We start from the raw sequence: 121,896 nt of genomic DNA, 5'->3' as shown, positions 1-121,896 counted from the left end.
TGAGGCTGCCCCAGCTTTTCCAAGCAGGTGCAGTGCCCATTGCCAGGGGCAGGCTGCAGTGCCCATAGCTAGGGTGAGGCTGCTCCAGCCTTTCCGAGCAAGGTCCTTCAGCCTCGGTTCCTGTAACAAACTCTGTGGGACAAATCAACATCTTCCCATTAGGAAGTGATGACAAACCAGTCCATTTGGGGTGATTAATTGACATCTTAAATTAATCACAAGCACTCGTCTTAATGCTGTGACTCAAGATATTAACTGTTCCACCAGCCGCATGAGAAAGAGCAGAGCCCATTACAAAGTGCATTTGTCAAGCAGTCACTTCCACAGCCATTGTGGTGGCTGAAAAAAGGTCAAGTGACTTTGTTATTGTTAAGTGGAGAGCAGAGCGAAACTCCTCACTCCTTACTCTGTGGTTAATGTGCCAGTTAAGCAGTGGTAATTGGCAGCAGCTGTGCCCTAGAACCAGTAGCCCTGATTGGGGTGGGAAGCCCTCACGTACTAAATGGTGCAGGGTTGCTGTTGGGGGGTGTTTATAAAGCAGGGGCTGCAGATGGGAGAGGCACATGATGGGAGCTGGAGGTGCTGCGGCTGCAGGTAAGGAGCCAATTTGTGCTGACTTGAATATTTACAAATCGATAGCTGAGGCAAGCTGGGGTTTGGCTGGAGGTTAATTTAGTGGGGACCAGAAGCTGCTGGGCTGAGTTCCTGCTGCTGGGTTTGATCTGGATGTGGTGCTATGCCCTGAGTGAGGCTGGGGCGGTGCTGGTCCTGCTTTTCCTGCCTGGGGATGGTGATAGAGGGGCCCCCAGGAAGGTCTGTACCAAGGGCTCTACACTCCCAACTACTGTGCTGTGGGTGTGCAGGGCTTCTTGGCTGCAGAGTGCTGTAGGGATTATGTCCTCCCCACCAGCTAGAGTGAATTCTCTGGGCAGGAGACCAGGGAAGCAGACATGTCCTGTCTGGGGGTGACCCTGGGGTGACTGATCACAAACCAGCATTTTTCTTATGCTGGAAACAAGGTGGTGGCAGGAGGAGAAGGTAGTCACATCTTCCTTCTAGCAAATGCAGTGATTGTGCCATGCTCTTGGTTTGGAAGACCCAAGGTGGTGAGGTCATGGGATGGTGTAACAGGAGGTGATCATTTACAGAGAGCTCAGACATGGCACTCCTGCAGCTGGCAAGGGCTCAGGGAGTCACTGAGCCCTGGCAAAAGCCTTGAATGCTGTAGGCAGCACCCTCATGCCTCCACTGCCTCCCCTTTGAAGTAAAGGGAACCTAAGGGGTAGGGTCTTCAGGAGAAGCTGCATTAAATCAACGTCCTTGAAGGCCTTCTCTGAGGGTCTTAAAAGTGTTCTGGTGTTGCCATTAACAAGGACAGCACTCCAAGGGGAGCGGCTGACAGGCACAGCAGAACAGCAGCTGCTTTAATATTCCCTGTTTCATTCTGTACTTAAAAATCCCTGTCAGCCTCCAGTCAAGAACAAGGAGAATTTATGATGAAAAATCAAAGATGTCCACGAAAATCAAGGCTGAGATCAGTGGCTGATGGATGACTGGCACGCGAGCGCCCACGGTGCCATGATGCGCTTGGCAGGGGATGGGAGCTGCAGGGTCCTGTGCAGAATTGCAATGCCACCCTCTTCTGTCCTGCTTCTCTCTAGGTATGGGGCTGTATCCATAGGGGAGTCTGCTCCTCAGGCAGCTTTGCTCCCACCTTGGGGACAGGTGCAGCCTTTTCCACCTTTCTGACTCTCATGAGCTGTGTCCCTCTCTACAAGGACATTGCGGTGCTGGAGCAGGTTCAGAGAAGGGCAACAAAGCTGGTGAAGGTCCTGGAGAACAGATGTTCTGAGGTGCAGCTGAGGGAGCTGGCGTTGTTTAGCCTTCAGAAGGGGAGGCTGAGGGAATCATAGAATGAACCAGGGTGAAAGTGACCTCCAAGCTCATTCAGCCCAACCTATCAACCAGACCATGGCACTAAGCGCCCCATCCAGGCTTGGCTTGAACACCTTCAGGGACGGCGACTCCACCACCTCCCTGGGCAGCCCATTCCAATGCCAATCACTCTCTCCGGCAGGAACTTCCTCCTAACATCCAGCCTGAACCTCCCCTGGCACGGCTTGAGACTGTGTCCCCTTGTTCTGGTGCTGGTTGCTTGGGAGAAGAGCCCAACCCCACCTGGCTACAGCTTCCCTTCAGGTGGTTGTAGCCAGCAATGAGGTCACCCCTGAGCCTCCTCTTCCTCTCCTGGCCAACGAACCCCAGCTCCCTCAGCCTCTCATTGCTCTCTATAACTTCCTGAAATGAGGCTGGAGCCAGGTGGAGGTCGGTCTCTCCTCCCTAGCAACCAGTGACAGGACAAGAGGAAATGGCCTCAAGTTGCCCCAGGGAAGGTTTAGGTTGGACATGAGTAACAATTTCTTTCCCTTGAGGGTGGTCAAGGCCTGGCCCAGTCTGTCCAGGAAACTGATGAAGTCCTCATCCCTGGAGAGGTTTCAAAACCATGCAGATGTGCTGCTAAGGGACATCGTTTACTGGTGACCTGGCAGTGCTGGGTTAGTGGTTGGATTCAAGGACCTTAAAGGTCTCTTCCAAACCAATTCTGTGATTCCAAGTTGTCCCGAGGGCTGGTGTGGCTTTTGAGTGAGGAGCAGCCCCCAGTGTCCCCGACATCTCCAGCCCTGGGAGCAATTGGGGCCAGTGGCAACGGCACTGTCTGTGGTACCACTAATGCTGTTGTGAGTGGTGTGGCAGATCACTGCCCAGTGCACCACGGCACTGTCTGTGGTACCACTAATGCTGTCCTGAGTGGTGTGGCAGATGACTGCCCAGTGCACCAAGGCACTGTCTGTGGTACCACTAATGCTGTTGTGAGTGGTGTGGCAGATCACTGCCCAATGCACCAAGGCACTGTCTGTGGTACCACTAATGCTGTCCTGAGTGGTGTGGCAGATCACTGCCCAATGCACCACGGCAGCTTCCTGGTCCTGCTCTGAGATTTCTCCTGCACAATCTGCTCGCAGCAGTGACAATGCTGCTTGCCAGGCACCGCCTGCAGGAGCCTGGCCCAGGAGGCTGCCAGCACTGGCTTGTGCCCCTCGGCTGGGGGCATGGCCCCTGTGACCCCCAGGGTGTGACTGATCAGTCCCTCTGCCCTTATGTGTTGCCTGTGCCATGCAGGTCTCTGTCCCGGACGCTTTGGGGCATCCACAGCTGCTGTGCGGGCGCAGGGATGCCGGGGCCGTGTGCTCGCGGCTAATTAGCAGCCCCTTCAAAGTTCATCAATAATAGATGTTGTGGTGCGGCTGATTGCCGGCTGGCGGCGGGTGGGCACGGGGTGGGAGGCAGCCTGATTGATTGCTGACCACTCTGGGTTTGCCAGCAGTAATTTAAAGCAATTAAAACGCCTCTCTCTGAAATTAACAAGGTAAATAATGCCTGTGCTGCGCAGTACGTGGCCCAGATTCCCTGGAGAGCTGGGGCTTGGTGGGAGTGGGCCAGGATTCCCAGGAGGCCCTGGCATGGCAGGCATGTTGGCCACCCCTGTGGTTCTACTGGGCAGGAGCCCAGGAGTGTGGCTGCAGCTCCTGGCTGAGCACTGCTGTGCGGTGCCCAGGGCAGCTCTTGTGCATGCATGTGCTGCTGCTGCAACAACTGTCCCCATCTACTTCTCGTACTTAAGGGAACAGGGGAGGTTGTCCTGATGGCTTTGGGTAACCTGGGATGTGTGCAGGAAATCCTGGAATGCCACTAGCCTGGGGGCCTGAGTGCAGGTTCATGGTGAGAGGCAATTTCCAGTGAGCTGTCAGTTCAGGGACTGAATCCTAGTGGGGGCTGTGGGAGTGGTGCTGGCTTTGGGAAGTGGCATAGTTAAGCCTTTGGATTGATTTTTGACTCTTGGGCTTCTACCGTGGGATAAAAGATACTGAAGTGCTGGCAGGAGCTGTGCCCAGCCCTCCTGCAGCAGCTCCTCTTTAACTGCAGCCAATTGGTCCTGCTGCTGTGGCACAGAGGCCACTTCACCCATGAAGGGTGATTATCTTTTATGGGTGTGGAGAAACCATAACTCATGAGGTGCAGTGGGAAGGAAGTGAGGAAAGAGGAGAGTCTGCCTGTATCAGGTTGTCTGGTTAGGGTGTGGGGAGGGCTTACTTGTCATGAAACCCCATAGCCTGCAGGAGTGAAAATGAGATAAAAGGGGGCATGGGTGTTGACCCTACAAACATTTCTGAGCTGCTCCTCTTGGCTGGTGGTGTGGAGGGATGAGTCACTACCATGGGTCAAGATGTTCAGGCGTGGTGGGTGGTTCTGGGCACCCAGACACAAGGTCTGAGCTCCTTTAGGCACCATGCACATGACAGCACCACGAGCAGGTTTAAACCTCTCTGTCACTGGTTACCCCAGTTCAGATGTGCTTTGCTCTGCAGGATGCTGATGGAGGTGCTCTTGCTGCTCTCTTGGAGATAAGCCTTGCTGTTTGCTTTGCCAGTGCTCAGCCTTTGGAGTTTGGTGTTTGCATGCCTGGATCAGGGCATGTAAAGTCAACTGGGGCCTCATAGCCTTGTTTGTACCTGGGCTGTGTCAGGCAGGGAGTGCTCTGGATGGGGACTTTAGAGGGCAGGATGCTAGGCAGGGCAAGGGTGGCCAGAGCAGGCAGTGTTTGTCCACAGAGCTTTTACTTGTGCCTAGGCTGTGCCCTGTGGCCCTGACCCAGGTGGGGTCTGCCAGCAGTTGGGAGCTTCTCAGACTTCCTTGCTTCCAAGAGCTGAGCAGAGCAGCCCCTTGCAGATCTTTTGGAAGCTTTAGAGTAGACAACTTCCCCAGCACCTTGCTGAGCTTCTCCTGAAGCTCCTGTGGGGTGCTCAGCCATTGGGACTGGGCTGGGTTTGCTGGTGGGTCTTGCTGCTGTTAGCAGCCTGTCAGGACTTCAGCACTTGGACCTATGGAGAAGGGTCTGGTCTGTTTTGTGTCAAGAGCTGTGTTTGTTTATCTCCAGCTCAGCAGCAGTATTTGTATGGAAGCAAGCATTAGTTTGTGTGTTGGCAAACAGCTTCCCAGCCAAAACATCTCTCTTGTTCCGAGGGCTGCTGAGAGCTCTGAAGCTCAGAGTGCTCCTCTGCCTCTCCTCCTCTGTGATTTCCATGTGTGGCAGTTCCTGGACAGGAGCACAGCTCCTTCCTCTGGGCATGGGGGTGGTGTTGACCTTTGGGGCTCTGCTGGATGCAAGTGCTGCTAATGCTGTGCAGAGCTTTGTCTTCCTTTTTTTTTGTTTTAGAAAGGTGATCCAATTACAGGAGTGTTGATCTCTCCAAAGTCTCCACTTACACCTTGTCATGTGTCCTGATCCCACACAGAGTGCTGGACAACAGGGAGGAAACCTCATCCACCGTGGGTAGCAGTATTGGTGGCCTGGCCTGAGACACAGTGAATCCAGGACTTGGAAATGGTTCAACCCCAAGATCATAGAATGTCAGGGGCTGGAAGGGACCTTGAAAGATCATCTGGTGCAGCCCCTTTGCCAGAGCAGGATCACCTAGAGCAGATGACCTCATTAAACGGTTTGAGAGCACCTGCAGAGCCTGTGCTGCACTGGTATCTAACTGGAAAGAGGTGGGACTGTGAGTGGGAGGTTTCAGTGGCTGGGAGGTGTGTGTGCACCAGCTCTGCCTCTGCAGCCATGCTCTGATCCAGGAAGCAATTACAAGCTTGTAGCGTTACCGTATGGAACAGGTTCCTGAGCCAAGACTGCAGCTGTGTGCTGGTGGCAAAGCATGACTTGATCCTTCATGCCAAGGATTGCAGGATGGCACAGCTGATGCTGGCTGGTTGGGAGATGCTGCAGGGACACTGGAGGCTCCCCACCAGGAGCTCAGGATGAGGCACAGGAGCTGTGCTTGGTTATGGTCCCATCTCTGGTCCCAGGGGCTGCAGTGAGGAGACAGCTTGGGCTGGTGCAGAGAGGGAAGGAACCTGAGACTCTGGAAGCAGGAGGTTGCTCTGCAGAGGCTGTAGACACCTACCTCCATGTTGAGATGAGTGTATTGTCCCCTGTCCTCATCCACTCTGCCCTGTGGATGTTGGAGGGGAAATGCTGGTGAGCTGCTTGTGGCACAGCCGAGCTTTTTGCCAGCTGCCAGCCCTGGCTTGCTGGGTGAAGGCACAGTGCCAGCTTGACCTCAGCTGCAGCCCTTGTGTAACATGGGGAAGGTGCCCAACATGAGCACCTTGTGTTGTCAGCTTCAGGGAACGTGCTCAGAGTGAGCACTTTGTGTTGTCAGCCTCATAAAGGTTTGAGTAGCTCAGGCTGTCTGAACCCAGCCTCTGTGTTGGCTGCAGTCAGCTAAGAGCAGCAGATGATGCTCTCAGTCCTAGGTGCCTGTGGGTGCTGGGGACAACCTGTGAGTTGCTGAGACTGGATGGCATCTCCTCTGTGGGGCTCTGCTGTTCCAGCTACCCTTTCCCTCCTGCAGCTGCCCCTGGCAGCCCAAGGGTATTGTGAGGGACACTGGTTGACAGGGGACATTCTGGAACATGTAGTTGAAGTCTAGAGAAGTGCCCCCTCATGGAAAGGGTGGTGAACTGTTGGACAGTCTCTCCTCCCAGCTGGATACCAGTCTTATTTCCAGAGCTTTGTTTCTATTCATTGAGGTGTGTGATAAAGAAGTGAAACCAAACCTGTTCCCAGCAGCCCAAAGCCCCTTCAGCCTTACCCAGACCTTGGGCTCTGGGCTTTCACAACCACCACAGTCCCTTGCACATCTCTCTCACTGTGTTCCCTCATGGCTGCTCTTGTATTTGCATTCCTATTCCTCAACCACATTCAAACCCAAGCATGGTCCAAGCCTGGGTGACTTCTGAAGAACACCTCTCTGTGGAGGAGGGCTGTGCCTCTGGCCACAGGCTTCTTGGGCTGGGGGCTGCAATTGCACACTCTGCTGCAAACCTGTGGCTGGTGCCAGGGGCTGCCAGCCCCTCTGGGAGGTGACACCACAACTTGCTTGCTTTGGGGCCACAATATTGGGTGCATCTTCACCCATCCCTGCCAGCTCCCAGCACAGCTTGTGTGCATCCCTGTGAGTGGTCAGCTGATGCTCCAGCAGTAGAATCTGACATCCAGATGTTTTAGAGAATGAGCTGATTCTCACCATGCCTCAGTGCTGTCTGTTGGATGCTGTCATTTATCACCCTGACGTGGTGACACTGGGTGTCCTGAACTCCTTGCAAGCAGGCACTTCAGGTGACAGTGTTTGGTGAAGCTGGATGATCTCTTCTGTTTGATTAGCTCATCCACAACACACCCTGTCTGCCTGCCTCCAGAGACCTAGGCTTTGGAGGAGACCTGTGTAAGGAGATAGCAGGGACTTGTCTGTGCTGTCCCTGAACACGCCAGGGCATCTGCTGCCTCCTCCAACCAGCAGTTCAGTCACTGTGATGGTTTGGGGCTAATTGGAATGTTTTAATGAGAGAAATTAGTTCATTGGTTGTGAAAAGAAAACAATGATGATGTCTATGTTGTTCATAAAAGCTAAAATGTAATGAGCCTTCCCTCTGTCCTGGGATGTCTCCCTGTTAACTCAGCTCTAATCTCTCCACTAACAAATAACAACAGAAACTGCTGGTTTTGGTTTGGTTTGGGATGGGAGATAGAGAGGGAGAAAGAGAGGGTAGCTTTGAACCCTTCTGGGCAGTTTCTTTGCCAAGAAGGGAGTTTAGATTGCTGTATTATTTCTGATTTGTATATAATTGTGAATCACAGAATTAACCAGGTTGGAAAAGATCATCGAGTCCAACCTCTCACCTGACCCTTCTAATTAACTAGACCGTGGCACTAAGTGCCTCATCCACCCTCCTTGGGTTGGGCTCAAGGGAAAATCTTACTGACTTCATACTGAAGACAAACAGTACAGTGAAGTGGCTGCATGGCACAGCAGCTCTTGAAAACCAGTACAGGTTTGAATCCAGGAAAACCTCTATGGAAAAGCCATTTAAAGGAGAAAAATCATCCTCTTGGTACCTTGGTAGTTGATGCAATGTGGTGTGCTTGTAAATGTAGTCTGTATAGGTGCTTGTGAATTTTGCTTGGCTGTACATAGAGCTGCTTCTTACTTCCAAGCTGTCTGAGGTAGTCTGGTAAGTTTCAGTAGTGATGGAGGGGGAGACTTCCTAACCCACCTCTAAGCACCAACAGCCTGGTCTCACTCAAGCACCCTAAAGCCTGTTGGTGAACTGGTGCTGACCTCGCTTTTATCCAGTGTGTGTCTCTGTTAGAGCTTTGATGTGCTGGCTGGAGAAGGGGCTTGGGGAGGTGTCATTTCTTTTTGGGTAAGCTAGAGGAAGAAGCCAAAGGAAGTTGTGTGTAAGGAAGAATTCCCTGGATTTCAGACCCAGATGCTGACCAGGGAGGCACGCCGTGCCATTTGTCAGGCTCCGGTGTCGCTGCGGCGTTGCCATTAGGGGAAGGCGACCTCACAAGAGAGGGAGGATGCTAAATCCAGCAGAGTAATTAAGCTACTCATCTAATTGAAAGGTCTATGATTTATGGAGCCATAAACCCCAATTCTTTCCACTTACTGACCAGGACCTACGATATATGCTGTTGCCTGATGGATTCTCATTTCCAGCTGGGCAATATGCTCCTTAAAAACAGTGTTAAAAATGTCACCAAGGAAGGCATCCTTCATGTGAGGCAAATGATTTAGTCCTGACAGAGGCTCTGCAGCTCATCAGAGCTATTCCTGCAAAGGACCGGAGCATCCCGTAATGGATGCCTGTGCTGGCACCTGTGAGAGCAGAGCTCCTTGGGGTGGGAGGTGGAAGCCATGGTGGTAACAAAAACGCTCAGCAGATGATTTCTGGAGACCATAAGGGAGGTTGAGGTGCAACCACCTGCTTGCGCAGCAGTTGGTAAGGTGCCAATGCTGCTGCTGGTCACCAAAGCCTGGCATCCTGCTGATGGGGCAAGGGCAACTTGCTCTTGGAGGGGTGGGTGGAATGGCTGCCCAGGCATGGGGCACTAGTGACAGAGATGCTCCTTGTTCCTCACAGGTGGCATTGTCACCCTCTCCCCACAGTGCTTTGGAAACTCTGCCCAGCTGATACAGGGCTGCTTTGCTTTCTCTCCTGTGGCCATGTTGCTATCCCCAGCTCCAGGGAGATCTTATCCTGGTCCCACTGCTGCTGGGAGCATCTGCAGGGCCCTGCTTCACCATCTCTGGGAGCATCCAAGAGCTCTCCAGCCCTTCCTTGCTGCTCTGTTGGGAGTGGTCAGGATGCCTCTTTTCAGCACTACCTCCACCTTTCTGGTTTTGGCCCTCAACACTTTGTCTTCTGGGGTTGCCTGGTGCCTCTGCAGCTTCTGGCTCCTCCAAAGTGCTCTTGGCCTGGGTGGGCTGGGCTGTTCCTCTTTCCCAAGGAAAGACCAGCAGCCAGAAGCCTGTGTGAGGAAGAGCAGGACCTGGGTGAACAGAGGTGATTGATGTCTGAGGATATTTCCAGCCTCCAAGTATTTTTAGCTCAGGGGTTTCCTGAACTGGATATAAATGTGTGCCTGGGCTGGTAGCACCGGACGCTGTTTGTTTGGCTGTGAGGGGCTGTGTGCCCTTTGTATGCTGCTTGGGCACGAAACCCCACCTCAGTGTCAGAGTCCAGAGGGAGCTGACACAGGGAATGGGAGCAAAATGGAAGTAGAGGGGAATTAGAGCAGCTGAGAGTCAAGTGATGATGTGCAATATCCTTCTCTTAGCCGCTCGTTTGGACAGCAAGCCTCTGGAGCTCTGTGTAGGCAATGAACTCCTGAAGCCTCACAGCATCCTTGGTCTCCTTGCTTAATGCAGTGCTCCTGCAAGGCTGCTCTTTGTGTCTTTGCCCTGCCAATTAGGAATTTCTCAGGCCATCTTTTCTTTAACCTGTACCAATTGCCTTAATTGACTTCCTCCTTAATTGGTAACAAATCATTTCCACAGAGCCCTTGTAGTTCTTTTAAATCAATCCATTCCAGCCTTCCTGTGGGACCATGTGGAAGCTCTGGATCGGGGCTGAAGGAGCTAGGCAAAAGCCCCCAGTTCCTGTCACATCCCTGGCAACCAGGCCAGGGCAAGCAGCATGACCCAACATGATGGGTGCTCAGCCCTGTCTTGTTCTATTCCTGCCTCTCACTTTGCACTTGGATTTTTTTGGTTTGGAGCTCAGACAGGCTGGTGTAGAAGGCTGGCATGGGGAGCTGGAGGGGGCTGAGCAGGGCAGACCCTCCTCTGAGGAGCAGGCACTGCCAAGCTGACTGCCAGCACCAGAAGGTGAACAGGGCAGGATGGATTTGAGGGAGCAGGAGGGTTTCTGAGCAGCCTGTCCTTGTGTCTCTGGGGTGCATGCAGTGAGGGTTGTGCCCAGTGTGTTCCCTCTTACCCTGACATGGGGACTCACCTGAGCTCTTACCTTGCTCTTTGCAGCCTGGGGGCTTGATGCTGTTCCGTGCTGTGGTGTTACCTTGCTCATGGTAGTTGAGGGTTGATGCTGTTTCCAAAACCTTGGAGAAGAAGTGTGGTCCCTGGTGCCTCAGGCAAGGCCTGTTGAGGGCTTGGTGGCTGAAACTAAGGTGTTTTAGAGGCTGTTTTGCACTTCTGACTTTAAGTGAGATCTTTCTGGTAATGCTGGCCCTGGTCCCTTGCTGCTGGGAGCGCCTGAAGCTGTGCTGGCTGAGAAGAGCAAGACACCTTGTTGTCCAGGCAGTGTAATGATGGAGGCTGGGGGAAAGTGCCCCTAGGCTGGGGGACCTGCTGTGGAGAAAGTCTTTTGGTGTCACTCAAAGCTCAGGATTATCAGGAGGGTGTAAGTGCTTCCAGAGCTGTGAGGATTAACTGTTGGAAGGGAGGTTCAAGGAAAGTGGCAGATGCTCCAAGCTGACATCTTCAAACCCAGATTAATGCTTCTCTGAAAGGTGCCTTGGCCAAAGAAGCTATTTGGCTCAATGCAGGGCAGAGTGGTGAAGACAGAGAAGCCTGTGTTGTGCTGGAAATGACAGAGTGTGATCTACTAATACCTTCTGGCAGGAATTCCTGGGAGCCCAGGAGAGCACATATCCCATCAGCATTCAAAACCATTGGAATAATAGAATCAACTAGGCTGGAAGAGACTTCCAAGCTCAGCCAGCCCAACCTAGCACCCAGCCCTACCCAATCAACCAGACCATGCCATTAGATGCCCCATCCAGGCTTTACTTCAACACTTCCAGGAACAGGGACTCCACCACCTCCCTGGGTAGCCCATTCCAATGCCAATCACTCTCTCTGCCAACAACTTCCTCCTAAGATCCAGCCATTAGCTGGCTGGCCTCTGGCTGGTGCCACCTGGGTGGCTGGCTTCAGCCCTCTCACTGTTTTCCCCCAGCTGCTGGAGTCACACCCAGCTCAGAATACCTCTAAATAATGGCAACGAGATAACGCAGCCTGTGACAGAGGCGGGTGTGAAATCCCAGTGCATGCTGTAAATCAAGGGAAAAGGATCTTGGAACAACACTGCTGCCTTTGATGTGCCTGTGGGGTGTGTAATTAGCTGTAACTGGAATATTATTTGATCCTCCATGTCTAAAATCATGATTTGTTTTCCAGTGCATACATGTGAATACACTTAGAGCAATCCTTTGTGCTAGCCCTGTTCTCTCCCAGACAGGAATCCTGGGGCTGCCTGCATGCAAATGGAAAGATGCCTTATTCCTGAGGGAGTTTCTGCTTTGGTGTGATGAACACCAAAGTCAAGTGAGGAACATCCACCTGAGTTGGGTTGTGCAGGTAATGGAGACCAGCACTCAAACCTGTCCCCATGGAGCAGGTTGGTCTTTTTGGGGTGCTCCCAAGTGAGGAACTGTGTTTTGATGTCAAGCTCAAGGTCTCACCCCTTGCAGATGGGCAAAGCCCTTCTGAGCTGTGGGTGGGTAGGAGCATGGGTGAGAGAAAACTGTGGTATAGACTCTCCAAAAGGGATGGTCCCTGGGAAAGCTCCCTTGGTGGCCACAGCAGATTGAATTGTGCAGTTCAGCTGAGAAGAGCCAGCCCTAGACTTGTCCCCTTGATGTGTCTGGACAACCAGCCCCAGGGCAGATCAGAAAGGTACCAAAGCTAACTGCTCTGAGGCTGGAGCTTGCTCATGCCTGGTGTCCCTGGTCTCTGTTGTTTCTTCATGGATCCCATTTATGTAGTGGTTGCACCACTCAAGCATGTTGGCACTGGCTGGGAGCTGGCACTGTCAGGGTGCAGGAACAGTTAGGTTACTGCAGCTGGGCAGGGTTAGTCACTTCCCAACACTGCCAGATGTGCCCTCCTGGATGCTTCCTCCCAGCCCTTAACTCTTTGCTTGGCAGGGGATGGGGCAGCTGACAGCTTGGCTGCTCTAGGTGCCCAGCGGGTCAGGATCCACTTGGCTTGCTCTTGCCCCACAGCAGTCTACTGCTTGCCCTCTGCTTCCTGAGCCAAGTGAGGTAAAGGGCATGATTCTATTTGGTGTAAATGGGGCCTGTGCCCAGCAAGGTGCTCACACAAGGGAGAAATAGTGTGCTGGAACCTGGATAAGGAGACCACCCAGACCTCTTGGAGGGAATCCAGAGCACAAGACCCCTGAGGCAGAGTTTGGGCTCTTGGCCCTGAGTGCTCAGCAGACACCTCCAGCCCCTTTCTTCCTCCTGCCCGTGCCAAGCAGATCAAGAGCTGGGTCAAATTAAAGCTTGAGCTGGAAAGCTGGCATAAAATGGGGGATGTTTGATTTCCTATTTCAAAGCAGTCGAGCCTGTCATCACCCCAAGGCTGATTCCCTGCATCCCCTCCTGCACAGCTCTGCATGCTCAGCTCTATGGGATGGTGATGATCCTGGGTTCTCCCAGGTCCTGGTCACCATCCAATGGGTTTGCTGGGCAGCAGAATCCTCTGGGCAGCTCTCTGGCTGCTGGAAGCTTGGATGTGTAATTTTGTTTGCAGTGCTGATGAAAGGCTTGGGCCTTGCAGCTGAAAAGCATCCTCAACTCTTCTGGGCTTGTCTGTACCTCCTGGGCAGAACTGAGTCATGTGAAGGGAATTTGCTGTGAGGAAAAGAAGTGTCTGACCCTTTCTGCCTGCCTCTGGAGCCAGGCAGGCCTCTTGTGTGAGCTGTCTGGGTTGCCTCCAGGGCATCCAGCTTCCTTGGAAAATGCTTTGGAAAGGAGTCAGGAAGGACCTCCCTGATTAGAGGACCTGTCCTCGACCTGCTTTCCATGAGCTCTGCTTTGGCACCTGCAGCCTCCCAGCAAATCGTGGCTGTCGTGGGAGGGGAAGGGAGGCCTCTCCCAGCCACAGGGACAGCTCTGCTATCCAAACAACTGGTGACAGAGAGGTTTGAGCAAACAGGCCATCTGAAGGGGTTTCTCCATCACAGCTGGAGCAGTCCTCAGCAGGAGCCTCCACTCCCGCAGGAGTCAAAGGCAGGGGCAGGGTCCAGACTGGAAGCTGTGCTCCTGGCCAGCAATAACACAGATGGGGATGCCAGGAGCAGCTTTGCAGCTCTGCTGCCGTGAGGTGTGGTGCAGAGTCCAGAAAGATGAATAATGGCCTCTTGAAGGACCACAGAAGCAAGCCCTGAGAATGGACCCCCCAGCCGTGCTGGGGTGTCCTGCCCTGACTAGAGCATGTCAGCGTGGCTGGGGGGACTGGGAGCAGGTGCTTCAGGAGCCTCTGGAGGGGCTGAGGTGCCAGATGGAGCTTTGTGCTGGGTGCTGATCACCGCTCGGTGACCTCTGCTGATAGTCGTGTATTGCATCCTGCCAAGTCCTTTCCAAAGCCGAGGAGGCAAGCCCAGCACCTTCCCATTTGCAAGACAATTACTGCGTGTGCTCCTAAGGAGCTTTCCTGCTTCAGCAGCACTTTAAATCCAGGAGACAATCAGAGTTTGACTTGGCTGAGTTACAAGGGCCATTTCCTTTCTGATTAGCCCTGGTGTCGCTCAGCTTCCCGTCCCTTCCCTCCATATCTGTGGTCATGGAAGTCTCTGTCTGAGAGTCTTTAGGGGGACTTTGTGCAGCTCTAGAAGCGTTGCAGATGGAGCACAGAACCTCAGCAACAGTGTTTGCTAACATTGTCCTGCTAAATATGTGGCAGGTTTCAAAGACCTGCCACGTTTGCCTTTGTGTGGTGGAAAGCTTCCCAAGGGTTGGGGTGTTCAGGGGTCTGAGGACCCTGGTGATTGCTGGATGCAACCACAGGTGAGGTTTGGAGCTGACCAGTGCTCAGTCAAGAGATCAGCTCTGTCTCTTAGGCAGCTGTGGGGCTCATGGGAACATTGCTGTACCAACCCAGTGTGGGGTGCTGGCTCAGCCCTGGGATGCTGCAGGAGCTGGATGATGGAAGCTGCTGGGCCTGAAAGAAGGAGTTTGTGATAAGGCAAGTCCTGACCTGAACTTGTGCCCAGCGGTCTCAGGGAGAAGGAGCAAAGCTTCTGGGTGGTGTGAGAACCCTCGGCTGACTTCCTTGTTTAGTTTTCCCACAGCTCCATGCTTCCTGCTCGCCCCGGTGCTGGAAGTACCAAGATAGCATCGGGGGGCCGTGCCGGTGGGATTTGTGTCCAGGCAGGAGCAGGACATGCCAGCCATCCCCCAGGGCAGCAGGGGTCTAGGGTGACCACACAACTATGGGAAGGGTTTGGGGAGGTGACTTGCTCCCCGGGGGGTTTGTTCAGCATCAGATCCCACCCTGGCGATAAAGCCAAGTGAGGGGCACAGGGCACTGGGGGTGGGAGAGCTGTGGCTCTGGGTAGAGGAGGTGATTTCCTGGCTGATGCCCCCAGCCTGGCGGGAGGGTGTGCGGTGCCTCCCCGGGCTGAGATTACTGGAGGGGAAAAGGGTGGGGACACGAGTCTGGCTCTTCCTCCCCCTCCCCAGGTCAGGGCTGTAAATTGGCTCAGCCTTTCTGGGCATAAGGAAAAATCCCAGCAGCTGCCAAGCCAAACACTTGGGCTCTCCAGCGCTGAGCCACGGCCAGACAGCCTGGGCCTGTGTCCAGCCTGGAGCTGGCTTGGCGCAGCCTCCCCATGCTGCAGCTTTAATGGGAGGCAGCGGAGAAGCAGCAGAGAGTAATGAAAGGGAGGAATGTCTGTGACATTCTTCTAAAAAGGAAAAATGTGGAGTTTCCAGTCAAACCAAAAGACTTATTGGGTTCGCTGGGAGGCTAAGTCCAGCTCCTCAGGACAAACTGCTAGATAAGGAAAACAATTTAGTCCCCCAGTAATATTCACTCCAGGATGGTGCAGGCTCTGCCAGAATCTGTTTTGACTGTGCTGTGCTCATTGATTTTCTTACTTTTCTTCCCAGACCTGCAGCAAGAATGGTCCTGCCAGGCCCCTTGGGAGATCTGGGATGGGTGGCTGTGCCCTGCCCCATGGCCACCAGCGTGGGACCTCTGGGAGGCACCCCAGACCCGTGTCAATGCTGGTGGGTACAACTGCAGCCTGGCTCTGCCCCCGGCACAGGCACCTCTAAAACCAGCCCAGCAGTGGGGTAGCCCTAAGCTGGGGGAGAGAAGTGAGGCAGGCAGCAGGTTGCCCAGACCCTCTGCTGAAGGTGCCAGCCCAGTGTGGCCTATGACCAGCAGAGGCTGTTGGGGTGAGTGAGTGAATGACACCAGGGATCTGGGTGCTACCTGAGGCAGGGCTGAGGGAACAAGCCTGTGTTATGCTGGATGCCAGGAAGGTGACAGCTTAGACCTTGGTGAGGGACAGCAAATGTATGTGGGAAATTCTGGAAGAAAAGCCAGCTCCTGTTAAACTGAGGCACTCCCAGGTGCAGGAGTTCCCCTTCTTCCCCTGCAGAGAATTCACCATGGGGTCCCCTGAGCCTCTTGTGGATTTGGGCTGCTTGTAGCAGTTTCCCAGCATCTGGAGAGGGTTTGCCCAGTCTTTGCCCATGCATCCTATCCTTGGTACTGCAGGTGGTGTCTGGTTAGCTCTGACCTGGCAACTGCTGCCTGTGCTGACCAGCAGCCCCAGATGTCAAGGCAGAGAATCCATCTCCTGTGCTCATCCTAGGCAAGTTTTGCATCACACTCAGGTTAGTGCCAGGCTCGTTGTGGGGCTGTGTTTTATTTCAGGTCTGCCTGCTGGCAAGCTTGCCCTGCACCCTTCTGGGGCTGCTTTACAGCTGCAGTCAGCATGCTGTGCTGTGCTGTGCTGTGCTGGAGGGGACACCAGGGGTGAGCAAGTCCCATGCCCCGGGAGATCCCATCTGCTTGGGAAAGCAGAGGGCAGCCCCAGAGCAGAAACTTGGAGTGCCTTGCAGGAACAAACAGTTGATTGCAACAATGGCCAAGCATCACACACACCTTCCCTTGCTGGCCTGACAGCACCGCGCAGAGATGGAGAGCTCTGGGTGAGGAATGGGCCAGGGTGACCAAGCTGTGGGCCTGACTGGGAAGGGTAAGTGCTGCCTATCTCTGCTCTCTTGAAGGTGTTTGACATTTTGGCCAGAGAACCTGTAGCCAATGGCATGCATCATGTGGGTTACAAATTGGCTTAATGACAGACTTCAGAGCACAGTGGTTAATGGTGGTGTCACTTCCCAAGGAGCATTCTGACATGATGTAATGTGTGACCTAACAACAGTGATGACAAAAACCTCAGCTAGTAGTGTCTGCAGATGACACAGAGTTGGTGGTGTTTTAAGCAGCGAGAGCAGAGCTGTGGATGTCCTGGTTCAGTGGTCACAACCCAATGTGATGCTTTGCCAAGGAGCTAAATAAATGCAGGGGAACGTCCTTGAAAGTAAGGTGGGGATCCCCAGTGCCTGGGGATGGGATGCTCCCATGCAGCTCTGAGCCACCAACAGGTGTGGAGTGAGGTCTGTGGGCTGGCAGAATGATGTCACTAGAGAGGTGTTGGACAGGGGCTTGGTGGTGCTAGGGCTCAGCTCCGTGCTGGGTCCAGTCCTCACTGCTGGGGTCTCAGGCTGGACCCCGGTATTGGTGTTGTGGGTGTCAGACACTGCTCCCCTCTGCTTTTGCTCTTGGGGAGGGAGTATTATTGCTCATTTTGCTGTTCTGGGTGTTCCCCACCAGTCCCTGCCCTTGTGGGCATCCCTCTAAAACTGGGAGGCTCAGCTCTCCTTCAGCCTGGCCACAGCTACCTTGAATGCTTTCCCCCCCACCCCTCTGCTGTGTTTTCTCCTGTGCATCTGTTTCCTGGGCCTCCGTGCCTCTGGCTCTTGGTTCCAGTCACCTCTTCACTGCAGGTCCCTAGGATCCTGCTGGACACTGCTCTTGCCTTTGCCAGCTCCCAGGCTGTGGACAATGAGGCAGGTCATGGGTTTGGGCTGCACCTGTGTCTGAGAACAGCTCTCTGCCTGTGTTTATTGCTTGTGCTGGTGATTCCTTGCCAGCATTTGTACTTGCAAATCATCCTCTCACTGACAAATGGATGCACATCACCAACACCCTGCAAACAAGACACGATACAGATAAGAGTCGGTGGCCTGTGCAGGCACTGATCCCCTGATACCAACCTCTCCATGCATCAGACCTGTCCTTTTCAGGAGGTAATCTCTCAAGCCTGTGATTTGCTCCATCCACATCACTCCTGTCCACTCAGCCCTTGTTTTGGGAGAAAGCACAGCATGAGCAGTGGTACCTGAGCTGCAGGAGGGACTGCAGCTTGGACAGTGCTGGCACTGCAGATCTGGTCTCCAGAATGAGTGTCTCTGTGGGTGTTGAGGCCTCACAAGCCCATCTCTGGGAGGCTTGCAATGTCCTCTCCCACCTCCCTCAGTCATCCCTCCCATGCTGGGGCTATGCTGTAGATGTGTGTGGTGTTTAGATGAGGCTTTCCAACATGTGGCTGAGTTTTGGATTTTACTCCTCTGCAACCCCAGCTGCTCATGTGACTCCTTTGCCAGTCAAGCATGGTGAAATTCTCTGTGCTTCCAAAGCATGGACCATGTACATGGACAAAATAGTTGTGATGTGCTGTGTGAGCTCCCTGGTGCAGAGGGAAATTCTCTCCATGCTGTTACCTGTGCTCCCTGGGAGGAGAAGAGGGTCTGAAGATCGATGCCTGCCTCCATCTGAGGTGTCCCTTGTTGCCTGCAGCAGAGGGGAGCAGGACCTGCTTCCCAGCCTCTATCAGTTGGAGTACAGAGAGGAAGATCCAAGCATGACAATATTCCCTCCGAGGGCAATTACTCTCAGCAGGCACCAGCTACAGCATGAGTTCTGGTACCTTGGACCTGGCTCTTCCTCCCCCGGTTGCTCAGAGGGTTTGTCTGCAGCAGAAAGTGAACTCCCTTGCTGGAAGCCCCGAGTAGCCTCAGCGATAGCTACAGGGATCTCATCAAGCAGGAATTTCTTGGCAGGGGATAGGACCTGTCTGCCATATGGTTTCCATGTTCGGAGCAGAAGGTGATCTGTGGAAATGGAAGGGGGAAAAAAAAACCTGAACTCCTGTGGTTGATTTTTCACTTGAGACTAATTGTTCAGCGCAGCACCGGGGACAAGCCTGACCCTCGGCCAGCAGCAGCTCCTGGGGCGTTCCCCAGAGGAGCGCCTCAGCACCTCCTCTGGAGGGCTCTTATTGCCAGGAGGTTTTGTGTTTTGACAGCGCTGATATCTGTTTGAAGGGCGAGACAATAAAAAGTAGAACTCTCCAGCGTGTAGAACGTACAAGTAATTGTCACGTCCTGCCTGGCTCCAGCTCCTGCTGCCCTCCCTGCCCGCGCCGGCAGCGGGAGAGGCTCATCCTGACAGCGCGTCATGGAAAGGGCGAGCGGCGGCTTGGCGTTGGTGGGATGTCATCTTTGGGGCTCTCTCTAAAAGCCTGGGTTTTTCTTCCTCCCCATCCCAGTCTGTTGTGATGAGTTGCTTTGTAGGACAACCTCTGTCTGTCAGTCCTGAGGAGGTGGAACATGCATGGGGACCAGGTTAGAGGATTTGCACGCTCTCCCATCTTTCTTCTGTGCCTGGGGGAGAGCCACTAGAGCATGTTCTTTGGAACATAATGTTACTTCCAAATCCTCTGACGTTCTAACTAGATAGATGGACAAACCTGATCTGCCCACCTGAACTGCCTGTCACAGCACAAGGCACATTTACGCAGAGCTGGAGCTAGGAGCGAGTTGATGTTGTGTGCTCAAGGTGCTGGAAGTATGGGAATGGCTCAGCTGTTGCAGGAGCAGAGGAAGGCATTTGTTCCCTGAGGGGGGGCAGCCAGGGCTCAGAGCAGGTTCAGAGTATGAACATCCCCACCAAGAGACTGGGAGAAGTGTGGTGACCACACACTGCAGAGCTGGGTGTGAGGGCTCGGCAGCGCTCCTCTGCCTGAGTGAGTGTGATCTGCTTGGGGAGGGTCTGGTCTGCAAGCTGCAGCTTCCAACTGGCAGCAGCAAGGCAGCATAAATGGCTGAGCAGATGCAGAAGAAAAGTCTCTCTGTGCCTCAGAGACAAAGACACTTGCTACTCTTGAGCAAATATTTAGGCTATTTCTCTTGCCAAACCCATCACAAGTGTCCAGGACATGTTTGCTGCAGAGCCATGACCCATGGTTTCCTCATGTCTGAAGTCCTTAAAGGGAGGCTTTAAGCCTCACTGAGGCCAGGGGAATGGATGGAGACCTGTGGCCAGTGGGAAATGGTCACAGACCCTGTGTGGGCATGGTAGCACTGGAAACTGTCCTGAGTAAGATGTGTGTGAAGCTGGGGGCTGTCCTCTGTCTCCCAGTTGTCTATGCCTGCACCCAAGGAGGTGGTTGGTCTGCTGCTCTTTGGTGTCATTGCCATCTCCCTGTACTGGGTGTGTACTGGGTAGCAGCCTGCCCAAGGCTGTCCAAAGTCAGCAGTAGGAGCCGTGGCTGTCTTGTGTGGGGCAGGTGCTAGCTCAGTGCCTTCAGGAGTGTGCTCATTCATTTAACCCCTTTGGTAAGGAGCACTAAGACCCTGGAATGGGTTGCCCAGGGAGGTGGTTGAAGCCCCATCCCTGGAGGCCAGGCTGGATGAGGCTCTGGCCAGCCTGATCTAGGGTAGAGTGTCCTGCCCAAGGCAGGAGAGTTGGAACTAGATGATCTTTGTAGTCCCTTCCAACCCTGACTGATTCTATGACTCTAAGGAGGCCATGGCTGTGCCTTGTCTCTTCCCAATGTCCCACAAGCCAGCAGCATGTTGGTGCCATGCCCTGGCATAGCTGCCTCTGCCCTGGGGCGCAGCGAAGCGGCAGCTGGAAGGTGCTGTGAGAGCAGAGGCAGCCCCTTGTCCTCTGTGAGTCTGTGACAAGCACAGTGGCTCACTGTGTGTCTGCCTCTGATGCAAGTGCTGCTGATCAGGAATAGCTGAGGGGAGCCAAACAAAGAGCAGTTGGTGTTTGGATTCTTTCGGCGTCTTTGCAGTGTTTCTGTAAAGGCAGGGAGTGTTTTCAAACATGAAACGTAACATCAAAACAGTGAAAGTAGATCAGAATGTTCTGTCTTGAGCTTCAAACAATACCCTGGAAATTTCCAAGTCTTTCCTGTTTGTCCCACTGCTCACTGGCCTCCTCTCTTTGCCATCCTTCTGCTGTTTACGATGGCAGAGTGGTTTGATTTTTCCTACTCGCAGGCATCGATCTGGAGGCATTTAGCATATTTTGCTAAAATAGTCTCTCTCTCCAAAAGTTCCCTGGTGTGCTCAGGCAGAGTGGAAACATTCTGGTGGCTTCAGCCAGCTCCTTGCATCCTGGAGTAGCCCAGAGCCCTCCTGCCATCCATCCCCTTCTGGACGCTGGCGAGGCACAGCCTGGACGGGCTCTACTCATGGAGCCGCAGGCTCCTGCCAGAGCTCAGCTTCAGTAGTTCAAGCTGGGGACCCAAAACCTCTCCCAACTTGAGGTCAGACAAAAGCAGAGCTCCCTCCTGCTCTAGTTCTGGCAGGCAGATTCCATCACTGCACAAATATTTTGGCAATCAGCAATAATGGGAAAGGAAACGTCCAGTCCGGCAGGAATTCTCCAAACCAGGCTGCTCCGAGCAGGGTGCTGGGGCTGGGCTCAGCTTGCAGTGGCCCTCACTGACCCATGGCAGTGACCTGTCCTGTGCCATGCCCAGAAAGCCTTACCCAGCCTGGCTGCTCACTCTTAGTGTTTATGGCCGTGGAAGGGCAGCAGTGTGTGATTTGTACCCAGGCTGCTCTCCATGGAAGTGTTTCATGCTCTAAGTGGTTGCAGCAGTGTGGGATGTGTGTGTACTCTGGTATCTATAAACAGAGCAGCTCAAGAATGCCTTGATACCAAAGGTTGTTTTTGGCTTTTGATCAAATACTTCATGTCAAGTTTTTTCTTTTGCCTTTTCAAAAAGAAAGAAAGAAAGAAAGAAAAATCTTCAGCTGCTGCAAGTGAGGGGAAGCAAAGCAAAGGGAGAAAGAAACCTCTCACTCCTGTGAGTTCAGAGGGAGGATTTCCACTCTTTGGAAGCAGCAGGGCTGCAGCTCAGAGAGATGAAGGCAATGGCACTGTGGGTGAGGGCTGCAGAGAAAGGCAAGGACAACTTGAACCCCCAGCCTGTGAGAGAGGCAAGATCCTCGTAGCAGTTCCAGAACCAGGATAGCTCTGGAGTGAAGCCCTCAGAATCCCTGCTCTGAGGACAGACACACTCATTGCTACAGCCCATCCAAGCAGCGCCACACTTCTGGTGTCAGTGCCACCATCGTGCCCAGCTCTGGGGAAAGCTGCTTTCTCCCACTGTCACCAGCATGTGGTAGGCAGGACTAAACAATAGGATCGACTGGAGCAGAGGTTAGCAGGGACAAGGTAACATCCCCACCCTGGGCACTGCTGGTCCTTCCCTGGGAAGCAGGAGCCAGCCTGAAGCCACCCACAAGCGGGGTGACTTTTCCAGCAGCGCTTAGCTTGTCTCTCGAAGGGGTTATTGTGCCACCACACACAGATGTCCGTTGCTCTGGTGTGGGGATTCTTTGTGTTTCATGCTCTTTTGGTATTCATTTCATATAGGTTTTTTTTTTAATCATTTCTAAGGTTCATGCGTTTCTAATTGTTCTGAATACCATGCTGAAATTAATAGTCCTATGGTTGGTTTATTGCATTTAGTGAAATTATGTGCATGTAATGTTTGCCAAGAAAAGACGCAGCAGAGACTTTAATCATGTAAAGATGATAATTTAGTTGTTACACTTGTTGAAATGATGGGATTAATCTTTTAAAAGTTTGCAAACTAGTGGCAGAGCTCTGCGACGTTAATGGAGCGAGGCAGCGAGGGCCTGATCCTGCCCTTGCTGCTGTTGAGGTGCTGGGGGAATGGGGTATGGGATGGCTTTGTCATTGTGGGAGTTTTTGTTATTCAGGCTAGTGCTCTGTGGCTTAGAATCATAGAATCGACCAGGTTGGAAGAGACCTCCAAGCTCACCCAGCCCAACCTATCACCCAGCCCCATCCAATCAACCAGACCATGGCACTAAGTGCCCCAGCCAGGCTTTGCTTCAACACCTCCAGGGATGGTGACTCCACCACCTCCCTGGGCAGCCCATTCCAATGCCAATCACTCTCTCTGCCAACAACTTCCTCCTAACATCCAGCCTAGACCTCCCCTGGCACAACTTGAGGCTGTGTCCCCTTGTTCTGTTGCTGGTTGCCTGGCAGCAGAGCCCAACCCCACCTGGCTACAGCCTCCCTTCAGGTAGTTGTAGCCAGCAATGAGCTCTGCCCTGAGCCTCCTCTTCTGCAGGCTAAACAACCCCCTGTAGTTTCCTCCTGAAACTCACCAGCCCTTCTGAGGTAGGGAATTGGAGCTCTCAGCAGGCCATCAACAGGGCTGCTCCCATAGACTGGGGGGTGTCTAGAGAAGGGCAGCAAGGCTGGTGAGGGGGCTGGAGCACAGCCCTACAAGTAGTGGCTGAAGGAGCTGGGGTCTTCATCCTGGAGACAAAGAAGCTCAGGGCAGACCTTATTGCTGTCTACAACTACCTGAAGTAAGGTTGTAGCAGGTGGGGTTGGTCTCTTCTTCCAGGTACCCAGTGACAGAACAAGAGGACACAGACTCAAGCTGCATCAGGGTAGGTTCAGGCTGGATGTTAGGAAGAAGTTCTTCACAGCAAGAGTGATTGGAATGGGCTGCCCAGAGAGGTGGTGGAGTCCCCATTCCTGGAGTTAAGAGGAGGCTGGATGAGGCACTTAGTGCCATGGGTTAGTTAATTAGGTGTTAGGTGATAGGTTGAACTGGATGATCTTGGAGGTCTCTTCCAACCTGGTTGATTCTATGATAGGTTGGACTTGATCTCAAAGTTCTTTTCCAACCTGGTTAATTCTGTGATTCTGTGTTTAAGCTCAGGGATGAGACCCACCCCCCACCATGGGCAGGTACCCAAGGCCTTCAAGCTGCTGTGCTTGCAGCAGATAATGTTTGAGAGAAAGGGTTGAGGGATAGAGGCAGCAGCCACAGGGAACCTACAAAGGGTCCTGCAGTGAACCTCCCAGCTGCTGGCTGTGCACAGGTTTGCCTTTGCTGTCCTGGATCTCTCATTTCACATGTAACTGGGGGTGGGGAAAAAAATCTGATTGTCACTTCAGCCTGAATCTTGCAGAGCATTTTGTAGCAGATTGTCAGGAAAGGAGAGAAAAATGTAAAATAAGTCTTGTTTACTGTAGATGGTGATGTGGCAAAATAACAGCCAGTTCTGAGGAGTTTATGACAATAATCATGAATGTGTTTTATAAATGTGGAGCAATGTGAGTGGACTCAATCCTGGGTGAATTTAAATAACATGGCTTTGTGCAGCGCAGCCTAAATCAAACGGCTGTAATTTATGCTGAAATGTACTCCAGGATGCATTTATTCACAAGTATGTGCTGATTGTAGAGCATTGTGCCTGATTTATGGTGCTTTACTTTTTTTTTTTTTCATATGAAAATCCCTACCAAAAATAATATTTAGTCTCCTTTTATTTAGGGAGCCCTGGCGGGTTCTGCAGGCACAGGGGCAGAGGAACCCTCATGCTTCCTTGGCCTGGAGAAGCTGCCAAGGGCTGGAGGGAGCTCCTGGATGGCAGCAGTGATGCAGGAGCAGTGGGACCAGCTCTGGAACCTGCATCCCCACCGTGCAGGTGAGCATCACACTGGGAGTCTGACTGAGGTTAGCAGAGCAAGGTAACAGAAACTGTTCCCTGCTCCATCCCTGGGGCGTCAGCCAGCAGTGGTGGGTATCAAAAGTAGGTCAGGTGAGAGTGACTTTTGTCCCTTGCCCATGTGATTTGTTTGGCAACCGATGGTGATTTGGTGGAGGAAGGCACAGGGCTGCACTTAGACCATGGAGCTGTAACTTGAAGAGTTTAGGTCTGAGAGCTCTTCCCTGCCACATGAGCAGGCTGAGATCCGATTGCCTCTGACACCTTTGTTGCTATTCCCTAGAGCATCCTGGCTGGTGACCCTGTGGGCCAATGTGTGGCTCCTGCAGCTTTCAGATCTCATTAAACTGGACCCTTCATGGCTCCTACCTCAGGCTCAGGACTGGTCCTAGGGATGGTGCCTGCCAGGGCCATGCTCCTCATGGTGCCTTGGGTGCCACAATGTGTGAGTCACTCCTGGCGGTATCCTGCCAGTGTCTCCATGGTGGTGTTGAACCCCACGGGTGACCCTGCACTCATCTCTGCCCACCAACACTACCAGGGCAGGGCACAAGGTTGCCTTGATGCGAGCCTCTGCCCTGCACTAGCTCTTGCAGTGTCCTGGTGGTCACACAAAGGTTCAGGCACAAAGAGCAAAACTGGACTGGGTACCAGCTGTGCATCCCTGCTATGGCATCTGTGCATGGGACAGCTGTAGCCCTGTGTAGCCTGGGGCTCATGTCCCTCCTCTAGTGAGGGCCCAAAGGCTACACCATGGTAACACCTCAGGACACAGAGGGGCTGGCTGAGGTGTCTGGAAGCAGCAGTGGAACCCCAGCCACATGGCCTCCCATCTCCAGTATGGTATCTCCCCTTGCTGTTGGTTTATCTCTTTAATTCCAGAGGTGAGATTTTTAATTGCAGCTGCTGGCTGTGCTAGACTGTGCAGAATTGGTGCTGCTGTTCTCACGATGCTCACCAAGCAACCTGAGCCCATGCTGGGCACTCAGGAGCTGATGGCAGTTGCCACCTCGGTGCTTAGGCTTACTCGAGACAGGCTGGCTGGTGGGGACAGTAAGGCCTTTGGTAGCCATTTGTTAACCATGACAGGCCTGTGGACAACTTCTGCCCCCATCCCACGTGTGAGCTGGGTAAGGCTGGCATGGGCAGTGGTGAAGCAATGACTCCTCACCCAGCACACGCTGGCCTGGTGTCCCCAGCAGCATTCCTTCAGCAGACATGGTGCCTGTGATGCTCTAACTGGGTGTGACAATGTTCCCTGGCACAACCTAGCTGAGAACCTTCATTTATCATCTCTACCGAAGGCAAGCACCAGACTCTGGGCTCCTGCTCCTGCGCTTGCTGTGTTGGAAGGCACAGGAGAGCTTTCTGTCGTCAGGCAAGTGGAAAGGTTTGGGTAATCCTGGCCCTTGCTCCTTATCTCCAGCAAGCATCACAGCTCTGGCCCCGCTAGAAAAAAAAAAAGCAGCGTTCAGAGAGCAGAAGAAAGAGTTCTTCAAAAGCATCTCAAACGCCCAAATCAATCCTCTCCTCTGGTCGCAGGTCCCAAGCCGTCCTGGGAGCGCTCAGCCACGGGAAGAGAGAGCTCAGACCCAGCAGCTCTGCTTCCGGGGCTTGGGAATGAGCTGCGCTGAAAGTTTATCAGTGATTTATTCTGCAGAGAGGCTGCAGTCGGAATCCTCCTTCCGGAAAGTTTCAGCACCATTGTTTTGAACGATAAGAGCTTGTTGTAGCAACCCCTGTCCCTAAGCACTCGGAGCTTCTCCTTTAAATAAACACGCATCTTGCAAGCAACATGCGGCTCCAATGTGCATCCCATTAAAAGCTGGCAGGGCTGCTGGAGCCTCCTGGCTCTCCTGCCAAGCTCTGGGATACAGTAGCATTTCTACTCCAGAGCAATAAATTTGTGTACAACGAAGGGCCATAATATTTGCCATTTTTAGGGGAAACTCTGCTCGGTGAAGCAGAGAGAGATGGAAAATATTCCGAAGAAACAGGACACAGAGGGAAGCAGGTAAGCAGGGCTGAAGCTCTCTCTCTCCTCACCCTTGTTTTGAAGCAGGGAAGGAAACACCTCCCAGTACTTCCAAAGAGAGCCTCACGGTGAGTCACCCAAAGAGCAACTGGTGCTAAACCTGCTCCAAACCAGACTGGGAATTTCCTCCCCGCCCCTTGCCCAGACCCGTCAGTGCAGGGTGGACTGGGTGAGACGTCCCCAGCTGTTTGATTGCACAACTGCAGCAGAGAGATCTCCATCAAATACCAGAGCTGGATTTCGTGTTGGGCTCAGGCTGGCTTTGTGGGTGCCAGGGAGGAGGGTGGTGGTAAGATTCGACACCCAGAGGCAGAGCAAACCTGAGCTGCAGGAGCTAGAAGTGGCAGGTGAAGTCTTGCAGCGTAGACAGACAGCAGTGACTGTCATGACAGAGCAGGACCCACCACTGCTTCCTGGACCTGCCCCTGTAGCACATCTCTACTGGAAGGCTGCAGTGGTCTCCATCAGTGGCTGATAGCAGCCCCCCAGAGCAAGATCTACCCTGCAGCAGTGGTTGGTCACTGAGAGGCAAGCCGGTGCCCGAGGGACTTTGACGTGACCTTCATTGAGTCCAGCATCAGTGAGTTTGCACACAACACCAAGCCAGGAGCAGGTGTGGAGCTGTTGGAGGGTAGGAGAGCCCTGCAGAGGGACCTGAACAGGCTGGATGGGTGGGCAGAGGCCAAAGGGGTGAGGCCAAGTGCAGGGTTCTACACTTTGGCCACAACAACCCCAAGCAGCACTACAGGCTGGAGAGAGTGGCTGAGAGCAGCCAGGAAGAAAGGAACCTGGGGGGACTGGTAGAGAGTAGCTGAAGATGAGGCAGCAGTGCCCAGGTGGGCAGCAGAGCCAATGGCATCTTGGCCTGTATCAGGAGCAGTGTGGCCAACAGGGCAAGGGAGGTTCTTCTGCCCCTGTGCTCAGCACTGCTAGCGGCACGGCTTGAGTGCTGTGTCCAGTTCTGGGCTCCTCCATTCAAGAGAGATGTTGAGGTGCTGGAAGGTGTTGAGAGAAGGGCAGCAAGGCTGGTGAGGGGCCTGGAGCACAGCCCTGTGAGGAGAGGCTGAGGGAGCTGGGGGTGTGCAGCCTGCAGCAGAGGAGGCTCAGGGCATTGGAATGGGCTGCCCAGGGAGGTGGTGGAGTCTCTGTGCCTGGAGGTGTTGAAGCCAAGCCTGTCTGGGGCACTTAGTGCCATGGTCTGGTTGATTGGCCAGGGCTGGGTGCTAGGTTGGACTGGCTGAGCTTGGAGCTCTCTTCCAACCTGGTTGATTCTAGGATTGGTCATCCAAGCAGAGTGAGGGTGCCCCTGGACACAGCAGCCAGTGACAGCACAACCCTCACTTTCTGTGTGTGCCCTGTGGGCACCTTCTGGGACCCCTTCCCTTCTGCACTGGGAGGGCTGGTGGCTGCTGTGCTCTGATCTGCCATACATTATGAAGGGAACTTCTTCTGCTGTCCTTAAGTTTTCTAATTAGCTCACAATTAATTATGGGCTTCTGATGCTTCTGCTGGAAATTAGCTGGCAAAGCAGACTGCCATTATCTGGAATTTGTGGAATTAAACCCTGAATTCCAAAATAACTTCTTCATTAATAATTTTGATTTTCCAGGCATTACACAGAAACACTGGTGATTAGCAGAAGTGTGATGTGTTCTCATTCATAGTAGCCCTAATTAGCAGTAATTTAGTCATTAACTCTTTGGTGCAGATGAGCAGGGAGAGGGGCTTGAGGGGAAATGTACTCTGCCCTGGTGAGACCTCATCTTGAATACTGTGTTCAGTTTTGGGCTCCCCAGTTGAAGAGGGACAGGGATCTGCTGGAGAGGGTCCAACAGAGGGCTATGATGAGGGGACTGGAGGGCATGGCTGATGAGGAGAGGCTGAGGGCCCTGGGGCTGTTTAGTCTGGAGAAGAGAAGACTTAGAGAGGATTTGATAAATGTTTGTAAGTGTCTGAGGGCGGTCAGGAGTGGGGGGGACAGGCTCTGCTCACTGCTCCCTGGGACAGGACAAGGAGCAATGGGTGCAAATTGCAGCATAAGAGATTCCAGCTCAACACAAGGGGGAACTTCTTTCCTGTAAGGGTCCCAGAGCACTGGCACAGGCTGCCCAGAGAGGTTGTGGGGTCTCCTTCACTGAAGCCTTTCAAGGCCTGTCTGGATGTGTTCCTCTGACCTGTATTAGATAGTATTGCCCTGCTCTGGCAGGGGGGTTGGCCTGGATGATCTCTTTGGGTCCCTTCCAACCCCTAACATCCTGTGAGCCTGACTGCTCACTGCTTTTTGCCTGATGTGTTTCGGTCTCGTGACCCAGGGAAACTTCTTCTGCCCACACTCTGGTTTGCAGGGAAGCCTCAGCTCTCATGCAGGCAGGGTGAGAAGGACAAGCTGCCTGCAGGTTGATACTTCCCTGTGCCAGGCAAAATCCTACCTGGCTCCTCAATATCCCCCCTCTAAGGTGTGACTGGATGTGCTGGTATTGCTCGTTAGCTCCAGCCTGGTGGTTGGGGCTGAGGCATCATTTTCTTCACTGATAGCTCAGCTACAGTTCAAGTGGGCAGGAAGCTGGCCCTCTGCCTAGGAGAATTTGTCACAAGATTAAGGAATTAATGAGCAAATACAATATATTAGAGAATGAGGGATTTTGCTAACCTCTTACCTTGTCCCAGCCTTAATTGCCTTTAAAAATCATAGGATGCAATGAATTATCATTGATTTCTTTTTTCTCAATACCTTTTATTTCTGCAGAAGCCAGATAAATGGTGGCAAGAGGTGATGGTTCAAAGGGACTCAGGAGATCTATGAGGTGGGCAGGATGGTGGACATCACCCCAGGCTTGGCTTCTCACTGGTCCTCAGGAGATTTGTGCCTCTTCTCTGCCCACCCAGCTGCTTGGCTGGACCTGCTCCTGTGGGTTTGGTACTGAGCTGCTGTGGTGGCACCTTGCTTCTGGTGGTGTGGGGTGCTGCCACTGTGGTCTGGGGACAGGATGGGTTGGGGGGGGGCTAAGGATGCTGCTTGCTGTGCAGATTTATGTCTCCCTTGGCTGGTTGGAGAAGTCAGATTGGTGACTTCTGTTCAAAGCATGTCATTCCAACTTTGGTTCTGATCCTAAATCTGATATTTAGGACAGTGTGATATCTTCTGGAGCTGGTGTAGGACAGAGCTGGAAGCTCTGTGTTGCCTCCCACAGCCCATGTGTCCTCTACACCTCCACAACCATGGCCCTGTGGGCAGGCTGAGAACCTGCTACCCATAGCTCAGCCTGCAGGACCTGAAAGCTGCTGGAGCTGGGATGTACCTCAGCCTTGGCTGCCTTGGGGCTGGGGAAGCAAGTCCAGGAATCTCAGGCACCTGGTTTGTCACTGTTTGCCTCCATCACCACGGTGAGGCAACCCTCCCCAAGCTCTCATGGCAGTGCAGGCTGAGTTTCTGAGGCCATTCCCCCTTGTTCTGTCTCCAGTTCCCTGTGAGCAGAGCCCAGCAGCAGCCTCTCCACAATGTCCCTTCAGGTAGCTGCAGACAGCAGTGAGGTCTCCCCTCAGCCTCCTCTGTTTCACACTACCCATCCCCAGCTCCCTCAGTCACTCCTCATCAGATTTATTCTCCAGGCCCTTCCCCAGCTTCCTTGCCCTCTCCTGGACCTGCTCCAGCACCTCCACATCTCTCTTGTATTGCAGTGCCCAAAACTGAGCACAATACTCGAGGTGTGGCCTCACGAGAGACCAGTCCAAGGACACAATCAGCTCCCTACTCCTGCTGGCCACAGCTTTTTTAATCCAAGCCAGGATGCTGTTGGCTGCCTGGGCACTGCTGGCTCCTGTTCAGCTTCTGTCCATTACAACCCCCAGGTCCCTTTCAGCCAGGCAGCTCTCCAGCCACACTGCCCCAAGCCTGTAGCATTGCTTGGGGTTCTTGTGACCCAAGTACAGGACCTGGCACTTGGCCTTGCTCAGAGGCTGGACTTGATGATCTCTGAGGTCTTTTCCAGTCTCAATGATTCTGTGAGAGGCCACTGAGGAAGGACCTTTAAGAGCCAGCTCAAACATGCCCTCCAGCAGTTTGAAAGAGCATGCAGAGATCCTTCCTGGGCTGTTATGGGTAACTTTGCCTGCTTTTTGGTGAAGAGAGAACACTGCAGAGGGGAAAAGCTTGTGAGGGAATTGGCAGAAGATGAGGAGGGTGAAGCTGAACTGCCAGAGGTATGTTGGTAACAAAATTATTGACAGGCTGCATGAAAGGTAGTGAAAAAGCAGTTTTGAACCTTGCATTTCAACGAGGATGTATTTGGTACAGAACAGAGCCATCGGTGGGAGGAGGCAGGAGCACTGCTGTGGGGGTTAAACAGGGCAGTTCTTAATGTGGTGGAAGTTACCCAGGCTGAGACCCAGGTGTGGGGCTGGTGGCCTCATATGGAGAGGCTGCAGGAAGCTCAGCAGGTCCTCAGGAGAGGCACTGGGTTGAATTGGGGCTGCAGCAGATGTGTGCAGTGAGAGGGATGTCAGCAGCTCCCACCCTTTGGGTAGTTTGGAAGAAGGCAGGCAGGGGCAGGTGGAGTCTCCAGGCTGCTTGCTGGGGAGCAGAGCCCTCTCCTCAGAGGAGCTCTGGCAAGGCTTCAAGCACAGACCTGGGATTTGTATCAGGAGTGAACACAGAAAAGCCCTCAGGTCTGATCTCCTGCTTCACACGGGGCAGATGAGCCCGAGGATCCCTCTGGCCTCAGCTCTATGATCCGTGCTTAGGAAACACCTGGCAGCTTGACTGGCACCATTGGGAAGGGACTGGGGCAGGAGCGTGTCTGCACTGAAGCTCAGCTCCCAGGGCTGTCCACGGGGGTAGCCCCAGGCAAGGAGTAACCTCTGAGTTTAGCAAGCTCACAGCCAGAGCGTTCCAGCGAGCAGCAGCAACAGGCTGCGCTCACGCTTGTGGTTCCAGCCTGCACGAACTTGTGGCTGCCCACCTGATGGCTCAGCTGGCTTCTGAACTGGGAAATCTGGCATGCCTGGACAGCTTTCCAGGTGGGACCATGCTCCCCCAGGGCCAGCAGCATCTCTAGAACCACCTGGCTGGCTGGGTCGCGCATCAGAGCCTCTGCTTCCTGTTAGGTATGCACGGAGGCTGTTTGGAAAGCCTGGGTCATAATAGGATCATTTTCCTGCAAGCTGTTTCAGAAGGCATCATCCAGCCAGCCCCATTTCTGTGCAGCATCTGTCAGCTTTCTGCACCTCAGCAAGCTTCAGACAGGACCATTTATAGTTCCAATAATGCTTTCTTCAGAGCCAGGTTATGATAACTTCCCTCTCTCTGTTTTGCAGATAGGAAGCCATCTGAACGTGTGGATGGAAGCCTGGGTGGAGGAATTGTCTCGTGTCCATGATGAATATTCTAGTTGAGACTAATACTCTATAAAGGCCAAGAGAGGTGTGTTCTCCTTCTTGGGATCCCTAATTGCTGCTGTGTGACCAGAATGTGTATGTCCTCTTAAACCTCTTCCCAGTGGCTGCCCAGATTTATTACTGTTCCAACCTACTGAACAATTTGCATAAAAGGAATTTAAATTAGCCCTTGCATTGGTCTTTGGCAGAAGGTGGAGCTTGCTGCCACCTGCAAATGCCACATTGCAGAGAAGGCACCAGTCAGAGGGCGACTTAAATGTTAGCTCTGGCTTTGGAAACGCCTTAGCCCCCTGCTGCTGGGTACTGCAGAGCTGTCCACAGAGATGTGGTGGACAAGAAGGCCAATGGGATCTTGGGCTGTATTAAGAAGAGTGTGTCCAGCAGATCAAGTTTGGTTCTCCTTCCCCCTCATCTTGAATGCTGCATTCAGTATTGGGCTCCCCAGGTTAAGAGGGACAGGGATCTGCTGGAGAGGGTCCAACAGATTGCTGCAAGGACGATGAGGGGAGTGGAGCACTGCCTGATGAAGACAGGCTGAGGGACCTGGGGCTGCTTAGTCTGGAGAAGACTGAGAGGGGGTTTAATAGATGTCTACAAACATCTGAGAGCTGGGGGGGGGAACAGGCTCTACTCACTCCCTGTGATAGGACAAGGAGCAGTGGGTGTAAGTTGCAGCATAGGAGGTTCCACCCCAAAAGGGTGAACAACTTTACTGTAAGGGTCCCAGAGCACTGGCACAGGCTGCCCAGAGAGGTTGTGGAGTCTCCTTCTCTGGAGCCTTTCCAGGCCTGTCTGGATGTGTTCCTGTGTGATCTGTGCTAGATAGTGCCCTCCTGCTGTGGCAGGAGGGTTGGCCTGGATGATCTCCTTAGTCTCCTTCCAACTCCTGATATCCTGTGGTTCTTTCTGGTTGCTCAGATAGTTGGATGGTTGCAGAAGTCCTTCCATGGTCCCCACATTTAGTCACCAGGGGCAAATGGAAGTGCTATGAGTGGGGGAAAAAAAAAGATTCAGAGATCTGGTTAATGGTGTTGCTGGCCTCAGATGGTGGAAGAGAGGCAGATTCCGCTTTAGCCTCTATCCTACTGTTTGAGTCAACAAGTGTTGACTCAAAAACCTGTCCTGGAAACATTTATCACCATCTTAGAAACAATTTGAAAATGATAGTATGGGTTTTGCCTTCCTGTGACTCCATTTCCCTTAGCTTTTCCTGCTGATGTCAATTCTATGGCAAGGAGGAAGATGAAGGTAACATTGTCTTGTCCTCCTCATGGCCCCATCCCTTCAGACAGTCCTGGCACCCTCAATGCTGGAACTTGCTTGAGCTGTGTAAAAGCATGGGCTGGGATCTCTTGTTCTCCTAGTTTCTTGGCCTCCTTTTTCTCCACCCTCCTGGTTTCCCTCCTTTTCCTGGCTGTTTTCCTCATCTGCAGACCCTGGGTTTGTAGTTTTCCCAGCACTCTTCCAGTTTCCCTGGCAATTCTGCTGACGCTGCAGGCGAGCTCAGGTCTCCCAGCAGACCACCTGGGGAACAGGAAACACTCTGAAGCTCTGGATTAACTGAAAGACCATACTTAGTCCCCTCTTGACTTCTCCATTTCCATCTCCTGGTCAGGTTTTGGGCCTTTAGTCCTAGCAGCCATAATGGTGCTCACAGATGAAAGTGGCTGGAGGCGAGCTGGAGAGCCCTGCACGCCAAGGAGTAAGTGCCTCTTCCTCTGGAATAGCCTGGGAGGTACAGTCAGGCTCTCAGACAAATCTTCCCACTTCACTGGCATCTGGTTTGACCCAAGCTCAGCTTTCTGAGGCCCTGCAGAGCAGGACTGGTGCTCATGAAGCAGCTCCCCCACGGCCTTGAACGTGCTCTGGGTTTGGCACTCTCTGGCCCCTCATTCCTCATTGTCACAAGCTGCTGCTCTGCTTCACTGGTGATGCTTTCCTAAGCTGAGGAGCAGTCCTGCACCAATGCACCCACTGTGCCTGCAGACTTGGTAAGGTCTCCCAAGTCCCAGGTGAGGAGTGGAGATTGCATCAGCAGCCTCTTCACAAGATTGAATTGTGAAGCTGGGATGCTGCTTGTGCTGAGGAGCTGGCAAAACCCTGCTGGTGCCACACACTTTGGAGACAGCTCCCACTGTTTTCACATTTTCTCCTTCCTCGGCCACAATTCTGTCCCAGCCCAGCAGCAGAGCACCTCATCCCATGGGGAACCTGTCCTGGCTGCCCAGAAGAGCCAGCACAGCAAATTCAAGGCTTGTTGGAGGGGAAGAAAAACCCAGAAAATGTATCCAGGAATGGCCCTTGAGGGAGCTGAAATGATGGGCACCATCCTTCTAGCAGTGACAGGTGATGGGTTTAAACCATAAGGAGGAGATTCAGACTGGAAGGAAAGGAGAAGAGTGAGCTTCCTGCAGCTCCTGCTGTGGCACATGGCCACTGGATGACTGCTCCAAGATGAAGCTGCTGCTGGTGGTGGCTGGGTTTGGAAGGCTCAGTGCCAGGAGAGGCTACAGGGACACAGGAGTCCAGGAATTAAAGTCATGAGGATGGAGCTGGGATGCTGCAGCCTGTAGACCTCTCCATGGCCAGGGGTGGGGACAATATCTGCCCATGGAGACCTAGCTTGCAGCTGCTACAGAATTAACCAGGTTGGAAAAGACTTCTGAGATCATCGAGTCCAACCTATCACCTAACCCTTCTAATTAACTAAACCATGGCAATAATTGCTTCATCCAGTCTCCTTTTAAACACCTCCAGGGATGGTGATGTGCCTAGGACAGGGTGTCACTGTTTTTTAGTGAAGAGTAGGAGACTCCTTCCGCGAGCTACCTCAATCCTGAAGTCTCCAGCTGGCTGCAGGAAGGAGCAGGGGACGCGTGCCTGGCATGCCTGGCTACGGGAAGCAGGATCATCAATCAGTCAGGGGTGGAAGGGACCACAAGGATCATCTAGTTCCAATCCCCCTGCCATGGGCAGGAACACCCTATCCTAGATCAGGCTGGCCAGAGCCTCATTCAGCCTGGCCTTAAACACCTCCAGGGCTGGGGAATTCACCAAACTGCCATGACTTTGGGAGCTGGGGTTGTTTAGCCTGGAGAAGAGGAGGCTCAGGGGTGATCTTATAACTGTCTACAACTACCTGAAGGGACATTGTAGCCAGGTGGGGGGTGGCCTCTTCTCCCAGGCAACCAGCAATAGAACAAGGGGGGACAGTCTCAAGTTGTGCCGGGGTAGGTATAGGCTGGATGTTAGGAGGAAGTTCTTCACAGAGAAAGTGATTGGCATTGGAATGGGCTGCCCAGGGAGGTGGTGGAGGCACCGCCTCTGGAGGTCTTCAAGAAAAGACTGGATGAGGCACTTAGTGCCATGGTCTGGTTGATTGGATAGGGCTGGGTGCTAGGTTGGACTGGCTGATCTTGGAGGTCTCTTCCAACCTGGTTGATTCTATGACTTTTGGGCACAGCCCAGCCCGGCCAAGGTGCCTGCAGGCTCAGAAAGCAGTAAACATGCCTTAATCAGAGCGTTCAGAGGAGCAGGGGTTCCGGTGTGTGTGCATCAGAGGGAGATGCAGCACGGCTCCCATCCCGGCCGCGGCGGTGCTGCGGGGAGCAGGCTGGGTGCGGGGCTGGGCGAGAGGAGATGGCCCTCTTCCCATTCATGGAGTTTGTATTATAAAATGACTGCGGTTGCCATGGCAACATAAAGGGAGCAGATCTCATTACCGAGGCCTGGCCACATTATTTTCTCCAAGGAATTTCTTCTTTTCATTATTTTCCTCCAAAGGTCAGTTATCCTCTGAGGCAGGGTGGGAGATTCTGCGAAAGGTGAAGCATATTCATGGCAGAATTCCCCTGGTGGAATTTACAATCATTTTGCTTTCCTTTTTTTTTTTTTTTTTTTAATACTTGTAGAAAGATTTTAATTTTTTTTTTTTCTTTTGGTGTAACATTTTCTTTTAACCCTTTCTGCGTGAAGCTAGGGCTGCTCCACACATCAAACCGGGCTGGTGACTAAGGAGCTTTGCGTGGGGATTTTCTGCCGAAGCAGAGCGTTAATGTCAAACCCTGCTGCAGAGTCACAGACATCAAAGTGTGGCAGGCTGCATGCCAGCCCTTCTCCGGCTCCTTGTTTGCTTTTAGCAGCTGCACAAACTGTGGGAGCTGGTTCAAACTTGGACTGAATCTGTTCCTTTTCTCTCTGTCAGGCTGCTGCCGTCGGCTGTCACCCAGCCCACCGCGGGGAGCTGGCGTTGACCTCACACCAGCCCAGGAGTGGAGGCTTTGTCAGTGTCCTTACCCGGATCATCACTGGGAATAATTCAGGTGCTCAGCTCAGCTGGTGATAAAGGACAATATAAGGCTAAATACAGCCTTAGGTGGCAGCTGTGTGGGTCAGTGTGACCCCCCCCAAAGCCCTTTGGCACTAAGCAGCCTCTGTGTGCAGCTCCTCGGCACTGCTGCAGTTGGTGTGTAAATGAAACGCTGCCAGCTCTGCCTGCTCCAGGATTTCACTCAGTTCCTTCTCAAAGAAATATTTCCCCTTACCTTGTTATTAAAGCTTTTAAACAAACACCCTCGGTGGAGCTGCCAGCACATCTTTTCTAAACACACTCTGGGAGAGGAATGATAACACCCAGCCAGAGAGAGAGGAGTGCACGGGGGTCTACCTTTAGTGGTGTTACATCCACAGGGTGAGGTGAAAGACCTTGCTGGCTCTCCCCAACATTCCCAAGGAGGCTGCTGAGGATCAAGAAGTTTTTCCAGCCTTGCAGATTTTTCAAGGATCACTTGTGCTGAGCTATGAGACAGAACCAGCTGTGCTAAGGGACAGTTTTGTGTTTCCTTATGCAGAGACCTGTGATGTCTCGAATGGTTTTATAAGAGGCTGGCTGTATTTTTGTGCCTGTTAGAGTCAGACAGGGTTGGAAGGGACCACAAGAGTCATCTAGTTCCAACTCCCCTGCCACAGGTAGGGACAACCTACCCTAGATCAGGTTCACCACAGCCTTAGCTAGCTTGGCCTTAAATACCTCAAGCCATGGGTCCTCAACCACCTCCCTGGGCAACCCATTCCAGCCTCTCACTACTCTCATGCTCAACAACTTCTTCCTTGCATCCAAGCTGAATCTCCCCACCTCCAGCTTTGCTCCATTCTTTCTAGTCCTGTCCCTCTCTGATAGCCTAAAAAGTCCCTCCTCAGCTTTCTTGTAGCCCCTTTCAGATACTGGAAGGCCACAATAAGGTCACTTATTGCTGTGCAGAAATTCTGGTTTGTGCTACTGCTCCCAGGTATTAGTATATAACTGTGTGATAATGCACGTCTAAAGGCTCTAGAACACCATTCACACCTGCCTGATGTGCCCCACTTTAATGCCAGGCAGTTGTGTGTGTGCGTCTCTGGTGAGGAGGAGGCTGCCCCACCAAGCTGTACAGCACAGGCTGGAAGAAGTAATTAAGTTTGATATCCTGCTGTTATTTTTAATTTATTTGATTTAAGGTGGGTAAGCTTTTAATGGTCCTGATATAGAAGCATAGAATCAAGCAGGTGGGAAGAGACCTCCAAGCTCAGCGAGCCCAACCTAGCACCCAGCCCTGGCCAATCAACCAGACCATGGCACTAAGTGCCCCAGCCAGGCTTGGCTTCAACACCTCCAGGCATGGTGACTCCACCACCTCCCTGGGCAGCCCATTCCAGTGTCAATCACTCTGCCAACACTTCCTCCTAACATGCAGCCTAGACCTGCCCTGGCACAACTTGAGACTGTGTCCCCTTGTCCTGTTGCTGGTTGCCTGGCAGCAGAGCCCAACCCCACCTGGCTACAGCCTCCCTTCAGGTAGTTGTAGACGCCAGTGAGGTTCCCCCTTGAGCCTCCTGAAGCTGCCCAGGAATTTATCGCGGCTGGGCCCAGCTATGGAGAAGAAAGTGAAAGGAACTCGCAGCGAGCAGGAGAGGCTGTGGGGAGCATATGGTCGACAAGACTCTGCTCATTAGTGGAAATCTGCCTGAAAATGGGATCACTTCTTTTGCTATCAGCCTCAGTTGTGCCAAAAGCCAGGATTTCCCGGAATGACTCCTTTGTGTGCAGCAGAGCGAGCAGAGCTGTGCTCAGCCGGCGGCTCAAGAGTTAAGCAGCAGACAGGTCTGCAAGGCAGGAAAGCCTCATGGTGGAAGCGTGGGATGTATGGGGTGTGGGATGCATGGAGTGTGGGATGCATAAAGTGTGGGCTGTATGGAGCGTGGGATGTACAGGCTGTCTTCCAGGAGCACATGGACATGTCCAGCTGGATGTGACTAGGGTGTGGGCCTGCTGGTGTCTGGGGAGGTTTTTTTGTCTGCTTTCTGTTCCTTGGGGCAAGAAGTCCTCTTGGTTGGGCTCAGAGATTCCTCTCCTGCGAGTTTTCTGTCTTACAAAGAGGTGACCAGTGCCTCCTGATGCCCCTGATCATCAGAGCACCATTGGCCATTCCAATGCCAGCATCTAGGTGGGCATGGCACCCATGGTGAGAGGGGCTGTGGGTGATGCTGTGCCTGGGTGCTCAGGGATGCTTGGGGCAGGGGTCTTTGCCAAACACATTTGTGGTTGGGAGTTTCCAGGTTCTCTCCTGTGGTCAGTGTTAGAGACCTCATATCCTTCTTACAAGGCATTCTTGGTGTTGTCTGAGCAGGCTGCATGTGTTGGGTGCACGGTGACAGGAAAGGAGACCTCATATCCTTCTCATAAGGCATTCTTGGTGCTGCTCTGAGCAGGGTGAGTGTATTGGGTGCACAGTGACAGGAAAGATGACCTCATATCCTTCTTATAAGGGATTCTTGGTGTTGCTCTGAGCAGGGTGGATGTGTTGGGTGCACGGTGACAGGAAAGGAGACATTGCTGACACCATGGAAGGTAGGAGAGCCCTGCAGAGGGACCTGGACAGGCTGGATGGGTGGGCAGAGGCCAATGGGATGAGATTTAACAAGGCCAAGTGCAGGGTTCTGCACTTCGGCCACAATAACCCCAAGCAGCGCTATAGGCTGGGGACTGAGTGGCTGGAGAGCAGCCAGGAGGAAAGGGACCTGGGGGTACTGATAGATAGTAAGCTGAAGATGAGCCAGCAGTGTGCCCAGGTGGCCAAGAGAGCCAATGGCATCCTGGCCTGCATCAGGAACAGTGTGGCCAGTAGGATAAGGGAGGTTATTCTTCCCCTGTACTCAGCACTGGTCAGGCCACACCTTGAGTACTGTGTCCAGTTCTGGGCCCCTCAATTCAAGAAAGATGTTGAGGTGCTGGAACATGTCCAGAGAAGGGCAACGAAGCTGGTGAGGGGCCTGGAACACAAATCCTATGAGGAGAGGTTGAGGGAGCTGGGCCTGTTTAGCCTGGAGAAGAGGAGGCTCAGGGCTGATCTTATTACTGTCTACAACTACCTGAAGGGGCATTGTAGCCAGGTGGGGGTTGGCCTCTTCTCCCAGGTAACCAGCAATAGAACAAGGGGACACAGTCTCAAGTTGTGCCAGGGTAGGTATAGGCTGGATGTTAGGAAGAAGTTCTTCACAGAGAGAGTGATTGGCATTGGAATGGGCTGCCCAGGGAGGTGGTGGAGGCACTGTCCCTGGGGGTCTTCAAGAAAAGCCTGGATGAGGCACTCAGTGCCATGGTCTGGTTGACTGGCTAGGGCTGGGTGCTAGGCTGGACTGGATGATCTTGGAGGTCTCTTCCAACCTGGCTGATTCTATGATTCTATGATTCTATGCAGCTTCTCTTGCTCTGCAGTGCCAGGCTGGCTGTGTGTCCTGCTGTATGAAGCAGAGGCTGGGGCAGAGGAGTTAATAACGTTCCCCACTGCAAAGGTACCTTTTAAGAATTAATACAGACTCCTAAGCCTACCCCTCAGTTGTAAAACCACCACCACCACCACTAATGCTCAGCACTGCCCACCAGCAGTGCCCATCGTTCTTTGGCATTTATGCTCACATTGGCTGCAACAGCAGCAAAGCCTTTGCCATGGTCACTGCTGGTGCATGCATTGACTTTGAGTTAGTCTGTGTTTTGTAAATGGCATTTTGCATGCAAAATGAGTATTTGCATATGCAAATGAGCAGGCATCTAAGTGGCCACGTGTGCCTGTTCGTGTTGGCTGGTGGCAGCCGTGCCTGGTGAACAGGAGCTTGTGAGCTGTGTGTAGTCACCATGGCACCTGTGGCACCAGCCAGAGGGCACGCAGTGCACTGAGCTGTGGGCTGTGGAAAGTGCTAGGCCTTGTGTTAAAAATGGTCAGCTGAGAACTGAGCACTGCTGGGCTTCTCAGCGCCTGGGAGCAGGGTGTCCCATCAGAGATCCTGGCAAAGTCAGGCTCTGTGCTGAGCATGGACAATCTGGTCAAGCTCTGACACCATCATGCTGAGCTGCCAGGTGATTTTCAACATGCCTCAAGTCTGTGCTGCTGTTGGAGTCTGGCATTTTTGCCTCCCTGACAGCAAGAGCTGCCTCTCTGCACCTGCTTGAGCAGCAGACATGGTCTGTGGTGGCTTTGGTTGGAACCTTATCCTGGAAGGCTAATAGGCCTATTAGATGTCCTAGCTTGCCCCACCCTTCTGCTGATGGGGGAAGCAAGGACAGGAGGAAAATAAAGGCTTGGACCATTATGTCCCCTCCCAAAGCGATAAACAGATACCCACAGGTGTTTGGGTACTTGTGGTGTCTTGTCCAAATAAGGGTGAGCAAGCCCTGGGGCCAACTAATCTGGTCAGTTTTGCAAATGCCATTTTGATTGGTGAATCTCTGTGGCCAAAGGAGCCTTTAAACTCAGGCAAATAACATAAATTGAGCTAAGTTGCAAGCAGTTGTGCTGCTGCTGCCTTGCTGCATCTGCCTCAGTGAGTGGTCCTGCTGCCTTGCTGCTCTGCCTCAGTGCGTGCTGCTGCTTCTGCCTGGCTGCCTCTGCCTCACTGCTCTTGGACAGCATGTTCTGCTTTGCCTCGTGCTTCAGACCAGCTTAGTCCTGGAAAGTACTTGAAACTACCTGAAGAAGTGCTTCAGGTTTCCTAGGAGAAGGCATTTAAGTGCCTCATGATGTGGTCATAAGTGCTACCGACATGGACCTCTCTGCACATCTGCAAGAGATCCTGTCTGCACCTCTGCAAACCTCTGTGCCAAGAGGAAGCAGGATCAGGGCAGAGATTGTCTGCCTCTTTCCCAGCACCCTGAGAAGATCCAGAAGCCTTCCAACAGCTGAGCAGTTCCAACACTACCACAAAGGAGCCAGGGACTATCACCTGGCTATGACCTCCCTTCAGGTAGCTGCAGCCAGCAGTGAGGTCTGCCCTGAGCCTCCTCTGCTGCAGGCTGCACACCCCCAGCTCCCTCAGCCTCTCCTCACAGGGCTCTGCTCCAGGCCCCTCCCCAGCCTTGCTGCCCTTCTCTGGACACCTTCCAACACCTCAACATCTCTCTTGAATAGAGGAGCCCAGAGCTGGGCACAGCACTCAAGGTGTTCTCAAACAAATTAAGAACCCCAAATTAACCAATTTGTGTATAGTTGTGGGTGGGGCTTTTGGAAATCACAATACCTATTTTATAGTTCCTGCCTCACTAATTGCCACAACCAATTCAAACCTGCCCCTGACTTGCTGTTGGCACAGGCTGCTCTGCTGCTGCCTGTCTCCTTTGCAGACTTTTCCTTCTCTCTTTTTTTTTCCCCTGCAGGTTTGTGGTAGGCCATTAACTCACAACAGAAACAACTCCTCCTGATTAGGATCTGCTCAGGTATTTGTATATCTTTAGCTCTAATTTGGATGACAAATATGCCCAATAGCTTGGATGGAGGGAAAGGTCTGCCCATGGCTAGGGAAGAGTGAAGCTGTGTGATAATGTGTGGGGTCTGCACTCACTGCAAAGGTGTGGAATCGAGAGAGCTTCTGTGCTCCAGCGAGCCCAGGCTGCTGCTCCTCTTGCTGCCAGTTCTACCAGCCAGGGAGAGGTGAGTCCAGCTGCCCACCAACCTGCAGCCACAGGCTGTATCCCAGGGGAATGCTGCACTGCGTGGAGAAGCCTGGGGGTACTGTTTTGTTGTAATGAGTTGCAGGAAGAGTATTCAGGCCTTGATGCTGGGTCTCCTGTGCTCCTCTGCCTCCCACCTTGGGGAAGCTCAGGGTCACCAAGGTGTTTCTGACCCCTATGCCATCTCTTTCTCCATCCAGAGTCTGGAGCAAGGTACGGGCAGCACCACCCTGAGCAGCTTGGCCAGGATACAGCTGTGGTGCTGCCAGCTTCAGCCCCTTCAGCTGCCACCACTCCAGCCTGTGCGGACTGAGAGTGAAATTCCCAACGCCGAATCACTGGTCCTGGAGTCAGTGGCTCAGCCTCATTTGGTGGTCTCTGTACCAGGCCAGACCAGGCTCAGCATTCCTCCCGGGGTTGCAAACACTGAGCAGATGCATGAAGAGCAGGGCTGTATTTCCTTTTTTCTCTGTCCTGGATGTTGAAGGTTTGTTTTCATTAAGTATTCTGGAAACGTTTCCCTTTGTGCCTGAGTATTTGGGTTATGGAGCATACTGCAAGCTCTGAAATTTGCTTTTTTTATTTAAGTTTTCTCTGACTTGAAAGGCTGGTTTTTATAACAGGTCAATTTCAGACCATTTGATATTGATATATGAAGATCCTCGGGGATTATTGTAATGCATTTTTCATCCTGCTGTGATAGTATCATATAAGGAAAATGGGACTGACTGTTAAGTACAAATTGAAAAAGACATGGTCATTTAAGATAACTCCTTATCTGTATACAAGGAAATGGTATCAGGGAAATAGACCACCAGTTGACAGAAATAAATTTTGCCTCAGGCTCCTCCTTCTCCTCCCCAGCTGCTTGGGCTTTCCCTTCCCTTCCATCCCTCCCTTGATTCAATTACGTTTATCTCTGCTTCTCATAGGGCTGGATGTGGACCCAGCTGGGCACGCCTCTGGGATGCACAGTCCTGTCAGTGCTGGGGCACCCCACCAGACTCAGGATCCTCTCCCCAGCAGTGCCTCTGCTGGCCTGCCCCTGCCCTCTGGCATGGCTGGGGCTAATGGGCTCCACCACTCCTCTTGGGATGAGCTCCTGAGAGGGAAACCCAGAATTTATTTGCCTGTGTCTGGATGTGCTGGAGCAAGTGGAAGAACTTAATGAATGATTTCTTTAGTCAAGTGAGAGCTGTTTGTTTTTATAGCCCTTATAAAAAGATAGGAAACAAACTCAATAAGCCAAGTCACACTCAATCCACTCATATTTTTTTATTCCTGGCATTTTATCTCAGCTCACTCTATTTTAATAAGCTATAAATCAGGGCTTATTATGATGGTGTGAGCAGTGGCAATGGATCCCCTCCATGCTCCCCGGGACGACGCTGGGCTGCCAGTACCTTTCTGCAGACAGTCTGGGCTTTGCTGGAGAATCTTCCTCAAAGAGAGCTGCAAAACCCATCTGAGTTTATGATCATTTTGGAGTCTGAGCAGGAAAAGTGTGGGTTTGTTTCTTCTCCAGCCCCTGTGAGGTAATCGCAGTGCGATGGCACCGGGCTGCGGGTCCCCGCGCCGTGCCCAGCAGGGTCTCGCCGGTGCTGTCTCCTCCTCGGCGATTATCGCATCCCGTTTGGACTGGGAGCGTTTGGGCCATTAGCAGAATGAGGGCGATTACAGTTTGGCATGAGGCACCGTGGGCAGGAGCCAATGTTTAGAGACAGTGGTGTAAGAGAAGTCCCATAATTGGAGCTGTAGGGCTGCCTTTGCCAGAGTATCTATTGCTGGCACCAAATCCTTCCTGGCGCAGCACCTCCTGGAGCTGCACTTTGGCCCACACCTTGTCTCATACTGAGCCTGCAATTAAAACACAATCAGTTGTCCCTGCCCAGCCCCTGGGTAGCAGTTGTGCAGCCCAGATTCCTCTGTGTGGCCAAGATGTCTGTGGGTTTCGATGCCACACGCTTGCTGCTGCTGCTTTCAGCAGGGCACAGGTTCAGGGGAGAACTTCTCCAGCTTGGATTTAGTGTCCAGACAGACCTGAATCAGAAGTCCCTGGCTGCAGAGAATCATAGAAGTGTTTCAGTTGGGAAAGCTCTCTAAGATCATCAAGTCCAACCATCGAACCAATGCCAACCTGGCCATCAAACCATGTCCCAAAGTGTCATGTCCTCAGGGATGGTGTCTCCACTACCTCTCTGGGCAGCCTGGTCCAGTGCCTGACCACTCTTCTCCTAATATCCTGACCACCTTTTCCCCCCTAATATCCAATCTAAAAATGCACCATGGCATTCCTGGCTGATCTGCCAGCACTTTGGTGTCTGCAGCTCTCAGCTTCCCCTGGCGTTATCCCTGGGCACTAAGCATCTACTGCACTGAGCAATGGCCTTTTATTTCCTTTTTCTTTTCTTGGTGATTTCCTTCTTGAATTCATATTTCTGTCCTATTTCTCAGCAGGGAATACCAATGGACACAGCAGCCTCCCTGTGCTGCTCAGCCCTGCTTAACCTGAGGCACCACAGCACTGTGACCTGAGGAAGTGCTGGTAAAGGCTGTGAGAGAGGCACATGTGGTGGTATTTGGGAAAGAAGGATGGATGGCACTGAAGAGGTGAGGAATCAGGGATGAAGGAGGTACCCCAGCAGCAGAAAAGTCCTCAGAAAATACCAGCCAGACTCAAGTTTGTAGCAGGGCATCAGGAACCTCTTCTACCTCCAGAGAGGGTCTGGGTGCTTCAGCTGCTCTGCGCCCAAGATACTCTGTGCTGGAGATGCTGTAGATCCTCATCTGCTGCTTTCCTGGAATGTGATGTTGTGGAGAAGTTGGTGCTGGTCTCTTCTCACAGGTAAATAGTGATACAATGAGTGTGCTCAGGTGGCCAAGAAGGTCAATGGCATCCTGGTCTGGATCAGGAATAGTGTGGCCAGCAGGACCAGGGAAATCCTTCTGCTCCGGTACACAGCACTAGCTGGGCCACACCCTGAGTACTGTGTCCAGTGCTGGGCCCCTCAATTCAAGAGAGATGTTGATGTGCTGGAAGGTGTCCAGAGAAGGGCAGCAAGGCTGGGGAGGGGCCTGGAGGAGAGGCTGAGGGAGCTGGGGGTGTGCAGCCTGGAGGAGAGGAGGCTCAGGGCAGAGCTCATTGCTGTCTACAACTCCCTGAAGAGAGGTTGTAGCCAGGTGAGGTTGGTCTCTTCTGCCAGGCAGCCAGTGACAGAACAAGAGCACACATTCTCAGGCTGTGCCAGGGCAGGTTTAGGCAGGACATTAGGAAGAAATTCATCACAGAAAGAGTGATTGCCCATTGGAATGAGCTGCCCAGAGAGATGGTGGAATTACCATCCCTGGAGGTGTTTAAAAGGAGGCTGGATGAGGCACTTAGCACCATGGGTTAATCAGAAGGGTTAGGTGATAGGTTGGACTCGATGATCCTAGAGGTCTTTTCCAACCTGGTTCATTCTGTGATTCCATGAATGGCCTCAAGCTGCAGCTGGGTAGGTTTAGACTGGATATTAGGGGAAAAAAAATTCCAGACAAGAGTGGTCAGGCATTGGAATGGGATGCCCAGGGAGGTGGTGGAGTCACCAACCCTGGAGGTGTTTAAAATTTGTTTGGATGTGGTGCTTGGGGATATGGTTTAGGCTGAACCTTGTAGAGCAGGGATATGGGTTGGACTCGGTGATCCTGAGGAGCTTTGCCAGCCTGGCTACTTCTGTGTGATACTGTGTAAGGTAGCCACAGCTGCTGCAAAAAGCTTAGCTCCTGGGCACTCTGTGATCACACTGGGAGCACTGTGGCCATACCACACCGACTGCAGATGTGTGATGCTCTTGGGAACAGAGAGCAATGCACTCTTTGAATCCTAGATCCAATGGCCCTGTATGTGGAGTCAGCATGGCCCTGCAGCCAGCATTGCTGGGGAAGCTCCACACTGGGCTGTGAGGAGGAGACAGTTTGGGTAGCATTCTGAGAAACCTCATCCCAGCATCCACTTTAGAGCCCACACTGGGCAGCACTGGGCCCTTGGCTGAGCCAGTTGCTTCATCTAACTGACTGAACAGCATGCTTTATAATTAAAACACTATAGCTGGAAATGTTGACTAGCTTCCAAATGTGCCAGGAGGCTTCTGTTTGCATGGCTTGGAGCAGAAGCTGGCAGCAGAGGCTGGTGTGGAGCAAAGACAAATGCGTTTATCTCGGGCTGCATATTGTCTCCTGCTCTAACATCTCTCTAATTCACGCAGCCTGCTGCTGCCTGCGCAGCCTCCAGTTTCCTTCACACCTAATTGAACTTTGTTCTAAAGTCTTTTGTCTGACTGATGTCCAAAGAGGGCCCTAACACAGCTCAAAAAAAGCCTGGATGAGGCACTTAGTGCCATGGTCTGGTTGATTGGACAGGACTGAGTGCTAGGTTGGACTGGATGATCCTGGAGGTCTCTTCTGACCTGCTTGATTCAGTGATTAAAGCGAGACTTATGTAAGGGACTCATGAGGAGAGGCTGAGGGACCTGGGGCTGCTTAGTCTGGAGGAGAGAAGACTTAGAGGGGATTTGATCAATGCTTATAACTATCTGAGAGCTGGGGTACAGGCTCTGCTCACTGCTCCCTGAGATAGGACAAGGAGCAATGGATGGAAGCTGCGGCACAGGAGGCTCCAGCTCAACACAAGGGGGAACTTATTTGCTGTAAGGGTCCCAGAGCACTGGCACAGGCTGCCCAGAGAGGTTGTGGAGTCTCCTTCTCTGGAGCCTTTCCAGGTCTGTCTGGATGTGTTCCTGTGTGACGTGAGCCAAATTATGTGGTCCTGCTCTGGCAGTGGGGTTGGCCTGGATGATTTCTTTTGGTCCCTTCCAACCCTTAATATCCTGTGATCCTCTTTGGCCTCTCTCCTTGCTTCTCCATCAGTACTTAAAATGTGAGGCTTTGGGGAAGTCACCACTAGCTGCCTGGTGGAGAAGGGGCTGGGGGCCAGATGGGCAGATACTCACAGGTAAGTAGTGATAGAACAAAGGGAATGGCCTCAGGCTGTGACTGGGTAGGTTTAGACTAGATATGAGGAAAACTGTTTTCCCAGCAAGAGTGGTCAGGCACTGGAATGGGCTGCCCAAGGAGACGGTGGAGTCACTGACCCTGGAGGTTGTTTGGATGTGGTGCTTAGAGGTATGGTTTAGGGTGAACCTTGCTGAGTAAGGACTTGGTGATCCTCAGGGTCTTTTCCAAATGGAATGTGTCTGTGATTTCTGTGGCACAGCTTATGGAATTGCTGCTGAGTGCCTGTGTGCAAGAGAGGGCAGGGTGGCACCCCAAAACCTGCTGAGACAGCCAATTTTAGAGGCTGAATCCTGCAGCAAACATCCCCTGTCCAGTGCCATGGAGGTCCTTGGCCAGCAGCACCCACTGCTGGTAGTAGCTGATGCCCAGGGGTGACTGCAGTCCCACCCATGAGGGTTTGCTTGAGGACAGGAGTTTCTATTCTATAGGAGATTCTATTCTATTCTGGTGGGAGCCTTGGGTAGGGTTATAGAATCACAGGATCAAGCAGGTTGGAAGAGACCTCCAAGATCATCCAGTCCCAACTGGCACCCAGCCCTATCCAATCAACCAGACCATGGCACTAAGTGCTCCATCCAGTCTCTTCTTGAACACCTCCAGGGATGGCTACTCTACCACCTCCCTGGGCAGCCCATTCCAATGCCAATCACTCTCTCTGACAACAACTTCCTCCTAACATCCACCCTAGACCTCCTCTGGCGCAGCTTGAGACTGTGTCCCCTTGTTCTGTCCCTGGCTGCCTGGGAGAAGAACCCAACCCCACCTGGCTACAGCCTCCCTTCAGGGAGCTGCAGACAGCAATGAGCTCTGCCCTGAGCCTCCTCTGCTGCAGGCTGCACACCCCCAGCTCCCTCAGCCTCTCCTCACAGGGCTGTGCTCCAGGCCCCTCCCCAGCCTTGCTGCCCTTCTCTGGACACCTTCCAACACCTCAACATCTGTCTTGAATTCAGGAGCCCACAACTGGACACAGCACTCAAGGTGTGACTTGACCAGTGCTGAGCACAGGGGCAGAAGAACCTCCCTTGTCCTGCTGCCCACACTGCTCCTGAGCCAGACCAGGATGCCATTGGCTCTCTGCTGCAACCTGAACATCAGCCTATACCAGAAGTATCTGCAGGGGAGCATCCTGGCCCTCTCTGTGGGGGCTGCTGAAGAGTGGGGAAGGAGAGAAGCAAATGATGAGGCCTTAAATATCAGTGGGATCGGCAGCTCTGCAGACAGCCACCACGGCAGGGCTATCAAGGGCATTTTACACACCGACTCAGCCCTTTCCACTGCAGAGATCCTTGTCTCAGCTCTTCCCCTGGGACAGGAGCAGGCAGCAGGTTTGTTCCAGAACAGTGCTTTTCTATTTTTTTAAAGTTTTTCCAAGTGAAATTCTTAAGGTATCTTTTTTTCCTACTATTGCTAAGGAAACTGAACCTTCTGTCCTTGCTGGCCCCTGAGACCCAGCTCTTCCTGCTGTGATGGAAAAGGCTCCACATAGAGCTCTCTGTCCATCCAGGACAACAGGGATGCTGATGGATGCTCTGGAGTGGAGCTCACAGCATGAAGCAACGACAATGACACCAGGACAACCCTGGAGCAACAGGAGCTCCCATGGGGTTTTGGGATGGGGACAAGACAGGGTGATACATCAAGTGTCCTTCCCTGTGCATGCAAAGGGCAGGTGAGATGACTGAGTGTGGTGTTGAGCAATGCTGTACCAACCTGGCTTCTTTGGTTACAGGAGCTGTGCTGCCTGGGTTGAGGAGGATCCAGCCAAAGGGGTGACTGGAGGCAGAGATCTGCCTGGCACATAGGTGGAGCCTCCTGCTCCATCCCATGGCCTTCGTCCCCATGAGCATGGTCAGTTGCCATGGGCCACTGGTCATGCCTTTGTGCTCTCCAGGTCCTGCAGACAGACCCTTGCCTGATGTGTGTGTTGATTTCTCAGCTACTCTTGGGGCTGGCAGGAAGGAGAATCCTCAGCTACACACCCATCATCACTGTGGCTCCTTGGAAATGGTTCTGGTTTAATTCTAGCTGTTGAAAAGTGCTTTTACATTAGTAGTGTTTATCTAACACAGAAAACTCCAGGTCACCTGGGAGAGTTCACAAGTGGTGTCTTGTGTTTTGGAGGGAAAGGTACATTAAAAAAGGGAGAGTTAAGCAAAATCCTCCCCTGAGCCAGGCTGGAAGGTACAAGACTGAGCAGGCTCCTGAGCTGTGATCCTCCAAGCGGTGTCCCAGCAGCACAGGCAGTTCTGAGCTGGTAGTGCAGCAGGAGAGGCCCCATGCAGAGCAAGATGTGGCAGCAGCCCCGAGGGAATGTCTAAATGCAGCCCACCTGCTGCCCACCCAGTCTGGCCCCCGGGGCTGCTGCCTGTGCCCCACTGAAGGGGCTGGCCAGGGCTTGGGGCTGCCCCAGCACCTCAGCCCTGGTTGCCAGCTTTGCTGAGACTTTAGCCACAGCAGCAGGGCATGTGCTGGATGCCAGTTTCTGGGTATCCCGTGGAGCTGGTGGTGCACTGGGCAGCCCTGGTGATGTGTGGTATGCTGCCCTGCCCTGCAGATCTCATCCTGCCCTGCTCCAGTACCAGCAGCCCAGCACCCTTCCTTCCTGCCACCATCCCTATCCTCCTCCCTGCAGCCACTCTTTCAGGAGGATGCAGTTCTTGCTCCGGGTGATTTTCAGAGAGCTGAAGGATATTATTCTCTCTGGCAGACTCATCAATACTTTTAATTAGCTTTTTTTTTCCTCCCTGCTTCCATTCCCTTCATAGATATCAGCCTCTTAACAGATTTGAGTATGTTTTGAGCTGCCATACTCAATGCCATTTAAATCACTTCTCAAGGGCACTGGGCCAGGGATGTGCAGTGGCAGTTTAAAAGGATTAGAGCCCTTTGTTTTTTCACAAGTGGTTCAATTTACAAAAGATCAGGGTTCAAGACCTGCAGACTATAAAGTGACTTAAAGCCATGAAATCTATTTCTCACTAATTCTAGATTACTCTCTACTTAGGAGCCCAGGGTGCCAAAAATGGTGGGGTTGGTTAAAATGATATGAAATCCTAATGTCAGTCCTTTTAACCACTGCTGCACAGCATACAGTGTCATGCAAATGCTGGACCTGTGCGAGCAATTATGTGGCAATGAACATGATCACCTCGATTAAACCAACACGTGTTCTCAAAGATGTTATTTAGAGCAGATAACCGTAAAACTTTGTCCCTTGGCTTCCCCTCTGGGGCATACTCACAATGCCTTCAACACCCCACGTATCTCCTTTTGTAAAGCCCCAGCATTAATTGCCCACTGCCCATTCAGGCACAGCCCCCATTGAGGTGAATGGGGATTTTTGGCTGAATAAAGCCTGCGAAATTGGACCTCTTGTCTGTGGGCAAGAGATAGGCGACCTGCTCCTGTCTTAAGGGAGCTAAGGAAGATGTGCTTTCTGTTACCAGCCTCCCCCCCCCCCCTAAAATAACCCAACAAACCCAAGCCCACAAAGTTTTATCTGTCTCAGCATCACTCTGGCAGTTTGAAAGGGAGAGAACCTGTGGCCCACGCCATCACAGGCTCACAGGATGTAAGGGACCCAAGGAGATCATCAAGGCCAACCCCCCTGCAAGAACAGGACAATCCTCTCTAACACAGAGCACGGAGGAACACATCCAGACAGGCCTTGAAAGTCTTCAGAGGAGACCCCACAGCCTCTCTGGGCAGCCTGTGCCAGTGCTCTGGGACCCTTACAGGAAAGAAGTTCCCCTTGTGTTGAGCTGGAATCTCTTATGCTGCAATTTGCACCCATTGCTCCTTGTCCTGTCCCAGGGAGCAGTGAGCAGAGCCTGTCCCCCCATTCCTGGCAGCCTTCAGATACTTTATCAAATCCCCTCTCAGTCTTCTCTTTTCCAGGCTAAACAGCCCCAGGGCCCTCAGCCTCTCTTCATCAGCCATACCCTCCAGTCCTCTCATCATCCTCATAGCCATCTGCTGGACCCTCTCCAGCAGATCCCTGTCCCTCTACAACTGGGGAGCCCAAAATTGAACACAGTATTCAAGATGAGGTCTCACCAGGGCAGAGTAGGGGGGGGGAGGAGAAGCTTCCTATCAGAGGGAGCAATAGGACATGAATAAAGATCAGTGGGGAGAAACTGGGTCAGGCTGGCAAGAAGGTAGGAGCTGCCCCGATTGTTTCTCTTCCCAGCCATTAGCTTCACAAGAGAATCCTTTTTCTCACTGGACCACTGTACTTTCCCCCCACCTCCCTTCTTCTTTCCACTCCCCTCCTCCCCCTCCCCCCCCCAAAAAAAAAACCAAACCCAAAACCAAACCCACCCCAGTATCCCTCTGACAACCCAAAAGGAACACCACATCTGCAACTGAATGGTGCCTGCGAAGAGACAACATGAAATTTTTATAAAGCACGGCAATAAACGCTATTCAAAACAAAAAAAAACCCAAAACCCAAAAACCCAACCCCCCCCCCAAAAAAAAAACCCCACCACAATCTCTGAAAAACACGGCCCATTGAAATGACAAGCCGAAAATCATTTGCTAAGCACTGAAATGGCCCCTTTTGTCACCCCAATCCTTCTGTTGACAGTTACCTTTCAATCCTGCAATTGTGCAGTAAGTACTGATTTTTATTCAATGTTCTATTCACCCCCGGCGTATTAATGAAAAGAAAGGGGGGGGGGAGAGACTGAGAGAGAGAGAGAGAGAGGAAAAAAAAAAAGAAAGAAAGAAAAAAAAAGAGAACTTGTAAGAATAGCCTTTAATAGGCTGATAGACAAGGCTCCCCTATTCTCCTGCTCCAGCTCCTCTTATCAGCTTCTCACAGTATTGCTTGCTAGCTCAGTTCTTTCCCTTTGCTCAACTTTGCTCACCCATCTGGGCTTTTTCGCTGCTGAGATGGAAACATTTTTATTTCAGAAGTCTTGCTGACCTTTTCCTCTCCTCATGGCAGCCTGTTAGGTGAAGAGTGGGGCCTCGGATAAGCCTTTATTTAGGCTCAGAGAGGACAAGGAGTGGGTCTGGTTTGGGTTCATGCTGGAGGGGTTGGTCCTCACTGCTCCAGAGTGTCTCCTAGAACAGGGATGATAGGATACAGATACATCCTCAAGGCAGCCTGCTAGGTGAAGAGCAGGGTCTCAGATGAGCCTTTATTTAGGCTCAGAGAGGACAGGGAGTGGGTCTGGTCTTGGTTTATCCAGGACAGGCACTGATTTGGACCAGCAGGCTGGAGGGGTTGGTCCTGCAATGCTCCAGAGCGTCTCCTGCAATAGGGATGATAGGGCAGAGACCTCATCCTCAAGGCAGCCTGCTAGGTGAAGTGCTGGACCTCAGATGAGCCTTTATTTAGGCTCAGAGAGGACAAGGCGTTGGTCTGGTCTTGGTTTATCCAGGAGAGGCACTGATCTGATTTCAGTTCATGCTGGAAGGGTTGGTCCCGCAATGCTCCAGAGTGTCTCCTGGGATAGGGATGATAGGGCAGAGACCTCATCCTCAAGGCAGCCTGCTAGGTGAAGTATCCGGTCTCAGATGAGCCTTTATTTAGGCTCAAAGAGGACAAGGAGTGTGTCTGGTATCAGTTTATCCAGGACAGGCACTGATTTGGTTTCAGCTCACGATAGAAGGGTTGGTCCCGCAATGCTCCAGAGCGTCTCCTGCAATAGGGATGATAGGCCAGAGACCTCATCCTCAAGGCAGCCTGCTAGGTGAAGTATCTGGTCTCAGATGAGCCTTTATTTAGGCTCAGAGAGGACAAGAAGTGGGTCTGGTATCAGTTCATGTTGGAAGGGTTGGTTCTGCAGTGCTCCAGAGTGTCTCCTGCGATAGGGATGATAGGGCAGAGACCTCATCTGCACTGTGCAGGACTGAAGCTCACCCTTGATTGTTCTGCTCTCTTTGCTGCTCCCAGTGCTGCTGGGAGCTGGGTTCCCAGTTTGGGGGTGGCTGTTCCCATGGTAGGGAAAGGTCCCACTTCAATACAGAGGGGAGCTTCTTTACTGTAAGGGTCCCAGAGCACTGGCACAGGCTTCCCAGAGAGGTTGTGGAGTCTCCTTCTCTGGAGCCTTTCAAGGCCTCTCTGGATGTGTTCCTGTGTGACCTGAGCTAGATTGTATGGTCCTGCTGTGGCAGGGGGGTTGGCCTGGATGATCTCTTTGGGTCCCTTCCAACTCCTGATGTGCTGTGATCCTGTGAAAGGCTTGTCACAGATGCTCAGCCTCCAAGGTGCCATTACCAATGTGTTGGTTCTCATTCCTTGGCCAAAGCAATGACTTTGATGTTGCTGGTGCAATTAGAAAGTGTGTAATGAGACTCAGACAGTGTTATCCTTGGCTGGGAGTGTCAGAGTAGAACTCTCCCTGGTCCCTGAAGTGGTCATGAGGGGCTCCACCTAAACCTAGCATTTACTTTAGTGCAATTGCAAACCAACTTTGTAGCACACCTCTCAGTAGGTGAGTCACAGGTGCTGCTGGTGGTGGGATGGTCATGCCAAGGCTGCCTCTCCGTTTAGGCACAGCCACTCTGGGCTGAATGTGGTGAAGTGCTCTGTGATGCTGCCATACAGCTGGACTGGGAGCCCCATGGCATGCTGCCTCCCCAGTGCAGGCCCAGGCTGCTTAGCATTACCACCAAAGGCTGCAGACCACCTTGGCCAACTGGGACACAAGAGGCCCTCATTCCCTGGCAGTGAAGGTGCACATCCACCTCCAGACATGCTGCATGCCCCCTGCTCTGGAACAGGAATGTCTCCTCCCTCTCTGCATTCCCTGCTCCTGCAGTTCCCCTTTCCAGCAGGGAATTCAGCACACCCAGGGCTGCAGCAATGTAAACACTCTGTGTTACAAGGCCTCAAATTACAGCCCTGCTGCTCCACACATCTGTGGCTAATAGAAGCCCTCTGTGAGCAGAGGCCCCGAGCTTGGGCCAGTGACAGCAGCCACCCGCTGCTCCCTGCCCAGGCGCCCCTGTCACCCATTGCTGCTTTGGGTGCCCCCAGACCCTATAAACACCTCCACTATCACCCAAGGCAGCCCTGAGCAGGTGGAGCTGGCCGGTGACTACGAAGCAGGAGCAGTCTAGGTGGAGGCTGTTTGAACAGAGGAAATTGTTTCCCATTGTGATGCAATATTTCCACACCGGGCTCTCATTTATGCCGCGTATTAAAGTCAACACTTTGCCCATCTATCTCCATAAGGAGCTGGGCCCATTATCCCCAGTTACTTTTAAGCAGTCTTTGGCTGAGTCCTGACGTGCCTGCCAGTGCCATACATCACGGGAATGCAGTTCTTGAAACTGCAGCTTGGTGATTGATAGTTTAACCTTTTTCTGCGAGGTTAATTCGATATATGCTGGTGTAAACTATAAACCAAAGCCTCAGCCTGTCGGGAGGAGGTAATCTACATGGCACTCTTTATGAGATCTCAGGTGCTGCAGTAATTACGCCATCTCCTCCTCCTTCTCTTCTCACTGCTATTTCTCCCTCTTGGAGAGAGGAGGAGGCTACTCACTGCTCACCGGCACCCACCTGAGGAGCTCAGCGCTGACCCTGCTGCAGTGGAAGAGGCTGGAGGCCAGCTTGAGGGACCAGGTGAGGTTCCTGCTCTGGTCAGCTCCTGCAGTCTCAGCTCATTGGTGTGGGTAGGATTTTGATGTGGCCAAGGTCTTGCACGTCCCTTTCCTTCTGGTGCTGTTCCTGGAAACCAAGGTGGAGTGGCAAGTGCCTGTCTCGGCTCAGTGTGCCCCTGCCAGAGTGTAGGGCGGGATGTGAGGCTGCAGCAGGCACTCACACACCTTCTCCCTCCCTGTATTTGCAGGGTGGTTCCAAGCCCCAGCTCTCACACAACACAACATCATGGACAGCGCTGGCAACCTTGGTGTCTACACCCAAGACAAGAGCTTCACTGCTTTTCTCACCTCAGCCACCCCTGAAGAGGGGAGTTAAGTCCTGTGCTGGAGCTGAACCTCTCCTGGTTTCTTCATTCCTCTCCTCTCCTGGCTGCTGGTCAGAACAGAGGTTATTTGCCTCTTTCAGCCCAGGCTAGGGCTTTTTCTTGAGGAGGAACACTTAGGAGATGGCAGCCTTCTCCATTAGAGCTGGAGAAATCTCTCTGGAGCCACAGATTGGGAGAAGGAGATGAGCTGACCAAGATGGGTCAAAGGACAGCTGCAGCTCATGAGGATTATGGTAGGGGCTCTGTTCCAGGCATGATGCCAGAGCCTCTCTCTGCAGTTTCTCATACAGCTGGCCTGCCTGCAGCATCCCTGGAAATGAGAATGGTGGAGACCTCCGGTCCCAGAGCAGCCCACACCACCCTGCCTCATGCTGTGGCCTCTTAATACCCAACTTTTGCAGATGCCAGCTCTTCCCAGGCACTCTTTCCTCCAATCTGGAATCTCTTTACGGGTGTAGCCTGGAGCTGGAAGGCCACCCAGCTCAGCTGCTCTTGCAGGGGCACTGGAGCAGGCATCTACAATGCCTGGTCCTCTGGTCTGCTTCCTTGGCTGATGTGACTCAGAAAACCCTGTTAGTGGGGTGAGGCTTAGTGGGTCTGCAGTGGATTTGCCACCAGCCTCAAGCTCTCCCTGGTGTGGAGGGTCTCTGCAGTGGCTGTCCTGTGGGTGGCACAGCTGTGACCCCTTCCATCACAGGCTTTGGTTCATGCATCTTTTTTGGCCTCCGTCCCCAAAGGGTCATTATTTCTATAGGAAATAACTATTTCTGCTCAAGATCAATAAGATTTTGTGGAAGGGGAGGGGGAGATGAAAAAAAAAGAAGTAATGAAGAAATTTAAAGGCTTGGTTTAATTTAATCTATTTCTTTGCAGGACGCTCCCTTCGGTAACAATAGGAATTCGATCCCTGCCAGAGCAGACTCCTTAATTAGACCCCACAAAATGAACAGTAACGTGTCTCTGGGCTGAAATTCTCCCTTTCTGGAGCTTGCAGAAAGGAGGGAGTTTCTAACTCATAATTGCATCTGAATGCAAATGGCTGTGCCAATGTGAATATATTAAAAGCAGCAGCGTCAGCAATCACTGTGGAAGGGGAAAAAAAAACTACATACAAATGAGGCTCTGGCTTATTGCTCCATTTGGATGCTGTGAAATGGCACCTTATTGTGTTATTATAAGATTTCTTGCTTAGTTAACAGAAAATGCTCACAATTAAGTCTGAACTCATTTAGTGCTCAGACTAATTCACATTAGAAAAAGGATGTGACCTCGGCTCCGGATCCCTTTTCTATAGCTCTTGCTCTCTGCGGAGGTGGCGAGCCTCAGGGCTTTGGGAGTGCTGTGTGCCCCAGCCTGGCAGCAAGCAGAAGAGGGATGAGGTTCATGTGGGTCCTTGCATGGGGTGGCAGCTGTCCTCTGTGTCATGTAAGGTCCTGGGCTGCCTGCACTGGCCAAGCAGGGCAAGAAAAAACCAGGAGATTACAGCAGGTGAGCAGTGTCCCATCCAGACTGTGGGGCTGGGAGGTGCCCAGCAAACTCAGCTCCTGTCAGAGAATCATAGAATCAAGCAGGCTGGAAGAGACCTCCAAGATCATCTAGTCCAAATTACCACCCAGCCCTATCCAATCAACCAGACCATGGCACTAAGTGCCTCATCTTCTTGAACACTTCCAGGGACAGAGACTCCACCACCTCCCTGGGCAGCCCATTCCAGTGCCAATCACTCTCTCTAACAACAACTTCCTTCTAACATCCAGCCTAGACCTTCCCTGGCACAGCTTGAGGCTGTGTCCCCTTCTTCTGTTGCTGGGTGCCTGGCAGAAGAGACCAACCTCACCTGGCTACAGCCTCCCTGCAGGGAGCTGCAGACAGCAATGAGCTCTGCCCTGAGCCTCCTCTGCTGCAGGCTGCACACCCCCAGCTCCCTCAGCCTCTCCTCACAGGGCTGTGCTCCAGGCCTCTCCCCAGCCTTGCTGCCCTTCTCCAAACACCTTCCAGCACCTCAACATCTCTCTTGAATTCAGGAGCCCAGAACTGGACACAGCACTCCAGGGGTGGCCTGAGCAGTGCTTGAGCACAGGGGCAGAAGAACCTCCCTTGTCCTGCTGCCCACACTGCTCCTGAGCCAGCCCAGGATGCCACTGGCTCTGCTGCCCACCTGGGCACTGCTGCCTCCTCTGCAGCTCCTCTCTGCCAGCACCCCCACCTCCCTCTCTGCCTGGCTGCTTTCAACCACTCAGTCCCCAGACTGTAGTGCTGCTTGGGGTTGTTGTGACCAAAGTGCAGACCCCTGCCCTTGGCCTTGTTCAATCTCATCCCATTGGCCTCTGCCCACCCATGCAGCCTGGCTGGGTCCCTCTGCAGGGATCTCCTACCCTCCAACAGCTCCACACCTGCTCCTGGCTTGGTGTCACCTCCAAACTCACTGATGGTGGACTCAATCCCTTGGTCCAGTTCATCAACACAAATATTGAACATGACCAGGCCCAGCACTGATCCTCTCCCAGAGCTCTGCAAAGGAAAATCCTGCCCCTTTCTGCTGCCAGCTCTGCTGGTCTCATGGGCAGTCAGTGACCCATAGACCTGCCCATTTCTGCCCAAGCTCCTTGTTCTCAGCCTCGTGTCCTGCTCCAAGAAGCCTAGTTTTGTCCCTCTGGCAGTGGGGATGAAGCAGTGATATCCTGCTTGAGGTTATTCCAGGGCAACAACCTCAGCTGGAAGCTGCTGTGGCCGAGCTCCTTCCCTTCCCTGGGCCACCCAACCCTGCTGTGGGCATCCTTTCTCAGCCACCCGAGTGCCAACGCTGCTCTTGCACAAACAGTAACTGCAGAAACAGGCCTCTGGATAAATTATTATCGTGACCCTCGTGCTGGTGTGAAAAACTTCCTTGAGCTGCTGAGTGAAAAGTCAAAATTTGCATTTAAATAGGAAAGGTTCTGCAGTGTGCAGCACACTGGGGCTGTGTGCAGCACACTGGGACTGTGTGCGGCCAGGGCCCTGCCCGTGGGCTGAGCACCAGCGCTCAGCTCCCGGCAAGTGCATCTCCAACGTGGGCTGCACCAGCCTGCACCACACTGGAGCTGTGCCCACCTGTCAACTCCACTCTGCCTACCTGTTACCTCCACCATGCCCACTGGCTGCCACAGCTGTACCCACCCATCCTTACTGCTCTGCTTGCCTATCAACTCCACTCTGCCTACCTGTTACCTCCACCATGCCCACTGGCTGCCACAGCTGTACCCACCCATCCTTACTGCTCTGCTTGCCTATCAAATCCATTCTGCCTACCTGTTACCTCCACCATGCCCACTGGCTGCCTCAGCTGTACCCATCCATCCATCCTTCCTGCTCTGCCCACCTATCAGCTCCACTGCCTACCTGTTACCTCCACCATGTCCACCCATTGCCTGGGCTGTGCCCATCCATCCTTCCTGCTCTGCCCACGTATCAACTCCACTCTGCTTACCTGTTACCTCCACCATGTCCACCCATTGCCTCAGCTGTGCCCACCTATCACCCCATATCACCACTATCCCAGCCAGCCTTTGCACCTCTCTGGGTTGTCAGCATTTGGGTTGTCAGCATGGACCTAATTTACACACTAATGGCTTTCACAGGATCACAGGGTGTTAGGGGTTGGAAGGAACCCAAAGAGATCATCGAGTCCAACCCCCCTGCCACAGCAGGACCATACAGTCTAGCTCAGGTCACACAGGAACACATCCAGACAGGCCTTGAAAGTCTCAAGAGAAGGAGAGTTTAACCTAGCCTTGCCCTGTAGATGTGTCCAGGGAGTCTCAGCCCCTCCTTGGGCCAGATGCTCACCTGTGGTGGTGCCCTTGCCCCTGGCCAGTGCTGGCCATGCTTTGCTGGCCCTGTGCAAGCTGCATTTTGCATCCTATAGCCTGCTGGAGAGCTGCACTCTCCAGCTGCTCTCTAAGTGTGCTCAGCGTGCCGCAGGCTTTGCAGGAGACTGGCCAAGGAGGCCAGGGCCATGCACCAGGGAGAGAAGTGCAAAGCTTTTTAGGAGGTATATAAATTAATTAAGCCCCTTTTAAAGGTTAACAAGGTCCACTCTGTCTGTCATTAAAGTAACTTCATGCATTTAAATTTTAACAGTCAAACCAATTAGCAATAAAAATGTTGTATGAACTGCATTTTATTGGATTCTGGTCAAGTCAGAACTGGTTAAATGTATGATGGCTAATAGATTTTTTTTCCCCCTCCTCCCTTTTCTCCTTTTTAAGCACAAGCTGTTATTTCCCACTCCAGCAGCAGACAGTGGTGCTCATGGAGAGAACAGGGCATGTCACCTGTCACCCTGAACTGTGCAGGCAAAGAGGCCTGAAAGCCCTTTCCTGGGAGAGCAGCAGGCAGCTGAGAGCATCCTCTGGCTGGCAGGAGAAATGAATGTACCAGTGATGTGGCCACCTCAGTGCTGGGTCAAGGCTGCTGAGAGGAGGTGGAACACCACTTACTTCACCAGGCTTGTCACGGTCTGATTTATTGTCTTCTTTGAGGCAGCTCCTGGGTTGTGGTGGGGTCACTGCATAACTCACTTGGACCCAGCTGCTGGCACGTGGGACACAGAAAAGTGAGAAGCACATTTGGCACATCCTTTGGCCCTACTGCTGGTGGCAACTCACTGGGCCAGTGAGTCATGGGAGGACCCTTGAGCTCAGGAGGTGGGAGAATGGCAGTCAGAGCCACTCTGACCCAGTCCTCTCCCCACAGGCAGCTGGCACACTGATCCCATGCTGAGCATCACCAGGACAGCACTTAGGACTCTTAAAAAAAATCATAGGATCAACCAGGTTGGAAGAGACCTCCAGGATCATCCAGTCCAGCCTAGCAACCAGCCCTGACCAATCAACTAGACCATGGCACTAAACGGTCCAGTCTCTTCTTGTACACCTCCAGGGATGGCAACTCCACCACCTCCCTGGGCAGCCCATTCCAATGCCAATCACTCTCTCTGACAACAACTTTCTCCTAACATCCACCCTAGACCTCCCCTGGCACAACTTGAGGCTGTGTCCCCTTGTTCTGTCCCTGGCTGCCTGGCAGAAGAGCCCAACCCCACCTGGCTACAGCCTCCCTTCAGGGAGCTGCAGACAGCAATGAGGTCTGCCCTGAGCCTCCTCTGCTGCAGGCTGCACACCCCCAGCTCCCTCAGCCTCTCCTCACAGGGCTGTGCTCCAGGCCCCTCCCCAGCCTTGCTGCCCTTCTCTCAACACCTTCCAGCACCTCAACATCTCTCTTGAATTCAGGAGCCCACAACTGGACACAGCACTCAAGCCGTGCCCCTAGCAGTGCTGAGCACAGGGGCAGAAGAACCTCCCTTGTCCTGTTGGCCACGCTGCTCCTGAGCCAGCCCAGGATGCCATTGGCTCTGCTGCCCACCTGGGCACTGCTACCTCATCTTCATCTCCTCTCTCCCAGCACCCCCGGCTCCCTCTCTGCCTGGTTGCTCTCAGCCACTCTGTTCCCAGCCTGTAGTGCTGCTTGGGGTTGTTGTGGCCAACGTGTAGAATCCTGCCCTTGGCCTTGTTCAATCTCATCCCATTGGCCTCTGCCCACCCATGCAGCCTGGCCAGGTCCCTCTTCAGCTCTCTCCGACCCTCCAACAGCTCCACACCTGCTCCTGGCTTGGTGTCATCTGCAAACTCACTGATGCTGGACTCAATCTCTTGGTCCAGTTCATCAACACAGATATTGAACAGTACCAGGCCCAGCACTGGTGATGCTGTTCTGTACATGCCATTGCAGGGACACATTGGAGCCCCTTCCCAGCTCAAAGGGCAGTAAAGGAAAAATCATCTGCACAAGGGGCCCCAAGAGCTGATGCAGCAAGTTCCAGGCCTGAGCAGGAATTGCAGGATTAGGACACTCCTGCCCTTAATGAGGACCATGTGAGCCAGGACGTCTGGGTGGCTGCAGCTGGAGGCACAGTGCTGCAGAGGAGTTACCCCAAGGAGATGGAGCTGGCACCTGTTCAGCTCGATTGCCAGCACCAGTTCACCTCTTACAGCAAACAACAGCAGCTCCAAACATCTCAAGGACTGCTCAGGATATTCAGCATCTCCCAGTTCAGGGCTGGTAACCACCAGTGGTGGGAGAGGGATGCCCAGGGTGGACTGAAACCAACCCCAGACCTGCTGCTGGCAAAAGCATGATGTGCCCCATCTGTGCAGACACTTCAGGGGACATTTTTCAGAGGAAGGTGGAAGCAGCAAGTGGTGCAGGGAGTCAACAAGCTATTTGGGTCAGAAATGTATTTCTGGCTGATATGACAGAAGGATGATCCAAAGAGAAAGACTTGGTGGAAGGGCAGTGGTTAAGTTCTTAGTATTTGTTTCCCCCTTAGCCCCACAGAGAGTTGCTCAGGTACTCCAGCACCAGAATCCAGAATGGCAAAGTAGGCCAGGACAGAGCTAGGATGAAGGAGGTTTGCTGCAGGACAGGGCAGATCTGGCCCCTCTGAAGGGGCTGTGCTGCCAGGCTGAGCCCGTCGGGAATGGTGCCAGGGCACTCAGACCCTGCTCCACTCTGTTCACCTTTCAAAATGAGAAATGATGAGGAGGGAGGGAGGGAGGGGAGGGGGAGTGGAGGTTAATCCTCAGCAGAGCTGCTCCAAGCACCCCCAAGAACAGTTGTGGAAACCAGATGTTGAGGAGCAGTGTGGGAGGGGGAGGGGGCCTGTATCTGTTCATAATTACTCTTGATTTTGTGCGATGACATCGAGCTTGGAGGCAAACATGAAAGAACACTTGTGGGGACAGCAGTGCTCATGCCTGCCCGGGGATTAACAAGGCCTGACTGCTGTGTGGGGAGTGGGGAGGTGCAGATGGAAGCGTTTTGTGGGGGTTTGATGTTCCACAGGCCCAAGCAGACCCTCGCTGATGCTGCTGATTGCCCTCCCCCCAGCATAGCAGTCAGTGTGCCAAGCTTGGGAAGCTCCCGACCCTTCCTGTGCTGTGCTCCAGCACCTTCATGCCACCTTGCTGTGCCAAGGGGAATCCTCAGGCTGCCCAAGGAGCTTGGGTCAGCATTCTGGAGGCAGCACAGGAGCCTGCTTGCCTCTAGCAAATGCATGGCAGCCCTACTGAAAAATAGACCTGGGGTGGTCCCAGCAGGACTAGCAAGGGCACAGGCACAAGACCAGCATCCACCAAGGCTGGCACTCCTCTCTAGTGATGCAATGGTGTTAACAGGAACCCTAGCATCTGCTGGTGGCTCCTCCAGCATGAGAGGGATGCAGAGCCTGAGCTGGGCTTGGTGCCCAGACCTGCTGGTCATCTGGGATGGTGACTCCCTTTGGCACAGGGTCAAACCTAGCAGATCTGGCACTGGCCAGCTCAGCAGCTGGAGGCCCTGGCCATGCAGAGGACCAAGTGAATTCCACTGCTGTGGAATTCCAGCCCTGAAGCCTTTCCCCTCTCAGATATGAGGGAAACTGCAGCTCAGTGTAAGGAGCAATTAGCCAGGTCTGTCAGGAGTGGGGAAGACTCCCACAGACTCCAGTGGCAACATTACAAATGAGTTTAATCAAATTTCTCCACCCATTGAGGAAGCAATAAAGATAAAGGGTACTCATACCAGCACTGTGCTTTCCAGTTCTGCTGCAACAGCCTCGTGTGTCAGCAGCTGGGATGCATTCTTCATACAATCTTACCCTTGTCCAAAAGTGGCCTCTACAGAGAGCCCCACAAAGAGCTGCCCCTGAGGACTGTGTCTTCACTGCTGTCCAGGGGTAACGTGGTAGATGCTCACTCAGAGCCTGAACTTGGAGCTGGCCAATTCCACTAGTCCCAGCACTGGGAGAAGAAGTTTTTCCTCAGACAGAGTGTTCACAGGAGCAGCAATGGGGCAGTGTCCAGTGAACCTCCTGTGGAAGCCAGTTCACTGACCTGTGAACAGCATAGCAACGGTTACAAACCAAAGATTATCCACCTTTGGTTAAATTGGAGCAGTTAAGAAGTAATTAGTACTGTGCTCTGGATGAAAGGAATTTTCCTTCAGTAGTTGCCCAGTGGCTGCCCAAAGCCTGAGATTTAGACACTGGGATGGGAACCAGGGAGCTCACCCTGGCCAAATCACCAGCACAATCACACATGGCCCCAGAATCCTCTCTGCAGCCTCTGGAGTTTGAAGTAACTGACCCTTCCTTCCCCTGGAGAAGCACTGCTGCTAGGTCCTGGGTGACTCCTGGGATCCCAACACAGCCCATTCTGAATGAGAAGGACCCTGACCTGCCTTGAATCCTGCACCTAACAAGGGCTGGCCCAGCAGGTAAGTTCTTTCATGCTTCTGGGGAAAAGAACCTTCCAAGGGCAACAGCATCTGACAGGTGAGGTGTGCAAAGCACACACCCAGCTCTGCTCAGAGGAGGAGCCACTTCAGTCACCAGCTGCCTCTGCACACTTGCTCCAGACCTGGAGAGAAATGGTTGTAATTTTTAATTTGCAAAATAATGAGAGAAGGAGCCTGTGACTGGGGGGGAGCAGCAGAGCAGATGGGCAGCAGGGGCTGCCCGCCTTCACCAGCGAATTCCAGGCGCTTCTGGGATTCCTTGCAGCAGCAGGGTTTGTTTTGTTAGCGGTTTGGCATCCTTCCTCTCCTAACCTTCGTGTTCTGCAGGAGCAGCCGTGCTGGGTGCAGGACTGGGAAAGCACAGAGCAGCACTTTGCATCCCACCGGCTTGAGCCAGCAGCTGCCAGCCTCTCTCCAGTTGTTTTGCTCCCTCCATCAAACCACCATCGCCAGCCTCGCTCTTATTCACCACAGGTCACACCAAGTCACAGCCTGCGGTTTGGCTGCCTGTTTGTTTAGCTCCATGTGGCTGGGCAGGGGTCAGCTCTCTTGCAGGCTGGGGCAGAGTTGCCTGGCCTTGCAGGACCCACTCTGGCAGTCATCCAGCACAGGATGCCTGCTGCCAGGAAACACCCAGGTTCTGCCTCACCACCCAGCAGCACAGAAAACTCTCCAGTGTGGTCCCTGCAGCCCTGTGCTTGGTCCTGTACATCCAGCTCAGCACCTTCCCCGCTGGAGCAGGGTGGCTGGTGGTGGTGTGGTACATGATGACACCCAGGTCAAAGGAAACCCCAGCATAAGCCATTAGGAAATCCAGAACCTGTTCATGCTTCTGAGGGAAAACAAGTGCCAACTGAGCAGGCAGATGCCTCTGAGCCACCTCCTGCTCCCAGCACAGACAGGAGCACTGGCCTGGGCTGGCTGCTCCCCTTCCCTATCCTAAATGATAGGATTTTAGATGTCAGACTCTTTGCCCTGCATCCCTCAGGATTGCTTACTCCAAGTCTCAAACGCTGGTAACTTTCCAGGAGGGGAAAAAAGAAAGCCTCAGTAGTTCCCAAAGAGTCTCACTTTACACCTTAATCTTCACTCCTAACAGTGCTGCCCTTGAGTGGCAGCCCCAAAGGATACAATTCCTACCTGAAAGATCCTGCTGCAAGACCTCAGCTCCAAAGGAAACATCTCCAGGCCATGCCCAGCACTCTGCTCACTCTTCTGCTACAGCCAATAGTTCCAGGCAGGGGAAGCATCCCAATCTCCTCAGCTCTCACCTAGAGAGCCAAAATCCACTCAACAACCCCCTCCCAAACACCTCACTTTAAAGCAGAGCTGCTTCAGTGCTTTTATCCTCTGCAGCTGAGTCCAGGTTCAGCTGCTCTCTGATTGCCACCTCATCAGGGCAAAACCTCAGCCCTGCTGAGCAGCACCACACAGTCTCTGGTGGGTTGGTGCTGCAGTGGTGCCCAGCTCCTGCCCTGGAGAGCTCAAGGCACTAGCATTGTGTCCATCCATGTGCCACCTAGCAACGGGCAGGGAGGTTTGATTGGTGTGTGCCATCACCCAATGACCCTCCTAGCACTGAGCAGTTGGGCAGGACACTCTCCTGAGGTTTCCAGCATGTCTGGGGCTCAGTGGAAAGCTGCAGCCTCAGTTGTGGTGAATACTGGTGCTGATGGATGATCTTTCGAGGTCCCTTCCAGCCCCTGACGATCTGCTGGTGGGCAGATGATTAAGGACTCGCCCAGCATGTTTGTGTCTGTCTGTGCCTCTGTCTGCCATGCAGGAGGCTGTGCCAGCCAGAGCTGCCTGGTGCAGAGGTGTTTTCTCTGGGCCAAGCTGACTGTGACAATCTGGGCAGCTCCAACCCTGTGACTCCTTGAGCATGGGCGTTAGAAGGTGACACTCTGCATCTGCTTGACGAAATGCAGCCTCAGCCTTTGTGCTGAGCATTTTAACCAAGAGGAATTCAGTCCTCACTCAAAGAGGATTCTCTGTTATTATTGGCTTAGAGCTGCTCAGAAATAAACAGCAATAAATACTCTGCCAATTTGCTCTCAGAATGTTCTCATTTGAGACACGCCATGCAGAAAAAAAATATTAACAAAATAAACTCCTAGCTTATAAAAGGCTAAAGAGAGCTTGTTTTTGGAGTGTCAATGTTTGTCAGAGTGCTCTCTAAAGAATCCACAATTGGAGTTAAGCAGCCATTGGGAACGTGTCCTCTCAGGGCAAACCACCAGAGACTGCTGCGAGCATTTGCTTGTGCTAGCAGAGGTGAGACCTGGGAGCAGCCTTCTTGGCAGCAGGAGGGAGCATCGCTGCGGTTTGGAGCTAGGGGAAATCTGGGGAGCTTTAGGAAAGGGCTACACCTGGCTGCTGAGCTCGCAGCAAGACCCTGCCAGGCCCCCAGGTGAATCCTCCAGCAGCCATCTCCTTTTACATCTCCTCATTGTCTGGTGAAGGTTGGCAGGCTGCGGCTCCCAGCTCCTGGGTATCAGTGTGCAAGCCAAGCAGGACAGCGATGCCTTGACACCGAACGTAACAGAGTTGTATTGTTCTTGTAATGAGCCTCGGCTCTTGGAAGGGAGGCACAAAGCCTACACAATTACATTACAGCTGAATAGGATTGCATTAGTTAATGGAGATGACCTCCGAGGAGGAATGTTCTCCTCTTATTAATTTAAGATAATTACATTAAGTTCTCTTCTCAAACTCAGCCTGTGAGGATGTTTTTCCACCATCAGTTCCTGTGTAGGTTCTTCAGGTTCTTAGTGTCTGCTGCTGATCACCAGCATGGGGGTTAAACGTCCCCAGAGGGATGTGGGGCTTCCAGGGGTGGGGGGTTCTGCTGGCAGAGCTGCCCTGTGTGGTGATGATCAGAACACAGACCCTAGTGTATCCAACCCTCTGCTATAGGCAGGGATACCTCCCACTAAAACAGGTCACTCAAAGCCTCATCTAACCTGGCCTTGAACACCTCCAGGGAGGTTGTGGAGCGCAGAAGCACCAAACATGATCAAAGATCACATTGGGTGCTTCTGCGCTCCACAACCTCCCTGGGCAACCTGTGCCAGTGTCTCACCATCTTCACTGCAAACAACTTCTTCCTCACATCCACATGCAATCTCCCCTCTGCCAGTTCAAACCCATTCCTCCTCCTCCTGGCATTCCAAGACCTTGTCAATAGTCCCTCCTCAGCCCTCCCGTAGCCCCCTTCAGAGGAAGGCCACTCCAAGATCTCCTTGAAGCCTTCTCCTCTCCAGGTGGAAGAGTCTCAACTCTTGTAGCCTGTCCTCAACAGCAGAGCTGCTGTAGCTCTCTGAGCATCTTCATGGCCTCCTCTGGACTGGCTCAAACAGTTCCATGTCCTTCTTGTGCTGGCGGCTCCAGAACTGCACACAGGACTCCAGGTGGCGTCTGAGGAGAGCAGAGACAAGGGGCAGAATCCCCTCTCTTGCCCTGCTGCCCACACTGCTCTTGCTGCAGCCCAGCACAGGGTTGCTGTCTGGGCTGCACTCACACTGCAGGCCCATGCTGAGCTTTTTATCACCCCAGACCCCCAGGTCCTTTTCCTCAGGGCTGCTCTCAGCCATTCCCCACCCAGTCTGGAGCTGCACTTGGGATTGCACCGACCTAGGCACAGGACCTTACACTTGGCCTTGTTGAATATCATGAGGTTGGCCTGGGCACACCTCTCCAGCCAGCTTCTGCCATATTAACTGCTTCTGCTTGGATCTGTGTAACCCAACTAATCATTCTGCTTCTAACCCCTCCCTTGCCAATCCTTCCAACTCACCTTGCACATAAGGCAGATTCTGGGATAAGAGAGGAGAGAGGAAAGAAGGTGGAAGGGTGGTTGGGAGCCCCTGCTGGACACTCTGGTTTCTGGGAGGGCTGTTGTGTTTCTGTATTACTTTTAACTTGTCTATTTCTTTATATAGCTGTAAACTTTTGCAATATATTGTAAATATCTGCTTGTATATTCTGCTAAGTTGTGAATATGAAGCTTCATTCCTCAACTTCCAGCCGGCTGAGTCTAGTCTAGGTGAATTCATTGTGTTGGTGGGGCAGGAAACTCCTAAACTACCACAGAGCTTTTTACTTAGGAGCTGCATTTTAAGAGAAAAATGATGAAGTATTACATGGCTGAAGTTCTCTTCCTTTTGAGAGGGGGACACAAAGCTCACCCTGCAAGTTGGGTACCTCTAAAAATGCCATTTCTCCTGACTTGGAAGCCTTCAGGCACAGAGACAAGCCCCACTCCATCCCTCCCCTTTCTCCACTTGACACACGTTAGTCCAGTGCCAGCCCGGGAGGTGTGAACATGATAAAGTGTGAAAGCCTGAAATAAAGCTTAACAGAGAGTTGAAATGGAGTTGTTCAGCATTATTGGCTTGTAAATTGTTCCTGTGATGAGATTTAGTAAAAGACCGAAGAGGTCCTTTGGCAGCAGGGGAGTATTTATGGTGCTTTTGTACTGGTACACGAACACTTTCCTGTTCTGCCTGTGTTTGTGGCTGCCCTGGAGCTGTGTCCTTGTTTATTAGTACTTTACACACCGGTGCCAGGGAGGTTTGGGGCTTTTCCCATGCTCAGGCACTTTCCTGCAGAGATAACAGGTAGGAAAATGAACAGTCAGGAGTCCTTGGTGTGGCAAAAAGTGGGAACCAACAGTCCACCTTCAGAGGCAGGAGGTTTGGTGTCTCTCTTGGTGGCTGAAGCTGGCTTTTCTTGTGATTGCTTTCAAGCACTGCAGGTGTGGGGGTGAGTCCCTGCTTTTCAAGGCAGGATCCCAAGATATGGCCTGGTTCTGTTACCTGGCTGCCAGAGGAGCCAACGATGCCCCATCCTGGCCTCGGGGATGGTGGTTGGTAGCCAGCAGCACCAAGGATGGCTGGGCAGGGTCCTCCCTCCCCCCTCCACCTTTGCACTAGTTGCATGTAGTCACACTGAGAGTGCCCTCACACTGCGGAAGATGCCAATCTGCTGCTGCCACTAAAGATAGCTTCGTAGCATGAGCTGAGCTCAGAGAGGGGCTGGTGGGTCACTGGCTGTGGGCATATTTTAGCAACAAACTCCAGCTCCAATGAGCACTCTTCAGTAGGCAGAGCCTGGTGAATGGAAGCTTCATTCTGTCTTTGCTCAGACATTGTCCCTTGTGTCAGGACAGAGGTCACTGGGAAGGGAGGACAGTCAGACCAACGTGCTCAGAGAAGCAGCAGAGACATCTTCCTTTAACACCCTTGTCACGTACTCAGCCATCATGCTGCTGCTGGCAGCCGAGTGCCTTTGTGTCCCTGTGCCAGTGCTGCTGGGTGTCAGAGCCATCACCAGTGCCACGGCTCCCACCTTGCAGACCTTGGAGGGGCTCCTCTCACCTCGGTGGTGTTGCCCTGGAGAAGCACCAGCAGGCAGCTTCAGGTGGAAACCGATGGATGCAGGAGCCCACAAAAGGCACAAGTCCCTCAAGAGAAGGACTCTGAGCGTGGCTGCCCAGCCCCATGGAGCCACTGCAGCCCTGCCACCCTCTCTGTTCAAGCTTTCCAAGGCAGGAAGCAGAGCCTTTGCCTCAGCACAGACTGACACACTTTGCAGGAGCGATGGGACCCCTGGGAGCTCTGGGATCAGCGGCGGAGCAGGTTGCAGCATTTATGCACTGGTCATGTCAGGCCAAATGGGACATGCTGCCCCTGCTGACTGCTGGGCTGGTTGCCACTGGGAATCTCACAGTCGGGCTGCAGACACACTGGGGACTCCCCTATTTGTACCAACAACAAGATGAAAGCTGAGCTAAACCTGGGGATGTGCACAAACAGCTCTTGAAGGGCTGGGAGGAGAGCAGCTAGAGGCAGGCAGCAGCTCTTGCCATTGTGCCGGCTGGGGACAACCCTCCTGCGAGTTCCTGTGCAGACTCTGTCTTAGAGTCCTGCTATTGCTTTTCCACAAATACTGGAGTTTTTGAGCCTAAAAGCAGCAAAAAACGGGGCCATGACCTGTTCATAGGAGCAGAGACCTGGGAGAAGGATGCTGCAGGGTCTGGAGGAATCAGGACATTGCATAGACAGGCAATGCCACCTCTCCCGGGAACATTGTGATGGCTGAAGAGTGAAGAGCTGCTGCAGAACTGGCAGTCCTGGCCATTCCCAGGGCCATTCCCAGGGTAGTTTCCAGGGCTGGCCCTAATTGCTCCTGGGGAGCTGAGAAGAGGTAGGAAAACAAGTCCCTGCAGTGCTGCAGGTGGGTGGACAGGGACAGAGAGTGTCAGGAGCTCAGCCCCACTAAATCTGTGCTCCAACTGTCAGGCTCCACTGTTCCAGGGGAAGCCTTGGGTGCAGGATCAGTCCTGCCCTTGCATCCTGAGGACAAACACAATGCTCATGGGAAGGGATCACAGACACTGCACAGCTCCTCCGGATATCCACCAGCTCTTGCCAACACAGAACTGCATCCTGGCCTGTATGAGGAGCAGTGTGGTCAGCAGGGCCAGGGAAGTCCTTCTGCCCCTGTACTCAGCACTGCTCAGGCCACACCTTGAGTGCTGTGTCCAGTTCTGGGCCCCTCAATTTAAGAAAGATGTTGAGGTGCTGGAAGGTGTCCAGAGAAGGGCAGCAAGGCTGGGGAGGGGCCTGGAGCACAGCCCTGTGAGGAGAGGCTGAGGGAGCTGGGGGGGTGCAGCCTGCAGCAGAGGAGGCTCAGGGCAGAGCTCATTGCTGTCTGCAGCTACCCGAAGGGAGGTTGTAGCCAGATGGGGTTGGGCTCTTCTGCCAGGCAGCCAGTGACAGGACAAAGGGACACAGCCTCAAGCTGCATCAGGGCAGGTCAGGGCTGGATGTTAGGAGGAAGCTGTTGTCAGAGAGAGTGATTGACATTGGAATGGGCTGCCCAGGGAGGTGGTGGAGTCCCCATCCCTGGACTCCAGGGCGGTGCTTGGGGACATGGTTTAGGGTGAACCTTGTAGAGCAGGGATATGGGCTGGACTTAGTGATCCCGAGGGGCTTTGCCAGCCTGGCTGCTTCTGTGTGATACTGTGTAAGGTAGCCACAGCTGCTGCAAAAAGCTTAGCTCCTGGGCACTCTGTGATCACACTGGGAGCACTGTGGCCATCTCACCTTACCATACCACACAGACTGCAGATGTGTGATCCTCTTGGGAACAGGGAGCAATGCACCCTTTGGCTCCTAGATCTGGAGGCTGGGCTGCTGTAGGCTTTTCCGCCCCAGCGGCTTCTGAGCTGCAGCCTCCAGAAGCTGCGGGTGCTGAGCTGAGGCTGGTGGGAAGGACCTGAAGGACACAATGTCTCCAGCGTGCAGGACAGAGACACTGCCCTGCAGCTGCTCTGCTCAGCTAAGCTCTCCTGGGAGCCTTGGAGATGCCTCAGACTGTTCCTGGCTCGTGGACAGGCTGTTACATGGTATCCTCCCATCTTAAGCATCGTCAGGGTGGGACTTAGGCACTGTCACTAAGTTCATATAAAACATGATGGATCTGATTGTAATCCGTGGAGCCCACGTAAAGAGATTCTCTCTAGGCACCTATAAAACATGCTGGGATTTGCAATTAAAATACCTGGGAGGTGACTGTGTGCCCGCAACCAGCCCTCCCTCCTTCCCTCCTCACTTCAGAGCAGCTCCATCTAACCCCTCTTTTGCAATAGCTGTTTAAATAACAGCCTGCCTTCAAAGGAATATATTTAGAGCAGAGGGGTCCTCCCCCCACAGCACGCTCTGAGTGTTTGAATGATTTCAGCTGCTTTGGCCTCAGTTCCCTGTGATATCATGATCCGACCATTTCTTTCTGGATTTGCTGCGCTCAGGCTCCGAGGGCTCGCAGCTCTCACAGCCCCCATCCCTGCAGCCTCACACACTGCATTTCCAGATGGACCTGGGGCTGGCAGGGTGAGTGGAACGTGCCCTGCATGGGGACATTCGATGTGCCAGCCCAAGGCTGGGCTGCTTGTCTATGAGCTGTTGGTCACCTTGTGCCGGTCAGCCTGTGGTGGTCACCCTTTGAGGCTCACCCTGCGGTGGTCACCCAGCAGCGTTTCCCAGTTGGGATTACCATGGCACAGCCTTAGGTGGACAGTTCTGATGGTCCTAGACCTGGTGTTTCCCCTGTGAGCACACACAGCTGTGCCTCAGTATTGGTGAGGTGTCTCCAGAGGGTGGGCAGGGTTACTGAAAACCCGAAGTCCTTCCTAGGGGTGAGCATTTGCTGTGCTCACATCAGCAGTTGCCCTGATTTGTAACTGTGGCAGGCAGAGGCTGGGAGAGTTTTCTGAATGTTAAACCAATATTGATCTTCTCCTTCCTGAGAGCACTGCCCCTCCACCCTGCCAGCCAGGTAACTCCTGGCAGAGCAGTTTTTGCCCTCTCCTGGGAAGCAGACACCCCCCTGCCCTCCCCTGATGGTACCTGATGGCACCAAACCAGTTTCTCCCATTATCTGCTGGTTGCAGATGTTCATGAAGCTGTGGCTCGACCACCCTGGAGCTGATGGTGTTTAGGCTGGGTCACGTTCAGATGCCTGTGAGTGTTTCAGCAAAAGTGAGGCAGCAGTTTAGGGACAAGAGGACCCCAGGAGCTTTTCTTTCCTGTTACAAAAACTCCCTCTTCTGACCAGGGCCCCAGCCCCACGGGCTGAGCGGTGGAGGCTGCAGGGGCAGGAGGCAGAGAGGAGCTCTGCAGGAGGAACCTGGGCTCCTGCACATCTGAGCATCACATGCCGAGCATGCTCCTTACAAGGGCTCCTTTGTTCCCGCGAAGGGCTCACCTGAGCCGTGGACTGCTCCGGGGGGGTGTAATTAGCAACAGGAGCCCCTGCCACGCTCGTCCCCCCTAAGGCAGCTCCCATCGTGTCTCTGCAGCTCTCCACATTTTTTGCCCAGGTGGTGAGGCCAAGGGGGTGGTACAGAGGGATGAGCTCTGCTCCCACCGGCCCCCCTCATCTTCCCAACGCCTGCGGCTCGCAGCCTGGCTGCACAGGGACAGCAGCACACGGGGCCTTGGCTCCACGGTACAGAAAGAGCTGCAAAAAGCCTTCAGTGCCTCTTCAGAGCCTCCTTGCACGCCCATCCAAAGGAGCCTGGCTACAATGCAGAGCTGGGCTGCTGAAGTCGCAGACCCATTAACAGCAGTGTCTGCTGAGAAAGGCGCCCCCAGGGCTGGATCTTGGTGGGGCTGACTCATGTTGCTGCTTCTGTAGCCGCTCAGACCAGCGTGGGCTGCTTTGCTGGTGGAGATGTTTGACTCCATCTTGCCTAGGTCACTCCACCTCATCTATTTGCTCAAAGTGAATGATGTGCTGCCTTGCACAGCCGAACAAAGGGCATCCTGGCAAAGACCATGGTATGGCCAAGGTCAAGACAGAAGCTTTGGTTGAGCTACCCAAGAGCAAGCAGCTGAGCAGTGAGCTGAATGTGTTGTCAGTGCAAGGATCCCCTCCATATTCCCACAGGAATCCTTGAGCCTGTGTTTTAGTGGAGAGGAGCTAAGGCTGCTCCTGGTTGTGAGGGTGAGAAGTCCTCTGCCCATCCTCTGTGCCCAGCACTGCCTGTCCCCTGTGCCCAGCTGAGCCCCTGTGGGCTAAGCCACGTGCACCAAGGGCAAAACACACAGCACTTGGGTTTCTGTGCTTTAAAAGGTGTCTTGCTGGCTCACTGGAGTGCTGCATTTAGAAGACCTTGGATTTAGTCCAGAATTTTTAGGATGTGGTGATCTTGGGGGTCAGATCCTGTTTTCCCAAATGAGATGTGGTGGGATGCAGGTGGTGCTGCCTGATGTCCCTAAGTTGGGACATTGGCATCCACACTGGGATGGCAGGGGGATGGGTCAGAACCCTGAAGATGGCTCTTTGACTCTGAAGAACATTTGACATCATGGTGAGCACCAACTGAGTGCTCTTGTGCCCAGTTCCCAGGCACAGCTGGCACTTGTTCAGAGCCCCCAAACACCTTCACTGCAGTCAACCTCCAGCCAGGCTCTCCACTTAGTGCTCTGAACTGGTGGCAGTGGTGCAATCCCACCAGCCATCTGGAGATGGTGCTAGTCCCAGTGGGGACCACAGTGGGTCTGTCCTGGGGCTTCTCCCACCCAGCCCAGCTCTGGGTGACATGGGGAGCTGGAAGGAAGCAGCCTCTTGGAGGCTCCAGCATTCTCTAGCCAAAGCTTTTCCTCCACATGCTGCTCACCAGAGACAAAGCAGGAGAGCAGGGCTGTGCATCAGGCACCTGACTGCAAGACCTGGGCTGGCTGGAGCTGTGCTGGTCTCTGTTTCTGGTGTCAGCTGGAGTCAGCATCCTCACCCAGATCCTTCTCTCCATCATGGCTGGCTCAGGGCAGGGTCAGAATGTAGCCCTTACCCGAAGCTGCTGTGCCTCAAGTGCCCTGTACACATTCTCCCTGTGACATACTGAGGAGTTCTCACAAGAAGCAGGAGATCAAATCGGCCAGGAGGAAAATGTTAGCAGCAGAAAACAGGATTCTGCTGGGTGAGGTTCTGCCAGGTCATGCTTCCCAGCTGAGCTCAGCCTCCCCGACTTGCTGTGAAAATGCTGGGAATTGGGGCTGGGGGAGGGAATACGTTGGCTGGGGGAGGGGAGTCATTCCTGGAAATGCCCAAGAGAACTTTCTCACCACAGTTCTCCAGGTAAAACCCTGTAACTTTATCACCCTCAAATAACGTGAAAAGAAGCCCCCCCCACCCCCCACCCCCTGGGTGCACAAAGCATAGCTTGATACCTGCTAACAAAGCCTCTGAAAAGATAAAGAGCAGAGAGCAGGCAGGGGAGCATGCCTGGCAGGCAGACAGGAGCTGGCCAGGATAGGCCAAATTCTTTGGGAGTTGAGTTTCCGTTTGGGCTCAGCTTTCCCGCGGGTTCTATACACCTAAAGAAAACAAACCGTAATCCTAGCTGGGGCCCAGCACTCTATTTATTTCACCTGGTGAAAAGATCTTGCCAATTCCTCCATGCTGAAACCCAGCAGCTGCCCAGCAAGGGACCTGGGGATGTTCTGCATTACGGCACAGGCGATGCTCACACTCAGCCGCGCTGCTGCCAGGACCTGCCTGTGCCTTCTGCCAGGGCTCTCCCCTGCCTGACTGTGTGGCTGGGATGCTGCTCGCCACCCCTCAGCCCCGGTAATCCCAGTGTACAAGCTTTAATCCCCTGATTACAAGCAGGGGAAGTGGGCAGCCAGGCAGCCTCCACCTGCCTTGCTTTGGGCGAGGAGCTGGGCAGAGGAACGCCCTGCACGGGTGGAGGTGGCCAATGCTCCTTTCTAGGGCTTAGAAATAGGGTCCCACCCCCTCCTCTGCCTTTGCCTTCTCCCTGACTTCATCTCTTTCTTTCTCTCCACTGTGATTCTGCAGCAGCTGTGAGCTGGAGGCTTTGCTGGGCTGGATGCAGGTCACCAGCCAGATCCTGGTTGCACCCATCTGGCTCTCATGCCCAGCAGGGCAAGTACCTGCCCTTGAGTATGGCCCCTCCATGCTGAGGTGGTTGAAAGTGGTGAGTGAAGCCACCCAAGCTGCTCACCCATGGGTGCAGTCTCAGTGCAGTGACAGCTGCTGTGCAGGATCCTGCGGGGATGGGAGCTCCCACTCCGCACACAGTGGGGTGAGCTGCGGCACGGGGGGCAGCGGGCACCTCCTCGGAGCAATGCTCTCACCAGCAGAACAAGAGCAGTTGTGTTTCTAGTGAGTAAGGAGACAAAAAGCCAAACATTTTCCACTCTCATTTCTCTTTCCTGCGTTTTGTTACTGATACCTCCCCATGGGCATTGGAGCTCTGACAGATGAGCTCTGCAACGGATTAAAGGGTTTCTGTGCTCAGCTGTCAGAGGTTGCTGTCCCCGAGTGGGATGCTGCAATCAGATCCTGCCTTGTGCCCTATCCTGCTGTCCTGGCCTGGGCACCACCCTTGTCACTGCTGGGAGAGGGCAGGGGTGGAGCAGGCACCGAGCCTATAGCCTCGACCTTCCCAAGCCTCCCCTTCTGTGGTCAGGTTTGCCCTCAATTGAACTCACTCTTTTAGATGTCCAGGGAGTGGCTCTAAAATCAGTCCCGAGGTTCTGTAGCTCTCATCTTGCAGCCAGGTAGAGGAGAAAGTGCTGATGTTTCTGCCTGGCTGTTATGGGAGTGGGAAGAGCTCTTAGGAGGTCCATCATCACTTAGACGCTTAGTGGGCCACCACAGTGACCCTACCTTATAGAGGCAGCACCAAGAAAAGCCCAGTGCTTGTGACAGCCTGCTCCTCTCTGGCCCTGCACCACCTAAACCCTGTTCTCCTCCCTCCAGAGCTCCTGGCTGAGACCCTTCTGCATCCCCCTGTAATTAGTCACGCTCAGAAAAAACTCCAATGTCTGTGGTATTATCACAATCATTTCAAGCTCTCTCTGGAGATGGATGCTGCTGACAACATCTCCTGAGCTGCTTCCCAGGCTGATAAGTCACACAAGTATGCAAGGAAAGAATGGTGTGGAGATACCATCGGCATTTCCACCACGCATTAATCCTTACATATGACCAAAGGGAAAGGACCATTCTCCAGAACTCCCACTCACTGCAGCTTTCAGCTGAGTCATGTTAGAGCTGCTGGGACACAGTGCTTGGATTCACTTGGTGGGCTCACCAACGACCAGGGCAAGTCATGTCTGCTCCCTCTTAGCCCCAAATTCAGCAGCAGAAGGTCTGCGGGGCTGTGCTGTGCGTTGGTGCCAGCCCTATGCTGCAGCATCTCCCCACCCTGGGTGAGTCTGGGGAGAAGTCACCTGCATGGCACCCTGGAGACAACCCAGCTTAGTTGGTATCTTTCTAGCAACAGCAGTCTCCAGCACTGAGAGAGGAAAAGAAACTGTTGGGTGTGAATGCTTGACCTGCTCTTACCTGGCCCCAAGGTGAACTTTTTATTTCCTTGACGATTGCTGCCCAAGCCTCTATCATAGAGAAGCTGCTCATGTCTGGAGACACCTGAAGAAAAGTGTCCCCTCTGGGGATGGCTTTGGCCAGGAAAGCAGAGGGAGGTGCTGTTCTCACAGGAAAAGCTCTCAAAGCATCTCACAAAATCTTGTTTCCGCAGTGAGTTTCCTACCTTGGCAGGCTTGGGGCCACCATGCACAGCTCTGCGCTTTCTGGACCACAGGTCCACCTGGGATTGGCTGTTCCATGCAGCACCTCTGCGGAGCTCTGCATCAGAGGAAGAAGTCTGATGGCCCAGAGGGCATTTCCCAGAGAGGAGCTGCAGGCTCAGGGCAGGGGCAGGCTGCCTGCTGTGCAAATAAGCTGGGCTGAGACCTGGTACAGATGCCCTGGATCAGGGGCAGCAGAGCAGCACTGGGGTGTGCCACCCCCAGAGGAGCTGCAGAGAGGAACCAACTCACCTTGTCCTGCTGTGTTTGGTGACTGAAGAGCACAGGGGCTGGGAGCTGCTGTTTTAAGGAGTGGGCAGAGCTTGGCAGCTGTTTAAGTCTTGCCAGCTGAGGCAATTGTGGGCTCAGGAAGGATACCAGCAATTACCCTGATTGGGTAGGACTGTAATTAACCTGCAGTGCTTTTCAAACTCCTGGAGCTCTAGTCCAGCCCACTTCATGCAGCCAGCCCTCCATTTGGTTCTCATTTATTTGCCTCTCAAGTACCACCTCCTCTGCACCGGGTGTTGTCAGCAGCAGGTCCTGAAAGTGGGCATCTGCCAGGGGCAGCTCTGGGGGGCAGATTACTACTGTGAGCTCACCATGGATGCCCAGAAGCTCTGTGCACCGCTGCCCTCACTTTGGGAGCTTGCTGGGTTGACTGGCCTGCTTGGAGAGCACAATGTACTGCCAGATCCAGATGGTAGCATTCAATGCCTTAGCTCCCTTTGGGCAGTCTTCCTCTCTTACAGAACCACAAAGCCATTGTGGTTGGAACAGATCATTGAGTCCAGTCATCAACCCAGAACTGCTGGGACACTGCTGCACCATGTCCCTCAGCACCACATCTCCACAGCTTTGAAACCCCTCCAGTCATGGAAACTCCACCACTGCCCTGGACCCCCTGGGCTGGGGCTTGACAACCTTTTGGAGGGAAAAAAAGACATTTCCTCCTATTCAACCTAAACCCCCCCTGGTTCAACTTCAGGCCACTTCATAGAATCAACCAGGTTGGAAGAGACCTCCAGGATCATCCAGTCCAACCTAGCACCCAGCCCTGGCCAAGCAACCAGACCATGGCACTAAGTGCCTCATCCAGGCTTTACTTGAATACCTCCAGGGGTGGCGACTCCACCTCCCTGGGCAGCCCATTCCAATGCCAATCACTCTCTCTGCCAACAACTTCCTCCTAACATCCAGCCTAGACCTGCCGTGGCACAACTTGAGACTGTGTCCCCTTCTTCTGTTGCTGCTTGCCTGGCAGAAGAGCCCAACCCCACCTGGCTACAGCCTCCTTGCAGGTAGTTGTAGACAGCAATGAGGTCCCCCCTGAGCCTCCTCTTCTGCAGGCTGCACACCCCCAGCTCCCTCAGCCTCTCCTCACAGGGCTGTGCTCCAGGCCCCTCCTCAGCCTTGCTGCCCTTCCCTGGACAAGTTCCAGAACCTCAACATGTCTCTTGACTTGAGGAGCCCAGAACTGGACACAGCACTCAAGCTGTGGCCTGCCCAGTGCTGAGTCCAGGGGCAGAAGAACCTCCCTTGTCCTGCTGGCCACACTGCTCCTGATACAAATGGAGCTGGTGGCTGCTCTAATGCTCAGGTATGAGGATGACCTCAGGGGAAAGAGTCTGACAGGAACCAGTGGCTTCAGTCTCCATATCCCTACTTGTCCTTGCTGAGGTGTGGTGATGCTCCTGCCTGTGAGCTGCTTCTTGGCTCCACAGAGCACCAAGGAAAGCAATCTGTGCAAGTGCAATCACTGATGAGCTTGTAGGTTTGTTCCTCTTCTCTCTCTGGTGATTCAGTGTATGTTTTAACGTCTAAAGAGACCTCCTACACACATGATGTCTGTATTGTATAAAAATATCAGCCTTGGTATTTCCAAAATATCTCCAATTCCAACAGTCCCTGCACCCAGGCAGAGCTCCAGCCACCGCTGCCACTGCTGCTCGGAGAGGCAGCTCCAGCCCAACTGGAGCACCAGAAACATGTGCAGACAAGAAGTGCTGCTTGTCCTTCAGCTGTACAAGAATGTTTGCTGCAACAAGGACGTGTTCTCTAACAGCTGATGAGTTGAACCTGGCTGTGACTGAAGGCAGCTGCTGGGATCAATGCAGGCTCTGCCCTGCTAAACACTCTCCAGACAAGGGATTTCAGGCACTGGAATGAGCTGCCCAGGGAGGTGGTTAAGTCACTGACCCTGGATGTGGCTAAGGGTTGTTTGGATGTGGTGCTTAGGGATATGGTTTGAGGTGAATCTTGTAGAGTAGGGTTATAGGTTAGACTTGGTGATTCTGAGGGGCTTTTCCATCCTGGATGTTTCTGTGATTCTGTGATTGGTGTTCTCCAAAGGGAACCATCCATCACCTCTCTGTTTGTTCTCCAGCCTGCCCGTGGGCTGTGGGGTGTGTGGGCTGAGTGCTGCACAGCCACCGTCACTATTAGCACTCCCAAAGGGCTCTCTCTGCCTATGCCTGGGTCAGGGTCTGGCCAGCAGCTTTGTGGCAGGATCTGCTGCTTGGCTTGTGTAGTGGTTCTGGGAGTTACACCCTCCACCAATGAATTCACCCAGGCTAGACTCAGCTGGCTGGGGGTTAAGGAATGAAGTTTTATATCCACAGCTTAGCACAGTGTTCAAGCAGGTATTTCCAACACACTACAGATACTTCCAGAAAGATACAAGTCAAAAGTCATACAGAAACACAACAGCCCTCTCAGAAGCCAGAGTGCCCAGGAGAGGCTCCCAACCACCCTTCCACCTTCTTTCCACCTCTCTCTCTTATCCCAGAATCTGCCTTATGTGCAAGGTGAGTTGGAAGGGTCGGCAAGGGGAGGGGGGTTTAGAAGCAGAAGGATTAACTGGGTTACACAGATCCAACTAGAAGCAGTTAATACAACAGAAACCAGGGAGAAACACAGACTGTATTTGTGTCCTTGCTTTTATACATCTCAGCAAGCCTATGAGTGAAGCAGGCATCACTTAGTTTTCCTTTTCACAGCTAATGATCTAATTTTTCTCATTAAAATATTCCAATTAGCCTCAAACCAACACAGCTTGATTTGGTGACTTCACATGCACAGGCTGCCCTGTTACTGGAGCTGGGACTCTGGACAGGCTGACCTGTCCTTGGCAAGCAGCCTGGTGGACATATTGCTGCTTCTCCTCCATGGATTCTCTAGCTGAGAGCTCCATGTACATGATTCTTTCTCCACAAGTACCTTTCTTAGCTTAAATCTTCAGCACCAGCTGAGCAAGGGTGCTCTGTGGCTTAAAGGGGACATATGGTCAATGGCACTGCTGCTCTGCCAAGGAGATATTTGGCTTGATGCTTTTCAGGGGATGCTGGCTCAGATGGTGGCTCAGATCACTGGGTGGAGGGGACACACTTCAGTCTTTCCCACATGGGCCCACAGTGGCTGGGTAGCTGTGGTGAAATTGGTCTCTTGGTGGTTCAGTTGCTTCTGATTAACTTAAATAAATACATAGAGTCTGGGCAGAGCTGAGCTGGAGCCTCTGCACATGCCCATGTGGACCCAGGCATGGTGGCTGCTGACCTCTGTCACTGCCAGCCTGGGATCCCTGCTTGGATCTCTGCAACTCCAAGGTCCCTACTTGCCTACTTTCCTGCACACCTATATCTGTGTCTGCCTGTATCCCTGTCTACTTTGGATACCTGCCTATCTAGTTCCCTGGCTGCCCAGATCCCTGCTCACTCGGATCCCTGCCCACTTGGGGTCCCTACCTGCCCAGATCCCTGCTCACCTATATCTGCATCTGCCCATAGCCCTGTCTACTTTGGATCCCTGCCTATGCAGATCCCTGCCTACCCAGATCCCTGCTCACTCAGATCCCTGCCCACCTGGGGTCCCTGCCTGTGCAGATCCCTGCACACCTGTGTCCATGTCTGCCTGTATCCCTGTCTACTTGGGATCTCTGCCTGCCCAGATCCCTCCTCACTCAGATCCTTACCCACCTGGGGTCCCTGCCTGCCCAGAGCCCTGTGCACTTGACATCCTTGCCTATCTGGAACCCTGCCCTCCCAGATCCCTTCCTGCCAGGATCTCTGCCCTGCTGGGTTCCCTGCCCGTTTGATCCCTGCCTAGCCAGACTCCTGCCCGCCCTGATCCCTGTCCATCCGTCCAGCAGCGAGCCTCAGACTGAGTGGCGGCAGGGACGGTGGCACAGGAGCGGAGCCTCCTCTGCTGCTGGCGGTGTTGTTTCTGCCAGGCTCCTGCTGTCCCATGCCAGTGCCCGCGGCTGTTCCCAGGGGGTGCGGAGGGTGCTGCGCGATGCTCAATGCCAGGCAGCGACCCCTATAGCTGAGCTTACACAACAATTTCTATAGGCTGAACATTTTCCCAAACATTCACCTGCTGGGCTTAAATTTTCCATGCCTGTTGTTTGCCGGAAGGTGAATTGTTTTCAAGCTTGAGAAAAATTCCTTTGGCTGGGCCTGAGTTATGGGAGAAGAGAAAATTCTCTCTTCCCACTGGAAAAATCTGTAGCTAACGTTTCCCCCTCCTCCTCCTCCTCCTCCTCTTCTTCAGACAGGGCTACAGAAAAAAAAAGTCTGGAGTCTGAAAGGCCTCAAAACTTGGCCTGAGCTGAGCTTTTCTGCAAGCCAAGGACCTCAGTGGGAAGATTAAAGTGAGGGAAAAAAGGGATAAGAAAATGGGAGCCTGGGCAAAAGGGGCTGGGGGAGGGCACAGCTCTGTCTGAGCATGCTCTTGCTTTCCATCTTTGCTCTTTTCTTTGGTAATGCCTAAGTCAGCTACAGGAGCTCTGTGATCCTTGAGCCAGCCTGAACAGGGCTGCAGGTCCTGCTGTGGTGCCGTGGGCACGGTGGGCAGATGAGGCTGGTGTTCAACCCCAGTCTGAGACTGGGGCAAAACACCCTGTGCAGCAAAATCAGGAGGGGAGTGTGTGCTTCACTGTGCCCTGTGCAGCAAAATCAGGAGGGGAGTGTGTGCTTCACTGTGCCCTGTGCAGCACAGTCAGGGGTGGGGAGTGTGTGCTTCACTGTGCCCTGTGCAGCACAGTCAGGAGGGGAGTGTGTGCTTCACTGTGCCTTGTGCAGCACAGTCAGGAGGGGAGTGTGTGCTTCACTGTGCCTTGTGCAGCACAGTCAGGAGGGGAGTGTGTGCTTCACTGTGCCCTGTGCAGCAAAGTCAGGAGTGGGGAGTGTGTGCTTCACTGTGCCCTGTGCAGCACAGTCAGGAGGGGAGTGTGTGCTTCACTGTGCCCTGTGCAGCACAGTCAGGAGTGGGGATTGTGTGCTTCACTGTGCCCTGTGCAGCACAGTCAGGGGTGGGGAGTGTGTGCTTCACTGTGCCCTGTGCAGCACAGACAGGAAGGGTGTTGTGTGTGTCCAGATCTGGCCTCCTCAATTCAAGAGAGATGCTGAGATACCCAGAGAAGGATAACAAGGATGGATGTTAGGAGGAAATTGTTGGCGGAGAGAGTGATTGGCATTGGAATGGGCTGCCTAGGGGGGTGGTGGAGTCACCGTGCCTGGAGGTGTTGAAGCCAAGCCTGGCTGGGGCACTTAGTGCCATGGTCTGGTTGATTGGGCAGGGCTGGGTGCTAGGTTGGACTGGCTGAGCTTGGAGGTCTCTTCCAACCTGGCTGATTCTATGATTCTACGCTTCACTGTTCCTTGTGCAGCAAAGTCAGGAGGGGTGAGTGTGCTTCACTGCACCCTCAGCTATCCAAGGCTTTGTGTCTCCAACCATCTCTCCACGCTGCAAATCTTTCTCCAAAGCTTTATTCAAAGGCATCAGTAGGAATGATAAAAACAAAGGGTGGGAACTTCCCCTTCTTTAAAGCATACAATTTACTGGGGGCAGAGCTCTGGCTCTGATGAGCACCCTGGAAGTTCTCCTGAATAATTCCTTTTAAAGTTTGTTGTTTTCTTTTTCAGTCAGAAGTCACAGGCAGAGGTCTTTGTTGCTGAAGCTGCACTGCTAAGCAGAGGGAGTAGGAGAGGGGTTGGATTTTTACACTGACTTTTTCCTCTGTGGTGCTTGTGAAGCTGACAGAAAAGGCACATTTTTCTGGTTCAGTGTGCAGTAAGTGGGACCAGGCAGAAGCTCCTGTAGGAACATGAACATCCTTGGACATGTCTCCTCAGCCCTGGAAGTCTGAAAGGTGCATTTGGGAGTGAGAGACCTGCAGAAAAAGAAGTTCTACACAGCAAGAGTGATCACCCATTGGAATGGGCTGCCTAGGGAGGTGGAGTCCCCATCCCTGGAGGTGTTTAAAAGGAGGCTGGATGAGGCACTTAGTGTGGGCTGCCCAGGGAGGTGGTGGAGTCTCTGTGCCTGGAGGTGTTGAAGCCAAGCCTGGCTGGGGCACTTAGTGCCATGGTCTGGTTGCTTGGCCAGGGCTGGGTGCTAGGTTGGGCTGGCTGAGCTTGGAGCTCTCTTCCAACCTGCTTGATTCTATGATTCTATGGTTTAGTTAATTAAGAGGGTTAGGTGATAGGTTGGACTCAATGATCCTAGAGGTCTTTTCCAACCTGGTTAGTTCTGTGATTCTGAGGTGTGGCTGTGGCTGTGTGAGCAGGACACACTTGTGCAGTCTGCACACACAGACAGGTGTTGGTTGGTGGCTGCCAGCATGGCTCCAAAGGTTGGCCTTGCCTGTGTCTCACACATATTGCTCAGTGCCCCCAGCACAGAGCCCAGGAGCTGTGCCTGGCTGCCGTGGGTGACTGCTGGCTCTGGTGTTTCCTGGCTTTTGTGAAGTTATGCAACCAGAGCATCACATTCCTGTCATTTTTGGCTCCTGCCTTGGGCTGGCAGGTATTTTCTTGAAAGGTAGGTGATTCCTGCCTAGCCCCCAGCCCTCCCTGCTCCAGCAGCCACATGCTCTGCTCTGCCTCTCGTTGCAGGTGTGATGGGAGCTGGCTGCTGCCCCCCTCGTGCAGGGGGGTTCTGCAGACCTGCCCTATCCTGCCTTGCTCTGATCACAGCTGCATGGGCCAAACCTCCTGTGATGGGGCTGTAGGAGTGGGAGACTGTTGGGACCATGCTGGGCTGCCCAGGCTGGTCATACTCTCCACAGGCAGCCTTCTCAAGTCATCCTCTCCCAGGAGTGGGATGCTCATTCCCACCCTGGATCCAGCTGGAGGCCTGATCCTGTTTGTGCATTTGGGAAGGGTCAGGCTCTGCGTCTCCAGCTCGTCCTCCCCTGCTGAGGAAGGGGATGCTTTTGTGCTGCGCTAATCCCACTCCCAGTGATGAGTTTATCAGTTTCCAGAAGGCCTTGCTCTGGTATTCCATGCTTTTTAATTTGTTTAACACCACTCCTCCAGCTGCTCTGAGCATCACAGAGACAAGGAAAGAGCATCTGAGAAGTGCCTGCCTCTCCAGCTCAGAGCTGGTGGGGGGACACAGTCCTTGCATTGTGCCCAGCTTCTCCTGGCTACCGGCTCACAGGAGGGGCAAGAGGCTCTTGAAGTGGAGTTTTTTTTTGGGGGGGGTGGTGGTGGTGTGTGGAACAGAATGAGCTTGTGCTGAGAACAGCAGAGGGATTTTAGTCACTTCTTGAAACAGGGAAAAATTGCCTCATTTTTCAGCCTTTGGCCTGCGATCCTACACTTCCCCCAGCTCCGTGTAGGGATTAGTTCATACTTTCTTTTTTTTTTTTCCTTTCTTTTTTTTTCTTCCTTTTTTTTTTTTTTTTGGGTGTTTTTTTGGCCTGAAATGAACACTCCCAGCCAGAGGAGAGATAATTCCACTTGTGCTGATTCCCCCCCGGGGCCGCACGCGGGGCTGGGGAGGCAGGAAATAGGAAACGTATTACATACCTTTTCCCCTCCATTTTATTTTCATAATGCATGGAAAATAGCAGAGCCCCCTGAATGAGCTGAAATTGTAGAGTTCTTTCGTATTTATTTTTCGAGGAACAATCTGCCTTTTCAGGGAGGTCTCAGTGGTGTCAGAGCAGCTGTCTGGCCAGCTCCAGCCAGGGGCTGCGGTGTGAGGGGCCAGTGGGTTGAGTGGTGCTGGAGAAAGGAGGGGGTTGGTTGTGGTTTGGGGGGTACTGAGGTGGATGGAGGTGCCCCTGGGCTGCAGCAAGAGCAGTGTGGCCAGCAGGGCAAAAGAGGAGATTCTCCCCTTTTACTCTGTTCTCATCAGACCCAACCTGGAGTACTGTGTGCAGTTCTGGAGCCCTCAACACAAGGAGGACATGAAACTGTTGGAGCCAGTCCAGAGGTGGACACTAATGGGCTCAGAGGGCTGCAGCATAGAATCATAGGATCAGGCAGGTTGGAAGAGAGCTCCAAGCTCAGCCAGTCCAACCTAGCAACCAGCCCTGGCCAAGCAACCAGACCATGGCACTAAGTGCCCCAGCCAGGCTTGGCTTCAACACCTCCAGGGGCGGCGACTCCACCACCTCCCTGGGCAGCCCATTCCAATGCCAATCACTCTCTCTGGCAGGAACTTCCTCCTAACATCCAGACTACACCTGCCCTGGCACAAATTGAGACTGTGCCCCTTGTTCTATTGCTGCTTGCCTGGCAGAAGAGCCCAACCTCACCTGGCTACAGCCTCCCTTCAGGTAGTTGTAGACAGTAATGGGATCATCCCTGAGCCTTCTGCCTATGGTTGGAAGGGACATCAAAGCTCAGCCAGTTCCAACACCCTGCCATAGACAGGGACACCTCCCACTACAACAGGTTGCTCAAGGCCTTGCCCAACCTGGCCTTGAACACCTCCAGGGAGGGAGCATCCACAGCCACCCTAGGCAACTTGTGCCAGTGTCTCACCACCCTCACTGGAAAGAACTTCTTCCTATCATCTAGCCTAAGACTCTCTTGGGTGTCTCCTCCTTTGAGCTGATACGATCAGTGCCAAGTGGAGCTTTGAGCACTCCACAGTCTGGCTCAGTTCACCTCTCCCCAGACTATCTTCTTTAACAAAATCAGCATGGAGAAGATCAAGCTCTGCTCTGGAGTGGGCACTGGGAAGAACTGGCCTGAACTGGGCAGTTGTTCTGCCAGATGTGGAGCAACAGGCCCAAACATTCCCCCATGCTCTTGCAGTTGTGCATCCTTGGCACCCACCAGCTCAATATCTCCCAGGGGTGCTTAGCCTCAGGACCTCTGCCTGTGGGGAGCCACCAGGCAGGAGGAGCTAAGGGTGCCTGTGGACCTAGCTGTGTTCACAGGGTGCTTGGAGAAGAGGAGACTGAGAGGTGACCTCAATAATGTCTATAAAGATGTGAAGGTGAGTGGCAGGAGGCTGGAGCCAGGCTCTGCTGGGTGATGCCCAGGGACAGCACAAGGGGCAATGAAGGAAGCTGAGGCAGAGGAAGTTTCATGTAAACATGAGGGATTTTATCCCTGTGAGGGTGACAGATCACTGGAACAGGCTGCCCAGGGGGGTTGTGGAGTCTCCCTCTCTGGAGATATTCCAAACCCACCTGGACGTGCTCCTATGTGATCTGGTGTAGGTGATCCTGCTCTAGCAGGGTGGTTGGACTGGCTGAGCTTTGGAGGTCCCTTCCAGCCCCTGACATGCTGTGACTCTGTGATTCTGTACCAAGCCTGATGATAGATTTCTTTTCTTTTGAGGAGGAGGAAGGGAGAAGATTCAATTCCAGAGTCCTGTTTTCAAACTCCAGCCTAGCTGCCTGTCTGCTGGGTTCATTGCCATGCTGCAGCTCAGGGTGTGCCTGCACATCCCTTCATCACCCAGGGCTGCGGGCAGGCTGTGCCCAGAAGGCCATGCCATGTCCCAGAGGCTGCAGCCCTCTTGCTTCTCTGATCCCTTCCCCCCCCCCCCATCCCCTGCCTATGGCTGTTGTATGATCCCAGTGGATTCCTGGTTTGTGTTTGCTGCAATAGAAATCAAATCAGATGGCATCTGTAGACTGTGCTAAAAAGCAAAAAGCCCAAGAAAAAGAATTAATGAAGAACTCATTATCTCAATCTGATGTTTTGGTTTCTAATTCTCTGCTCAGAAAACAACCTCCCAGATGTGGCAATCCATCTAATTGTTGCTTGGCCTATGGAAGGGTTTAACTGGCACGTGCTGGGACTTGGACAGTTTCTTATTAGCAGTGTGTGTGTGTGTGTGGGGAGGGGGGGGAAGTTGGGATTGAAAAAGCCTTGTGCTTGGCTCATGTATTCCTGGGTGTCAGATGCTCCTAAGTGCCTTACATTTTGCCAATCCATTCTGCATCTCTCTAATTTTCAGGGCTTTCAACACTTTCTGGCGAGCAAAGCCTGTGGATAACTCGAGTAAATGACTTTTTCCATGAATAGAGATTGGCCAGGGAAAGCTCAGTGATAAACAGAATAATCCTTTTTGTGCTTTTCCCAGCTCCAATCTTCTTTGCACACCAAATAAACACTCTCAAGCTGCTTAGAGCAAAATCTCTAATAGGCTGTGGTGCTGGGGCTGTGCAGGGCTTGGCTGAGCATCAGGCAGAGGGACAGGACAGTGGAATCAAGTCCCAGGGTTTTTTTTTCCTGGGGTGGGGGGGAGTTAGTTTACATAGCCCCAAGCATAGTGTATTTTGGCACTTGGGCTGCATTACAATATAATCCACTAGCACTCAAAATAACCTCAGCCTCCAGAATGGCTGTTTCTTGCTCAGTGCTCTGGCTTTTCCCAGAGCCTTGTGTTGGGACAGAGAGCTCTGTGCACTGGGACTTGGGAAATGTTAAGGTCTGGTGGCCATGGGTCTCCAGCTGGATCCAGTGATGGAAGCTGCTGTGGCTAGACAAGGCAGAGGAAATCTGCTCCTGTGCCCCTAACTGCCTCCGAAGATTCGTTTCCCTCTGTGCCACCTTTTAGGGTGGAAGGTTGGTGATTTTCATAGAATCATAGAGTCAACCAGGTTGGAAGAGACCTCCAAGCTCAGCCAGTCCAACCTAGCACCCAGCCCCGGCCAATCAACCAGACCATGGCACTAAGTGCCTCATCCAGGCTTTGCTTCAACACCTTCAGGGATGGTGACTCCACCACCTCCCTGAGCAGCCCATTCCAATGCCAATCACTCTCTCTGCCAACAACTTTCTCCTAACATCCAGCCTGAACCTGGCCTGGCACAGCTTGAGACTGTGTCCCCTTGTTCTGTTGCTGCTTGCCTGGCAGCAGAGCCCAACCCCACCTGGCTACAACCTCCCTTCAGGTAGTTTATTGCCAAGTGCCTGAGGATGAGCCTGTCAGGACAGTGTAGGGAATGTTTGTGGGGCTCACAGAGCTGGGACTGGCTGCTAGGGCTTCTGCAGGGTGTTTTAGGTAAGGGTTTGACACAGCTGTTGAAGAAACAGAAGCAGTTTTAGATTCTGGTTGTCAGAAGGAGGACACCAGTGAGGCTTTGCTGAGAGAGGTTGCCTGAACTCCTCAATCCTGCCATTTCTGTCCAATTCTTGTGCAAGTGCTACCAAACTCAGCACTTCAGCACTTCCTAGCATCCTTGGCTCCTGCAGGACTGCTCTTTATTCCTGCATTAGCAGCTGCATGTAAATCACTAGAGCATTTCTCACTTTCCCAGGTGGGAAGTGAGCCAAGCAGGGAGCTGTGACCAAAGCAGGGCCCAGCCCCAGGACATTGTGGTCATTGTTATTGTCCAGTCAAAGAATGATTTTGTCAGTAATTAGTTCCAATGCCAACCAGCATCTCTCCACAGCAACACCCTCTGAGGTGCACAGAGCAGATTCCTTCAGCTGGAGCTGCTCAGCGTGCACTGACCTGCGGTGAAAGCAGCTAAGGCTGTGCTGAAATGGCCTCTTGGATCTGAGCTGCCTCCACAACTGCTGCCTTTGGCTGAGAAGAAAGAATCTCTTTGCTTCTGGCAGGTAAAGCAGGCTGACAAAAATTAATATCCAAACCAGAAAACAGGGCATGAAAAAACAGCCTTGATCAATACCATTGAGCTAAGGGAAGCCTGGCAGAGGGTGGCTATTCCCTGGCAGGGCAACACACTTGGGGAAGTGGTGGAAATGTTGCTGAAGTGTTTACAAGCAGCTGCAGAGATATGGAGCTTCCCATCTGCCCTGGCCTGCTTAGTTCTTGGCTGGAGTGGGGTCCCTCGTGGGGTGGCTGGGTGGAACGAGGTGCCAGGGACATGGCCAGAGGGCTCTGCTGCTGCTGGGAGCTTCTGGCCAGAGGTGGGTGCCTGATGGTAGGTGCCAAGGGAGCAGGGGGACTCCCAGCAAGTCTCTGCCACTTGCTGGGAGTCCCTGATGAGTTGGGCAGGCAGGCTGTGTTGCCACCTCCAGAGCAGTCTGGTTTCTCCAGAGCAGTGTGACTGCTTCAGAGCAGGTCCTCAGTGACATTTAGATGCAGCCATGCTACATCAGGGTTGTGGCCTCAGACCTGGAGGTGAGTGATGGTGAAGGGAGAGGCCTTTTCAGCTCATGCTGCTGCCTGGACATCCAGAAGGCCTGAGGAACCCAACGTTGTGAATGTGGGTGAGAAGAGGTACCCAGCCCTTGCAAATCAATGCAGCCTTTCTTCTGGGAGTGCTTTCCTGCAGCCTCCCAGCACAACCTGTCCCTCGCTGGGCCAAGCCTAACCTCTGTAGCTGATGCCCAAGCCTGGCTGCAGTTCTGTGCTGAGCTGGGAGGAAGGCTGACGAGCTGAGATGAGAGGAAGGCTGATGAGTGTGGTCCCTGCTGCTGCCAGCTCCAGCAGACTGTGCAGTGTCTGTCCTGAGTTATCGGTTTCTGCAGGAGCTGCTCTTGCTGCACTGTGCCTGCAGCCTGCTAATTAGCTGTAAGTGATCTAATGTGACTGGGAGCTCAGCTCGAGCGTGAGTGACCTATTCCCAGCTTGCTGTGGCACTTGGCATGAGTGCTGCTCACGGACACAGCCTGCTGGGAGGCATCCCTTGCCACCCAGCCACTAAAGCCTGACCAGCTGGCACCAGGCCTGGCCTCACAAGCTCTTTGTTGCCATGTCCCTTGTTCCTATGCCCTGATGCTATGAGCACTAAGCAGGAGGTGCCTGTTTGCCACCAGCAGAGTGGCTTCTGGTGGCCCTGCTCTGTTCTGCCATACCTGAGACACATGGCTGCCATGAGCAGAAGAGGCTGTGGGGCATCCAGCTTCAGCAGGAGGGTGCCAGCAGCAGGTGGATCTTTAAGGTCATTGCAGACAAGCATTACATGGAGCTGATGGTGCCTTGGGCTTTGTGTTTATTCCAGATCTGGGTGAATCTGCCCCAGATCTCTGCTTGGAAACCCCTGCTGGGTATGAAAGATACCACAAGGCAGTGCTGGCTGAGCACTGGTGCTGCAGAGGTTTGTTTGACACTTCCACCCTCTGAAAAACAGGGCAAAAATCCACCAGTGAAGCCACACCTGGCCAACTCCCCCTACCTAAAGCAGAAGAGCAGTTTTACACCAGAGAGCCAGTGAGGGATGCCCAATGGGTCATGGGCAAGCAGAAAGGACCACATGATTAGTGCTGAATGAGCTTGGGGAATTTGGATGCTTGATGGGAATTTCATAGAATCATAGAATGGTTTAGGTTGGAAGGGACCTCGAAGCTCAGCCAGTTCCAACCCCCTGCCATAGGCAGGGACACCTTCCACTAGAACAGGTCACTCAAGGCCTCATCCAACCTGGCCTTGAACACCTCCAGGGAGGTTGTGGAGCACAGAAGCACCCAATGTGATTGAGCACATTGGGTGATTCTGTGCTCCACAACCTCCCTGGGCAACCTGTGCCAGTGCCTCACCACCCTCACTGCAAACAACTTCTTCTAACATCCACTTTCAATCTCCCCTCTGCCACTTCAAACCCTCCTCATTCTGTCATTCCAAGACCTTGTCAATAGTCCCTCCCCAGCCTTCCTGTATCCCACTTCAGATACTGGAAGGCCACTCCAATGCCTTCTCTTCTTCAGGCTGCAGAGCCCCAGCTCTCTCAGCCTGTGCTCATTGCAGAGCTGCTGCAGCCCTCTGAGCATCTTGGTGGCCTCCTCTGGACTGGCTCCAACAGTTCCATGTTCTTCTTGTGTTGGGGGCTCCAGAACTGCACACAGGACTCCAGGTGGGGTCTGAGGAGAGCAGAGCCAAGGGGCAGAATCCCCTCCCCTGCCCTGCTGCCCACACTGCTCTTGCTGCAGCCCAGCACAGGGTTGCTGTCTGGGCTGCACTCACACTGCAGGCTCATGCTGAGCTTTTTATCACCTCAGACCCTCAGGTCCTTTTCCTCAGGGCTTTGTTTTCTCCAAGGTAAACATCTGGGCATGATGTTTCTCATGCCAGTTGTGAGTTCCTGCTGCCTGTTACAAAGTGAGATAACTGCAGCTGGGATCCTCCTCCTGGAGACTGCATCCTCCAGAGCTACCTAAGCAGCCTCAACCACCGTTCCGACGCCATGCACTCAGGGGTCAGATGATAGGCCAAGATTTCTCACCACAGGATGGTTTTGAGGGGGTAATAAATAAATTTAGAAGTGGGAGGATGTGGAAGTGATGGAGATCTGCAGGTTTTGTTCTCCTGTGGCTGGTTTTGGGAGCTGTTTGCTCCGGCACGTGGCCTGTGGACTCGCATGGCTGACGGAGTGCCACCGCCTGCAACACGCTGCCTGCCTTGCAGGGAAAGGCAGCCCCCTTTGATGATGCAGGAATCATTTCACTTATTGGAGCAGTGAATGTTAATGGTTATTAATTGGAAAAGGCTCTCCAGGGGCCATGTGTGTGTGGGACTAGTGAGTGCTCTGCAATTCCAGCATGAAATGAGCTGCTCGGCAGCATTAAAATGAGCACAGCTCTCCCTGGCAGCCCCAGAAAGTAATTGAATTGTTGGTGCCTGGCACCAGCTCTTCTTGCTCCCTCTGTGCTGGCACTGGGGCCAAGGACCCTTTGCTGTGATGCAAAACATGAATCCAGCCTGAAATTTAGGGGGTGAAATGTGTTTTCAGCTTCTCTCTGGAGGGGCTGCACACTAACCCTGAGTGCACTGGAGAGCTGCTCTGCCTGGGAGGTGTTTGCCTTGTGGCAGCTGTCACAGCAGGGCTGCTCAGGATGGAATCCTAGAATGCATGAGGTTGGAAAGGATCCTTGAAGGCTATCTCATCCACCCCACCCCCTGCCCCCAACTCCCAGATAGCAGGGATATCACAGAATCACTGAATCAATGAGGTTGGAAGAGAGCTCCAGGCTCATCCAGGCCAACCTAGCAACCAGCCCTGTCCAATCAACCAGACCATGGCACTAAGTGCCTCATTCAGTCTCCTCTTGAACACCTCCAGGGACGGTGACTTCACCTCCCTGGGCAGCCCATTCCAATGCCAATCACTCTCTCTGGCAGGAATTTCCTCCTAACATCCAGCCTGAACCTGCCCTGACACAACTTGAGACTGTGTCCCCTTGTTCTCTTGCTGCTTGCCTGGCAGCAGAGCCCAACCCCACCTGGCTACAGCCTCCCTGCAGGGAGTTGTAGATAGCAATGAGGTCACTTTTGAGCCTCCTCTTCTGCAGGCTGCACACCCCCAGCTCCCTCAGTCTCTCCTCACAGGGCTGTGCTCCAGGCCCCTCCCCAGCCTTGCTGCCCTTCTCTGGACACCTTCCAGCACCTCAACATCTCTCTTGAGGAGCCCAGAACTGGACACAGCACTCAAGCTGTGGCCTGAGCAGTGCTGAGTATGGAGGCAGAAGAACCCCCCTTGTCCTGCTGGCCACACTGCTCCTGAGCGAGGCCAGGATGCCATTGGCTCTGCTGCCCACCTGGGCATACTGCTGCCTCATCTTCAGCTACTATCTACCAGTACCACCAACTAGATCTCCAACTAGATCAGGTTGCTCAGGGCCCCATTAAGTTTCACCTTGAATGTCTCCAGGGATGGGACCTCAACCACATCCCTGGGTGACTGCTCCCCCACCCTTGTTGTGAGGAACTTCCTGCTAACGTTCAACCCAAATCTACCCTGAGCTTCAGCATGGATGCTGCAGGGAAGGCTCCTGGAGAGTCCTGGGACTTTCCTGGCTGAGTGATCCCAGGGAAAGAGACAGCTGACTGCAAGATGAACTCAGTTTGTAGAGAGGATCAGATTCCATCCCTGGTGTGCAGGCTGCTCAGGAGGTCCCTGCCCAGCTGTGGGCACAGCTATCTGTGGATGAGCACCTCCTCTCTGTGGGTGCTGAGTAGCAGGCAAGGACATGCTGCCACTGCAGAGCCCTCACCACACTCTCTGTTGGCACTTGGAAGGTGGTGTGGAATGATGCAGGATGGGATCAGCTGTCTTGGGGAAAACTTGTCTTACAAAAGGAAGGGCTTCTTGAAGGTGTCCCCTCTCCCCTGTACAAGGGAAGGTGGAGCTGGGTCACTAAATCAGCTGTGACTTTGGCATGGTGGGAAGAAATGACAGCCAGAGGGATGACATGAGGAGTTTGTGCTCCTGCTGCTCCCCCTGCCTTTCCCTGGGATAGGGAGCCCTGGGATCCACCCTCCCCCCCTGCCCTCATGCTGCAAAACAAGCCTCAATTTTCTGGGTCAAGGGGAAAAGCTGAGAGCTGGAGGATTAAAGGCCCCAGTGAAGGGCACCAGGCGGGTGCATGGTGCTGCCACACTGGTGATGTATGGCAGCAACACATCACGGGGGTGATGGCTGTGGTGAGGGATGGCTGCCATCGCTCACTGGCCAGCACTGCTCTGCCATCCATCAGCAGAGCTCTGCTTGCCACAGCCAGCCCTGGCTCTGGCACGGCCAGACAGTGGGCACAAGACCCAGCTTCTGGGATGGGGACTTTGGAAGTGTGGACAGGTGGTGTTGTGGAGCTGTGTGATCAGAACATCCCCCCCAAAGAAGCTCTTTTGGACTCAGTGTGATGTTCCTGCACAGCCTGGGGAATGCCCTGGGGTCCAGCTGGCCACCTCCCTGTGGTCCTGGTAGAAAGGAGAAGCAGACATCTGCATGTGTCCATGTCCCCACTCCCATAGGTCTCCCTGGGATGCAGGAGGCCTGGGTAAAGGGGACATGTCATGCCAGGATGGCTGAGGTAAGCACAGCACTCAGCTGTCCCCATCCATTGCAGGGGACACAGTGCTCAGCATGTCCCCAGTGCTGCAGTGCTCACCCCAAAAGCCTGAGCAGCAGGTGGATGCCAATGTGGGGACAGTCCCCACGGAGGGACCCATTGTGGGACATGGGATGAGTGGGCTGGTTCCCTGGGGAGCTGTGGGGCTGGGATGGAGGGGTGCTGCTGGTGGCACCCAGCCTTGCCATTGCTCCCAGTGGAGGGGCTGGCTGGCTCCCTGGGGCCATGCCAGAGCCTGGAGCAGGAGGGCAGCAGGCAACCACCTCGCTCTGCACCCTGTAGCTCCAGCTGCTGCACAGCTAGGAGAGGAGGGTGCCAGGGTTTGAGCTCCTCTCCAGCCCTGGCCACGCAGATGGCAGCTCCCTCAGCTCTTCAGGCTGGAAAGCTGCGAGAAAGAGGCCTTTTGAGAGCCAGAGCAATTTTCCCGGTGAATAGGAGTTGCTGTTCCTGTAACACGAGTTGTTCACACACATGCAGTCATGTCCTGTTTGGGGCTTATGTAATGGGATGGAGGGGCTCCAGCGAGGGACCAACCCCACCGAGAGGCACTGGGGCTGTCTGGGGCTGGCAGAATGAGCTGGACTTTTCCAGCCCCACTGGGCTGTTTATTTATACCTCCCCCCGTCTGGCAGAGCCGTGCCAATCACAACACGCCACGGCTTCTCCAGCGGGCTGAGAGCACTCCTCTCAAAGAGGGGTTTTGAGGGGGGCCCAGGACATTTGATAGGAGGTAAGCTGTAAAATTAGTTTCAGAGCAGTGGGTTGTCTCCTTCCCAGCACGCTTGGCTGGAGGCGGTGGGGAGCATTAACCCCTCGCAGCGCGGGCGTGCCGGTGTCCAGCTTGCTCCAGTGTTCAGGGCAATGCTGGCCTTGCATGGCCATAGGCAAAGCTGTGGTGGGGGTAACCTGCTTGTGGCCACTGTGGCTTACCTCAGGGTTCCCAGTGGGAACTGTGCCCACAGCCATGGCTCTTCGGTAAAGCCCTAGGGGAACATCTTTCCCTGGGATTCACAGTCATGGAATTGTTTCGGTTGGAAGAGAACTTTAAGATCCTGACCATTAACCCAGCCCTGCCTGGTCACCAGCACATCAAAGAGTCATAGAATTCTTTAGGCTGGAGAAGACCTTTAAGATTACCAAATCCAAGCATTAACCTAACACTACCAAGTCTGCTGTTAAATCATGACCCTCAGCACCATGTCTGCATGATGGTTGCTTTGTTTTTCCCAGGAGACCTTATTGTGGCCTTCCAGTATCTGAAAGGGGCTACAAGAAAGCTGGTGAAGGACTCTTTAGGATGTCAGGTAGTGATAGGACTAGGGGGAATGGAGCATAACTAGAAGTGGATAGACTGAGATTGGATGTTAGGAAGAAGTTCTTCACCATGAGGGTGGTGAGACACTGGCACAGGTTGCCCAGGGAGGTGTGGAAGCACCACATCTCCACAGCTCTGAAATGCCTCCAGGGATGGGAACTCCACCATTGCCCTGGGCAGTCTGGGCCAGGCCTTGACAACCCTTTTGGGGAAGAAATGGTTCCTCATGTCTAACCTAAATCCCCCCTTGGTGCAATTTGAGGCCATTTCTTCTTGTCCTATCATTAGATTTTTGGGAGAAGAGCCTGATGCCCACCTGGCTCCAACCTCTTTTCAGGGAGCTGTGGACAACTGTGTTCTTTACGAAGACAGAGGTAAGACCAGAAATGGAGAGTGTAGACAGGACCACGGCAGAAAGGACTGGCCTAGCTTCCTTCAAGTGTCTGCTTTAGAAGCAAGAAGTCAGCCAGCACTGAAGGTGCCCAGTCCCTGGAGAGCACTCTCCCAGGTGCCTGGGAGAAGCTGTGCCAGTGGCAGTGAAGAGGGGGCCAGAGCAAACACCGTTTCCATCATTAGGTGTGGGCTGTGCTGGTCGCCAAGGAGCAAATGGGTAGCAAACAGGCAGAACCTTTGACCTTGTGCTTTATCCTTTTCCCACACATCCTCCTCTCATCCCTTCTCACCTCCACCAGCCCTTGGATGAATTTCCCCTTGCATCTGGGAAAGGCAGGAGCCTCAGAGGAGGAGAGGAAGACCTGGTGTGGCCAGAGTCACAGCGTGGGATACCTCAGCGTGGCACGGATGTTTGCAGAACCCAAGAGCCTTCCTTGGGAGCGTGGTTGTGAAACTAATGTTCTCTTTATTTTCTGCTGAGTGATAATGAATCACTAGAAACTTGGAACCGTTTTAAGGATGAATAAATGACACCTTCTGAGCTCCATGTTTATCTACTATTCTGCTACCAGAGCGATTTCATAGCAGAGCTATCAATGAATTTAATTTACATAATGGTTTATCATATACTTCAATATTTCAAACACACTTCATTAGGCACCACCAGCAGCAGTTACAGGCTCCCTTATAGTTCCTGCAAACTTCACAGTGAATCTGCCTACCAGGGATGCTTTAAAAATGAAGGATGAAAGGCTCAAACTCCCCCAGTCCACCTCCAATTGGCTTTTGCAGCTCTGCTCGTGGCCAGGGGGGCTGGGGACAGGGCTGCCCTGGCTGGGTGGTGATGAGTGGAATCATAGAATCATAGAATCAACCAGGTTGGAAGAGACCTCCAGGATCATCCAGTCCAACCTATCACCCAGCCCTATCCAGTCAACTAGACCATGGCACTAAGGAGGGTCATTTACTCTTCCCGTGTTGATAGGTGCAATGTTTCCAGCTCTGATTTAGTTATTTGTCTGTTTGGGTTTGGTTTGTTTGTTGATTCCCAGAGAGCTGGAGGAAATTAGCACCCGGGGTGCCCTAGTCCCTCTGCATGTCTCTGCAGCAGGGAGGTACCAGGAGTAGGAGTGATGGGGATGATGCACACAGAGGGTGCAGCTCCAGCGTTTGGACCCTGTTGGGTTCTCCTCAGGTGAATTCGGGGCCAGAGTTTCAAGCCAGGTCCTTTCAGCATCACCAGCTTCTCGGGTGAGAAACTGACCCGGGAGATGCTGCAGGAAACACGGGCGTGTGAGACACTGGGACATGCGGGAGCCGTGTGGGTTCAGGCTGCGCCTTCAGCCTCCCCACCCCACAGCGCTGGGCAAACCTGTGATGGGACACGGAGCAGCCTGCCCGACGTGGGCGCTGAGCAGGGAGAGCTGCAAGGCTCAACACTGCTCCCTTTCAGTGCTGCCTCATGGCTGCAGGACGCTTGAGGAGCAGCCCTTGTTCCTACAGGATACGCGGTGCGGAGCAGTGGGGTTCAGGATGGAGTGGGGGATCCTGTGCCCTGCGTGAGTCAGAGCTGCCTGCTGTCCGTGAGCACAGCCAGAAAGTGCTGCTGGATACAGCTACGTGTTTGTATTTGAGCTGAGCTTCTGGGGGTGACCTGAAACGGTATCCTGTAGCTTCAGCTCCTCCACACAGCACAGGAACAGCCCCGCAGGCACTCATGCACTAAAGAAAGGGCTTGTTCACTGTTGGAGGGTGTAACCTGGGCACTAAAATGGAGTGGAGAAGCTTCTGTTGCCAAACAGTGCTTAAGTTTGGTCTGTGCTTCTCTGAGCCCCATGATTCATCCGCAAGAGCAGGCTGAGACACGATCCCTGCCTGGTGCTGGAATGGAGCTGAGCCAAGTGGTGCCCTTGCACCACCCTGGTGCCACACTTGTGTAGCAACCTTTGTCCTTCTGTCAAGTTTGAGGGACAGGAGTCTGACAGCCTGGGGGGGAGGGGTTGGCCACCTCCAGAGGGGAAAGGAGAGGTGGAGGGTTTTGGGGTGTACAGCAAATGGCCAGTGGGACCAACAGCCCAAGAGGTGTTTAAGTGCAGGAGAGCAGTGACTGCAGCATGAAAGGACTCAGCGAGCAGCTCTGTGGTCCTCAGAGGCTGTGTCCCTGCCACAGCCTGGACATGCCAGCCCCAAAGGGACACAGGGTGACTGATGGGGAGGAGCAGCCTGAGAAGGGATCTTCTCAATGCTCGACAAGAACTGAAAGGTGGGAGGCAAGACGATGCAGCCAGGCTGTTGTCAATGGTGCCTAGTGACAGGACAAGGGGTAATGGGCACAAAGTGGAACCCAGGAGGTTCCATCTGAACAGGAGGAGAAACTTTGTTGTGAGGGTGCTGGAGGCCTGATGCAGACTGGCCAAAGAGTCTCCTTCTGTAGAGAGATCCCAAACTCACCTAACCATTGTGATTCTGAGGAAGCTGCTGTGGGTGCCTCTGTCTGAGTTTGGAAGAGAGCTCCAAGCTCAGCCAGTCCAACCTAGCACCCAGCCCTGGCCAAGCAACCAGACCATGGCACTAAGTGCCCCAGCCAGGCTTTGCTTCAACACCTCCAGGGATGGCAACTCCACCACCTCCCTGGGCAGCCCATTCCAATGCCAATCACTCTCTCTGCCAACAACTTCCTCCTAACATCCAGCCTAGACCCTGCTCTTGACCTTGTTAAATCTCATCCCATCGACCTCTGCCCACCCATCCAGTCTATCCAGGTCTTTCTGCAGGGCTCTCCTACCGTCCAACAGATCCACACCTGCTCCTAGCTTGGCATCATCTTTCCCCTGGCTCCTCAGCGAGCAGAGGGCTCCCCATCAGCTCCTGCTAGAGCGCTGCAGGACTGAGCTTTCCCCCGTGCGTGCCTCTGAGCACGTGTGTCACATTTTCAAGAGCATCTTCGTGCATAATTTATAGGTGGGCTAAGATAAAGGTTGTTCTAAAAAATAAAACAACCCTCTTTACATGTATTAAATTTGCTGGAGCATCCCGGGCGCACCTTTGCAAACTCCACTATTGCCCACAGGGGTCTGATCTGCGTGTCACATTAGGCAGATGGAATATTTTATTTATTCCACCTAGGCTGCAAGGGAGAATTTAAACTCTTTTGCAGCAACGTGGTGGTTTTTTTTTATTCCAGAGAGCAGGACGGGATGTTGCAGGGGAACCCTGATGGGTTTGCGGACCTGAAACGCAAGAGAGAAGTGGGAACGGAGAGCTCAGCCCCAGCTGCTGCTTGGTAAGTGTTATTGCAGCGACAGCAAGCAATGGTGGTGCTGCCAGGGAGGTGTAGAGCTATGTAATAGAAGCATATAAATAAATAAATAGAAGCTATATAATAGAAGCATTAAACAAACAAACAAACAAAGAAATAAAATAGAAGCTATATAATACAAGCATATAAATAAAGAATTAATAGAAGCTATATAATAGAAGCATATAGATAAAGAATTCATAGAAGCTATATATAATAGAAGCATATAAATAAATAGAAGCTATATAATAGAAGCACTAAATAAATAAATAAATAAAATAGAAGCTCTATAATAGAAGCATATAAATAAATAATTAATAGAAGCTATATAATAGAAGCATATTAATAAATAATAGAAGCTCTATAATAGAAGAGTATAAATAAATAATTAATAGAAGCTATATAATAGAAGCATATAAATAAATAAATAATAGAAGCTATATAATAGAAGCATATATATATATAAAATAAATAAATATATATAATAGAAGCATGTAAATAAATATTAGAAGCTCTATAATAGAAGCATATATAAATAAATATATAATAGAAGCATATCTATAAAAATAAATATATATAATAGAAGCATATAGATATAAAAGATAAATATATATATAGTAGAAGCTATGTAATAGATGCAGATATAAATAAATAAATAAATATAGAATAAAAGCTATTTAATAGAAGCATCTAGATAGAAAAAATAAATATATATAGTAGAAGCTATGTAATAGAAGCAGATATAAATAAATAAATATAGAATAAAAGCTATTTAATAGAAGCATCTAGATATAAAAATTAAATATATATAGTAGAAGCTATGTAATAGATGCAGAGATAAATAAATGTAGAATAAAAGCTATTTAATAGAATCATCTAGATATAAAAAATAAATATAGAGTAGAAGCTATGTAATAGAAGCAGATATAAATAAATAAATAAATATAGAATAAAAGCTATTTAATAGAAGCACATCTGTATAAAAATCAATAAATATATATAATAGAAGCTATTTAATAGAAGCATCTATATAAATATATATGTATAATAGAAGCTATATAATAAAAGCATAAATAAATAATATAAGCATATAGACCTAAAGTTAAATAAATATCTATATAATAGATATTTAATAGAAGCTATTTAATAGAAGCATATATATGAATATATATATATATTAGAAGCTATATAATAGAAGTAGATATAAATAAATATAATAGAAGCTATTTAATAGAAGCATATATATGAATATATATATTAGAAGCTATATAATAGAAGCATAAGTAAATAAATATAATAGAAACTATTTAATAGAAGCATATATATGAATATATATATTAGAAGCTATATAATAGAAGCATAAGTAAATAAATATAATAGAAGCTATTTAATAGAAGCATATATATGAATATATATATTAGAAGCTATATAATAGAAGCATAAGTAAATAAATATAATAGAAGCTATTTAATAGAAGCATAAAGATCTAAAAATAAGTAAATATCTAAAAATGAGTAAACATAATAGAAGCAGCTATAGATAAATAAATAAATAAATAAAAGAAGCTCTTTAAATAAGCAGATAGATCTAAAAATGAATAAATAAATATGAGAGAAGATATATAATAGAAACATAGAAATAAATAAATAAAAGAAGCATGCATAAATCAATAAATATAGAAGCTATATAATAGAAGCACATATGTATAAATATATAAATTAAAAGATATATATAGTAGAAGCTATATAATTGAAGCATGTGTATATATATATAAATATACAAGCATACATATATATATATGTGTGTATATATATATATATAATAGAAGCATATATAAATATATATACAATTTATAGAGGCATATGTCACAGGCTCACAGGATATTAGGGGTTGGAAGGGACCTAAGTTGATCATTGAGTCCAACCCCCCCTGCCAGAGCAGGACAATGCTATCTAACACAGATCACAGAGGAACACATCCAGACAGGCCTTGGAGGTCTCCAGAGAAGGAGAGCCCCCAACAGCAGACATATTGCTAGCATTTCTGTATGGAAAGTAGAACCATAGAATCAGTCAGGGTTGGAAGGGACCACAAGGATCAGCCAGTTCCAGACCCCCTGCCATGGCCAGGGACACCCTACCCTAAAGCAGGCTGCACACAGCCTCAGCCAGCCTGGCCTCAAACACCTCCAGCCATGAGGCCTCAACCACCTCCCTGGGCAACCCAGTCCAGCCTCTCACCACTCTCCTGCTCAACAACTTCCTCCTCACCTCCAGCCTCACTCTCCCCACCTCCAGCTTTGCTCCATTCCCCCCACTCCTGCCACTCCCTGACAGCCTAAGAAGTCCCTTCCCAGTTTTTTTTTGTGGGCTCCCTTCAGATCCAGCCTGCACAGCCTCAACTCTTTCAGTCTGTGCTCACAGCAGATCTGCTGCAGCCTCTGAGCATCCTTGTGGCCCTTCTCTGGACACACTCCAGCATCTCCACAGCGCTCTTGTCATAGGGTGTCCAGAACTGGATGCAGTACTCCAGGTGGGGTCTCACCAGTGCAGACTAGAGGGGTGAGGATCAGATCCTGAAAGGCCACAAGAAGGTCACTTGGGAGCCTCCTCTTCTCCAGCCTGCACAGCCCCAACTCTCAAGTAGATGATTTCTCTCTCTGGAGTTTTGCTCATTCATGTTGTGGCTGAAGCTGCATCTCCCAGCTTGCCTCGCTGAAGCTGTCGAGTGGATGGGAAGGAGGAACCTCAAAGCACCCAGCAGCATCTTCCTGCCTTTTCCTGGCTTGTCAGCAGAGTGTATTAAAGTTTCAGCTGTGCCCTGATAAGAATCACGAAGGATGTATATGTTTGCATTGTTTTTTTTGGCAAGAGCCAACCAAATGCTCTGTATTTATCATCTAAAACTGATTGTTTTTGGCACACCTCCTGTTTCTCCTGGATTTTGGCTTCAGCCCAACACAAACAGGGTGATCTTGAGCAAAACCATGCATTTTTAAGGCTCTGTTTGGAGAATTTTCAAAAGCATTCAGGGTCATGGATTTGTCTGGGAGTTTACTCTCCATTGCAGATAGCAGAAATGAGGGAGGTGGGGAAACACTGCATTTCCAGCCTGGCTGCAAGGTGCCAGCTGTTGTAGGGGGTTCGTCAAGGTTTACTCTTGTTCCTTGCAGGGGAAGTTCTGCAGCACTGGAAACTCAAACTGCTAAGTCAAGGGGAGGTGAGGAGCTGCAGGTGGGCTTGGGTAGGGGCAGGAACTTCTCTCCAGTGCTGATATCTCAGCTTGCTGCTTCCAAATGGTTCTTGTTCTCTAGAGCTGGATGAATTGCTTTGCCAGGAGCTGTCTCCTTCTGGGACCTATACATTGTTTGGGGGATTTCATAAAATCATAGAATCAACCAGTTTGGAAGAGAGCTCCAAGCTCATCCAGGCCAACCTATCCCCCAGCCCTATCCAATCAACCAGACCATGGCACTAAGTGCTCCAGCCAGGCTTTGCTTGAGCACCTCCAGGCACAGAGACTCCACCACCTCCCTGGGCAGCCCATTCCAATGCCAATCACTCTCTCTGGCAGGAATTTCCTCCTAACATCCAGCCTAGACCTGCCCTGACACAACTTGAGACTGTGTCCCCTTGTTCTGTTGCTGGTTGCCTGGCAGCAGAGCCCAATCCCATCTGGCTACAGCCTCCCTTCAGGGAGCTGCAGACAGCAATGAGCTCTGCCCTGATCCTCCTCTTCTGCAGGCTGCACACACTCAGCTCCCTCAGCCTCTCCTCACAGGGCTGTGCTCCAGGCCCCTCCCCAGCCTTGCTGCCCTTCTCCAAACACCTTCCAGCACCTCAACATCTCTCTGCAATTCAGGAGCCCAAGAGCTGGACACAGCACTCAAGGTGTGGCCTGCCCAGTGCTGAGCACAGGGGCAGAAGAACCTCTCTTGTCCTGCTGCCCACACTGCTCCTGAGCGAGGCCAGGATGCCATTGGCTCTGCTGCCCACTTGGGCACTGCTGCCTCATCTTCAGCTACTCTCTACCAGTACCCTCAGGTCCCTTTCTTCTTGGCTGCTCTCCAGCCTGTAGCACTGCTTGGGGTTGCTGTGACCAAAGTGCACTTATCAAAAGCAGAGCACTGTCCCCACTCAGGATGCTGACAGCAGGAGATAACGCAGGGCTCTCCAGAGGAGAGGTACTTGATCTGGGGCAGAGGTCTTGCAGCCTCAATCTATTCCTCCCAGGAAAAAGGAAAGAAAACCAACACACACACACACACACACACACACAAAAAAAAAAACTTCTCCTGGAATTCATTATGATAAAAAAATTGAATTTGTCTGTCTTGAAAAACTCTGTTGAACCTGGAAAGCAGCCCTCCTGGAGACTCGTGAGCTCCTGCCTTTCAGAACATTGTTTGCTGAGATAAAAATATTTCTGCCACACTTGTCACATGTATTTGAAAAACATATTAATCATTTAAACAAATATTAGCTCCCCAAGCCTATAAATACATTCACTGGGAGGAATCTACCCTTTGTTGTAATATTACAATGAAAAATATGCTAATACAGTTGCCTAATTGCTTGTGTTTGAATAACCTCTTTTGTGACAATAAATGTTTGTGGCAGCATCATTCAAACAAGAAATGGAGGATCTGGTGCCAGAGAGGATTATGTCTGCCACTGCCATCCCTCCTGATGTGAGGAGAAAAGTGTGTCCTGCTCCTGTTGTCTGGGAGCTGGAGTGGGTGAAGAGCAGGCCTGGTGGCCAATCTCATCAACTGGCACCATTCCCAGGCACCAAGTGGCAGGGAGCGATGCTTGCCCAGCTGATGCCAGGGCAGAGAGATGTTCCTGCATCCTCTGTGGGCACCTGGCGTGTGAGTGATGTGGTGTGAGTGAGCAATGTGAATTCAAGACCAAGGACTGAGAGCTGGGAAGATCTGAGACATCAGCTTACTTAGCTAGAAACCAAAAGCTGAGGTGGGGACTGAGCAGTAACAGCTGGGCTCAAGTTGATGGCTGCACTGCATGCTGCCAGCCTGGCTTTATCCTGGAGTGTGGGCACCCTGAAAGGGTCTGAGTTGCTGTGTCCACCCTCAGTGTGGGCACAGAGGGAAGCCCCAGGCACAAAGGAGCTGGTGTTTCTGTGAAACTTCCCTTTGCTGCTGCAGGGACTTGCAGGAGCTGTTTGATTTCTAGGCAAGGGGGAGTGTAGGAATAAAGACTTCTGGGCACACGAAGGGACTTGCCCTGAGCAAAGCAAGTGTGTCTGAACAGTGTCCTGCAAGATAAGGCAGCTTCTCACCCATGTCTTCTGCTCGTGGGCATCTCCATGGGCACCATCTCCTCCTTGCAGGAGGAATAAGGTGGCTGGTTTGGTGCCTGAACATGTTGGTGGTGACATTGCTGCTGATATTAGGTGACACATCCCACTCTGAACTGGGATTCCTGTCCAGAAATGCTCTGGGATGAAATGGGCATCTGTGGCAGCTTCCAGGTGTCTGAGCTCTGGGCAGCTTTTCACTGATGGACTAGAATGATAACCTTGTGCTAGTGATGCAGTTTGGATGGCAACTCCACCACCTCCCTGGGCAGCCCATTCCAATGCCAATCACTCTCTCTGGCAGGAATTTCCTCCTAACATCCAGCCTAGACCTCCCCTGGCACAACCTGAGGCTGTGTCCTCTTATTCTGTTGCTGCTTGCCTGGGAGAAGAGCCCAACCCCACCTGGCTACAGCCTCCCTTCAGGCAGCTGCAGACAGCAATGAGCTCTGCCCTGAGCCTCCTCTGCTGCAGGCTGCACACCCCCAGCTCCCTCAGCCTCTCCTCACAGGGCTGTGCTCCAGGCCCCTCCCCAGCCTTGCTGCCCTTCTCTGGACACCTTCCAGCACCTCAACATCTCTCTTGAATTGAGGAGCCCAGAACTGGACACAGCACTCAAGCTGTGGCCTGAGCAGTGCTGAGTACAGAGGCAGAACAACCTCCCTTAGGCAGCCACGGGTGAGAGCAAACTGCCTGAGCTTTCCTGGGAAGCCTTTTTATGTTCCATAGTGTGGAAATGGGCAGAGTGAAGAGCTGCTGCCTGCCTGTGGGAGGGTCTCTGCAGAGGGAACTGGTGGGGGAGTGCCAGCAGCTTGCAGCAGTGCTGCTCCTGCCTGGGCTGGAGCTGGAATTGCCAGCTGGGCTCTTTGCAGGACTTAGGGCAAAGAACAGATCATGCTTGGTCCTGTTGGCCACACTGGTTGGGGAAAGCTTCTCGAGCAGAGCCAAGGTGCCTCCTGCACAGCCTGTGTCAGGCTGGGCAGAGCCCCTGAGGCCTTTGCAAACGAATTCAGGGATTCTGCTGATTTTCTCACCCCTGTTCCACCCTGAGAGTTTAAACAATGGCAGTGTGGAAAACATCTACAGGGCTTGTTTGCTACCGAGTTGGTTGGATAAGGCTGGGTGATAGGTTGGATGGGATCATCTTGGATGTCTCTTCCAACCTGGTTGATTCTATGATCACTTCCCCAGAAGGTTTCCTCCTCACTGTTTCCCCCTGCAGCCAGCCTCCAGTCTGTGCCTGCACCCAGAGCTGAATCCGGAATGCCAAGAGGGTGCAGGTGCTGTGAGAAGCACCCAGGGCTGTGCAGGCATGGTGGGAACGGAGCCACCCACACAAAGCATCCTTTATGCTGCTGATTCCCACGGCTTCTGGCTGCTGGAGATAAGGACTTGGGCTCTCTGGTTACAGCTGGGGCTCTCAGGGTGTCAGGGCTGGGAGGAGGAGACACTCTTTGGGGTGAGGGAGAAGGGCATTCCTTGGAGTTGTCTGTCGCATGCTCTGGTCTTGTTGCACTGCTGAAGGTGGTCTCAGGGTCTGGCACTGGTGGAGATCCTTCTGTGCAGCTTCCTCCATAGCAGGCACTAAGAGGTTTGGTTTTCCCCCCTGCCCTGGAGTTCTGCTCTGCTCAGAGATGCTCTTTAGGTGGGAAATGCCTCCCAGGCCTCATCTCCCTAGATACCATCTGCTCTCCAAGGCTGAGGGTGAAAGGAAGTTTCCATCCCACCCCTTCTCTGCTATCAGCTGTGCACAGAATGAACAAGAGTTAAACCTAACAGCACTTGAGGAAAATAGTGTAAAGCCTCTTGAAATTCCCATCAAACTCAATCAGCAGGGCAACACTATCCCTAAACTACTGGAATGGGTCGAGGTTTTATGCTTTGCTGGAGAGCTTCCAAGTTGAGAATTGAATTGCACTGGGCTGCAAGATAAGTGGCTGTGAGCATCTCTTGTGTGGAGGATTCAGATGCTGGTGAGCAGTAGCACAGAGACAATTTCATGCCCAGGAGCTCTTCAAGCTGCGTTCTCCACAGGATCAAGCCCTGGGTACTGGGAACTGATCTCCCTGTGATCTCTGCCATGTACAGCCAGGTCCTCCTGGGATCACAGGATCAGAGGATGTCAAGGGTTGGAAAGGACCCAAAGAAATCATTGGCTCATAAAATCATAGAATCAAGCAGGTTGGAAGAGACCTCCAAGCTCAGCCAGTCCAACCTAGCACCCAGCCCTGGCCAATCAACCAGACCATGGCACTAAGTGCCCCAGATAGGCTTGGCTTCAACACCTCCAGTCCAACCCCTCTGCCAGAGCAGGACCATACAATCCAGATCAGGTCACACAGGAACACATCCAGACAGGCCTTGAAAGGCTCCAGAGAAGGAGACTCCACAACCTCTCTGGGCAGTCTGTGCCAGGGCTCTGAGACTCTTGCAGTCAAGAAGTTCCCCCTTGTGTTAAGCTGGAAACTCCTGTGCTGCAGTTTACATCCAATGCTCCTTGTCCTATCCCAGGGAGCAGTGAGCAGAGCCTGACCCCCAGCCCTCAGAGATTCATAGACATTGATTAAATCCCCTCTCAGTCTTCTCCAGACTAAACAGCCCCAGGTCCCTCAGCCTCTCCTCATCAGGCAGTGCTCCAGTCCTCCTCTCATCCTTGTAGCCCTTCACTGGACCCTCTCCAGCAAAGATGAGGTCTCACCAGGGTAGAGTAGAGGGGAAGGAGAACCTCCCTTGATCTGCTGGACACACTCTTCTTAATACACATCAGGATTCCCTTGGCCTTCTTGGCCACGAGGGCACACTGCTGCCCCATGGATGTTCTCCACCAGCATTCCCAGGTCCCTCTCCACAGGGCTGCTTTCCAGCAGATCCCCTCCCATTCTCTATTGGTGCAGTTGATTATTGCTTCCCAGGTGCAGGACTCTGCACTTGTCCTCGTTGAACCTCATTTGGTTCCTCTGTGCCCACCTCTTCAATCTGTCCAAGTATCACCTGGAAGGTGCCAGACTGCAGTGCTATGCTCACCATGGCCAGCCTTGGCTTGGAGAAGCAGCTCTGGCAGGGGGGGGCTGCAGGAACCCTCCTAGAGAACCAGCCACAACTGGGAGTGATGGAGCTGTAATGTGTAGGTGCTGCCCAGTAAGACCCTGGTGAGACAAACAGCCCTGACCTGGGGAGCAGCAGGTGATGCTGGCTGAGAGCTGGAAAGGTGGTGAGAGCTGGCCAGGGCTTTCCTTGCCTAGGAAATCAGGCAGATGTGCACTCCTGAGGGGTGGTGAGCAAGGGGTCAGGGTTGGGAAAGGCTCCTATCTCCTCCCTGTGTGTCTGTGCCTGGCTGGCAAGAGCCTGGGTGATGTTTTTTTTTAAAACAAATGGTTTTCTTTCTGAAAAAAAAATATGATTCTGGGATGAGTGACAATGTCTGGTGAGTGGTGGGACAAAATAAAAAGTGAAAGGGATATTTCTGGCAAGACAAAGGCTTCGTTTCATCTGTGTCAAAATGAAGCATTTGAGCCTTCTGTTCTGGAAAGATGTTTTGAGATAAAACTCAGTGTGGTTAACAAGGGAAAATGACAGGGGTGGGAAGGAAATGCAGCGTCTGGATCTCGCAGAGCAGGTAAATCACAGAATCATTCGGGTTGGAAAGGACCCTCGAGGTCATCAAATTCAACCATTAACCTTACTCTACAAAGTCCCCCCCTAAACCCCAAGCACCACATCTCAATGACCTTTAAACACTCCCCAGGGATGGTGACTCAACCACCTCCCTGGGCAGCCTGTTCCAATGTCTGACTCCTCTTTCAATGATTTTTTCTTCCCTAATATCCTGTTGCTGTTTGAGACCATTCCCTGAGCACCTGCTGCAGCATCTTGCACCTCCCTCTCCTATTTCCCTCCAGCTTCCTCCTCTTCTTTCCATCTCCTTCCTTTGCTCTCCATCTTCCTCTTTCCCCCCATATTCATCCTTTCCTCTCCCTCTCCTATTTCCCTCATCTTCCTTCTGTTCCTTCCATCACCTTCCTTCCCTCTCCATCTTCCTCTCCCCCCCATATTCATCCTTTCCTCTTCCTCTCCTATTTTCCCCCAGCATCCTCCTTTTCCTTCTATCACCTTCCTTTGCTCTCCATCTTCCTCTTTCCCCCCATATTCATCCTTTCCTCTCCCTCTCCTATTTCCCTCATCTTCCTTCTGTTCCTTCCATCACCTTCCTTCCCTCTCCATCTTCCTCCTTCCCATCATATTCATCCTTTTCTCTCCCTCTCCTATTTCCTCCATCTTCCTTCTGTTCCTTCCATCTCCTTCCTTCCCTCTCCATCTTCCTCTCCCCCCCATATTCATCCTTTCCTCTTCCTCTCCTATTTCCCCCCAGCATCCTCCTTTTCCTTCTATCACCTTCCTTCCCCCTCCATATTCATCCTTTCCCCCCATATTCATCCTTTCCTCTCCCTCTCCTATTTCCTCCATCTTCCTCCTTTTCTTTCCATCACCTTCCTTCCCTCTCCATCTTCTTCTTTCCCCCTGTATTCCTCCTTTCCTCTCCATCTCCTGTTTCCCTCCATCTTCCTCTTTTCATCTCCATCTCTGTACTTTTCCTCTCCATCTCCCTCCTTTCAGCATCACCTGTCCCTTTTCCACCCACACTGCATTTCCCCTTCTCCCCCCAAACCCACAACACCTGGGTCCTGTTAGAGTCTCCTCCCACCCCAGGTGTGGCCACTTTGCCCTCCCTGCCCACTCCCCTTTATAATCAGCCTTAGGGAAGGCAGCAGCTCTAAGCTGCGCCCGACTGGGCAGAGGATCCTCCTCCCATCACCACTGGTGAGTCCCCCTGGTGCACACTGGGTGAATGGGAGTGGAACAAAGGCCGGGGGGCCTGGTGGCCCCCCGGTTAGGTAGGATAGAGACTGACAGCTCCTGCTTTGATGCAGAGGGTGGGGCACTGTAAAATGTAACGTTCAGAAGCACAGCTGCCAGGGGACTGTGCCTGCTCTGCCTTGTTCTGCCTGTCCCTGCTCGCATGGGGGGTGATGCTGGCAGACAAGAACCCTTCCTACTGCCAGCAGCTGATGGTAGAGGGGAGGGGGATGGTGTGGGTGGTGGGATTCTGGGGCTAGTGAAGGCAGTCAGAGGGGTTGTTTTTCTAAGATGTGGCCTTCTCCTGCCCCTCCAAAGCACTTCTCTGCACTGTGCAAAGCTCTGCTGGTGCTGTAGCCAGGCTGCTGTGTCTTGGTTCGCAGCACCACATAATGTCAGACACTGGAAGGGACCCCCAAAGCTCAGCCAGTCAAACTCCCCCTGCCAGAGCAGGATCACCTATACCACATCACAAGGGGACACATCCAGGCAGGTCTTTAATATCTCCAGAGAGAGAGACTCCACAACCCCCCTGGGCAGCCTGTTCCAGAGCTCTGTCACCCTCACAGGGAAAGAATCCTCCTCATATTTAAATGAAGCTTCCTCTGCCTCAGCTTCCACCATTGCCCCTTGTGCTGTTATTGGGCATCACCCAGCAGAGCCTGGCTCCAGCCCCCTGGCACTCACCTTTACACATTGATGAAGACACCTCTTAGTCTCCTCCTCTCCAAGCTAAAGAACCCCAGCCCTTTGCCTTCCCACTTTGCCCTCCTTTGTGCTCCCATTTTTTGAGCATCTATTATTCTCCCAGTCCCTTTCCTTGCTCCGTTCTCCTTGGCTCTGAGTTCCAGAGTTCAGCTTGGCATGATGAGTGCTGCCTGAGTGTGGTGTCTCATCTCCCACGTTTGGGGAAGTCAGCCATGGAATTATCCTATAATGTGGAAATCATACAATTTCTCTCTGATCTTCCCTGAGCTTAGCATTTCATCTCGCTTATACTAAATGCAGCATGACTAAGTAGGCAAGAAAGGGATTTGAGCCCTTTTGTTACTTAAAATGTGAATTAGATGTTCCTGAGGGAAGTTTGTGTCACATTTGCAAGTTAAAAATGCATCAATTATCTGTACAGGGACCCCTTCCAGAGTGATGGTGGAGGAGGGGTAGAGTTGGTGCCTTCAAATTGGTCCTACCACCCACAGAGGCTGTTTGTTTGCAGGTGGGATCTTTGTTCCAGGCTGGGATGTGTTGTCCTGCTCAGAGGAGGGTTGGGTTTGAAGCTAGAGACACTTCACAGCTAGAGGAGGCTGTCCTGGTCCTTGTGACTGTTTTCATGGCCCTTGGTCTGCTCCTGACCACTCTAGCAGTGAAACATCCCACTGGAGCTCTGCTGCTCCTGCAGGCTGGACTGCTGGAGGTGATTCACACTTTGAGGAGTGATGCTGTCCCACGTGTGGCTTAGGAAAAGAAGCTGAGAGTGGACTTTCCATGCCCACTTCTCACCAGTTGGATGGGAACAGCATCTGTGAGCCTGGTGGAGTTGGGGGTCACCACCACAGAGCCAGCTCAGGACTGTGCTGTGTTTCTTTGTCCCCTGATGCTGGTGGGTGTGAGACTTCCCACTGGTGACCAGTTCTGCTGAGAGACCCAATGCATTCTGTGGGTCTGAAGTGATTGAGAGCCTTGGTACAGCAAGCCCACGTTTCAGCTGATTTCTTAGGTATTTTCTCCCAGGGCAGCAGTGGAGCCTCCCTGCTGCCAGGAGCTCCTGGCTGCTGCAGTTCAGAGGGCAGAATTAGGGGGCCCTGATCTCTGCCCCGGAGCATGCTTTGTTCTCCACTTAGGATCCCAGATCAGCTCTTGGCAGCAGCGTGGCTGCGGTACCAAGGTGAGATGCTGCTGTGGTCCTGATGAGAGTTTGCCTGCTGGATGCCTGATGACACAGCAGTGATGAACTCCCAGGTAGGGCTGCTCTCTGCTGAAGCTGCACAGCACACAAATCCTTGCATTTCTCATGGAAGCTGGGCTCAGCCCTGGCTGATGAAGCAAGCAAGGAGATGTCACAGGCACCAGGAGAGCAGCAGCCAGTGCTGGCTCTCAGAGCTCCTGAGGCACCAACCCATTTCTCACACCACCACTGGAGCCCCTCGTCCCCACTTCTCCAAGTGTCAGCTCTCATTTGTGCTCAAGCCTCTGCTGAAGACATCTCTCTGGCTGAATTATTCTGTTGCTCGATTGACCTCTTGCTTATAAATGCTTTGCCCTGGTGTTTAACTTGGAAGTTTCCTTTTTCTCTTTTAAGGCTCTCAGTCTGTGATGCTGAAAAATCCCTGTCTCTTCCTATTTTGGGCACCCCCAGTTACTCTGCTGCTGCTGGGCTCTTTCTGTGTGAAGACCTTCAGGCCACAGAGTCCTCTGCCTGGAGGCTCCTGGCTGCAGCGTGATGTGGGGATGTTCTTCAAACGGCCTCAGTGGGGAGCAGCCAGATGTCTAGCAGGTATGTGTTTGAGGATGCAGGAACCGTAAACAGGACTGGCAGCTGCCGAGGGAGCTTTCTCCCCGCTAAGAGGGAGTTCAGATGCTGCATCCTCAGCCTGATGTGAGGGGAAGGCAGGCAGGGAGCAGTGACTCTCTTTGACGGGGGTGTCGCAGAGCTGAGCTCAGCTTAGCTTGCAGCAGAGACAAGGCAGAGGTGTTAAGCTGGGAAGACTCAGAGCATGGCCACTTGAAAATCCCCAAAATGAAAGAAAAAAGTGTACCCAGTCCTTCCTTTCCTGGCCACATCTTCAGCTCTCTGGGTTTGCTCTGCCTGTTGGAGTCCTGGCTGAGCTGCTCACAGGGATTGGCATCATCTCCCAGCTTGGACATCTCAGAGACCCGGTGGAGCTTGGGGGCATGCTGGTGTTGGACAGCAGCCCCCACCTCACAGCTGGGCTTCTGCAGGGCAGGGCCTGTTTGGTGCCTTGGAAGGCAGCTGGCTTTGTGGAGCTGATCCCCAGGGTGGTGTTGGGACACAGGTGTCACCTACCCTGGTGGAGGGCTCGGGGTCCCAGCTGCCTGGAGAGCCTGGTGGCCAGATGCTGGGAGAAATGGAGGTTTCTTTGTGGAGCTCAGCTACTGGGGCTGCTGGAGCAGCTGAAGTGGAGGCTGGGCTCTCCCTCCAGCCCAGCTGTGGTGCTCAGCAGCCTTTGGGAAGGATCCCAGCTGCTGAAAGTGACAACTTGACTCAACAAGCTGAATTGGGAGCTCTTTCCAGTTCCAAACACTCTTTCTTGAGATGAAAAAGGTTAAAGAAAGCCATCTGCTTCTCGAGTTCAGCAGCTGAGCTGGAGGGTGGGATCCAGGTCCCTTGGGATGGGAGTGAGACACAAATGCTTTGTCTGCCTTTCTGGAAAAATGCTGTGGAAGTGTTATCTCTAAACAAACAAATGGTGTGGGAGTGAGCAGTGTGGTCTCTCCTTGGCTGTCTCCCTGCAGTGTCCCAGGGTCTGGGCACTCACCAAGCCAGAATGCAACGATCCCAGCAGTGTGACTACGCTGAGCTCCATGGCCATGAGAAGCTGGAGATTTCCTTTTGAAAGGAAGTTTCTGATCCTCCTGCTTGGAGTGAAGAAACCTTGCAAACATGACCTCTGAAGGCATGAAGTTAACCAAAATCCAGTGATGCCATAATGGAGAGAAAGGGGAGAGGGGAATGGTGAGGTGGGAAGTCTGCTCAGGGGGTGCTGGTGCAGGGGAGAGGATGAGGATGGAGCTGCCTGCTGCAGGGACACTACTCAAACCACCCCAGTGCTGTGGTGCCAGCAGAATGTTTCTGTTGTGAGGGGAGGGGGGGAAAGGGAATGTGTAAGGTCTTAGTCCCAAACTCTCTTAAGGCTCACAGCATGTCAGGGGTTGGAAGAGACCCAAAGAGGTCATTGAGTCCAACCCCCCTGCCAGAGCAGGACCATACAATCTAGCTCAGGTCACACAGGAACACATCCAGACAGGCCTGGAAAGGCTCCAGAGAAGGAGACTCCACAACCTCTCTGGGCAGCCTGTGCCAGTGCTCTGGGACCTTCATAGTCAAGAAGTTGCCCCTTGTGTTAAGCTGGAACCTCCTGTGCTGCAGCTTCCATCCATTGCTCCTTGTCCTATCCCAGGGAGCAAGTGAGCAGAGCCTGTCCCCTCCTCCTGACCCCCAGCCCTCAGATAATTCTAAACCTTGATTAAATCCCCTCTCAGTCTTCTCTTCTCCAGACTAAGCAGCCCCAGGTCCCTCATCAGGCAGTGCTCCAGTCTCCTCATCATCCTTGTCTGCTGGACCCTTGCTAGCATGAGGAGAGCTGCTCCTCATATCCTGAAGCAGCCTTACTTGGGGAAGCCCAAACTGCTTCCCAGTGAAGAAGCAGCTGCTCCCTGCAAGCCTAAACCATCATTGATGCTCATCGTGTCCCTTTTAAACCTGATCTAGCTGGAGTTGCAGAGGGCACTCTGGGGATGGAATTGCTGCCACCTAATTGATTTTGATTTTTATTTTCACTGCAGCAGGGTAATTATGGAAGCCAGCCATAATTATTGGAACACAACTAGAGGTATTTCATTATTAAAATACCCCTATGACTTATTATTAATTCATTAAATAAATTCGGATTATATCCCTCAATAATTAATGCACTGAAGTTTGTTCTGTGAACTCTTCCTTTTACTAGTAATGTGTCAGCTGTTGGGATTTCTTCTCCTTCCCACTCCCCCCTCTCTCTTTTTAATACCACCAAAGTGCTGGGGAAGAACAGACACTTCCTTAGAGAGGTAGGTGGGACCAGGGAGGCTTTGGTTTGGTTTGAAACCATTCTTCCAGCCAGCTGTGGGGCTGAGCTGCCTCTTTGTGTTTGGGAAGCAGTTCTGAGGTGTTCTGGAGGATCCCTCAGTGCTTCTCTCTGCACCATGGTACCAGGGAGGTTTCAGATGCTGTGACTGGGGGTTTCTGAGGGGAAGGGATGGCATTTGGGTGTGTGCTGTTGGGGGTCAGGTCCTCTGAGGTTTTGTTTTCCTCTCTGCATACCTTGGTTTAAGGGAGGTAGTGTGGATCCCTGGGTGGTTTGGCTTTTAGAGAGCTGAGGTCTTCTGGGGAATCCAGGAGGTGTTGGATGCTGCCACATAGGTGGCTTGCAAGCTAGGGCTGTCACTTGGGCAGGACACTTGGGTGTCCATTTGTGCCATGGAGGCTGCAGGCTCCATGCATGTCTGCCACCTGTAGTGCCCCTGTCCTGCCATGTGTTTTGGCTCTCTGCCAGTGCTGGAATGTTCCAAATAGGATTTAGCTGCAGGAGCCAGCTCCAGTTCCCAGCTTCAGCCCTGGCTCTAGGCAGAAGAGTGGCTGGAGCCAGCTCAACATTTGCTCAGGAGCCTGCTTTGTTGGGACTTCCTCCAGCCATGGCAGGACTAGGAGCCTGTGGCTGAGCTCATCTGTATCTGGGCTGCTTCCAGCTACTGCTCATGCAGGAGGTTATAGAAACTCTCAGGTTGGACAAGATCCCCTCAGGATCACCAAGTCCAACTGATATCCCTACTCTACAAGGTTCACCCTAAACCATATCCCCAGGCACCACATCCAAATGGTTGTCACCACCTCTGTAGCACAGGATGGGTCTGTAAAACTGAGCTGCCCCACTTGGCAGGGCCAAGCTTCACTCAGTGTATTTGATGTGTTTATAGGGAGAAACAGAACAACACTGACTGAAGAAATGTGTTGGGTCAGACTCTGCACTTGCTTCAGAGCTTCAGCTTCAAAAGTGGGGGGGAAAGGATTTCAACTAAATAGTTGTTGTGTTGCCATGGTGACTGAGTTGGAGAAGCAAACAGGTTTCTGAGGAAAGACTGTTCCTCTGGCATGAGGCTTTCTCCCTCTGCCTGTCCCAGGGCTGCAGCAGACTTGGAGGAGGAGGAGGTGGTGATAGCTGGGGACACTCTGCTGGAACCTCCCATAGAATCAGCCAGGTTGGAAGAGAGCTCCAAGCTCAGCCAGCCCAACCTAGCACCCAGCCCTGGCCAGTCAACCAGACCATGGCACTAAGTGCCCCAGCCAGGCTTGGCTTCAACACCTCCAGGCACAGTGACTCCACCACCTCCCTGGGCAGCCCATTCCAATGCAAATCACTCTCTCTGACAACAACTTCCTCCTAACATCCATCCTAGACCTCCCCTGGCACAGCTTGAGACTGTGTCCCCTTCTTCTGTTGCTGGTCACTTGGCAGAAGAGCCCAACCCCACCTGGCTACAGCCTCCCTTCAGGTAGTTGTAGCCAGCAATGAGCTCTGCCCTGAGCCTCCTCTGCTGCAGTCTGCACACCCCCAGCTGCCTCAGCCTCTCCTTACAGGGCTGTGCTCCAGGCCCCTCACCAGCTTCCTTACCCTTCTCTGGACACCTTCCAGCACCTCAACATCTTTCTTGAATTGAGGAGCCCAGAACTGGACACAGCACTCAAAGTATGTGAAGAACCTGTGAAGCTTGGGGTCACAAAGCTGGAGCCCTGTCCTGTCTATCCCCCCTTACCCCAGCACAGATGCAAACCAAACCTGACTCTATGTTCTCCTCTTGAAAATGTTTACAATCAGCAACAAGCAAATTCCTCTAACCTGGAATTTCCCTGATGGAATGTTAAAGCTCATGAGATGCTGCCAGCCTGAGTGGCTGCCTTCACTCAGCTGATAAAGTAGTTTCTCTGCCACAGATGGATGGGCCTGCCCATGGCAGGAGGTTTGGGACTAGAGTGACCTTTAAAATTGAAGATCACATTGGGTGCTTCTGTGCTCCACAACCTCCCTGGAGGTGTTCAAGGCCAAGTTGGGTGAGGCCTTGAGCAACCTGTTCTAGTGGGAAGTGTCCCTGCCTATGGCAGGGGATTGGAACTGGCTGAGCTTTGAGATCCCTTCCAACCTAAACCATTCTACGAGTGGAAGTTCAGTGCTTCAGAGAGGTCACTGTGAGCAGGTTCTGGCTGCTAGGTCTGCTGGAGAGCACTGCTGGGGTGCAAAGGGTTTGCAAAGCAGGAGTAAGAGAGATGAATGTGTGTAGGAGTCTGCATGATTTAATCTGAACTGTCACACTGCTGACGTTGAGTCAGAGTCAAAGATGCCTGTGTTTAGGGACTCTTTGAAGTGTTTATTGTGCTGCTTCCTAAAGAATTGAACTGTTAATTCAGAGAGCTCAGCTGGGTTTGCTGGTGTCTGGCTGGCTTGGTGAGGCAGTTGGGGTTGCCAGATTTCTGTGTTCCTGCAGGCAGAGGCAGCACCCTTTGCTCTTGCTCTGACCTGCCAGAATCAGTGGGCACATGCCAGCCTCACACAGGGGCACAGCTACAGGTTGCTGCCATGGTTTAACTGGCCAGGCTGCAGAGCTCTGCTGCAGCAGACAGAAGAACCTTTGTGCCTTTGTCCATTTTCCTTGAGAACTGCTTCTAAAATAAGATGAAGCTGATAAAAGAAGTGGCACATCAGCCTCAAGGCTTTCTCTTGGGAATGGAAATGCCACTCTGGCACCCAGCTAACCTAGCAGTGTCTGGGCCATCTGTAAATCTCATCTCCAGAAGCCCCTTGCTCAGTAGATGCTTCTCCACTTCTCCAATAGCCTCTCCTCTGGAGCCTCTCTCAGAGCTTCTTCCCTTCAGAAGGAGCCATATCCTCTCATCCTGGCATCACAGAATGTCAGGGGCTGGAAGGGACCTCCAAAGCTCAGCCAGTCCAACTCCCCTGCCAGAGCAGGATCTCCTATGCCAGATCACACAGGAATGCAGCCAGGTGGGTTCTGAGTATCTCCAGAGAGGGAGACTCCACAACCCCCCTGGGCAGCCTGTTCCAGGGTTTTGTCACCCTCACAGGGAAAAAAATTCCTCCTCGTTTAAATGGAACTTCCTCTGCCTCAGCTTCCTCCATTGCCCTTTGTGCTGTCATTGGGCATCACCCAGCAGAGCCTGGCTCCAGCCTCTGGTCCATTTTCCAGCCTCATTCACTGTGTTGATGGGGAAACAACTCTAGGTCATTCCTTGGCCCTAGTTCACACCATGCCAGTTTGTGCCACTGAATGGAAGAATCAGCTCTTGCCTTGAGCCCCTACTGCCTCTCTCTGCCCTTTGCTATCTCCTCCCTCCCCTTTCCCAGCAAGGACAAGCCCTCATAGTGCCATATCCAGCCCCACCAGCTTGCCACAGCCACTAACATCTCCCTGTTCAGTGCCCATCTGTGGACACAAGGCCAGGGCTGGAGGCAGGAACAGCCACAAGACATTGTTCAGACACAGACACTGATGCTGGAAAATAAACCAGCTTGTTGTTGGCAGGGCAAAGCTCATCCATACCCCATTTGAAGAGCAAACAACCCTGCAAGTTGTGCTCCTTCATCTCCCTTTGCTCTGCAGTTTAATTATCAAACTCCACTGCACAGCAGCACTGAGACTCCCCTTCAGAACGCTCCTTTTTCTAGCATCCTGCGATTCTCCACGACCTCAGAGGGTAAAGCACTTAAATTGCCCTTGAAGACAAAAAGAGAAAGTCTTGTTTGAGGTGAAGTCAGTATCTATCCAATTTTCAGCTGCCGTCACATCGAAATGAGAAATCTGAGGCAGAGCCAGGCACAAATAGCTGATAACAGACTTTCAGGTGCACCTCTTCACTTATCACTTCTAGGGTCACCTCTGTTTCTAAAGACTTGTTTTCCTTAAAAAAAGATTGCTTAGGACATTTAACAGTGTGGGGTTGTGATAACAAAACCCTGTGAGGCTTTAGTTTTCTGCCTGGGCTCCTGCAGAGATGTGGTTTCCTAACGCCAGCGTTCCTGGATTTGTTTCTGGAATGATTTCATGGATGGGATCAGCTGGAGCTGGGAAGGCAGAGCAGCTTCTGCCAGCTCTCTGCCCTGGTGTTGCTGCGTGAGTTAGGGCTTGGGCATGGCAGGTTGGTGATATAGAATCATACAATCTGTCAGGGTTGGAAGGGACCACAAGAATCAGCCAGTTCCAGGCCCCCTGCCATGGCCAGGGACACCCTACCCTAGAGCAGGCTGCACACAGCCTCAGCCAGCCTGGCCTCAAACACCTCCAGCCATGAGGCCTCAACCACCTCCCTGGGCAACCCATTCCAGCCTCTCACCACTCTCATGATCAACAACTTCCTCCTCACCTCCAGGCTGACTCTCCCCACCTCCAGCTTTGCTCCATTCCCCCCACTCCTGCCACTCCCTGACAGCCTAAGAAGTCCCTCCCCAGCTTTTTTGTAGCCCCCTTCAGATGCTGGAAGGCCACAAGAAGGTCACCTGGGAGCCTCCTCTGCTCCAGACTGCACAGCCCCAACTCTTTCATTCTGTGCTCACAGCAGAGCTGCTGCAGCCTCTGAGTATCCTCGTGGCCCTTCTCTGGACACACTCCAGCATCTCCACATCCTTCTTGGAATAAGGGCTCTGCTTGGCTTTCTGGGCTGCAAGTGCACACTGCTGGCTTCTGTTGAGCTTCTCCTCCAGCAGCACCCCCAAGTCCCTCTCCTCAGGGCTGCTCTCCAGCCACTCCCTGCCCAGCCTGGATTTGTGCTTGGCATTGCCTCGACCCAACTGCAGGACCTTGCAACTTGGTCTTGTTGAACCTCCTGGAGTTGTCTTGTGCTCAACTCTGCAGCCTGTCCAGGTCCCTCTGGATGTCATCCCTGCCCTCCAGCCTGTCTGCTGCACCACACAGCTTGGTGTGGGCAGCAAACTTGCTGAGGCTGCACTCAGTGCCTCTGTCCACATCTACTGGCATGATGCTTGGCAGGTCCTCGCTTGCCCCCAGGTGTGCCACACCAGGCTTTTCCCTCCCTGCTTGGTTCTCCTCACCCTCAGTGGACATCTTTGGTTCTCCTACTTAGGTTCTCCTCACCCCTGGGATAGGACCTGCCCCTTGGAGAAGCTGTGGCAGAGCCCAGCCGAGCTCAGGGGAGCAATGATCTGGGATGCAGCTTGTTTTGTAGCAGGGCATTTGGCACAGCAGAGCGATGTGCACAGACTGGAGCACAGATTTGTTTAGCAAACAATAACCTGTGTTTTGTGCATGAATAAATAATTAACCTTCTTTAAAAGAAGGGAAAAAAAAAAAAACCAACCAACCCTTTTTACTGTCTGCAAATGTCCTCTTCCCTTTTTTTTGCTGGGCACAGCAACATCCCTCAGCCTCTCGTGAGCATGTCCTGTAGCTTAGGAGGTGGCACCTGTGCTGCTGTCCTCTGCCAGCATTTGTCACCAAATGGACAGTGCTCAGGGGACATCTCCCTCCAAATGCCCATGCTGAGTTTCTAGCCAAGCAGGAGGCTGTGGGCTTTGCTGCCTGGCCAGGTCCATGCCTACTGTGGGGAGCAAAATTCCCCCAGCACCTCTGCCTGGCTGCTGGTTCCGTGTTCGTGCTGGAGCACAACAGTTTGCTGGGCTGCATTTTCTCATGCCTGCTCCAACACAGATTTATTTTGAACAAGCAAAGCCTCTCTCCCATCTGCTTGTGAGATCATTCCTCCCTCTGAACAATCCAGCTCACAGGAAGCTTTTGTGGACAGGCAGCCTCCAGCCCTGGGTTGTGCTCCATCATTTCTGCCTCTGCACTTAATTAGGCTCAGGAAGCACTGTGGGAGCAGGGGATATGTCAAGGTGCTGCAGTTGTACTTGGCTGAGTGAGGTGTCCTCCTTCTGCTCCCCAAACATGTGGCCTGGCAGACTTGTGGGTCTCTTGTCCAGGGGCAAATTCCTTTCTCAGCTTAGCCCAGCACCAAAACTCCCAAACCGCCTCTGAGTTATGCCACCACTGCCTCTTAGCCTTCTGCTGCTCTGCCTAATCCAGCTCCTGCCTCACTCTTTCCCTACCTTCAAACTATGGAGTGAGCTCTGAAAGGTAAGACAGAACCCCTGGGAGACAAGCAGGAGAAAGCTGGTAAAATGTGCTCCTTGTGGTGGCAAGTTAGCACAGCCACTAAACCTATGTGCTGGAACAGCAGCACATAAGCACAGGCAGAGGCAGGCAAATGTGCCTTGCTCTGCAAGGGAAGGGTCCTAGGGGTTTGGGGAAGCCCTGAGCACTGGATAGCCACTGTATGTGCCACCTGAACCCAGAAAATACTCACCTGCTGCCTCTCCAGAGCTGTCTCTACTTGCTTGTGGCAAAAGGAGCTAGTGGAGACTAATTCCAGTGGTAATTCCACTGTGGCCAAAGCAGCCCCATGGCCTTTTGATGAGAGGGCAGATGCTGAGTCCCAGCAGCAGTTGGTATCTGCAGGAGTTCCTGCCCATGCTGCCTCGACCTAACTCTTGGCCATCCTTTGTTCTTTTCCACTTTAGAAGTGTTTCTCCTCAGGGCCAGAGAGTAGCTGTCAGAATGGACCCAAGATCCCACCCTCAACAGGGATGAATAGGGTAAGAGAAAAGAGAGGAATTTAGGTTATGTGTAGCTTTGAACAAAGAGAGCCAAAAATGTCACCCCTGGAGAAGGAAAGGAGAACTCTCGAGTGTTTTGGTGCAGTTGTTATTTCCTAGATTGTTTTAAGACACATTTGGCTCCTGCACAGACCTCCTCTGTTACCAGCACATGGAGTTTGGCTCCAGTTCTTGACCTGGAGAAAAGACCTCACTGCTTGCAGGGATCTGTTTCAAGGAACTCCCCTTGTTTCTTCATCTGCAGAGGTCAAGCTCCTCCTGCCACTAGCATCGAGTTTCCTCATTCCTGGAGTGTCCTTGCTCTTGCCAATCAGATGTGTTCTTGTTCCCATTGTCACAGAATCACACAATGGTTTAGGTTGGAAGAGACCTCAAGGATCATCTAGTTCCAGCCTCTCCCCTTAAGCCCCACTTCCCACTAGAACAGGTCACTCAAGGCCTCATCTAACCTAGCTTTGAGCACCTCCAGGGAGAGAAGTCAGCTGGAAGTCAGCTGTCCCATCATGGACTCAGGGGAGAACCTGAGGGTGAGGATGCTCTTCTGAGACCCCATTTGGAATACTGTGTGCACTTCTGGAGCCCCCCAACACAAGAAGGACATGGAACTATTGGAGTCAGTCCAGAGGAGGCCACCAAGATGCTGAGAGGTCTGCAGCAGCTCTGCACAGGCTACAAGAGTTGGGGCTCTGCAGCCTGGAGAAGAGAAGGCTTGGAGGAGACTTTGGAGTGGCCTTCCAGTATCTGAAGGGAGCTACAGAAGGGCTGAGGAGGGACTATTGACAAGGTCTTGGAATGACAGGAGGAGGAGGAATGGGTTTAAAGTGGCAGAGGAAAGATTGAAAGTGGATGTTAGGAAGTAGTTGTTTGCAGTGAGGGTGGTGAGACACTGGCACAGGTTGCCCAGAGAGGTTGTGGGAGGTGTTCAAGGCCATGTTGGATGAGGCCTTGAGCAACCTGTTCTAGTGCCTATGGCAGGGGGTTGGAACTGGCTGAGCTTTGAGGACCCTTCCAACCTAAACCATTCTATGATTCTATGCTGTTATGCCCCAGCAATGTGCAGAGTTCATCCTGTTCAGTGAGGTTTTGAGTCAGCAACACTCCCAGGCTGTGCTGCTTGCTGGGTACCACCCTGGCATGGCCATCCCCTGGCAGTGATGGCAGAGGAGCCATATCAACAATCAGTGTCCCTGTAGTGTCTGACCTGGCACCTCCCTGCTCAGCAGGAGCCTCTGTGGGCTTGGGATTGATGGTAGGGCCTAACTAGTGACCAGAGCTCAGAGAGAGCCTCTTCATTCCATCACCCCTGAGTTTCCAGGGCCAAATAGGAGGCAGAGAAAAGGATCCTCCATATGTGCCTTGCCAAGTGCTCGCAGATGCAAGCCCAGATGGCAGCTCCCACTCTGCAGTACCTTCTCCCTGTTCTTTTCACGGTGTCGGGAGCCTTCCCTGCTATCAGCTGCTGCCTGTATTTGCTGTTTGTGTGCAGAGACTGGAGCTCCCCTTTCAGCACAGGGACAGGGATGGAAGAGCAATCATTTGTGCTGATTGCTAATTGGAATGCCTTTTTTTTTAGCTCCAGCATCAGCAGATGCAACCTTTGAATCTGAACCAAGGACACGGCACGGCAGCCTGGCTGTGCACTGACACAGTGCTGCACCTTGGCTTGGACTGGCATGCCCAGTCGTGGCACAGCCCAGGCTGGATCCAGTCCATCCCAGTGTCAGACAGTGAGGCTGTTTGCAGGCAGTTCTGCCTGCCTGTGCTGCCAAGGGGGATGTGGCAGAGCGTCCTAGGAACAGTTGGAGTTCCTGCACAGCACTGTGCCTTTGGGCAGCCAGGGAGAGCTGGGACCCACAGCAATCACCCAGCTCATTCCCATCACTGCAGGCTGAGCATGATGCCACAGGCAGCTTCACTGAGTGCTTGCCAGGGCAATGCCAGTGATGCCTTAGAATCATAGAATCAACCAGGCTGGAAGAGACCTCCAAGATCATCCACCTAGCACCCAGCCCTGACCAATCAACCAGACGATGGCACTAAGTGCCCCAGCCAGGCTTGGCTTGAGCACTCCCAGGGATGGCAACTCCACCACCTTCCTGGGCAGCCCATTCCAATGCCAGTCACGCTCTCTGACAACAACTTCCTCCTAACATCCATCCTAGACCTGCCCTGGCACAACTTGAGACTGTGTCCCCTTCTTCTGTTGTTGGTTGCCTGGGAGAAGAGCCCAACCCCACCTGGCTACAGCCTCCCTTCAGGTGGCTGTAGCCAGCAATGAGCTCTGCCCTGAGCCTCCTCTTCTGCAGGCTGCACACCCCCAGCTGCCTCAGCCTCTCCTCATAGGGCTGTGCTCCAGGCCCCTC

At 52.6% G+C, this 121,896-nt stretch overlaps 7 long non-coding RNA genes across 11 annotated transcripts; 4 read left to right on the top strand and 3 right to left on the bottom strand.

Moving 5' to 3' along the window:
• Positions 1-535: 535 nt before the first annotated feature.
• LOC135188685 (uncharacterized) lies at positions 536-24,095 on the top strand. 3 transcript variants are annotated; one of them, XR_010307786.1, is made up of 5 exons: positions 544-594; positions 15,323-15,442; positions 15,939-16,057; positions 21,313-21,393; positions 23,917-24,095. It is a non-coding gene; the product is annotated as an uncharacterized LOC135188685 (long non-coding RNA). The 3 variants fall into 3 exon arrangements; XR_010307787.1 differs by lacking the exon at positions 15,939-16,057; XR_010307788.1 differs by lacking the exons at positions 15,323-15,442; positions 15,939-16,057 and having other exon boundaries at positions 536-594.
• Positions 24,096-25,614: 1,519 nt separating this feature from the next.
• Positions 25,615-35,809, top strand: LOC135188765 (uncharacterized). Of its 3 annotated transcripts, XR_010307826.1 has the most exons (5): positions 25,615-26,105; positions 28,873-28,930; positions 31,440-31,545; positions 33,136-33,222; positions 35,725-35,809. It is a non-coding gene; the product is annotated as an uncharacterized LOC135188765 (long non-coding RNA). The 3 variants fall into 3 exon arrangements; XR_010307824.1 differs by lacking the exon at positions 33,136-33,222; XR_010307825.1 differs by lacking the exons at positions 25,615-26,105; positions 33,136-33,222 and adding an exon at positions 26,149-26,194.
• Positions 35,810-48,027: 12,218 nt separating this feature from the next.
• Positions 48,028-55,649, top strand: LOC135188971 (uncharacterized). The gene is made up of 3 exons (XR_010307901.1): positions 48,028-48,220; positions 54,035-54,133; positions 55,371-55,649. It is a non-coding gene; the product is annotated as an uncharacterized LOC135188971 (long non-coding RNA).
• Positions 55,650-62,025: 6,376 nt separating this feature from the next.
• LOC135188906 (uncharacterized) lies at positions 62,026-64,110 on the bottom strand. Its single transcript, XR_010307883.1, has 2 exons — positions 63,951-64,110; positions 62,026-62,407 (listed from the first exon to the last, which is right to left on the bottom strand). It is a non-coding gene; the product is annotated as an uncharacterized LOC135188906 (long non-coding RNA).
• Positions 64,111-70,106: 5,996 nt separating this feature from the next.
• Positions 70,107-74,406, bottom strand: LOC135188655 (uncharacterized). The gene is made up of 2 exons (XR_010307777.1): positions 74,277-74,406; positions 70,107-73,693 (listed from the first exon to the last, which is right to left on the bottom strand). It is a non-coding gene; the product is annotated as an uncharacterized LOC135188655 (long non-coding RNA).
• A 2-nt stretch (positions 74,407-74,408) lies between these two features.
• On the bottom strand, positions 74,409-76,021 carry LOC135188654 (uncharacterized). The gene is made up of 3 exons (XR_010307776.1): positions 75,693-76,021; positions 74,834-74,934; positions 74,409-74,501 (listed from the first exon to the last, which is right to left on the bottom strand). It is a non-coding gene; the product is annotated as an uncharacterized LOC135188654 (long non-coding RNA).
• A 33,985-nt stretch (positions 76,022-110,006) lies between these two features.
• Positions 110,007-111,828, top strand: LOC135188926 (uncharacterized). Its single transcript, XR_010307891.1, has 3 exons — positions 110,007-110,075; positions 110,416-110,610; positions 111,591-111,828. It is a non-coding gene; the product is annotated as an uncharacterized LOC135188926 (long non-coding RNA).
• The last annotated feature ends 10,068 nt before the right edge of the window (positions 111,829-121,896 follow it).

This window comes from Pogoniulus pusillus, chromosome 30 (genome assembly GCF_015220805.1).
Source record: "Pogoniulus pusillus isolate bPogPus1 chromosome 30, bPogPus1.pri, whole genome shotgun sequence".
In the NCBI taxonomy this organism is placed as follows: domain Eukaryota; kingdom Metazoa; phylum Chordata; class Aves; order Piciformes; family Lybiidae; genus Pogoniulus; species Pogoniulus pusillus.
This window is presented reverse-complemented; position numbering and strand designations above follow the sequence as displayed.